The sequence below is a fragment of the Cibotium barometz genome, chromosome 28, assembly GCF_041138505.1.
Source record: "Cibotium barometz isolate CiBa-2024 chromosome 28, ASM4113850v1, whole genome shotgun sequence".
In the NCBI taxonomy this organism is placed as follows: Eukaryota; Viridiplantae; Streptophyta; class Polypodiopsida; order Cyatheales; family Cibotiaceae; genus Cibotium; species Cibotium barometz.
The window spans coordinates 40578386-40720885 of NC_141073.1; the positions used below are offsets into that span (position 1 = coordinate 40578386).

The window sequence follows — 142500 nt, forward strand, 5'->3', positions numbered from 1 at the left end:
TTAAACGAATAGTATTTAGGAGACAAATATAACATGGGATTGGGTGAAACAATGTTACTTTGATTGGATCGAACATGAATACTTTCATTGCTATCTCGGAAAAGATTTTCCACATCTGAATCATCACTCGATGAGGAGTGAATTCTATCACCATTGGAGCAGTCTTCAATATTGAAGTCGCTTTGGTCTTGGTTCAATAAATCCATCCTTCAAAGAACATAAACTGATTAAGATTGTATAAAGCTTCATTTGAAGAACACAATACATATCCCACATTATCACTTCTATTTCAATCATGCTTTCTGTAATTGAGATTTAATTCCTATCTATTGTAAATGATAACATATATAATTGAAGAATGTACTTCCAAATTTCAGAGAAAGATAGAAGAAATCTCAATATGGATGGAGAAGTGATTGAAAAAATGTAAAGAAAAATGCATTCTATGGACTGTGTTAAAATTTGATAGAAGGTAATGGACCGAGTTTACTTTGACAGCCCAAGTTTACTTCTAGTCTGAGTTTATTGCTGGTCCGAGTTCACTGTCATCAGTATATTCCCCATTAAAGACCATAAATTTTGCTCGCACACGCATCGTAATGACAATTATGTTGGTCCGAGTTTACTATTGGCCCAAGTTTACTATTGGTCCGAGTTTACTTTAGTTCTCGGTGACTGCATTCCCGCTTTTCACTGCCGAGTGACCGGTGTTCCTGGTCCGAGTTTACTTGTGGTCCAAGTTTACTTTGGTGGTGACGGAGGAGATCCGACGGCGCACGATACTAGATGTGATCACCAACGTTTTCAGCTAATTGATCCCAACACTCCAACCCGGTGTGACTTAGTCATGAGGGGAGGCTAACAAAACTGGTTTTTTTTTCCACGCAGAGGTTGAAAGACAGGTGACCTAATCTCGCAGAGTTAGAAAAAACCACCATTGTTGTCGTGTAGTTTGACTGCATCGCCCCCTCTGCATCGAATGCATGCTACACATGCAAACAACTACTCCAGTGCCTGCAAAGGCCTGCTCCTCATCTGCCAGCGCTGGGATCCATGACCTTTAACGTCTGTCAGCGCTAACCATTAAACTCCACACTCATCACGATGCTAGGCCCGCCGGTCGACCAATATCTGCCTGAACAACAGATTGCGAGCGACGTCCAGCTGCTGCTGAAGGCCGGTCATTAGCGCAAGGGAGGAGGAGAGCTCGCCATTGGGGTTGTTGAGCTGCTGAAGGTCACTGGACTGGGAGGGCGCACACACCTCATTGGTGCCAATAATAAAAAAACAAATTAAAAAAAGAAACCAAAAGCCATAAAAAAAAAACAAAAACCTATGACGTCTCCCTACATTATTTTTTAAAAAAAATACAAGAACAATAACAAACCCAAAAAAACCAAAACAAAAGAAAAAATAGAAAACCATTTAAAGAAAACAAAAAAATACCAAAAAAAAAGCAAACAGAAGTCACACCGTCGGCTGTAGCATTTATTTGAAAAAAAGAGAGAACAATAACAAACCAAAAGAGAGAGAGAGAGAACAATAACAAACCAAAAGCCATTAAAAAAACAAAAACCAATGACATCTCCCTCTCGAGTACATTATTTTTTTTTTAAAATGCAAAAACAATAACAAACCCAAAAAAACCAAAAGAAAAAAAAAAGAAAACCATTAAAAAAAAAGAACAAAAAAATACCAAAAAAAAGCAAACAGAAGCCACACCGTCGGCGATAGCATTTATTTGAAAAAAAAAACAAAGAGAGAGAGAAGCACAAAATCATGGAAACTCAAACGGAAGATTTCTTTCTCTAGTGTGCAAACCTCGTCCTCGTCGCAAAGAAAGGTTACAAGAGCAGACTTGGTTCATCTCTCCTTCTCTATCCATAGGTGATCATTCTCCAATGGTCTACGCAATGTGAACATTTCTTGCCTCTATTCATGAGCATGGCTTGAGCATGCCTTCTACTAGTTGGTATCCATTATCGAGTGATCAACCACTTACTTACTCTTTACAAGTGATGGTTTTTACTATCATGTAGATTCTGATGTGGTATGGCTCTTCAACTAACATCTCAATCTACCAGTAAAACATAAACGTCACAACTTCACAAACTACACATGCTAGGTAGGAGAGGCTAGCCTCCTCTGGCCTGGGCCTTGTAACTTTTTCTAGCCTTCAAATAATACATCCGTGTGTATATAAAGCACTTAGTATACCCTACAGCTACCACTAGGAAGAAGGGGTAATCGATTTTAGTAGCGGTTGATTCAGGGGAACCTAACATTTGCACAAGAGGCATGAACTTTCCTTTCCCCTAGAAGAAGAGAGAGCAGGTTATTGGGGTCCTTAATAACCCCAAGCTTGCTCCCCCTTGCTCCCCCTTGTGCTCCTCTGCCATCTTTGCCATTGCATGACTCATTAGTAAGGTTTTTCTCTAATCCAAGCCTATATTGATCATATCCATGACTCTTGAGTCCTAAGCTGCCTTCGTATTCTCTCCCTCTTATGTAGCTTAGTTCCCCTCACACCAAGGGTGCTTATTAACACACTCAAGAGCGATAAATGGTTGAGAAAACCTTCGTTTCACTTCTAATTGGATCAAGCTAGTTGGCCATAGATTCTACATTTGTAGAGGGGATGGCCATGAGCATACAAGAAAACCTTAGGCTAGCACTAGGTGACACCACATCTTTGTGTGGTTCCTTAGATGAAGCCCAAGACCTATGTTTCCACTAGCATACTAGCTAGTAGTGGCGCTAGCCCGAACACCACCCCCAACCAAAAACTTATGCCTGATGAGACCGAACCAAAGAGGAAGTTGAAAGAGTAGCAGCCATGTGGCGAGCTATTAATGCAATAAAAGAGGAAATTGAGATTTGTGCTCAACAAAAGCTAGCAGTTCAACCATCCCAAGCCAACCCCATAGCTCCCACATCACCAACACAAAGTCAACCCTTCAACCGTGTCCTCCCAATGCTGGCCCAACTTCTAGAGGACCCTTAAGCACTTGGATAAATGGATTGCTCAAGGACCTATACAGGCAATTCAACATTGAGAAATAAGTCCTTATGGATTTGGCTACCCAACATCTATATAGTATTAATTGGCAAGAAATCTTATTGTTTATTGGTGTCTTTGAAAAAGGTGCTAAGAACTTGCCAGAGATTGCCAGTTACCTCATGAGCATAGTACAAAGTGAGCGGCAAACGATTGACATGCTTGATGCCTGCTCAAGAAACTACACCAACCAACCCTACCCTATCCCTAGTGGATCTGGCACCCAACTAGCTAAACCAAGACAAATCCTATTAGAATTGACAAATTAAGAGTCAAAGAACACCCAGTCTACACAACCCTCAAAAATAGCACTTCAAAAACAAATGCATGTCATAGTGCCAAACTCTATAATGAATCTAGAATCTCAGGGGGCACACAATGACTAAACAGAGCCATTAGTGCCCATTACTCAAGCAGTTCCAATACAACCTACCTTGGAGGATTCAAAGAACTCGACAAATGTTGCTCCATCTTCTAGAGGATATATGAGCACATGGACGAATGGGGTACTCAAAAGTGTAGATTGGGAATACAACATTGTGATCCAACTACTCAAGGACTTGTCCACGCAACAAATCTATGAAGTCCTTTGGCAAGAAATTGTGCAAGCTATATCTGGTACCATGAAACTAGGTGAGCATCTTCAAGAGGTTACCAATTTCATTTGCTAAGGTAGTTCAGAATGAGCGACACTTGCTTGCAGCCACCCTACCTACAAATGTGCCCAGATCATAAGTTCAAGAAAATAAGGTAGAAGAAGCTGGAGTGTTGGAACTGGAGGGAACATCACCTCAAAGACAATCATCTTCTATCATGCCACCACCAAGCTTTCCAGCAATACAAGCTCCAATTATGCCTCCACATGAGAGGGATAACAACGAGATGCTCACTACCAATGTGGCTATGGAAGCCAAGGAGAATGAGTTTCCTAGCTCAAACTCACAAGCTATGAAAATGAATGATATGCCTAGCTCAATTGAGAACTCCACCATGGACCCACAAGGAGAACTGATTACTAGTGCTACATGCTCAAATGCTAGTTTGATTAGCTCTTTAGACTCTTTAGTGGACATAACAATAACTTCCACTAAAGATAGCCCAAAATCTCCTCAAGCACCTACTTCAAGATCTAGGGTTATTCAAAAAGAGACCATTGGTACAATAGAAATGAAGCCTGAGCAGAATTCTCAAAGACCCTTGAGCACATGGATGGAAGGAATTCTAAAGGGATAAGATTAGGAGTATAACATAGCAACAAACATTCTTATAGATCTTGTCACCAAGAAATGCTATCCTTTGGATTGGCAAGTAGCCACTGAGGACCTTGGAATCAACCCGAGTCTTCATTTGATGATGCTAGGACTGGATCACTCCATGGAAGAAATGAGAAAAGAGCAAAACATTGTTACTCATCCCAAGAAATCTCAAGAGCTCTCAAAGATAGATGCCCCTATGGATGCTCAAGCCTCTAAGCAAGAGGACAAGACATCAGCCAATTCACCAAATGCATCTAGCATGACAACCCTGTAATTTTGACAAAATCATCAATTGCTCCACAAAAGCAAGAAAAGGTCCAAGAAAAGCATGACAACCCTGTAATTTTGACAAAATCATCAATTGCTCCACAAAAGCAAGAAAAGGTCCAAGAACCATCTAACACAAGCATGAATAGAGTCCCAGATCAAATCCTGGTAGTGACCCATATGTTCCTCTAGCTAGTGAAACCATGGCCATGACCACATCTTGGCACTCTAATCACAGGAGTGAGATTATTTCTAAAGCTGCTACTTGCCTAAAGGTAACTTCAAAGGGCCAATCACCCTTTGTTACAATTGGTTGACAAGTACAAAAGGTAAAAGTGACTGCAAAAGAGATTGAATATATGGTAGAAGATCCTAACTGCAAAACTTTGGTCTTTATGCAACCTCCAATGAAGTTTCTAGCTCTCAAGGAGATCACAAGGAGGGCTCTTCGCCATTAAATGGATTTGAAGCTAGTTGCTCACACCCTTGTACACCATTGTCACACAAGGAGGGCTCTTCGCCATTAAATGGATTTGAAGCTAGTTGCTCACACCCTTGTACACCATTGTCAATGGAAGATCTTCGACCTCAACTTCTCTATTGACTACTCGAAAAAAGAAGAATCAAAGATCTCAAAATGAAAACCAAAGCGCGTTGTAGAGTCCACATATGAATCTACTAGTGTTAACCTATGTGACGGACATTGAGACGTACTATGTTTTACGTCATGTAATTAGTTTAACTATTCTGAGTCATGGGCTGGGCTTGTCGGCACCATATGCAAAGGATAAAGGGATTGGGTGATCGTCGATGAGAGGCGCACCTTGAATATCAATAGGATAAGGGTTAGGATCGACCGGCCATGTATGGGCGCCCATGTGTGAACAGCCAAGTCACCTATAAGAGTCAAGTGTAACCCTAAAACCCTAATTCTCATGTGTTGAATACAAGAGTGCTCTTGCCTTATCTCCTTGGTTTCCTTCTCCTGTGTGTGTGTGTGTGTGAGAGAGAGAGAGAGAGAGAGAGTGAGAGCGATCGAGCACTGTGTAGCGGCACAGCGGCGGCGGAGAGGCGGTAGAGCGGCGAGACGGCGGCTCCTTCTTCATTGCTGCGATGGGGGAATCCTTCCACGGCGGCGGTTAGAGCGGTGAGTGACACACCTTTGCATTCTGTTTGAGCTTGCTTTCTTGGTTGTATGCTTGCAGCCATTCGTGGCTTGCATACGGTGTTTGGCAAGTCCCCAGCTACGACCTGTGCGGCAAAAGCATACGGTGTTTTGGCGCCGCTGCCGGGGAGATGCCCTGCAACAAGCTCCAGTTTGCAGCTCGGGCTGCTGTGTGAAGTGAAATTTACACTGTAGGAAAGGCGACTGTGTGTTTGTTGTTGAGTTGTTTCCGTGTTTTGAAATCAGTTTCTGCAATTTGTCTTCTGTAATTCTGTTTCTTTTGTTATTTTTCCGCTCTGCGTGCATTCTGTTCTCTGGTTTTCTGCATTCGAGGGGGGATTTCTGAATTCCCAGGCCTGCGCCGCGGCAAAGTCTGAACCCTAGAAAGAAACCCTAGAAAACTTATCCCAAACAAAAATTAAAAAAAGAAAAATTTAATCTAAAAAAATAAAAATTAAAAAAAATATTTTTTTTAAAAGAAAAAAACCAAACGTGTGAAGAGGAAAGATTTTTTATTTGGAGAAAAAAATTTTGAAAAGAAAAACCCCCAATTGACCCCGACCCCGGCCCCGGCCTCGGTCTTTTGATATATATATATAGGAGAGTGAGCCTCCATAGCTTTCTTTCAAGTGAGAGCTTATGGGAAGTTGTGCCCTATATGTACCCCTGAGCATGTGGGATAAAGCCTTCACCCTTTCCTCCACAAGCAAATAGGCCTTCACCCTTTCCCCCACAAGGAGACAGACTGTTTTGAGGACCACAGGAGCTCTGGATAGGCGAACACGGTGCTGTAAAGCACGCTAGGACCCTTTAAACGATACGCTCATTTCGAGCTATCACACGCCCTAGTCCAGGTTCGACCATAAGTAAGGGGGTAAAAAATGAGTTAAAAACAATACAAAAACAAGTAAAAACGGGGTGTGAAACACCTAAGAAACCACTTGTGTGGACTTCAAGGGTAGTTACCAACGCCCGTAGGGTACCCACATCGCATGTATCTACGCTCTGGTTGGGTGCTAGAGTCTGAGCCACTAGAAAGCGTTTCAGTTTACGCAGGCTCACACCATCCCTCCACGTTAGCATCTTGGCCTTCTGCTGGAACTCAAGGAAGTGCAACCCAAGATCCATGAATAGCGGGCTAGTGACTCGTCCTCTGACTCAAAAGCCATGGAAGGGCAACCTACCAAGAATCCTGAGGAGAAGCCAAAACATGCCAGTTTAGGCCCCACAACTCGGATCTAGCATGTTTAGTCATCTAATAGAGACCTTTAGTAGAGCTACATGCTCTGAGCATGCGACAAGCGAAGTAAATGAAGAAGGAGGGGTAGTGGATTCGCCATTCACATCTCATGTAGACCCTACCCTCCCAAAGAGTGTCCATGTGGATATTCTACCCACTTCGTTTAATGAGGGTCCTACTAAGCTACCACCTTCCGACGCGCCTCCTAAAGTAGAGGTCCCTAGAAGCCAATCCATAAGAAGTGACATTGCATCCACTTCAAGAGAACCGTTTGGCACACCAAGTCTGGATGGGATATTTCTCAATGAAAATTGGGAATATGATCTACACACAGAGACTCTAACTGACCTATACACGGGCTACACATACCATGTAGGTTGGTTAGAAGTCCTACGATCTACAGCGCCACTAATCTAGAGGAGCAACAACAAATGATATGTGAGGTTATTCATAGAATTATCTAAATTGAGAGGCAAAATAGGGGAGTGAACTTAGGTTCCACTGGTCCTATGAGATTTTTGGATACAGGCAAGGCCAAACAACCAACCCTATCACAATTGGAGACTCCCTCGGTGAGTCCCATAGACCCTTCATATGTTGTTTCGCCTGGAGTCTCAATGCAGGTTGAGCCCACAAGCAGTAACTTTAGCTTTCCAACCTTGGCTCAACTTTCCATTAAGGAATCCACAATGCCTACCCCAATGATGAGCGTAACGAAAAGTGTACCTATTACCGCTGTAGTTAGTACGACACCGCTACCTAGTGGAATAGTACATACAACAGTGCGTGCCGGTGCCTATCAACCATATGTGCCTATCGCTACTCATGCTCATGTAGCTCCTACGCCTCTTAGTATGCCAATGGCGTATGCTCCACGACCGCCTTATCACAACCCTTATCCAAGAGGAGCTAGGCCTAGTCACATATCATATCCGACGTCATTTGCCAACATACCCAGACCAACGCCAACTCCTATCAGCCAGGCTATCCCAGAAGTGCCTCCACCAGCTATGCCTGCTCACCTAGGTGATCTCGCAGCGTTTGCTCAGACGATCGGACGATCTATTGTGGAAAACATGCGGGGCATGCCTGAGAGAGAACCTAGAAGCAAGGCAGTACAAGTGGCTAAGCTCACTCAAAACTTCAGTGGTAACGAGGATGTTAGGAAGCACATTGAAGTCTTCAGAACACATGTGTGATTCCTTGGAAGAGCACAATGAGCTGCATAAGTGTAAAGCCTTGGGCTTAACCTTGAGTGGGAAGGCCGGAGATTGGTATCGAACCTTAAGGGTTGAAGAGCGCACTCACTACCCCACTCTCAAGAGATTGTTCTTGAAAGAATACATACGTGAGGGTGTGCTTTGGGGAGTAGCATCTCAACTCCAAAAAGCTGAACGCGAGGAAGGGGAGTCAGTGAGAGACTTTATAAGTCGATTGAAGCATCTAAATTCTCGCTGCACTCCCGATGAGCGCTTCAATAATAACCAACTGCTCGATAGATTCATCCGAGGATTGCGCCACGAGGACATATACAATGGCCTAGTCATTAGAGGTCTTACAACGTGGGAAGCAGTCACTGCCAATGCAATCCAGTTAGAAGACAACTTGATGATTGCAGGTAAAAAGGTGTCTTCCGAGACAAAATCCATTAGTTCGCGAGTAGCATCTCAACTCCAAAAAGCTGAACGCGAGGAAGGGGAGTCAGTGTGAGATTTTATAAGTCGATTGAAGCATCTAAATTCTTGCTGCACTCCCGATGAGCGCTTCAATAATAACCAACTGCTCGATAGATTCATCCGAGGATTGCGCCACGAGGACATATACAATAGCCTAGTCATTAGAGGTCTTACAACGTGGGAAGCAGTCTCACTGCCAATGCAATCCAGTTAGAAGACAACTTGATGATTGCAGGTAAAAAGGTGTCTTCCGAGACAAAATCCATTAGTTCGCAAGTATCTGGGCACGAGCCAATGACGGTAAAACCTATTGCCAAGGAGCCCAAGATATCTGAAACGTCTATGACCGACCTTACTAAGGCTCTCCAAGAATACTTTAGGGGTAATCGAGCTCCTCAAAATAGCCATATGTACCCAAGAAGAGAGCAACAATGGTGTTCGGTTTGCTTAAGACCACATAGCACGAGTGAATGTCCCACATTCAGAGTCAAATTCAATGGGAATCGCAATGCATGTGGTAAGTATGGCCATCAATCTAAAGATTGCCTAGTACTTAAGCGAATGTTGGCAAATCAGGCACCACTAGCCTGGTCAAACACACCTCAAGTACCCGCGCTAATGCCTGCACACCTGTCGAGCAATCGTCACAGCACATAGTTCCAAGGAATCCGAATGTAGTCCAGTCTGTGCCATTACCACTGCCAGTGCTAGGACCACAACCTCCATTTCCAAGGATTACCCCTATAAACCAGATGGGTTGTGAGTCACATAGTGCGTGTGGGGATTATGAAGAGGAGATAGACCCCACTGTTTCCTATGGGATTGATATGTTTGAAATGATTCCCCAGTACTACATGGAGGATCATTTTGGGCAAGTCAAGCCAGAGTATATCAAGCGGCTGCTCTCGCCCCAAGAGGACAAAACCTTAATACCTTGGCGAGGAAACCACCTCTTCAATGCTACGAGTGTGGTGGACCGCATCGTGTAGCGGAGTGCCCTAATAGGCTACAGAAGATCACTACTCAAATGCAACCAAATCAAGGGAGCACATCGGGAATGCCGGTACTTACATGTAATCGTTGTGGCATAGATCATTTGATTGCTCAATGTCCACATAATCCTAATGCACCCAAGATTACGTCATTGAATTTAGTTGAGGTCACCAACCAGGCACAAGGAACCACCCAAGATTACGTCATTGAATTTGGTTGAGGTCACCAACCAGGCACAAGGAACCACACCCGTTGTTGTACCCGCGAATGTAGTTACATGGTCAATGCTTCAAAATCAAAACTACATTCTCGAGGAGAGGGATACTGCATCAATTTCTCGAGCAAAGAAAAAGAAAACGCGGTGGAAGAGATCGCTTAATGCCACGAGCTCCAAGCCTAGTTCAAAGACTAACATAGGGACAGGAGACGACCCCGTGTATATGAATGATCCCAAAGATGATTCCGATTCAATAGAAACCATGGGGACCAAAGCCACTACCTTAAGGGAGGATCCCACTCGGGAGCTCAACGAAGGAGAATCAAGCGAGTACATAAATAAGGGAAAATAGAAGGAAACTTCCTCGGCCCCACAACCAAGTCAGTTAATGCCCTCTCGACCACCCAAACTGACTGAGACTCCCCAAGACAAGCCACGTGGGCCAAAAACCCTCAAGAAAAAAATTGGAACTTACCCAAACCCAGTTGAGGAGATTGAACAAGTGCAACACTTAAGGGGTTTGGTGGAAGAAACACAAAGAGAACTGGAGCCAAACCTGAGAAAAATCAAAATTCCAGACACAGTGTTTCCTATGCAAGTTCAGCCTCACAGGAACCATAAACCATTAGCTATACCTAGTATCATTCGGGAAGAAAGTGAGGATAGGACATCAAGAAGTGGGCAAACACCCTTTTTGCTTGAAAGAATGTTTAGTGAGGGAATGCCTGACCCCATCGAAGAGGAAGTGATTCCATCTTCACCAGTCCCTAGTCAAGGGGCGATGTCTCGAAAAGTACCGTTGAATGTGTCTAAGCTAATGGATTTCATGTCCTCTGAAATCAGAACCACGATCATATCCAAATTATATGGAGATCCTGAGCTATTCTTAGCTCTTCGGGCATTTCTCAATGGAGAACTAAAGGCGGGGTTACCACAATTTGCAAATATGGATAGACCCGACACGCTTCAAGATGAGGAGGAACATTGGGATCTACAACCCAACCTAGATGAAAATTCGGTCGTTGAAATACCTGTGAACAAGTTGGGACAGTACTTTGAAGGTGACGAATTTAATGCCACCCTCCCCATTACTACCAAGGGATTAACTCTAAAGGAATCCTTGATGGTGGTGCTGGCATGAGCATTGTGACTAAAAGCTGTTGGGAATCTATGGGAAGACCTCACCTCGAAGTCACAAACATAGTGGTTAAGATGGCAAACGGAACCATAGCTAAACCTATTGGAATGTTAAGGGACCTTAAGATCAAGGTCCTGGGATACAAGGTAAAACATAACTTCATTGTAATGGATTTCTTCAAGCATCCTATGTCATATCAAATGATCTTAGGACGTCCTTTCATGAGGGAAGCACAAATGGTGCATGATTGGTCGAAAAACCATGTCTACCTACAATTCCAAGACTCTGTCATTCAAGTTGATCTTGAGAATGGTCGTGCACATCCCTTAGGAAGCAAGGTTATCATTGATAATCGATCGGATACCACTATTCACTCCGCCCCATTAAGGTATTGCTATACATGTAAAAAAGAGACTGATGATGGGAAAGATTCTTCTTATATGGATGTCCTACCAGGTATGACTGAGTCGGATAACGTGGATTGGGTACACCTAGCGGCAACCATAGACACATGGGGAAATAGAGGCACAAGTTGGGTAACACCTGAGGGGCAAGATATGCCACCGTTAGTGCCAATAAACATGATAGGTGTTATGCACTTGACTCCTGATGGCAAGAAAGTGGCAAACTCCACTGACACTGAAAGCAGCAAAGACTCTGACCAATGCAACTCTGAGTATGAATCTCAAGAAGAAACTGGACCCTGAGCCTGATGGGGGGGATGAATCAAATATTCACCCAAATGTGGAAGCAATGTGCTCAAGGCCTAGGACGGTGACCTCCTGCAGTTCATCCGAAAGTGAGGGGGACACAAGTGAAAATCGACCAAGTGAGTTCGAATCTGACAGAAACAAAAATCAAAAACTTGGTAAGAAGAAAATGAGACATAAGCGCCAACGCTATCGAGCTAATGTACGCACTGCAATAAACAAGGAGAGATCCACCGCAGAATGGCTTAGTTATGTAGGAGCTATTGACGCTCATCGGAAGTTAGCAGATAATTGGGGACAATACCTCCAAAGTGTCATGTGGTGTATTCCGCAACCTCATGACGTCGCCCAATTAGAAATTGAAGAGAAGCCTGAGTCGTACTGCAAGAAGGCGGCAAAACCAAGAGTTAGCTCAGCAACAAAAGGAGGCGGAATTGAAAGAAAAAAGCTTGGAACAACAAGAACCAGTAGACTTACACCCTGCACCCGAGCATTTCAAATCATTCACCACAAGTGGTCTACACAAAAGCCCAACGAACACAATGGGAGTAGCGGTGTCTACGATGGCCCTGCGGTAGTTAAGGAGATAGACTTAGCAGATCTGGGTGAGGAGTCTAAACCAGTTTTTATTGCTCAAGACCTCACCTAGTCAGAGGAAGCTACACTTTCTTAAAGAATTCAAGGACATATTTGCTTGGACATATCATGATATGAAGGGTGTTCCACCCTCGGTGGTGCAACACACGATTCCAATGATTAGCACTGCTAAACCAGTCCAGCAATGTCCCTACCCAATGAATCCTAAGTACGCAAAGATTGTACAAGAGGAAATTGAAAAGCTTGTAAAATGTGGATTCATATACCCTATTGAGCATTCAGAATGGGTTTCTCCGATAGTCATCGTACCAAAGAAGAATGGGAAACTCAGAGTGTGTGTTGATCTCAAAAAGGTTAATGCAGCCACCAGAAGGGATCATTACCCCTTTCCATATTCTAAACATGTGCTTGAAAGAGTGGCAGGCAAGGAGGCATATAGCTTTTTAGATGGGTACTCGGGTTACAATCAAATCACAATTGCAGTCGAGGACCAAGCTAAAACAGCATTTATCACGGAGTTTGGAGTGTTTGCCTTTCGCGTCATGGCTTTTGGCTTGACCAATGCACCTGCAACATTCCAACGATTGATAAACACGGCCTTTAAGGAATATCTAAGGGACTTCTATGAAGCTTTCTTAGATGATCTTTGTGTTCATTCCTCTTGGGAGGAGCACTTGATGTGTTTACGAAAAATATTTGAAAGGTGTAGATTATATCGCATCTCATTGAATCCTATGCCAATTATGGGTTAAACATGGAGTTATCTTAGGGCATATAGTGTCCAAAAATGGGATTTCCACTGACGAGAGTAAAATCAAGGTCATTCTGGAATTGCCCCCACCCACCAACTATAAGGGAGTCCAACGCTTTATGGGCCACGGTTATTATCGAAGATTTATTCTATTCTTCGCCAAGATAGCTCGACCATTGTATAAGCTTCTCATCGAGTTTATTTGGACCGAAGAATGTGACCGTGCCTATGAGCTATTAAAGAAGGCCTTGGCAAGTGCTCCAATCTTGAGAATGCCTAACTGGGACTTACTCTTCCATGTGCATATTGATGCATCAAACTTTGCTATTGGGTGTGTGTTAACTCAACCTGGAGAACACAAGCTAGACTACCCCATTAGCTTTGCCAGTCTCGCCAGTTGAACGATGCTGAGATGAACTACACCACTACGGAGCGAGAAGGGTTGGCAATGATATATGCAGTAAGGAAATTTCATTATTACCTCCTTGCCACCAAGTTTGTTTTCTATGTGGATCATCAAGCATTGTTGTATCTGGTAAACAAACCATGCTCCACAGAAAGAATCACACGATGGCTATTGATTCTTCTTGAGTTTGATTTCACTGTTGTTGTGAGACCTGGCAAAAAACATGTTATGGCTGATCATTTGTCTCGCATACCTAATGGTGAGGCTCCTGCAAGGGTTGATGATGACTTACCTGACACTTCCTTGTTCATGGTGGAGACAATGCCTGAATGGAGTGAGAAGATTGTTACCTTTTTGGTTAATGGCTTTCCACCCAAGGAGCTTCGTAAAGATCTAGCTCGAAAGCTGATCAAAGAATGCGAACCCTATTGCCTGATAGCTGGGACTCTTTATAAAAGAGGAAAGGATGACATTCTTAGGCATTGTGCCTGAGAGGATGAGTATCTATACATTTTGCAAGAGGCACATATGGGTGTAGCCGGTGGTCACTTCTCAGGAGACTTAACTGTGCGAAAGATCTTACAATCGGGATATTGGTGGCCCACTATGTTCCAAGATGCATCACTCTTTGTGAAGGGTTGCAATGAATGCCAACGATACAAGAAACCCCAGAGGAAAGATTACCCCACAAGGTACCATCAGAGTGGAGACTCTTGACGGAGTTGAAACCATTGGATTCCTTAATGGGAGTAAATTCAAAAGATACTATGACCCCCTAAGCCAAGAGGAGTTATATGCAATCCATAAAAAAAAGGTAGCTAAAGAACAAGCTGAGCTTAAGAAAATACAAGCGAGAGTTGAAGCCAAAGAACGTCAACAACGTGCTAGGCGCCAACGAGAAGCCAACTTGGGAATTATGCAAGTATTTTTCGAGGAGGCAGAGGAGGATTCACTGGAATCTGACCCACCTCTAAGATACCCAATTGAGTTACAGAGTCCTTACGGGGAGGTGCTGTATAATGCATTATTGGATACATGAGCTCAGCACAATTTGCTATCATATGGCGTGTGGTGTCAACTTGGAAAACCACCTTTATCCAAGAGTGCTATCCAAATTAAAGGTATCAACAAGAAGAAAACCCCTGTCTCAGGAATTCTGCACACTCCGGTGGCCTTATGACAAGGGGACCATAATTCAAAGCTTTTTGGTTATGCCTGCTGGTACCATGGAAGGGACTGTAAACTTAGGGCGCAAATGGATGATGGCCACCAAGTGCAATATCGATTGGGCAACCAGACAAGTCACAACGCAAGAACCAACACTAGGTCTGATCGCTCAAAATCCCGCACCTAAGTCATCCACTCAAATATTAGATAATGAAAAATCACAAAGTCCAGTGGCAAAACCATCCTTGATTGTTTGCCACCCCTCTAACACTTCAACGCCAAGAGTGGAAATAGGCAAGGTGGTCTCTAAGGTTCCGCTTACTATGCCAAAGAGTATATACAAATGGGTCCCAAAAGCTTCGTTAACAGCTACTTCCCTTGCTCAATCTCGTTCGGACAAGAAGCCTCTTAGAAGGAAAGCAGCTACCCACCCGAGAAAGGGCAATGTAACATCACGATGGATCCCAAAAAAATTATTAGTAGCCCAAGGGTACTACGAGGGGAATGACCAGATTTGGGTCCCTAAACATAAGATGAATCCCTCTACATCACCTGTAAAACCTTGCAAACCAATTGTTGCCACCCCAACGATAATTCAAGACCGTGGTAAGGGAAAGGTAACAGAGTGCTCCGCACCACTTCTTCCAGAGTTAGTTTGGATTCCCAAACGATAATGATCATTACCACCTAGCTCAGGAAGGGGGGAGCCACATGAAGCTTCTAGCTCCTCATGCCAGGCACACGTTGATATAGAAGTTTCTACATGCTCTACACCTACTCTTGTCAACACCCAACAAGAGACCACCCCAATGAGTCTATGTCTCCCTTTGTAAAAGTATCGTCGGAAACCATTTCCTCCATTCATCAATGGGAGCGTACACTAACATCTCTGCAATTGGATGTGGCCACAAGGGTCATAAAAAGCTATCTGCCCACATCACAACCTATGACCCACTGGACAAATTGGTTCCAAGAGGCTGCAACATCATTGCAGAAAATATGATCTACCCATGGAAAGGGGGAGCATGTACTCACGCTCGACATTCTATTGCTTGCTTCCTAACCTTCTCCTCTGACCATGTAATTGCCAAATTCAAGGGGATGTATATATATAGCTTCATACACAGAAGAGAAAAGAAAAGAAAAGCAAAAAATAGTAAAAAGAGCAAGAGCACGTTAAGAATAGAAATATCCGTATATACAATCAAGAACTAGATTGACCTGTCATAAACCTACTGATGCTATATCTGTGTTTGCAGATATGGCAGATGCACGATCATCATACACTTCATCCACTCCTACCTTTGGTGAGAGGTATCATCTGTACCTTTCTCAGATATTTCACATGTGCTATCCTGTAATTGAAACTGAGTGGGATCATATAGATGTACTAGCCAGAGAGGAAAATGTTGAGGAATTAGAATGGCTAATTTGCCTATTGACCATGATTGACCCCTACTCCGTAGAGGACATATCCCCGATAGCCCAATGCTTTCCTTTTCCACAAGATGACTATCCTCGCATGGTTACATTCTTGATGAGTTTATGTGGATGGGAAAATGAAAAGGAAATATCTGACAATGATGAATGGATGGATGAAACTCATGGCACTATTGAGGTTGACTTTATTTATTTGGATGATGCAGATAAAGGGGTAGCTTTAGGGCTAGATCCAGGACTCTACAACATCCGCTTACCGTATCCTCAGTAGTAGTGTGGTGACTGGTAGGTAGGTTAGTGTTTTCAAGTTTTTTCTAGTTTGGATTCCTTAAATGAGTCTTTTAATTTTTCACACTGATGTGCCTCTCGAGGTGTAGTAGTTGTTAGTTGGTTGTACAGGTGGAAAAGTTTGAGGTGGGTTCGCTTTCAAGTCCTGAGATAGCCGCAACGCTCATACATAAATATCTCATCAAATTGCAGGCATTTTTCTCATCGAAACAAGGAGATCTCCAAAATACAGGTGTAATTCTTCCATACCCACTCTCTTTCGTTTTTACTGTTCAATTAATTGCATGAACTATAATGCATGACCACATGGAAATTGTCAAAGTACTACTTAGTTTTTGAAGTTGCGTGACGTGCTAGTGTGAATCATTAATGAGTTTAACCTTATTGGATATATTCTTGAGAATGCATGCAGTCTTTAGTTAACCTTGGAATACAATTGTCTTAGGTCTAGGGTCAAACCATCTTAATGTTTGATACCTGGCCATGTGTGTGTTGACCTCTAGGACATAGCTTTTACCCCTTTGTCGAAAGGATGCAAGACAAATTATAGTTCAGGAGCGAAGATCAAAAGAAATAAATTTAAAAAAAAACAGCCTACAATAAATGGCAATACAAGTCTATGATGTGCTTTAATGTTGGCCTATCGCCTTATTGATACTTGGTAGGCGAGGAGTATTCTACTTCAGACCGATGCCTTGGTTGGTAGGGGGTAGCCTTGCCTCAGGTGAACTAATAGATTCCTGGATAATGCCTTGTGTTAAACATGGTACTAGGATCGATGTTAGTTTTGCCTTAGGAAGGTCGCCATTGTGTGTAAAAATTGTCACGTGCATTAAAAAAATAAAGGCAAAAGGCTCCTGTAACTCTAATGTTTCTTGTGTCCCTAGACTCGTGGTATTAACTTGTTCTTAGAGTAGACACAGTGTGGTCATCTGTTTATTTATTACGCTTGGTTATTTTCCTTGACTAAGGCCAGTTAGAAACCTTGATTAATCTTTGACACCTTGCTAACTCTTGATTTACTTTCAATAATTTTAAACTCCTGTTAATTTGCTACACTAGCTCATTCATGTGACCCCTTAAACTAAGTCTCATAGCAACATCCATTGTGGTCTAACATGCTTGAATTTATACTCTTTATATCTTTTGAATTCCAGCATACTTTCACTCTACTTCCCTGTTTTGCAGACGGTCTACCACAACAACCCTATCGAGCTTACCATACCATAGCTTCCGAGGACGGAATCTACATCAGGAAGGGGGGCATGTTAACCTATGACGGACATTGAGACGTACTATGTTTTACGTCATGTAATTAGTTTAACTATTCTGAGTCATGGGCCGAGCTTGTCGGCACCATATGCAAACGATAAAGGGATTGGGTGATCACCGATGAGAGGCGCACCTTGAATATCAATAGGATAAGGGTTAGGATCGGCTGGCCATGTATGGGCGCCCATGTGTGAACGGCCAAGTCACCTATAAGAGTCAAATGTAACCCTAAAACCCTCATTCTCATGTGTTGAATACAAGAGTGCTCTTGCCTTATCTCCTTGGTTTCCTTCTCCTGCGTGAGAGAAAGAGAGAGACAGAGAGAGAGAGTGAGAGAGCGATCAAGCACTGTGTAGCGGCACGGCGGGGCGGAGAGGTGGTAGAGCGGCGACGGCGGCTCCTTCTTCACTGCTATGATGGGGGAATCCTTCACGGCGAAAACTGAGTTTTTGATATGATTTGCAAAGTAGATTCAGTTTTAGTACAACAAGCACATTCAGAGATTGATTAAGAGAAGTTATAAGTGTCATTTTACAATGCAATGCTTCACATAATGCTTATGATGCACTTTAAGATGAATGCCATCAATGATTAATGGAGGAATGAAACCTGTGGTGTATGGGTGAACTCATGGAAAGCTAAAGCCTTCCACAGCTCAAAGGCAAAAGACATGTGAACTAACATTGGTATCAAAGTCATCATCAAGTCTTTAGTGTTTTTCAAGCTTCCATTGAAGCTCTTTATTTGAGAAAGGAAAGAGGGTTACTATTTTTTCTCTAAAAGATTGAAGGAGGTGGCTCTAATAGTAGCTAATAAGTGTAGGAATAATTAGGGTTAGGGTTAGCATAGCTGTGAAGGCTCAAAGATGGAACCATGGTTAACTGTGTTGAAGCAGTCAGTGAGAGAGAGAGAGAAGAGAGAGAAATCCAAGGATAGAGAGAGAGAAAGAGTACATGACTAATTGATGTAGTGATAGATGATTATCTTAGTCGATTTTTCAATGTACATGTACCTAGTATAAAGATTCTCTTTGACTTGACATCATTGCTTATGTCATCACCCGCACAAATATCTAGATATTATTATGACCCCTCTAAGAGGTGGTTTTAACACACACATACACATAAGTGGATACACACTAGACAAGATGGACATACAAACATGGGTACACACATATATGGTAGGACATGTATAAACACAAGATGGAAACTCACACATGAGACTTTGAAATACCAAAAAACCCCCCTTCGAAGCAAAGGTGGAAGTGTGATAAGGAAATTTCACTAGGCAAGAAAACACATGCTCCAATGTTGGTCTAAACTTGGCATGTTCTAGCTATAGGCTCAGAGGCTCATGTAACTTGGCTAAGAGGCTGGTAAGATTGGCTCAAAGGTTGGTGAGCTTGGCATCAATAGGTTCAGAGTCTTAACACTAGCATGGCTCAGAGGCCTATGTAACTTGGCTCATAGGTTGGTAAGCTTTGTTAAGATTTATGGTACCTCCTACAAGAAGCTAATTACTGTAATGACACACTAAGCACACACTAATGACACATGATTTACTTAAGATGGTGCCTAAGTGCACTTATAATGATGAGTGTATGCATTAGACTCAGGCACAATTAGGTCACAAGCTTAAGACTTGTACTCATTAAAGAGGCTTGAGATGTGTGCAAGTGCTTCATACTTCCATTGCTTGAAAATTACCCCTTTTATATGGGTAGAGTACATCTTTTCTTGGTCCATCCATGTGGGATAATACACTTTTGCCATATGGCTTCATTCTCACCTACTCACTCTCTGCCCTCTACATGTGCTCTATGGCACCACACTTCTCAACACCATGTGGGATAATCCACTTTTGCCATGGCTTCATCCTCACCTACTCACTCCCTGCCTCTAAATGTGCTCTATGGTACATCTCTTTTAGATTCTATGGTATATCTCTCTCCTCCCTCCCTACCAAAATGTAATCTCTATCCTTCTTCTTGGTGCCTCTGAACCTCCTGAATCCTCCCCTCTAACTCCTCTAAACCTCCTCCTTCTTCACTCCTTTGAACCTCCTGACTCCTCTCAATCTCTATCCTTCTTCTTGACTCCTCTGAACCTCCTGACTCCTCTCCTTTGGCCCCTTTAAACCTTTTGACTCTCTTGCATCTTCCTCCTCTAACCTTGCTTTCTCTACTTCCTCCCAATTGACTCCTCTTCTCTGATTGCTCCCTACTCCCCTTACTCCTCTCTCGTGATTCCTCTTGCTGACTCCTTCCTTCTCCTCCCTTGGCTCTACTTCCTCTCAATTCATTCCTCCCCTCTAGTTACTCTTGCATGATTCCTTTCCCCTAATTGCTTCCACCTGACTCCTCATCACACTGATTTGTGAATTGTCAAATTCTGGAAGGCACACGGGGATAGAATCTCTACTACAAAATTCCTTGTACAATCACTTCTACCGGAATCCTTAAAAAAATATGAATCCTTATCCCCACCTAATCTTATTTGTATATGAACATTTTGCATCCTCTCTTTACCTCCTCCGATTCCTCTGATTCCATGCCTTTCCAAATTCCTCCGGTAACCCCTTTCCATGGTCGAATGACAAACTCTCCATTCATTCATACTATCCACACACATGCAGAATGCATTTCGATTGCATCTTCAAGCCTGAAAAACTTATCAGCATGAACAACAAATAAGCACCACGCTGGGGGGGGGGGGACAGTGCATTAGCTACAGGCATGACTGTGTTAGGAAGGCAACAAATGGCCAGGTTTACTTTCTTGGCCGAGCTTACTTTTTTGGCCAGGTTTAGTCTTTCGGACTGGTTTACTAAAGTAGCTATCTCATAGAATTCTTTCTGACCTATGCCCGTGATTCTGATAGCCTCCGAAGTTCGGCGCAAAGGGGACATAATTCTTGATGTGGGGTCAATATTGCGGAATCCTACCCCACAAAAAAAATCATCTTTTTACATCAGCATGCTCGAATTCCTTGTGGTTTTTTTTTTTCTTTCCTCATCAAGGACTGTGAGAACTCTAGTGGTGGGCAACCTATAGCCACAAAGGGTGCCCATAGTGGGACAACTCAATAGATTCAACCAAAGCCATAGTGCAGCATCATCATTGAAGGTGTCGCCACCACACTGTGCTGCATTGCCACTCATTAACAGCATCTTCTAGATATAGTATATGCCGTGTGATGCCACACTGACACTCTAGTTACGTCATGCCAAGGGCATCTGCAGAGATAGTAGATGTCACCTGCTCCACGGCAGGCCTATATGATCACAGGACCCTATGTGCATGGCCTCGTCTCTGGCTTTCTGTCTCTCAGACATTCCTGCACACCTCTTCTCACACCTTGTAGTCTGTTCTACAATCACTTGTACTAGACTGAGCTACACATCGTCTCTCTCTTCACTATGACCACTACTAAGTGTGTGTGGTACAATGACAACTTGTATCAGTGTTCTCATAATAGTGCAAGTGTCTTGTTCCTCTTTGTTGCAGTCTTGTCTTCTTTGTGTTGTGTTTCATTCTATTTATCGTCTGTATTTGTAGTGAGTAGTGAGGATTCCAGACATATTGTCCAGCGAGAGAGCCCATCACTTAGTGTGCTGAGAGCAACTTACCCTACTAAAGGGTAAAAATACCCTTAGTGTAAAGGGCTAATCAAAGCCCTTGTCCCCCGTTAATGTTCCACTTTTATGGTATTGTGCATGGGTCCGAGGAGGGATTGGGGGGGGTTGGCTGGGGGTCAAGGCCACCTATCCACATGTGTCTACTCTGTTTGTGCTCATTTTTTTTATAAAGGGCAAGGTTAAGTGCAACTATTGTGGCACAAGCAATCACTTAGAGAAGGATTTCTTCTTCAAAAAGAAGACTTTACATGCAATGAAGAAGAAGGAGAATTTTCCTCGAGAAAACCTTGCTCAAGAAGATTGGACATTCTAAAACATTAAAAACCCTTTAGGGCACATTCAAACCCTATTTGTGTAAAAAGATCACTGATTATTAAATGGTAAAAATCTATGTATCAAAATAGGTCCATTTATCAGAGGGATGAGGGAGTATGTTGGGAGTTCAAGCATTACCCATCAATTAGAGAAGCTATTTAGCCAAATGTGTAAGAGCCCAAAATAACCTTAATAGTATCAATCATGCATTATAAAAGCAAATGTCAATCCTGCAATGTAAAAACAAACAGGACCAATCAAGAAAAATGGATTGCCAAGATGGTCTACAAAGAAAGAAAGAGGCGTAAAACATCACAAAACAACTACAAAAGATAAAAGAGGACATGGAGATGCCTAAACGAAACATCCATTGCAACATCGAGTGATGATGGACTGTGTACCAAGAAATGAAAAGACATTGAATATGCCAAGAAACAAAGCACACTGTGAGGCCAAGGTGGCAATGAAAAAATCACCTATACTCGAGGTAATAAAGCTCAAAAGTTGGCAAAATCTCAAAAAGAATCCAATAAAAAGACAAGGATAACCAGGAGATCCACTACAAAAATTGGGTGACAATGGATTGTGCACCAATAAATGAAAAGATAATGAAAATGCTAAGAAAAATAAGAACACTATGAACAAATCACCTATACTCAAGGAATAATGCTTGAAAGTTGGAAAACTCTTAGAAAAAATAAAATCAAAAGCTGAAATTCCTAGGGAAGATGAGATTCATAAGGAAGAACAAAAGCAAAGCTCAAGAGGCCAATGAGATAACAAGCAAGTGTGAGGTAGCCAAAGAAAGCTTAAGAGTCTTCAAGACAACAAGGTAGTCAAAGAAAAACTGAGAAATTGAGAACAGAAGTGTGGACACCAAACCAATGATCAAAACAAGGAATCAGAAAGAATCAAGCCAAGTAAGAAAACAAGCGAGAAGTGTGAGGAAGACATTTGCAAAGATGAAGAAAAAAAAAGGAAAGGAGAAGAGTCCTGATCAAGATCGAGAAAAAGAAAAGAATGAGAAGCAAGAATTAAAGAAAGAACAGACAAAAAGGGTAGTAAGAAGGAAGAACAAATAATTCGTAAAGATGAAGAAAACAAGGAAAGGAGGAGATTTAAACATAAATTTAAATGGCTACTACTCCAAAGCTTTTCTACCTTGAATCCCTGTAAAACTCATGCTATGGACATCCATGATTTGATTTATCAACCATATCAACAAGCACTATTACAACATTTGTATTCTCTTTGCTCTTTCTTTCCTAGTCATGCATAACTCTCCGATTGCTCCTATTTCTTTCTATTGATATATTATTCAGGGTCGTGATATATCCATTAATTAGGGCCCACAAGCGAGCACTAATTAATGGATATGCTAAGGTTCAACCCCAATGTTTGAACCTTAGCGTGTTCCCTCTCCATGATAGGTGGGGCACTAATTAATGGATATGCTAAGGTTCAACCCCTATGTTTGAACCTTAGAGTGTTCCCGCTCCATGATAGGTGGAGCCAGAAGGCTTCTCAGCCCACGCAAGAGACAGAGAGAGAGAGGGAGCCTGCTGCGTGGTCAAGGACATGCCGCACGGTAGAGAGAGAGAGAGTGCCTACTCTGTCCAAAAAGAGAGAGACAAAGCATGCTCTCTCCGTGATACAGTGCACACGAGAGAGACAGTGAGAGCCTTCTCTCTCGGGGATAGAGAGAGAGAGAGAGAGAGAGAGAGAGAGAGAGAGAGAGACAAAGTAGACATTTAAAAAAAAAATCAAGCTTCCATCTCAAAGGTTGGATCCCTTGTCAAAAGAAATTAATAGCGAAAAGAAATTTGGGACTCATATTTAGAAGAGTCCATCATGTTATGAACTTGAAATCTATCTCATCATCGATTATTATTTCTTGGACTTCCAAGTCAAAGGTTGGCTTTCTAATAGGCAACTTAGGATGCTACATTGGAAAAAGATAACATAGATAAGACAATATAAGACAAATTTAGGAATTTTGGGAATTATTCGAGTCCCATTTCTTATAGGATTGGTTGGAAACTCGGTATTTTTGTGTAGTTTGAGCTAACATCTATTTGTTGGTGCACTCTTTGTGCCAATAGATTATATCTTGACACAACTATTTGGCGTATTTGTTTGTAGTTGTATAGATACATACGTGACACTAAACTCAGATTGAGATTATACAACACCTTTCATATGAAGAAGATAATGTTAAATACTATCTCCACTTTGAGACATTGAAGTAAAAACATGGAATTTATTTAATTTGCCAAAAGAATTCTAAATATCATTATAAAAAGGAACCTTAGAAAGGAGAGATCTCTAAAGGGTGTGGTGTTAGAAACAACAAAACAAAAAGTAAATCTCAATGACAGTAATAATATGCTAAGTTTACGATTGATCCACAGATAAAAACCCATCTTAGACACTATATCAAGATTATAAATCATGATATATATGCTCAAATTTGAGGGACATTGAAGTAAAAACATGGGATGATAATGCCAAAGAACACTTGTTACATTCAATGAGATTGTTACATTCAAGTTTACAATTTATCCGAAGACAAAAACCCTTCGTCAAGATAATAATTGAGTACAAATTGTATCTCAAACATAGCGTTTTCTCATGACATATTTCTCCAATACATACAAAGTTTCTCTATCATAAGCTGCTTCATTTACTAAAGTGTTGCAAGTATACTCCCGTTTGTTCTTTGCATAAATCCAACCAAGTAACCATGCGCTGATTGTTGTCTCCAAAAAACTTTGAAGCTCCTCTATATTTTGATTCCACATCTTTGGAAAAATCAAGTAGGTTCCGGGCATATTCCACATTACATTGTAGAGGGTATCATCAAAAATTAGTGTGTTATTTCCATCCAAGTCATGAAAAATTCTCCATGCTACATCTAAGTTTTTGTGGTATACAAATCGATATCCAATAAGAAGATCCGTCTTTTGACATGCTGCATGCCCTGCTACGACCTTAAACTTTTGATGGTGCCGAGGAAAGCACAACTCAAGAATGCATCGAGTCCTTTGTAGTCTATTAGTACTCCAGATCCATACCTCAAACCATTGCATACAAAAATCAAGGAAAGTGAATGCATCTTTTCGAATCAAATGCCAAACACTTGTATTCTCTTCCACAAGATGCATATGTTTGGCCCAGTCTGGACATACATCACCATGTTGCATCTCAATGGTCTTAAGTAAAACACCATTGAGTTCAAGTATCAATACTCTTCTTTGTTTCCTTATTGTATCTGGGGGTGGTGGAACTCTTTTGCCTCTAGGTACATAAGTCACCAATGATTGGTGCCACCTCAATAGTAAGTTTTCTGTACACTTGAAATCAAAGCTATATGCTTCAACATATCCTGTTGAAAACAAAATGTTTGGTTAATGTACATTCAAAATTTTGAATAAATATATTATGTGCCAACAACATAAATTCATCCATGATATGGATGGTCTTAAACCTTCATAGACAAATGCTCCAATACCTCATTAGTTCAACCAAAAAAATAAAAGAGCGAGTATATTGTCAATGCTAAATTTCATCAAATTTATTGAATATGATGTATAAAAGATTTTCACTATTGAGATAATTGAGTCTATCCAAATTAAATTATTATGATATTCATAGCCTTACACCTTGACAAGGCAATATATTCAATAAAAAACAAACACATCTTTATTGCAATCGAATTGCAAATATTGACAAAAGAGATAATCAAATGACAGTCAGTTTGAAGGCATTTGATTTCTTGATACAATAGTGTAAAGATTTGGCTCGTACAATCCAAAAATTAAACCCATCTAAGCACATTGTTTTGGCCAAAGCCTAAGTCTATCTTATGGGCTTTTAGGTACAAAATGGCTCCAAACATTCTGCACCCAACAAGTCTTGATATTTGTGCAGATCCCATACTTCAAACTGCACGTTTAGACCTCAGAAATGGTTTCCTTCGACCTGCAGCAACAACTAGTTTGGGTTAGGTTGGAATCTGATTATACTGTCACTCAATGTTTAATGAAACCAGACATTATCCTACCCATAAGCTCAAGTAAGCCTTTTGTAGCCTTGATATGTATGCTTTTGCTGCAACTCCACTTATGAGATGACCACGATCATATCCCAAGCGAGTAGCATAAGCAATAGCGTGTTGATCACTCAAAATCCTTCTTTTGTAACACACTTTTAACAAGCTTAGCTGGTCTTTGGATAGTAATGGTACTCCAGCTTTGGATGCCAACATTGCTAGATCCTTGCTTATAGATTCTACTTCTCTTTTTTCCCCTCTTGATTGGACATACTTTAGCTTATCACCATATAATGGTAAGTGTGAAGATGCAGAAGATGAGTTTTCCACTTCTTCTCGCAAAAATAGGGAGGTGAATTGGAGCCATTCTTCCAGTACATCTTGAAAATCGATAAATAAATTATGGCCATGTGTGATAGGAGATTGACCTAGCCGATTAAGCAAAATAATAGACCTAATGTCATTTGTATTATTTAGATTTAAAAGGTAGGGTAGAAGGTCATTGCACAGTACGTAGTCGTGGCCTCCTTGAAAACTTTCAAGGAAGAGACAGTTGTCTTTTGGATTAACACATCCCTTGAAAGGGCTTTCATCAATAAGCAATGTATTCTTCTTATTGCAAATATCTTGGAACTGATTCCAAACCTTGAGTAAAGGTTTAAACATAGCCTCAACAGTAGGCTTATCTGGCCTATACACTTTTCGAAGATTATGGATATAACATTCTTCTTGTCCCCACACCATAAAGAAATGATATTTCTTATGTGCATACTGTTCAAGAGTGTTTACATAGGCACAAACATTCTTGTGTAGCATGGTGGACCAAATACCAACATGAAAGTACTGGCAAATCTCATCCAAAAATTCAAAACACCCGGGGCGAATAACAACTGTGGTGCGACCAATATCAATTCGAATACAATTTGTTTGTGGATGCCTCTTCTCTTCCTTGTTGAGTAAAACTCCATTAAGATCAAGTATAAGTGCATGTTTCTTTATGGTGATTGCACGAGGAATATTTTCTGCATACAATACAGAAGAATGATAACACTTTAATGTGTTTACATACTTAACAATATTAAAACAAGTGATCCTATATTATCAATGAGATCTAATTACAACAAAACATCCACAAGTTTACTTTCGTTTCATGCTCCCATACTCATCTATGACGATGGCTCCTAGACTTGATTGCATTTCCCTATTGATTGGTGAAGATTGAAATACTAATCTATCTCCATCTCTCTCAAAAGAATATAAACTTCCTAGAGGCCTACTCTTTTGTGTATCGGACCGTAGCTCCTCAACACGTTGCTCTATTTCTTGCGTACTTAACTTGTGATTGTTAGAAGTAGCTATACATGCAAAAACAACTCTCGCTGAGAAACATACTTTTTAACACACAAAATTGCTGAATAAATCATCTTAAATAACATCCTATTGAAAAAGATATACCTTTAGGTTTCTTGGCACCCTCTGCCACCACAGAGTCCTTGATTTCAACTATTCTCTCTTTATTCGTAGCATATGTAGCCTCATCAATTTCTTCAACACCCTCTGCCACAGAGTCCTTGATTTCAACTATTTTCCCTTTATTTGTAGCATATGTAGCCTCATCCATTTGTTCAACAATCTCTTCTTGTCTCTCCTTGGTTGCAGAAGTCTCTTGAAGCTCTTCATTAACTTTATCTTTATTCTCACTAACCTCAACATTAACTTGCAAATTAGGAATGTCCTTAGTCTCTTTAGTCCTATCACTTGAAGGCCTTGAAGATGTTTGCAAAGCTGAATCATCGATGTGATCTACCTCCACCATGTTGTCTTCATTATTTCTAGCATTTAAATCATGAGAGTTGATCTCTCTAGTAGGGCTTTCATGATGATGTTCTAGTTGAGCAATGTTATCTTCGTCTTTCCCTTCTTTGTATATATCTGTAAGATTAAAATAAAATGCTATTACTTTTAGGATTTAAATAATACACCAAGGCTAATACAATACTAGTCATTTTTATATCTACACATATACTTTGTATCCAAACTTAGATTACTAAACTTCGACTGATGTACCATAATGAATTAGGAACCATAACATAAGAGTCAAACTTGAGTTTGAGCCTCACTTACAAGGGCAACGTAAAGATCGCTCAACTTGAGATTGTGCCTTGTGTTGGAAGACATCCCCAAGGTTGGACATAAGTGGAGGTACGGTTGAAACTTAAGTTTGAGCCTCACCGCTACACTAGGATATGGAGTAAGTGTAATTTCTTAATAGTAAGTGTGCGTCATCATTTGTATTAGGCTCAAACTTAATTTTGAGCCTCACTGCTACACTAGGATATGGAGTAATTTCTTAATAGTAAGTGTGCATCATCATTTGTACTAGACGTTGGCATGAAATAAAGGATAAAAAGCCAATGTATTAATCAAAAGACAAATAATTATTTCAACAAATCCACACTTTGAACAAAACCTATGCTAATATTAGTTGTTGATAAGCTCCTTTCAATGATCAGCATTCGTTGTACATTCATAATAAGCACTATCAATGCACTTTTCTACCTTTCTTTGGTTGAGAGCTTGATGGGCTATGAGCATGGAAAGCCTTGTTGACATCTGTATCCCCAATCTTCTCAACGGCCATAGCAACCCCAACATTTGTAGCTTCCATGGATTTTGCAGAATCCAATATATCATCACCATTCCCACCTTCATCATCATTTTCATGCCTTCCAATATCTTCAAAATTGTCTTCGGCATCCTCATTGAATAGAGCATCATTCCCTTGGTCCTCTTCATTCCTTTGCCCTGCATCTTCAAAGTCTGTAGCATCCCCAACTTCTTTATCATCATCTGTGTCATTTTTGTTGTCAATATCATCACCTTCCTCTTCGTCCTCTGTACTTGGTGGGTCATCAATGTGAAGATTTTGAAGGTTCTCTTTTTCTGCATCATCTAGTGTTTGCTTTTTTGTGCCGCCACTTGCACCACACCACTCTTGCAAGGACGGGTGACCATCTAAAAGAGCAGAGCACTTTGATTCTAATGCCATCGCTTCCAAATCATCTTTGCATAAAGCAATACATCGTCTCTTCTTTAGCAAGCTCTCCTCTAGCACAACTCCACCACAACATATCTCTACAACATAGCTCTGTTCAGGACAAAACCCTGTGATGAGACCATCAATAAAGCCTTTGTCGATGAATTCTCTATTTTGGCCACTAGATCCTGAGATGAATACATTTTTTGTGAGAACCTTATCAATGGCCTCAAACTTGTCAACCTTGCTGATGAAAAGAATAACAGTTGCAATCTCAACTGTTCCAGATGTCCAGGCATCATCTTTTTGTGTGTGGATCACACCAAATTCATAGTGCACCTTTGTTGACTGGCTAGAAATCCCTTCGATAAGCATTCCAATGGTGATGAAATCAACAAAACACACAAGAATATATTCATATTGTGAGTTTAGTGTGTTCAAAGCAAGTGCCAACTTGGAGAAAAATTCTGACGAGAGCTGCTCCTTTGTACCATGTAGGTCCATGATTGCCAGCTGAAATGGTACATGCTCTTCACTACAAAAGGCTATAATCTTTGTCATATCAAAACCCACCCCCCTAATTTTCCAAGGAATAGACTCTTGTTGAGATACAATACCCATAGATGCTCTATATAGGTGATTCAGTAAAGTTACTACACTTTTTGGAAGTGAAGGATTTTTTTTTGAAGGATTGAGAGCATCCCTAACAAAGGACTGGCTGTAACTCCTCAATTGATTATACTCATACTCCCCTAGCTTGTATGTCTCACACACCTGTTCCCAAGTCATCTTTTCCCTTGTCAGATCAAAATAGAAGGCGGTTATTGCATCTTTGAGAACTCGATCTGTTTTTAGCTTCCAAGCCATCTCCTCCATATCCATTCTTTGATGGGTTTGCTTTCCCTTTTTAAGCAATATTCTCTTGTCAAGAAGTGATGTTTGAATGTCCAAAACTTAACTCTTCTGAAGGCCTAAAATGCACCTAAACAACGTTGGGCCTAGTTGGACTGTTCCTGGTGCCTGCTGAATTTGCCCACTCTTCAAAGTTGGAAGTCTGGGATTTTGATCAAGACCTTTAGTTTGGGTTTCTCCCTTTGTATTTGGTAGCAAGCCTTTTGCATAAAGCCTCATGATCTTAACCCAGTTCTGCCATACATCATCATCACATAGAAGCAAGTGTAAATCATTTTTGACAAAGTTCTTATGTAATGTGTGCTCCGTGGTCTCCACAAAGGCCTGCAAAGTTGCAAAGTAAGAAGTTAGCCCCCTCACTATAGATATCACAAAATATTAGGAGGAATTATGCATCTATGGGTTTTCAATCATTTGAAGCTTATGCTCAAACTTGAGTTTGAGCCTCACTTGCAGTGCTAAACTAGTATATAATGGTGATGCTCGATCTTAGGTTTGAGCATCACCTCCGTATGCAAATCTAGCACTTGCAAGTGAGGCTCCAACTTAAGTTCGAGCCATAATTAGATATGCAAGTGCTACACCATCACAGAGAGGTGAGGCTTGAAGTTCAATTTCAAACCAAACTATTAAGTTTATGTAGTTTGAGAAGAAGCCTTACATGCATCTTTCTTACTACTGCTATACTTAAAACTATAGATCTATGAAGAAGTAAAGAAGAAGTAATGTAGGTCTATGATTTACCAAGATATAGCAAAGAATCAAAAGAGTACCTTCCAAGACTCGTCTATCTTGGGTTGATTGACACCAGGCAAAGGTTTACTAGGACGACCGTTTGCATGCCATTGTGCTCGAGCTTGTAGAAGTTGATCGAGGAATGGCTCCTTTTGCATTGACTTTGCAACAGATAAATTCGCATCCTTGGAAATGTCACGAGAAATCTTGGTCGGGCAATTTACAATTATCTTAGATCTCCTGAACCTGAATTGCTGACACAGTGGAGGGGTCACTTTAGCCATATTTAGAGCTTGCAAGCTTTTTGCAGCACTAATGGAGTGTTGACCAGAGATAATCCAATATTCAACTTTATGAATATCTTCTTTTGCGAGTTTATCAAGGGGTTGTTTTGTAGCACGATTACAGGGCATCAAAATTGCAAGTATCTCCTCTTGCTTTGGGTCCTCAATAAAGTCTTGGGTCAAAATACGAACCCAATCCTTATTTAACCTTCTATACACATAGTTTGAAGGAGCAGGATAACATTTCATCACATCAATGCTGAAGACCTCATTTAGACCAAAGGGATAATATCCCTTCTTTATTTCTAATGAGATAATTGCTTTGCTGCCCTTGTTTAGAGTCTCAACCTCCATTAGCTCGTCATCGGACGCATCTATCTCCTTTGAACCACTTGTTAGTTTTGTCCTTTGCCTCTTTAAAGAGATTTCTTGAACCTTTGTAGAGTGCTTTGCCTTTCTCTTCTTTGCAAGTGCTTGCTCCTCTTCTTGCACTTGAGAGCCTGCCATGTCTTCAGCTGCTATTGTGCTTGCATCAAGGGCTTTTATTTTGTCACCCTCCTTTTTATGTTTTGAAGAAGTTGCACCAGCATTTGTAGATGCTTCAAGTGCACTCTTCACTATGGCCCTGCCTTTTTTCTCCACAATTTTCCTAACTTGAGTGGTTGTCTCCTTTTCAGGTATGGACTTTTTTCGTGAATCCAAAGCCTTCTTTGCATGCCTCACTTCTTTCACCAGGTCCTCCACATTATCCACCCCTGAGTCTTCTTGATTGGAAAAGTCAATGATCTTCAATCCTAACTTTACAATACAATTGTCCTTTCCTAGTTTACTGCCAGTCATGTCTGCTGGGTGAAAAGTTTCCAATGATAAGCAAAACTTATTTGCTTTTGTAGTTTCTCCTTCTGGCAATACAGTGCATGTGAAGCATGGGTTTGCTCTTGCATCCACATCATCCTTAGCGCCTACCACAATCCCCATATCTCCATATGATGTATCACCTTGAGACAAAAACAAATGGAGGACTCCTTTGAAGTTTGCACTAGCATCGTAGCTATCCACAAACCATTTTACTCCTTCTTTGTTACTCAATTCGAAGGTTTTATCCACCTTAATTCTAGGAGTGACACTTTTAGCTGAGTTGTTGTTTCGAGAGCATCCAGAGTAAAGATTGGTGCACCATGTGGTTGCGAGGTAGCGGGCGCTCTGCTAGCTTCCATTCCTGTGAAGCAAAAAAAAGTTTCAAAACCTTAGAAAAAAATGGATTTAAATGCTACATATCAAATCAAAACCTATCAAACTTAAGAAACTTAATGCATGCTACAAAAAGTTTTCTTGAATAGCAAGAGCCTCACTTGCATTTACTTAATCTATACAGAAGCTCGACTTGGAGCCTAGATCCAAGTTGTGCACTCATATGCTAGGGGTACGCTAGCATAGAGAGACAAGGCTCAAACTCAAGTTTGAGCCTTAAGGCGAAGTTCCATGTATGGGAGGCTTGAACTTAAGTTGGAGTCTTAAGAGGCCAGAGTACACTAGCATGGAGAACAAAGGCTCAATCTGAAGTTCGAGCCTTAAGGCCAGTGTACACTAGCATCGAGAGCCAAGGCTCCAACTCTAGTTCGAGCCTTAAGGCCGCCGGTGTACACTAGCATGGAGAACAAAGGCTCCAACTCAAGTTCGAGCCTTAAGGCCGAGGTGCACTAGCATGGAGAGCAAAGGCTCAAACTTAAGTTCAAGCCTTAAGGGGCCGGGGTGCATTAGCATGGAGAGCAAAGGCTCAATCTGAAGTTCGAGCCTTAAGGGACCTAGATGCACTAGCATGGAGAGCAAAGGCTCAAACTAGAGTTCGAGCCTTAAGGAGCCGGGGTGCACTAGCATGGAGATCAAAGGCTCAATCTGAAGTTCGAGCCTTAAGGGACCGGGATGCACTATCATGGAGAGCAAAGGCTCAAACTGGAGTTCGAGCCTTAAGGGACCGGGATGCATTAGCATGGAGAGCAAAGGCTCAATTTGAAGTTCGAGCCTTAAGGGGCCGGGGTGCACTAGCATGGAGAGCAAAGGCTCAAACTCAAGTTCGAGCCTTAAAGCCAGAGTACACTAGCATGGAGAACAAAGGCTCAATCTGAAGTTCGAGCCTTAAGGGACTGGGATGCACTAGCATGGAGAGCAAAGGCTCAAACTGGAGTTGGAGCCTTAAGGGACCGGGATGCACTAGCATGGAGAGCAAAGGCTCAATCTGAAGTTCGAGCCTTAAGGGGCCGGGGTGCACTAGCATGGAGAGCAAAGGCTCAAACTCAAGTTCGAGCCTTAAAGCCAGAGTACACTAGCATGGAGAACAAAGGCTTAATCTGAAGTTCGAGCCTTAAGGCCAGTGTACACTAGCATCGAGAGCCAAGGCTCCAACTCAAGTTCGAGCCTTAAGGCTGGGCTCCAACTCAAGTTCGAGCCTTAAGGCTGGCGAGAGCCAAGGCTCCAACTCAAGTTTGAGCCTTAAGGCCGGTGTACACTAGATTGAAGAACAAAGGCTCTTACTCAAGTTCGAGCCTTAAGGCCGGTGTACACTAGCATCGAGAGCCAAGGCTCCAACTCAAGTTCGAGCCTTAAGGTTGGCAAGAGCCAAGGCTCCAACTCAAGTTCGAGCCTTAAGGCCGGTGTACACTAGATTGGAGAACAAAGGCTCCAACTCAAGTTCGAGCCTTAAGGCCGGTGTACACTAGCATCGAGAGCCAAGGCTCCAACTCAAGTTCGAGCCTTAAGGCCGGTGTACACTAGCATCGAGAGCCAAGGCTCCAAATGTGGATTGATGTGTGGGTAATAACGGATTGATGTGGATGGATGAGTGGATAATGTGGATTGATGTATGGATGATGTGGATTGATGTGTGGGTAATGTGGATTGATGTGTGGGTAATGTGGGTTGACGTGTGGATTGATGTGGATGGATGAGTGGATAATGTGAATTGATGTGGATGATGTGGATCAATGTATGGATGATGTGGATTGATGTGTGGGTAATGTGGATTGACGTGTGGATTGATGTGGATGGATGAGTGGATAATGTGGATTGATGTGGATGATGTGGATGGATGTATGGATGATATGGATTGATGTGTGGGTAATGTGGATTGACATGAATGGATGTATGGATGATGTGGATTGATGTGTGGATAATGTGGATTGATGTGGATGGATGTATGGATGATGTGGATTGACATGTGGATTGACGTGAATGGATGTATGGATGATGTGGATTGATGTGTGGATAATATGGATTGATGTGAATGGATGTATGGATGATGTGGATTGGTGTGGATGATGTGGATGGATGTATGGATGATGTGGATTGATGTGTGGATGATGCGATTGGATGCGAATTGATGTGGGAATGATGTGATGTGATAGGAATCGATGAAGAAAAAAAAATGTGGGAAGATGAGAAAAGATGGAGACTAATGTGAAAGGATGTGGAGTGATGAGAAAAGATGGAAATATTGTTGGAACTGTATTTGTATGTGAAATCTATTTTTAAATGAAGAATGCTGGGGAAGCATTTTGATTGTCTTGTGAATGAGGTCGTGGAAGACCTATCTGTTAAAGTTGCAACTGCTGTGAACGGAGAGTCAACGGAGGACGTCTCACGTAGCAAGGTCGGCCGAGGTCTTGACCAGCCTCGGTTTGATTTAAATGGTGAGCTTCCGGTACAGTGGATGAGGGACGAAGGAAGCGGCCTATGAGTGAAGCGCTAGGTGACCTGTGAGAGGAAGGATCCTAGAGGGTGCTGACCATACAGTGCTCGGGCTCTGGGTCACCGAAGATACCTACATGTATGTCGGGAAAGATATTGGAAGAAGGAGTAAGAGTTGTTTTTTGAATTCGGGCATGGATCTGGTTTGTTGACCTTGCTGGTCCTCAAATGGATAAGTCCATGGCTCTTTTATATGGATCCATTAGTTGATCTTGCTGATATTTAACGGAGATTCCATTTTGATATGTGAATATATTGCCGGTTATATGAGCTAGGAACTATCGAAAAGGCCCCTGACTGAATAGGTGGTGAGGGTTCTGGTTGCCAATGATGCCATAGGTACACCAATGAAGGAATGATTGGAAATAAGGATTCAACCAAAGATTTTGAGGATTGTGATCAATGATAAAATGGTTTCATTAAATGATTGTTTTAAAGATAGCTAATGCTAAGAAAAAGGCAATTTCATATTGGGTGTGTAAGTGGTGTGACTAGTTTTAAGTTTGCATGAATATCTGGCTAGGGGGCCTAAGAACTCTTTTCCCTGGTACCCGGGACAAAACCTAACCAAATTCTTAATTGGATCCCAGCACTACAGTGGTTGGGCGGTTGGCTGACCCACAGGACTGAGGCTGTGGACTAATGGATCCTTAAATTGAGACTCAATTCTGTTATGGTACGATAGATGAAGTAAATCCCAGATAAAAATTGTTCTATGGAAAAGAATCAACGGCTGTGCCTCTCAATGAGGAAAAAAGCGTTGGTCTCTATGATCCAAGTGCAATCTTTTCCCTGATCTGACTTGGGACTTACGGGTTCGATCAGATCAGTTCAGTTAGTTAAGGCTTTTGACTACGTTAGAGAAAAGTTATCTTGGAGGAATCCCACTAGATTAAGCCAATTCCATTATTTCTCTTTTCCCAAATTGATAGGATAATCTATTTCTCATTTAGAATCAATCAAAGTAGTTTTTAACTACTTATAAATAATCTAAAAGAAATATACATTATTTTGTTAACACAAAGTCATAAAAATACCATTTTCTTAATCTCTAGCTTATCAAGCCTAGAGTTTAGCTTTGAATTAAGAGACTATCATTGAGAAGCATCCTTTTTCAAAGGATTTAACCATAAAGATGGCTATTCTTTTAGAGAGAGAGATTTACTTAAAGAAAGCATTACAAATAAGCATAAAGATTAAATTTCTCTTAATTAAGCATTAAGGCTTTAAGAGAAAGCTTGATTTGAATCAAAACAATAATTTAGAAAGCTTCTCAAGCTTGAGAGGGGTTGAGAAGAAGAAAGTCATTGAGATAAATTGAAAAAAACCATAAAAATTGATTTTACCTCCAAGTTTGGCTTGATTCTCTATTAGCAGCAGTGAAGTCCCCGACCAATTAGTTGGTCCACCAAGAGGAGAAGAGCAACTCCAAGAGTTATTATAGAGAGAGAGAGAGAGAGAGAGAGAGAGAGAGAGAGAGAGAGAGAGAGAGAGAGAGAGAGCTCCAAGCTCCCAAGAGAGAGGAAAATTTAAGGAATAATAGAAAATATGATTATTTTAATATAATACTGGATTGGTATAGCTCCAATATTTTTTTACAAAATACTAAGGGTCTATTTATAGGTGAGGGAGGCCACTAACCAAGTCCAACTGGGTTCTAGAATTTTCTAGGTTCAGTTTGATTCAATTTGGACAAGATTTGGACCAATTTGGCTTCCTTTTTTATTTGGTTTAATCTAGGAGAGAGGAGAGATAAAAATATCATAATTGTTTTGAATTAAAAACCCTTCCACACATGTAAAATAGGCGCCTACCTCAAGAGTCCCCCTCTCCTTACCAAGGTGTCAAAAATGCATCATTATTCTAAAATATCTCATTTTTTTTAGTAATATCTCATATTTTTTAACTAATAAACCTTGTACTCAATCAACTCTTCATCTTATGTGAGCATTTACTCATTTTTGGGTATTTTCTTTTGTTCTTTGGATTTATCTCATCCCAACACTTGGATTAATCTAATCGGCCCATTGGAACCTTAATTGGACCATAATCCAAAAATTTCTAAAAATGTAGACCCTTAGGCTAAGGTCCCTTATACCATTTTTAATTAATTCCAAATGTACATTGGAAAGTTCATTTTGAACTTCTATTTCAGGGGAATCCATTTTAGACACTAGGAAGATTTTTATATCCAAAGATATCTAAATTTTGGATTATCTCTCTCTTGATATTTTCTCTCTCTAGGTCAAAACAGGGTAAAACAAGATCTTTCTTCTATTTCAGAGAGGGGAATAATTACAAGAATAGAAGGGGAGGTTCTTATACCTTTACTCCTCAAAAGCTAGAGGGAGGAATCTTACAACAGTGTTCACAGAAAACCCGCAAACCCTTATAACGTACCTGTAAAATTCATGATCTCACTTATAACGTACCTGTAAAATTCATGATCTCACTTATAAATTTTATTTTTAAAATTTTAAAAATCAACAAAACTTTAAGCATTTTAATTATATCTTAGTGGAAAAACTTGTAAATTTTAAAATTGCAAGTTTTAAGATCTAAGAAAAAAAAATATTCTTAATGAACATTGGCCTGTGGCACAAAGCGCTGGCTAGGCATGGCCATCAAGGAGACGATATAATGTCTGGATCGCCCCCTCTGCCTATCCATAGCTGCCTGTTCAAAGTTGCCCCTATTCTATAGACCTTGTGGACCACACACAATAGCCAGTCTATAGGAGTACATCGGCACTAAGCCACACGGGGAGAGTGTGGGGAGGATCAATGGTTGGAAATGCCATCTGCTAGATAGGGCATCATACACCATTGGATTAGAACAAGTAAACTTGGCCCAAGGGATCAGTGGGAACGACGTTACCAGGAAGTGAAATTTATGGGTGTGGAGGGAAATAAATGTTACATTGATGATTAGTTAATGTTTGTAAGGTGAAATTTAATGGGATTTGGTTTGATTTCACGAAATTCCTTTTTCCCCAATGTTTTCGAGTTTACCCTACATTCTACTGTTCACCAATGTTCTCCACATTGTGTGCACCTTCTGCCTCCTCCCAGCGAGACTGCTCAACCTCTTGCGATTCGACAGGCCGGTTCTCATGCATGCGGTTGTAGCGTGCTCTAACACGTTCCCACCGAGTTTTGCAAAACTAGCCCAGGTCTTGCAAATCACACGCCTCCAAGTAGGGGAATAAGACAACGCTTCTACTCGATGCCACTGCTGCTGCTGGACACCCTCTGCTCAACGCCACTGTTGCTGCTTGCTTGACGCCCATGGCCATTACATCTTTCCCTAGTGCCAACGTTTTCTGCAGGTAGGCTCTATTTTTTTGCTTATAACATATATATTGAATGGCTAAATATATATGAGAGAGAGAGAGAGAGAGGGGGGGGGGGGGAGGGAGGGAGGGAGATTCACATAGCCACGAGAGAAGACATATGAGTTTGATAGAAGGCATGTATTTATGTTTGTTTGGCTGCAACTGACATATGGATTAAGCTAATGACTATTTGCTATATTGGTGGTGAAAGAAGAATCTAGAATATGATTAAAAAGGTGTATATGTGTTGTATGGATAGATCATTTGTGAAAGAAAAGTAGAAAGAATATGTAATCTAGAAAGGATTCTATGAGGAGCTAGAAAAAAGTAACTTGCTTTGTACTAATTGAGCTTGATTATTTCAATGATTTGATTTATAGTCTCATTATTGTCCATTAAGCTAAATCTTATTAGTATAGTTATATTTCTTAATTTATCGTGTGTCTAATCATAATGTTTGATCCTCCTTTGATCTAGGTTTTAATTATTGTAATATCGACTGTCATTTTGCTACCCCTCTATCCTAAATCTAGGAGTAGTAGCATGTTTCTCACCACCATGAAAAAACTCATTAGGATTATGGAAGCACTAGAAGAAAGACTAGTGTGACAACAACATGTGACTAATATGTCATGAGAAAATGTGTGCACGACATTGAGGGTGTACAACATTGATTGAGGGGTACTTGGACACTGCACCTTCCACACTAGAAGAAAGACTTGTGGTGGCAAAAACAACATGTGACTAATAGGTCAAGAGACAATGTGTGCACAACATTGATTTAGGGGTACTTGGTTAGGACACTGTAGATTCCACATGGGTGCAGTTAAATGAGAGAGAGAGAGAGAGAGAGAGAGAGAGAGAGAGAGAGCAAGGATAGGCCATGATGTATGTGGCTCTTTGTAGCATCCTTAAACATAAACTTGCCCAAGCTCTAATAAGTAAGGATGGTCCTTCCATGGTCACCCATCTCTTCTAAGTCTTAGGCGATCACCTATGTATAGTAACATGGTGGTAAAGGGGTCCATTTGGTGCCACCCTATTAGTTTTTAGTGGAAGTCTTTGACCGAGTGATTTTCACAAGTTATCTTGTAAGTTAATTAACAAACACATAAATTCCAAAAAAATGAATTAGTATTTAAGTATTTTGTTACCAAGGAAGGGTGTAGAAAAGAGCCACTCTTGTTATGGATTTAATACCAATCTCATATTGACATGTAAGAAGAAGTGTCACTATATGGGAGTGCATTCATTAAAGATTTAGGGCATGAGTGCTATATTGAACAAGGAGGTGATAATATTGGAGTGCATACATTAAAGATTTAGTGCAGAAGTGCGATATTGAACAAAGGTTGTAATTTTATTGTGCATGACTGTCATTGTAGGGTATTTACACAAAGGACTATTGCTTGACGTCCTCTGCTCTTGCTCGACGCCCATGGCCATCACATCATGCTGCCCCAGTGCTTGCATTTTGTGTAGGTAGGCTCCATTTTCTTTTTATAATATATATAATGAATGCGAGTTATATATATGAGAGAGAGAGAGAGAGAGAGAGAGAGAGAAAGAGAGAGATGATAACAGCCACGAGAGAAGATAGACTAGTGGGGACATGAATGAATCAATGATAAAGAATATAATGAATGGCGAGAGAGAGAGAGAGAGAGAGAGAGAGAGAGAGAGAGAGAGAGAGAGAGAGAGAGAGATGATGACATCGTTTCCACCATGAATGATTGATAATGAACATGACTGACCAATTGATAAAGAACATGAATGAAAGGTGTGTGTGTATGTGTGTGTGTGTGTGTGTGTATGTGTGTGTGTGTGTGTGTGTGTGTGTGTGTGTGAGAGAGAGAGAGAGAGAGAGAGAGAGAGAGAGAGAGAGAGAGAGAGAGAAAGAGAGAGAGGAGACGTATATGACATGTGTGTAAAAGAACATGAATGAATGATATGTGTAAAATGTAGAAATCAGCTCTATCTCAAAGTAAACTCAGACTGTGAAAGTAAACTCAGACTGGACTGGTCCAAGTTTACGTTTGTTGTACTACTACAGAAACAATAATGCTATGTCTATAGAGTAAACTCAGACACCAGACCGGTCTGGATTGTGAAAGTAAACTTGGACCGGTCCAAGTTTACTTCTACTACACTGTGCAGACAGTTTGAGTTTACTTTTCTAGGCAGAGCATTGTAGTTTCTACACCGCAGTGTAGTTGCTACACCGCAGTGTAGCAAAAGTAAACTTGGACCGGTCTGAGTTTACTCTTACTCCACAGTAAACTCGGATTGTGAAAGTAAACTCAGACTATGACCAGTTCGAGTTTACTTTAGCTGTGTGTGCAGAAACTACAATGCTCTGCTTGGATGCTCTGCTTGGAAAGTAAACTCAGACTGTGAAAGTAAACTCAGATCGATCTGAGTTTGAGTTACTTTTGTTGTGTAGAAACTATAATACTCTGCCTGGAAAGTAAATTCGGACCGGTCCGAGTTTACTTTTGTTGTTCTGAAACTACAATGCTCGACTTGGAAAGTAAACTAAGACCGGTCCGAGTTTACTTTTGTTGCGCAAAAACTGTGGACTGTGAAAGTAAACTTTATCTAGTACATCATGGAAGAATGAATCCAAGCCTATATTGATCATATCCATGACTCTTGAGTCCTAAGCTGCCTTCGTATTCTCTCCCTCTTATGTAGCTTAGTTCCCCTCACACCAAGGGTGCTTATTAACACACTCAAGGGCGGTAAATGGTTGAGAGAAAACCTTTGTTTCACTTCTAATTGGATCAAGCTAGTTGGCCATGGATTCTACATTCGTAGAGAGGATGGCCATGAGCATACAAGAAAACCTTATGCGAGCACTAGGTGACACCACATCTTTGTGTGGTTCCTTAGATGAAGCCCGAGACCTATGTTTCCACTAGCACACTAGCTAGTAGTGGCGCTAGCCCGAACACCACCCCCAACCAAAACCTTATGCCTGATGACCGAACCAAAGAGGAAGTTAAAAGAGTAGTAGCCATGTGGCGAGCTATTAATCCAATAAAAGAGGAAACTAAGATTTGTGCTCAACAAAAGCTAGTAGTTCAACCCTCCCAAGCCAACCCCATAGCTCCCACATCACCAACACAAAGTCAACCCTTCAACCATGTCCTCCAATGCTGGCCCAACTCTAGAGGACCCTTAAGCACCTGGATAAATGGATTGCTCAAGGACCTATACAGGCAATACAACATTGAGAAATAAGTCCTTATGGATTTGGCTACCCAACATCTATATAGCATTAATTGGCAAGAAATCTTATTGTTTATTGGTGTCTTTGAAAAAGGTGCTAAGAACTTGCCAGAGGTTGACAGTTACCTCATGAGCATAGTACAAAGTGAGCGGCAAACGATTGACATCCCTTATGCCTACTCAAGAAGCTACACCAACCAACCCTACCCTATCCCTAGTGGATCCGGCACCCAACTAGCTAAACCAAGCCAAATCCTATTAGAATTTACAAATTAAGAGTTAAAGAACACCCAGTCTACATAACCCTCAAAAATAGCACTTCAAAAATAACCCTCAAAAATAGCACTTCAAAAACAAATGCATGTCATAGTGCCAAACTCTATAATGAATCTAGAATCTCAGGGGTCACACAATGACCAAACAGAGCCATTAGTGCCCATTACTCAAGTAGTTCCAATACAACCTACCTTGGAGGATCCAAAGAACTTGACAAATGTTGCTGAGCACATGGACGAATGGGGTACTCAAAAGTGTAGATTGGGAATACAACATTGAGACCCATCTACTCAAGGACTTGTCCACGCAACAAATCTATGAAGTCCTTTGGCAAGAAATTGTGCAAGCTATATCTGGTACCATGAAACTAGGTGAGCATCTTCAAGAGGTTACCAATTTCATTTGCTAAGGTAGTTCAGAATGAGCGACACTTGCTTGCAGCCACCCTACCTACAAATGTGCCCAGATCATAAGCTCAAGAAAATAAGGTAGAAGAAGCTGGAGTGTTGGAACTGGAGGGAACATCACCTCAAAGACAATCATCTCTATCATGCCACCACCAAGCTTTCTAGCAACAATACAAGCTCCAATTATGCCTCCACATGAGAGGGATAACAACAAGATGCTCACTACCAATTTGGCTATGGATTCCAAGGAGAATTTTCCTAGCTGAAACTCACAAGCTATGAAAATGAATGATATGCCTAGCTCAATTGAGAACTCCACCATGGACCTACAAGGAGAACTGATTACTAGTGCTACATGCTCAAATGCTAGTCTGATTAGCTCTTTAGACTCTTTAGTGGACATAACAATAACTTCCACTAAAGATAGCCCAAAATCTCCTCAATCACCTACTTCAAGATCTAGGGTTATTCAAAAAGAGACCATTGGTACCATAGAAATGAAGCCTAAGCAGAATTCTCAAAGACCCTTGAGCACATGGATGGAAGGAATTTTAAAGGGATAAGATTGGGAGTAAAACATAGCAACAAACATTCTTATAGATCTTGTTACCAAGAAATGCTATACTTTGGATTGGCAAGTAGCCACTGAGGACCTTGGAATCAACCCGAGTCTTCATTTGATGATGCTAGGACTGGATCACTCCATGGAAGAAATGAGAAAAGAGCAAAACATTGTTACTCATCCCAAGAAATCTCAAGAGCTCTCAAAGATAGATGCACCTATGGTTGCTCAAGCCTCTAAGCAAGAGGACAAGACATCAGCCAATTCACGAAATGAATCTAGCATGACAACCCTGTAATTTTGACAAAACCATCAATTGCTCCACAAAAGCAAGAAAAGGTCCAAGAACCATCTAACACAAGCATGAATAGAGTCCCAGATCAAATCCTAGCTAGTGACCCATATGTTCCTCTAGCTAGTGAAACCATGGCCATGACCACATCTTGGCACTCTAATCACAGGAGTGAGATTATTTCTAAAGCTGCTACTTCATGTGTTGAAGCACCTGTGATTTCAGCTACAATAGCTCTGGAACCAATATGTTCCTCTAGCTAGTGAAACCATGGCCATGACCACATCTTGGCACTCTAATCACAGGAGTGAGATTATTTCTAAAGCTGCTACTTCATGTGTTGAAGCACCTGTGATTTCAGCTACAATAGCTCTAGAACCAAAAAGAAAATGCATTGAACTGGCTAGTTCCTATGGGAAAGTGCTATTTAGTGCTTTGAGATTGATGTGAGGAATCCATTCACAACTTGATCTCTTTTGCTTCTTGGTGACAACTAGGAAAACCCAAGCTTGAACTAAGTGAAGCTAGAGAGAGGGGTAGGAAGAAGAAAAATACAAAAGTGCTTGGTTTGTTAAAAATTGACACCTATTATGATAATGAGTACCTTGTCGGTGACTTCCTAATCTTGCCTAAAGGTAACTTCAAAGGGTCAATCACCCTTGGCTGCAATTGGTGACTCTGCAAAAGAGATTGAATATAAGGTAGAAGATCCTAACTGCAAAACTCTGGTCTTTATGCAACCTCCAGTGAAGTTTCTAGCTCTCAAGGAGATCACAAGGAGGGATCTTTGCCATTAAATGGATTTGAAGCTAGTTTTGCTGACACCCTTGTACACCATTGTCAATGGAAGATCTTCGACCTCAACTTCTCTATTGACTACTCAAAAAAAGAAGAATCAAAGATCTCATAAATGAAAACCAAAACGCATTGTGGAGTCCACATATGAATCTACTAGGGAGAACACTTCCCAAGAAGTTCCAATAGTTTGTCCAACCATTGATTCCTCTCCACCAAAATCAAAGCTTACAAGAAGTAGGAGAAACAATAGCCGAAAATGGAGGAGATCAAGACTACAAAGTACTCCTTGGTGGATCCAAAAGAATCTTCACAAGCACAAGGATATTATAAAGGAAATTCTTGGATTTTCTTCACCAAGCAAAAACAAACTGCCATCTTATCCCAGCCCAAGTACATCAAGGTTTCTTCATCAATGACCATGACCAATGTTTTCCAATGTCCAAATCACACTTGGAAGAGGAAACCTATCCAAATAAAGACTATTACAACTCCACCATTCATAAAAGACTGATAAAGAGAGAGCACATACATAAGAGAGCAAACCCTAATCCATTAGTGTAACCCTAACCAAAGAGGGAAGCCATATCCACTCTCACACAATGCATAATAGAAGAGAACTACACACCACACATTAAATGTGCTATGTTCACACACCAAATAACCTTATTTAATTAATGTCCACACACTATGGCCAGCTGGACGTGGCCATTTATTGTCACACACATGCTGCTATCTACCATGCCAGGACATATCGTGCCTAACTCTAGCTGTCATCGATCTTGTAATCTCAACAGCCCCTCTCAAGCTCACTGATGTATAGCCATAGATGAAGAAGATGAGCTTGGGCTATCAACACCCCACCAGCTCATCAAATACATCTCTTGTACTCCAAGCATGTCAGAAGTACTCAAACTTGTCCTTCCCAAGTGACTTAGTGAATATGTCAGCCACTTGCTTATATCTATCTTCACATAAGACAAATCAATCTGTCCATCCAACACGTTCTCCCTGATGAAATGATAATGGACATCTATGTGTTTGCTCCTCGCATGATAGACAGGGTTACTAGCCAACTGTATACTGCTCATGTTGTCACAATGTATGACAACTCCATCATCATAATGTATGACAACTCCATCATCACAATGCTGACCCAAATCACCAAGTAGCTTTTTCAGCCACATCACCTAACATACGGCCATAGCCGCACCTCTATATTTTGCCTCTGTACTCGACAAGGCAACTGTGGGTTGCTTCTTGCTACTCCAACTCACTACAGCACTCCCAATGCTAAACGCATACCCACTAGTAGATCCCCTATCATATGAACTTCCTACCCAATCTGGATCTGTGTAACAATACACATTCAACTCTTTCCCTGACTCATAAAATAGACCATAGTGGGAAGTGGTCTTCACATATCTCATAATCCTCCTGACAGCATCCAAATGAGGCTTCTTGACAACATAACATAAGTCTGGCCTCGTAATAGTCAAGTAGATAAGACTACCAAGCATTTTCCTATACATGGTGACATCTTCTATTTCATCACCCAAATCAGCCATAAGCTTCATATTTTGTTCCAAAGGTGTCATCATAGGCTTACAACCTGTCATTCCATACTTTGCTAACATGTCTAAGGCATACTACCTTTGCACCAAACATATACTATGGGATGTCCTGATCACCTCAAAACCAAGAAAGAATCTGAGTTCACCCAAATCCTTCATATCAAACTGTGTGCTTAATGATGTCTTCACATCCTCAATGTCTTTCCCATGATCACTTGTCAACCAATCAAGTCATCCACATAAATGACTATCACAACCAATCCATTCTATGTCTTCTTCACATAAAGTGAAGAATATGAGTTTCCCACATGAAAACCAATGCTCATAAGATACTTGCTTATTTTGCCACTCCAAGCTCTTGGTGCTTGCTTTAAACCATACAATGCTTTCTTCAATCTGCATACACATATGGGATACTTAGGGTATACATACCCCTCTGACTGTTCCATAAATACTTGCTCTTGTAGCTCACCATTGAAGAAGGTGTTATTCATATCCATTTGAAACTGATTCCATCTAGAAGAAGTAGCCATAGATATCACAGACCTACTAACTGTAGCTCTCTTAGCCACTGGGCTAAATGTTTCATCATAATCCAAACCATGTGTCTGTGCATATCCTTTTGCAACCAACCTTGATTTATGCCTCTCCATTGAACCATCTGATTTACACTTCACTTTGTAAACCCATTTATAGCCAATCACATTCTTGCCCTCTGACAAATCTACCAAATCCCATGTGTCATTATGCACCAAGGCATCCATCTGAGCCTCATCCCATGGCTCTATCCCATGTCTTCTTGCCAATAGCCTCTTCAAAACATGAAGTCTCGACATGCTTTACCACTGATGTCATATATGCATAATGCATAGCATAACCCCTGTATGTCAACCTCTGTGTACGGGGTATCTCACTCTCTGTGATCTCCTCACTGGTTGTGTGGCTCACTACGAGCTACATGTGCTCTAGCATGTGGTGGCACATACCTGTCATTTCTAACACCTGGAGTTCTTTATTTTGGAATCCCCAATTCTTCATCAAGGCTTTCTGAGCTTGATGAATCATAACATGTAGTACCAATGCCAATACCTTCCACTTTCTTCTTTCCTTTGTCCACAGCACTACTCTCAGTGCTCACATCATGTCTCAATCTTCCTGACCATGTACTCACATTATGACTGGATGACTCAAGTGGTCCACTCATGATACTCGTAGATTCCTGCATAGGAAGATTCACATCCTCATTTGCATCTATGTCATTAACTATAACATGCTCACTTTCTTTGTACCAAGTTCCTATCTCATCAAAGATCACATCTCTACTAATGACAACTGGATTATAGCATTTGTATGCTTTTCTCTCTTGCGCATAACCAATGAAAACACAATTTTCAGCCTTTGGATCCAATTTCCTTCTTCTCTCATTTGGTACATGAACATATGCAACACATCCAAAGACTTTCAAGTACCAATATCCCGCCTAAATCCTGTCATCCTCATAATAGGTGTACTCTCATGTATAGCTGTGCTAGGAGTCCTGTTCAACAAGTACACTATAGTAGCACATACTTCTGTCCCTAAAAATAATTTGGCATAGACTTCTCATTAAGCATAGCTCTTGCAATCTCACCAATGATCATGTTTTTTTGTCTCAGCAACACCATTCTGCTGAGGTGTGTACTTGCATGTAATTTGTCTTCTTATCCCATGCTCTCTCAAGAAGGCATTAAATGCATGTGATGTGTACTCACCACCACCATCTGTTCTCAAACACTTGATCCATTGACCATACCTTTTTTCCAGCAATGCTTTGAAGTCAATGAACTTCCCAAGTGCTTCACTCTTCTCTTTCAAGAAGCAAATCCAAGTCATCTTGCTGTAGTTATCAATAAATATAACATAATACTTGCAACCATTGATAGTTAGAGTCTGTGTTGGACCCCATATGTCACTATGAATGATCTCCAATGGTCTTTTGCGATTTGACCATCTTTTGGAAATGGCAACCTTTCCTGCTTCCCAAATCTACATGCTTCACATATATGATTACTACCATCATATTTGAACCTGGGCAAACCACCAACTCATACCTTTTGCTTGCATAGATTTTAGCTTTTGAATATTCACATGCCCAACTCTCTTATGCCCAACTCTCTTATGCCAAATATCAATGTCTGGCACAACCCCTTGACTTTTTGAAAACATGGCAGACTTCAACTCTGGAATGCCTGCACTCAATTTAAACAATCTACCTTCCTTCTTCTCCTTTGCAATTAACTTGCAACCATTTTTGAAGTCCTCAATAAAATAGCCATGTTGATTGAACACCTGAATTGCATTCCTTGATCCAACTGATGCAAGACTCTTTGTAATTTTTGGCACATACAACACATCTGACATGGTTTTTACTCTACCATCATGCATACACAATGGCACACTACCAACATGTGTAATAGGATGTTGAGTATCATCCCCAGTAGCAACATAGCCATGATGTGTAGGCGTCATCTTGTCAAACCACTCACAAGGGCATGTCATGTGGTTTGACACTCCAAGATCCATATACCAAATATGATCACTCTCCCTTTGTGTTGTCATAGTACCTATTACATGTTTTATGGCAAACAAGTGCTCCTCATGTTTTGCATTACTAGATGATGCATAATTGTCATGCTGCACTCTTCCACCATGGAAGTCATTCTGCTTTTTATAGTAGTCTCTTGCCAGATGTCCCATTTTACCACAATAGTGACACTCAATGCTACTAGCATTCTGTTTGCGGTGTTTGCCATCTCCCCCTGCCTCTAGATACAGATCTTCCTCTAGCATGAGGGTGAAAACCACGACCATCTCTAGCACCAAATGATGGAATTTTGTTGAGACTGTGGTGATCGATCTGGCCGCCTGCACGTCCTCTTGGGCTGAATCTCCCCTTTCCTCTAGCACCTCTCTGTTAATAGAATGCTTGATCCCTTTAATTTTCATTTGTGCTAGATGAGGCACCTATTCCGAGTTTCATCTCTTCCACAATAAGCAATGAAATCAACTCGTCAAAGTTTGGGGAGTCTCCACCTCTAACCGATAGAGGTTTCAAATGCCTTGTACTCTTTACCCAAGCCATTCAATGTAATGGCTATCAAGTCATCATCATCCATAGGATCACCAATAGATGATGCTAGTGTATCAGCACATTCTTTTATCTCTTGCACATAATCATTTACACTTCTATTGCTTCGAGTCACACCATGAATCTTTTACTTCAATTGCATCTTCTTTAGTGTTGTAGTCGTATCATACGTCTTTACCAAAGTATCCCATGCATCCTTGGGATTTTGTGTGTCCTGTATATGGCATAACATGTTGTTTGTAACACATATCGAGAAGTAATGCAACACTTTGAAGGCTCTCTCTATCCAATTTCGATGTGCTGTAAGCTGGGTAGGTGTTGCATTCATTTGGGGAACACTTGGCTCCGCCTCATCGCTTGTCACCAACTTCCATAGGCCTTTGCCTTTGAGAAAATTTGTCATACGATACTTCCAAATGCGAAAGTTGTGCCTGTCAAGCTTCTCACAACAACTTTATCAGGACTGTCACTCATTTTGTTTACCACGATGTTCACTGAGGATTTCCAATAATCAAATCAGACATGCACATACACATATAAACCTCAGCACCAATGTTGTCCACATAGTCCAAAAGTTTTATTATGTGGCAAAAACTTCTTGGACTCAAAAACCCTATTTACAAATGCTGAAAACAGCCAGGCGCCGCTCACAAATTCTGAGAAATGCATCCAAAACAATCCTCCACTTTCCAAAAACCTTTAATTTGCTCGTATTATGCATAGAAGATCATCCACATAGCATTTGAGCTCAGTTATGCGCAAACAGTCCACTTTGCGCAAACAGTCATCCACATAGCATTTAAGCTCAGTTATGCGCAAACAGTCCACTTTGCCGCCTTGTTGTGTGACGGGATTTTTTGAGCCTTCCATCTTTCACAAAACACTAGGAAATGATCAAATAAAGTGTGGACAATATTCATTAACATCCTTACATCCTCCATGTAGCATATAAACATCATTTGAGGTCATTATATGCCAAATGTTGTACTCTGTTTTGATAAAAATCTGTAAATAGTGATTTATAGTCACTAATCCCGCTCTAATCACTTCAAATGAGATCCAAATGTAGGGCCCATGCATTCATTAGCTCCATATGATGTTGCTCCACGTCCGTGTAAGAGGAATTAATTCAATTTTGAGTAGTGAGAGTAATTCACAAATCGGTAAGCTCTGTTCTGCTAATTACAGGCTTAATCCTTTGTTAATCTGCTCCAAATCAGCTCCAATCTTGTTTTTTCTCACAAATGAACTCTCAGAAGGCTTCTCCAAGCTTACATGCTAACAATTGCTAAGCTTTATATGCATCCAACTACATTATATAGCTTTATATGCATCCAACTACATTATATAGCTTTGGGAGGCATCAAACAAGTGCAATATTGCTAAAATTTGCTCCAAGAGGCTGTATTTCTAGCGCCACCTGCTCCTATGGGTTCGAAATGGTCCTAGATATGCTCCCCACACATCAATGCTTGCAATTTGCATATAAATGGGCTCCAATGGATTTAATTTTGGGCATGTATCCTTGGTTTTGTGAGGGTTCCAAAACAGTGATTTACCCTCTTTTGCAATGCATCAAATGGCTTCAAACCGATTGTTGTGCTTGCTCCTGAGTTGCTATTACATATCACAATTCCACATACATGTGTCCTTCACCTAATACTACATGCATTTGCCTCTTTCCAATCAAGCTCTCAAGCTTCCATTAAAGCTTGCAAAAAACCAGAATTTCACTTGCTTTGGGCAACTCAAATCCTGCTTTGCTTGTGTCAAATCACCTGCAATCCGCTCAAGGGTGTTTAGCTTTGCTTACCCGTGGTCCTTAGCTTTCAGATCTGTTGAGTAGGGGTGTGCTCCCAGCTTCTCTTTGCTCCAATCTCCAAGCTCCAATGGATAGCTCCAAAACAGAATTTTTTCCTCTTCTTTACTCACTCACAAAACCCTAATAGAGAGCACCAGGTTCTGATACCATGATAAAAGACTGATAAAGAGAGAGCACACACACACAAGAGAGCAAACCCTAATCCATTAGTGTAACCCTAACCAAAGAGCAAAGCCATATCCACTCTCACACAATGCATAATAGAAGAGAACTACACACCACACTAAATGTGTTGTGTTCACACACTAAATAACCCTATCTAATGCCACAGACTGTGGCCAGCTAGACGCGGCCATTTATTGTCACACACATGCTGCTATCTACCATGCCAGCACATATCGTGCCTAGCTGTAGCTATCATCGAGCTTGTAATCTTAACAACCATCACACCAAGTAGCAATTGCTTCACTAGGACTAGCCAAGGCCAAGGCACTTATGGATGTGTCTACAACATCTCCACCTCTCCAAACTTGGCTACCTAAAAATATTTTGAGGGTACAACAAAGCTCAAGGGAGAGGGAGTCAAACCATGCTTCAACATCAACAATCCATATACCTCCTTGTCAAGACATTTCTTCACCCGCCATGAAAGCATCAACTCATGCTATTGAACTCCAAATCTTTCAAATTGGTCGAACACCCCCTCACAAGGAAATAGACATACCAATACATCATGAAGAGTACCTAAGCCAAATTCACTCTTATGAAAGCACATTGCCACCTCTTTCCAAATTCACTCTTATGAAAGCACATTGCCACCTCTTTATTAGGTGGATGTAAGCACTTCTCAAGAACTCACATGTGCACCATCACCTAGGCCTTCTCAACATAGCATTTGGAAAGGATGGTTACATAATCAAGCTTACACCAAAAGTGAGTAAAGAAAAAACTTGAGGTGGTCACCCAAGGAAATAGTTACATATTTCTTAAAACCCAGGCCTCTAAAGCACCATACACAAAGACATTCAATACGTTCACATCAAAAGGGAGCTTGTTGGAAAATTTAATACCTTAAAAAGTGGTATTGACCCAGTATGTATAGCATTAATACTTTGTACATAGCGTAACATTATTTATTTCTTTCATATCACAAAAATACCAAAAAAAAGTAAAAAACAAAAAAAATAGTAAGAGAAGAGAGTACTAATCAAATGACAAGCAAGCACATACTTCATAGTCTTGGCTAATCAACATGTGTAGAGCTTTCCTAGAGGATTTTTTTTTCAGGTCTATCATGATGCGACAACAAAGTCTTCTACAAGCAAACACCTACACAAAAATCTTCATTTTTGACAAATAGCTACAAAGTCTTTCACCAACATCAAGAGAAAAAGCTTCAAGTTGAACAGGTCTATTCGAAACTCGCTCTTCATACATCTCTTTTTTGCATTCTATACTTTAATTGTTCCCTTAAAGAGCATAATTTCATTACACTGGACTAGTTTGCCTTTCTCTTAGTAGCTTTTAAGATAAATATTAATGCTAGCATCTTTTCTTTTAAATCAACCTAGGCTTATGATTATGTATCTAAAGATAAACAATGCCAAAGGAGTATGCCAAGTACTCCATTTTATATTTATCAAACCATCTTTAGCTATATTTTAGCTCTCTAGGTAATGTGTGAGTAAAAAAGATGGTTGTTAAAATATTAAAAAAATATAAAAATAAAACAAAAGAAAACAATTTTAAAAAAAAATTGACTAAGAAGATAGCCATCACCATGTGAAATCCTGGTAGGTATTTGGAAAACTAGCAATGGTACCATAAGACCGATGCCTTGATTTCTCATAGGGTGGAACCTTGTGTCTTTGCTTCACTATAAAACCATCGTCGTCAAAGGCCCTTAGCAATTCTTGATATCCTTGGCGGGAGTCACTAGGCCATTGCTCTGGTCTCTACAGGGTGGTAGCTTATCACTCTTCATTTCACAAAAGAAACAAAAAAGAAGAAGAAATAATAATAATACTTTTGTTATGTAAGTAACTATCTAATCACATACAATTTTACTTCTAGAGCCAACATATAGCTTTAGATGGTTTGTATGCGCGTCATTGTGCTTGAGACCGTGGTCATAACCATAGGCATATTTTTTTAACTCAGTTCATGAATAGTAGACTTGTATCTATTTCTAAGTTTGATCTGCATATTAATCTTCAACTTTATAGCATCTTTGGGAAGGTTAACGAGTCTTATCCCTGATTTCATAATTTCTTGTTCAGCTATTTCCTTGTTAACTTTTGCTTGTTGCTCAAGAACATGTTGCTTGTTATGAATGTTGCCATGCAGATCATCCCAAGCCTTGCATTGCTTTCTTGGTGTGACCTCAAATCTTCTTCAACCACATCTTGTCCGAGGACAGAGTCTACTAAGTGATGCAGTCGAAAACTTCTATGACACCGCGCGCGGTGGTATGTTTTTTCAAGGAAAACAAAAAAAGTTTGGAAAATAAGAAAAAAAAAACTCTAAAGTGTCCGTGTATGTCAAAAGCTACTGCTATCTTACATAACTTGTTCAAGGAGGCGATCACCATATCCTATATATATAATACAGTAACAAGGTGGAAAGCATATATTTTGTTGCCAGCAAACACCGTCTTGATCTCTGCCTTCTGAGATGAGTGTGCCATATTCATGCACCAATATGGTGTTACTGTGCATTTCTTGGAAAGAGCCCGAGCCTGGGAGCATGACAAGCGGTTTGAGATTCACATTTAGCTGCTTTTGAAGCTTGAAAACATGCTGTAATCACAAGATGTACCCCAGCTGTAAAGAAACGGCCGCACAGTCTTCTTGGGTTGATGATCTGGGAGCTCCCCCTCCATGAGAGCAGCGTCCTGTGGAAGATGAGCCGGTGCTGGCCGGACACGCTTGGATGCTCTCATCAGTGCACAAAGCTTGCCAGGGAAGACTTCCCGCCTTTAATGCAGTCGCCTCAGCAAGCTGCAGCCGCCCATCCAACCATAGCGTCACATGCGTTCCATACAACTACAAATAATTAAGAACCTTACCTTGAGCTTTAGCAGATTGTTCTCTTCCCAAAGAGTTGCTTCCTGCCCAAGCAAAGAGGAGAGCAATATTCAATCTCTCTTTTTTTTCTTCTTTTTTTGTCTTTTCTTTTTTTTTTGCAATTTCATACATTAGCCTAAACCCCCCCCCCCCAAAAAAAATGTATTAAAGTCATTCCCTCTGTGTAGAGTCTTGCACTATTATTCTCACTATTCTTACCTTTGTCATAGCATTCACACACTTGTTACTTTGTAGCCATGAGACAAGTCTTATACTATTATTCTCACTATTCTTACCTTTGTCATAGCATTCACACACTTGTTACTTTGTAGCCATGAGACAGGAGTGTATAAGGAGGGGAGCATACTGCTATTTTGCAGTTTAGCGGGTCCCCACTAGTTCTTTATACATACGTGTTACTTTGTAGCCATGAGACAGGAGTGTATAAGGAGGAGGGGAGCATACTGCTATTTTGCAGTTCAGCACAACTAGTTCTTTATACACGAAGAATTATTATGCATGCGTGTGCTATCAATTATCTATATTCTTTTTCCAACACTACTGGAAATCTTGCTCAATAATGCTAGTCCAATGTTGTAGCTCTAATATGTGTGTGTGTGTGTGTGTGTGTGTGTGAGTCTTAACTCATGCCACTATTCACATGCCTTTAGAAGCACGTCCAACAACACCTTAAAATGTCCAAAATATTGTTTTTGCGCTCATGTTTAAGGGCATATCAAGTTTGCAAAAATGGTCAACTCTTTTATTAAGTTCCATTGCCTCATATAAGGTACAAAAATAGAAAACCTTTAGGGATACACAAAAAGGTAAATTAAAGGAGTGTTTATACAAGTTCCTTGATAGAGAATTTACAATGCAATTTACACACTAAATGGATAATCTCACTAATTACCCAAAGAAAATCACTTTGTGTTCTCATGAAAATGTCACATGCATGCTCAAATGTAGTTTGATTAAAAAAAACTATATATTATTAAGGCATCATTTTTCTATGAATGATTTCTATGTATAAGGCCTCATTTCTCTATGAATGATTTTTATGTGTAGGGTCTCTTCCAAATTTAAACAAGGAATTAAATGATCTTTAAATATTTATAACTCCCTCATTTCAACTCAAATGTCCTTGCCATGTTGTAGGCAAGAAATCCTCATAATAAAAAGAGCTTAAATTGTTTTTAAATATATTAACATTATTTTTTCTATAATCTTTTACAAGTTAAAGGGGAAAAACAAAAGACATGTCCTTTTATTTGTGGCACTAGTCTTTTGCACTTGAAGTGGTAATTTGTGACACTTTAAGTGATAAGGGGCTAGGGAATTGATAAGGTGATGTGGTTGTAAGTTCAATTTTTTAAATAATAAAAAATCCAATTTTCATTGAGCTTTTACTTTACCTTGAATATAAAGGTTTTTAAAAGAAACATTAAAAGAAAAACTAGTAATTTGTAATGAAATGATAACTGCTAAAGAAATTTTGGGATTATAAATTTGTATGTGGTGGGTCTATAGAGAATAATTTTGTTTAATTGGATAATTAAAGGTTTAATTTAATCCTCAGAGAGCCTCCAAATTAATGAAATATGCTTTATTTATCTTAACACTAGTTTGTTACTTGGACATTCAAGTGTCTTAAGACACTTTTATGTTCTAAAAATCTTTTAGAAAGTTTCTAGTATATTTTATGATGCTTTTCTTATTGGAATTTCATATATATTAGAAAAGAATCTGGGAAAAAATATATTTTTTATCAAGTTAGACATTTCCATGCCACTCAAATAACTCTATGAATTGGTTGAGATATCACACAAAAACATGGCATTTTGATTATTTTAGTTTTATTAATGAAAATGACTCTCCTATACATACACGTGACTTGAATGATTCCCCGTCATAAACAATTTACTACACTTGTGATGATGGAGCTTTTTTCCTTCAAGTTTTATTAAATTCTCTAGAAAAGTGGGTGTTGAGTGAGATGTTTTGAGACCTTGGTCATTTTATTGAATTCTCTAGAAAAGTGGGTATTGAGTGAGATGGTTGTCATTTTATCTACATATTTACGTGACATGAAAATGCCTAATTTAACAATAAATATTTTTTCCTAGTTATAGGAGCATTTAAAAAAACCCTTAAAGGACACTTTTATTTCATGTAAAGGTAGCAAACTAATGTTAAAGACACAATAAGCCTATATAGTCTTGGTAATAGGCTTTGAAGGTGTAAGGAATGTGGAAGAATTGGCAACTTTAGGTGGCAAAAGAAAAAGGAGATAACCAAGTAGAAGAAGAAGTTAGCAAAGCAGCAGAGAAGGTGGAGTAAAGTAGTAGAAGGACTAGCACATGTGGGAAAAGTAAGCAAATTTGAAATGACAAGGTCAAACAAAAGAAATAGAATAGAAAAGGCTACCTGTGGAACATAATAGGGTAGGTTAGCAAGTCATTAGCAATAGGGTAAGTTAGCACATCATTAGCAACAATAGAAGAACCAGTCATCTCTCTTATATACAAGTCCTCATAACTATAACAAGGGAAGTCTCTAGAAACTATGTTGTCAACTGTGTGTCACCATTCAATTGGCATAGACTTTTGGGAGACTTGAGTTTTAGTGCTTTTTTATCAATAGCCTTTTGGAAAATCCAAGCACTCTACAACTCACATGACAAATATAAATTATAAACTTATCTCTTTAACAAAAAGGGAAATCATTGAGGCTTTTGTATATATTTTCATATTCACATATGATGTCATAATTATCTTTCACTATTCCCATGTGGTAGGTTTAGTAGAGAAACCTACCCTAGTGTAGATAGGGTAGGTTGGCTTTCATATATCTTGTCATATTCATGTATAATGCCATAGCTATCTTTCACTATTCTCTTTAATGAGAAGGGAAATCATTTAGGCTTTCATATATCATGTCATATTCAATTATGATGTCATAACTATCTTTCACTATTCACATGTGGTAAGTTTAGTAGAGAACCAAACCTAGTGTACATAGGGTAGGGAACTAAACCTAGCTTGTCCAGGTGGTAAGGATAGGTCATGTCCCATGCACAAACATGGTTGCCTTTACCTTATGCATGTTAACATCCAAAGTAAAATATCCCACCATTTATGTTACCCTTTACAACCAAGTAGCACTAATTTTTGAAGTCTTTCACAAAGTATCCCTGAGGATTAAAGCTCATTTGTAAACCCTGCTCAACCATATGTCCAATAAAAACTAGGGTTTTTGTAATATTAAGAACGTGAATTATATCTTCTAGGTACTTTGTAAATTACCATCATACATATATTATGGCACTTTACTAACATGTGTAATGGTGGGGTGCATAGTATCATCACCTCTTTCCATATATACCCTAGTTTCTTCTTTCTTTTGCATATCTCTAAACCACTCACCATGAATGGTGATGTGGTTAGAGGTACAAGAATCCATATACCAAATATCTCCCGATCCTGATACTCATCTCCTCTCAACAAGGAATTGTGTTGCATCACAAACAACTACTCACTTTTGTCATTACCCTATTTATTTTAACGATGTATAGTTACCTTGCTATAACTTTCCACTTTTGATATTATTCTACTTTTTATAGAAATCATTTACAATGTGCCCTGGTTTATCATAGTAATATCACTCCATATATTTTGATTTCTTTTCCAATTACCTCGGTCTCTAACTCCCCTTGCCTCTAGAGTGGCCTCTTCCACTTGTATGAGACTAATTACTACATCTGGTTTTTGATTTCCAAATCACACCATCATATCGTCTAGATGACGATCTAGAGGATATGATGGAGTGGCGTCTTCCACTTGTATGAGACTAATTTTCTTATTGTTGTTGTTACCTCTGGTTTTGATTTCCAAAACTCCACCACCATCATATCCTCTAGACGACGATCTAGCTATACCTCTACCTAGATTTGAGTAGAAGGCCTGTTTATGTGAATTTTTGGAGGATGAACTCCCAAGATTCAGATGACAGTAATGAGTTCTTAAAAACTTGGAAAGTTCTCTTGGACTCTAATGGAGGTTTGAAACTAACTGTATTCCTTCATAAGACCATTCACGGTCATTGATACCACAACATCATTGTCTACTAGTGTGATTCAACAGAATTAAGGGCATATGTAAGCTCTTTAACCTTCATTTTAATACTCAGCTTTCTTGTGGTCACATTATGTAGCTCCTTCCTTAGCTATATCTTTCAAGATTGAGTGTTTTATACTATGTATCTTAACTAAGGTATTGTTTTGGTACTTTGGTCCCATTCTATTTTTTCCCCATGGACATCTAGGTGTGAACAGACACCTTAGGGTTAGCTAGTATATAAGAAACCACATCCATTGTTTAGGGTTATTACTTATTTATACTTTTTTCTTTGTACTTATAGAGAGCTTCATCTCTCTCCCCTTTGAGCTAGTATATAAGAAACCACATCCATTGTTTAGGGTTATTACTTATTTATACTTTCTTCTTTATACTTATAGAGAGCTTCATCTCTCTCCCCTTTGATCTAGCTATTCTCTCTTACACTCTACATCATTATGTTCTTCTCATTGAGCATTGTATGTGTGTTATTTCAACTCCATTATGTGAGCTAACATTTTATCAAAGCCATCATCAAGTCTTTAGTGCTTTTCAAGTTTCTATTGAAGCATTGAGTATATGTGTGAGTTCAGCTCCATTATGTGAACTAACATTGGTATCAAAGTCATTCATCAAGTCTTTAGTGTTTTTCAAGCTTCCATTGAAGCTCTTTATTTGAGAAAGGAAAGAAGGTTACTATTTGTTCTCTAAAAGATTGAAGGAGGTGGCTCTAATAGTAGCTAATAAGTGTAAGAATAATTAGGGTTAGGGTTAGCATAGCTATGGAGGCTCAAAGATGGAACCATGGTTATCTGTGTTGAAGCAGTCAGTGGTGAGAGAGAGAGAGAGAGAAGAGAGAGAAATACAAGGATAGAGAGAGAGAGAGTACATGACTAATTGATGTGGTGAGATAGATGATTATCTTAGTTGATTTTTCAATGAAGTACATGTACCTAGTATAAAGATTCTCTTTGACTTGACATCATTGCTTATGTCATCACCTACACAAATATCTAGATATTATTATGACCCCTCTAAGAGGTGGTTTTTACACATACATACACATAAGTGGATACACACTAGACAAGATGGACATACAAACATGGGTACACACATATATGGTAGGACATGTATAAACACAAGATGGAAACTCACACATGAGACTTTGAAATACCAAAAAAACCCCCCTTCGAAGCAAAGGTGGAAGTGTGATAAGGAAATTTCACTAGGCAAGAATACACATGCTCCAATGTTGGTCTAAACTTGGCATGTTCTAGCTATAGGCTCAGAGGCTCATGTAACTTGGCTAAGAGGCTGGTAAGATTGGCTCAGAGGTCGGTGAGCTTGGCATCAATAGGTTCAGAGTCTTAACGCTAGCATGGCTCAGAGGCCTATGTAACTTGGCTCAGAGGTTGGTAAGCTTTATTAAGATTTATGGTACCTCCTACAAGAAGCTAATTACTCTAATGACACACTAAGCACACACTAATGACACATGATTTACTAAAACCTACGATGGATGGTGCCTAAGTGCACTCATAAAGATGAGTGTATGCATTAGACTCAGGCACAACTAGGTCACAAGCTTAAGACTTGTACTCATAAAGAGGCTTGAGATGTGTGCAAGTGCTTCATACTTCCATTGCTTGAAAATTACCCCTTTTATATGGGTCTTTCCTTGGTCCATGCATATGTGGGATAATCCACTTTTGCCATATGGCTTCATTCTCACACCTACTCACTCTCTGCCTCTACATGTGCTCTATGGCACCACACTTCTCAACACCACGTGGGATAATCCACTTCTGCCATATGGCTTCATCCTCACCTACTCACTCTGTTAACCCATGGCGGACATTGAGACGTACTATGTTTTACGTCATTAATTTAAATATTCTGAGTCATGGGCCGGGCTTGTCGGCACCATAGGTTAAGGATGAAGGGATTGGGTGATCGCCGATGAGAGGCGCACCTTGAATATCAGTAGGATAAGGGTTAGGGTCGGCCGGCCATGTATGGGCGCCCAAGTGTGAACGGCCAAGTCACCTATAAGAGTCAATTGTAACCCTAAAATCCTCATTCTCATGTGTTGTGAATACAAGAGTGCTCTTGCCTTATCTCTTTGGTTTCCTTCTCCTGCGTGTGTGAGAGAGAGAGAGAGAGAGTGAGAGAGCGATCGAGCACTGTGTAGCGGCACGGCGGCGGAGAGGCGGTAGAGCGGCGACGGCGGCTCCTCCTTCACGGCTGTGACGCGGGAATCCTTCAAGGCGGCGGTTGAGCGGTGAGTGACACACCCTTTGGCATTCTGTTTGAGCTTCCTTCCCTGGTTGTATGCTTGTAGCCATTCGTGGCTCGCATACGGTGTCCGGCAAGTCCCCAGCTACGACCTGTGCGGCAAAAGCGCACATTTTTGGCACCGCTGTGCCGGGGAGTTGCCCTGCACCAAGCTCCAGTTTGCAGCTCGGCTGTGCTGCGTGAAGTTCAATATACACTGTAGGAAAGCGACTGTGTGTTTGTTGTTGAGTTGTTTCCGTTTTTTGCAATCTGTTTCTGTAATTTATCTTCTGCATTTCTGTTATTTTTTCGCTCCGCGTGTGGGCGTGTGATCTGTTATCTGGTTTTCTGCGTGGGAGGGGGATTTCTGAATCCCCAGATCTGTGCTGTGTGCGAACTGCGCCGCGGTCAAGGCTGAATCCTAAAGAAACCCTAGAAAACTTATCTAAAAAAAACAGAAAATAAAAATTTAAAAAATAAAAAATAAAAAATTAAATTTTATTTTTAAAGAAAGAACCAAACGTGTGGAGAGGAAAGCTTTTCTAATTGGGGAAAAAAATTTTGAAAAGAAAGAACCCCAATTGACCCACGACCCACGACCCACGGCCCCGGCCTCGGTCTCGGTCTTTTGATATATATATATAGGAGAGTGAGCCTCCATAGCTTTCTTTCAAGTGAGAGCTTATGGGAAGTCGTGCCCTATATGTAGCCCACTCCCCAAGGAGTAAAGTGAGCATGTGGGATAAAGCCCTCACCCTTTCCTCCACAAGCAAATAGGCTTTTGCCCCTTCCCCCCAAAGGAAACGGACTGTTTTGAGAACTACAGGAGCTCTAGATAGGCGAACACGGTGCTGTAAAGCACGCTAGGACCCTTTAAACGATACGCTCATTTCGAGCTATCACACGCCCTAGTCCAAGTTCGACCGTAAGTAAGGGGGTCAAAAACGAGTTAAAAACAATCTAAAAATAAGTAAAAACGGGGTGCGAAACACCTACGAAACCAGTCGTGTGAGTTTCAAGGGTAGTTACCAACGCACGTAGGGTACCCACGTCACATGCATCTACGTTCTGGTCGGGTGCTAGAGCCTGAACCACTAGAAAGCGTTTCAGTCTACGCAGGCTGTTAGGGGTTAACTTTACCTAAGTTGGAATATCCGAATTTTATGTATGTGAATGATCCTTTTGGGTAGTTGCTTAGGAATTCGTGAGAAGGGAGAGATATGAAGAGATGTAGTTAGTTGGTCATGGGAAGGCGCATAACGGATATTCAGCATTGTAGAAGATGAAGAAGCGGAAATGTAATCCCTTGCATGATTATGACATCAATGAATTCTGATCATCTGTTCAGGGTTATTGTGTGTAGCGTATTTTCTGTATGATGTTTTGTATTCCGTTTTACTGTTATGATTTTCTGCTAAAGGGAATGTCTTTGTGCTAGTGTTTGTTCTTTTATGATATTTCCATTTCCAAGTATCAGGCATTTAGTGCCCAGATACACATTGGCGATCCTGCGGTGTTCGCATACTCAGCATTGTCTTGTCTGTGTTGGGTATGGGGTTGTGTTGTGCTGTGCTGTTTGGGTCTTGCATGAATGTCAGATAGGGAGAGGCAAACTAGTCCCATTCATTTCACGAGGGCACAAGCCAGGAAGCGCAGATATGACAGGTCGGAAGCTTCTAGCAGTGGAAGCGGTGATGCTGCGGAAGTGCCACCTGTGGCAGTTACGTCGGTTTCTGCTGGCGTAATTGAGGGCCAATTGGCGCAGGCCGGCGTGAACGAGGCGGACGCTGTCGAGCATACAACACCACTTGCAGAAGGGCCGGGGTAGAATGTCGTTAGCCCGGAGCAAGCCCGGCGGCATTTGCATCAATTTGTTGGTGCCCTATTTCTGTCCCGACCGCCTGTTCGGAGTCAGAGACGGTTGCAATTTGATCCATTGAAGAATCCGCCACCAGCTAATCCACTACCAGGAGTTGTGAACATGGCTGCACCACCACCCAATCCAACGGTTAAGGCTGCTAAATTTAAGGCAAAGCCTAAGGAAGACCCAGACTGTCACGTGGCTCAATTCGAGACCCGATGGCAAGCCAGTGGGTACCCTGCCCATTTTGGAGATCCGGTGAAATTGCAGCAGTTTGCCGCAACCCTGGAGGGGGTAGCAATGAGTTGGTTTAGCCAATATGGCTTGGCCCACTTTGCAGATTTCAATGCTTTGAAGGATGCGTTTTTGGCCCGGTTCAGGAAGGAGAAAACTCCTACTGATATCGTCAAAAAGATCAAGGCCATGGAACAGAAGCATCTGTTAGTGGAGGATTATGCTCAGAAGTTTCGGGGATTGGCTGCCAGACTGCAGGGTAATGAAAGACCCTCGGATGAAATGCTTGCCAGTTATTTTGTCAAAGGATTGCGGAGGAACTTGAAGAGTGCTGTTGCAAATGTGGATATTGCCGGCGGCTTTGATAACCTCGTGACAGCTGCCTCTCGGGTGGAAAAGCGCCTGGGCATTCAGAAGGACAAACGGAAGGGCAGGAAGCAGGATGACTCAGAGTCGGGTAGTTCGACTGAGTCAGACTCGGATAGTGAGGCCGAGTCGGTATGCTCATCTGATGAATCGGAGGATGAGGGGCAAAGTGAGAAGAAAAAGGCCTCAAGGAAGGCTAAGCAGCAAAAAGCTAAAGAGAAACAGGTTAGGGAGGAGAAGGAGAAAAAGCTTCTTCACAAACTTAAAGCCTTAGGGTATGCAGCAGTCTTGCCCAAGGAGAAACAGTATTGCCATATCTGTGAGAAGGACGGTCATCTTACGAGTGCCTGTTGGTACAACCCCAACTACCGAGGCAAGGTGCCACCCAATGTGGTTCAGCGAGCACCACCTCAGCAAGTTGCAGAGGCTAATCCGGTGGTTCCGACCGTTCCGCATGTTCCCTATAATAGGCCTCCAAGACCATATGCTCCAAGACCTAATTGGCAGGGGCAGCAAGGGTTTCAGAGGGGACCTCAGGGTGTGCCACTGTGTGATTACTGTGGAAAAGACGGGCATCGGATTGGTCCGGCCTGTGAATTATGGTGTAAGCATAGGGAGGAAAGAGGGAGACCTGTCATTCAATTCAATGAAGGGAATCGGGGTCAGGGACCTCCCCAGGACCAGCAGCAGCAGAGACCTCCAGCTCAAGCCAATGCCATCTTGATAGAGATGGTGGGAGATAAAGCAGTGGGGGCTAGCTCGGGGATTTCACATCTTCAGGGTGTGCCGCAGCAGTTCCAAGTGCTGAAAGCTTCTAGCACTCTTGATGCGCAGGGTGAGTGCTCCACGGGTATGCTCATTGGGGATTGTCAGGGGCAAGATTTAGTGGATACTTTGGCTGTTACCCGTGCAAAGGGTAAGGGACCTATCAGTTGGGAGGACCAGGAGGTGGTTCGTCGAAAAGTTTCCAGTCAGGTTCAGAAACTCCAGCAGAAGCAGCTCCCGGTGGAACCGATGGAGCCACTGCTTAAGGCACAGTTGTCGGAGGAACCGATTCCAGCCCAGCCACCTTGTGATCCACTTCCAGGAAAGATTGCGGTGGTCCCTTCCGATCCAGTTCCTAAGGTCACTGAAATAGTACCAGGTTCTGGGGATCTATTTGATGCACTCATGCATGCGCCTATTCAGATTTCTTTGGATCAGCTGTTAAGCATGGTACCGGCTTTCCGGGAACAGCTGTTGGGGAAGCTGCAGGAGCCAGTTCCAGCAAAGATGGTGGAGGATCAAGCCCCGTTTGTGGGAGTTTCTCAAGCTGAGTCCGCAGATGTGGATTTTCAAGTCCCAGTGATTAAGGTGGCATTCCACGGGCACAAGTTTGAAGAGGTTTTACTGGATGGGGGTTCCGGAGTCAATATTCTACCGGAGACTGTTTACCTCCGTATGAAGTTGGGAGCGTTAGCACCAGCACCTTTTCAAGTAAGGATGGCAGATCAGAGGCGACTTCAACCTTTGGGGATTCTCAAGAATCAATCCATTAAGGTGGGTGGTCTGTCGTTTCTTGTGAATTTTGTGGTGCTCCGGATGCAGGATAGCGGGTCTGCCTATGCCATGTTGCTAGGCCGCCCCTGGTTTAAAATTGCCCGAGTCAAGCAGGATTGGGAGGATAATACTGTGGTGATCAGGCAGGGCAAGAAGACAACTCGCTTATCCATGCTATCCAAAGTTCTCTTGAAGCAGGGGCAGAAGCCTTTATGTGCTCAGGGCATTCATTTGGCAAGTGATGTAGGTGAAGATGAGGAGGAGGCATATATGCAAGCAAATCCAACGGTAGTACCGGTCTTTGATGTAGATGTGGAAGCTATTGTCACCAGGTATCAGAATACTGGACACCCTGTATCGGCAGTTCCGCAGAGTGTCGAGGGTGTGGAACAGTCATCGGATGTTCCGACTGAAGACAGTGTGGTGCCCGAGCAGGAGATCCAGGTGGTTCCAGGCCAGATCATGGAAGGCCATACTTTTCAGAGGGCTGTGGAAGAAGCTTTAGCTACCAAGGCTCAGCAGGTGCATTCTGTACCCGAGCAGGAAGCCATTATAGCAGCTGAACAGCAATATGAACGGCGTTTGCAGAAGTCCATCCGGGTGGAGGAAGATGAATTACAGGACATGAATTTAGGTACTGCATCCGATCCTAAGATGGTTCAAGTCAGTGTGCATGTTGAAGGTCAATTTAAGGAGGACTTGCAGAAACTGTTAGTGGAGTTTCGAGATGTATTTGCTTGGGAGTATTCTGATATGAAGGGCATTGATCCAGCTTTACATCAGCACCGCATCAATTTGAAGAGTGATGCTGTTCCTGTTATCCAACAGCGGTATCGCATGAATCCAAATTTCGCCAAGCAGGTCAAGGAGGAGCTGGATAAGCTATTACGGGTAGGGTTTATCAAGCAGGTCAATGAGGTGACTTGGCTGTCTCCCATTGTGGTCGTGCCAAAGAAGAATGGCAAGATCAGGGTGTGTGTGGACTACAGGAAGTTGAATGCTGCCACAATTACTGACCCGTTTCCGTTACCGTTCTGTGATACCCTCCTTGATGCTGTGGCTGGTCATGAGATGTATAGTTTTTTGGATGGTTTCTCAGGGTATAATCAGATAAGGATGGCACCGGAGGATGTGGATAAGACGGCCTTTATTACTGAGTGGGGAGCATTTGCTTACACGGTGATGAGCTTTGGATTAAAGAATGGCCCACCATCATTTTCATTTGTGGCTCAGAAGGCCTTTGAGCCATATCTGTTGGATTTTATGCGAGCCTTTCTTGATGATTTTAGTGTCTTTGGTAAAAAGGCTTTGCACTTACAGCACCTGAGGCTCTGTTTGGAGCGCTGTCGGATGTTCCGCATAGCTCTTAATCCTTTCAAATGTGCTATTGCAGTAAGGCGTGGGATTCTCTTGGGCCATGTGGTGTCCCAGGAAGGCATCTTGATTGATGCTAAGAAGATTGAGGCCATTCAGAAGGCTTCCGCACCACGTAATCTTAAGGAGTTAAGCAGGTTTTTGGGGCAGGTTAAGTGGCATAGTAGGTTTTTGTGATATCTTTCAGATGTGTGTGCACCCCTTACTCATTTGACCAAGAAGGGAGTGGATTTTGTGTGGTCTCCAGTTCAAGAAAAGGCATTTCAAATTCTGAAGAAGATGTTGGTGGTGGCACCGATAGTGCTACCTCCTGATTGGGGGTTACCATTTCATGTTTTTGTAGATGCTTCGGACATTGCCATAGGGGCTGTCCTCATGCAGGAGAAGATTAAGGGCTGGTTTCGACCAGTGTACTATGCTAGCAAGATGTTGACAAGTGCTGAAAGGAATTATGCCGTCACGGAGAGGGAAGCTTTGGGGATGGTGTATTCTCTTCACAAGTTCCGGCATTATCTGTTGAGCAATAAGCTGGTTTTCCATGTAGATCATCAGGCCTTATTGTATCTGGTAAAGAAACCACACTTGACGGGTAGGTTAGCTAGGTGGATGCTTCTACTCCAGGAGTTTGACTTTCTGATCATACATACCTCGGGAAAGGAGCATGCTGTAGCGGATTATTTGAGTAGGTTGGAAATTGGGGAAGTAGCTGAAGGGGTGGATGATCACTTACCTGATTCGGTTTTGTTTTCAGCTACTGTGGCGATATTGGATTCTTGGTATGATCAGATGTTGAGTTTCTTGACAGATGGCACCATGCCAGTGGAATTTTCCACTGATCAACGGAGAAAGCTGGTACTCCGGAGTAAACCTTTTTTGGTGATTGCAGGTGCTCTGTACAAGAGGGGGATAGATCAGATTATCCATCGCTGTGTCCCAGAATTTGAGCAATCAGCAGTTCTGCAAGAGGCTCATGGTGGCATTGCAGGTGGGCATTTTTCTGGAGACATTACAGGTAAGAAGATTCTTCAATCTGGGCTTTGGTGGCCTACCGTGCTGAAGGATGCACACAATCATGCTAGGAGTTGCTTGGTTTGTCAACAGTTGGGGCAGCCTGGAGCTTCAGACCGCATGGCGGATAATCCGATTCTGCCCTTAGATCCTTTTCAGAAGTGGGGTTTGGATTTTGTTGGGCCAATCAAGCCTAAGTCCAAGCGGACAGGTTGTCGTTATATCTTGGTGGCTACTGATTACTGTACGAAGTGGGTGGAAGCTGTTGCTTTGAAAGATAATACCGCCAACAGTGTGGCTAGGTTTCTGTATCACAATATTATGACTCGGTTTGGGTGCCCAGTGGAATTGGTTAGTGATCGGGGTACTCATTTTCTCAATGCTGTCATTGCGGAGTTGACCAAGACTCATTTGATTATGCATAAGAAGTCTACTGCCTATCATCCTCAAGCCAATGGTCAAGCAGAGAGTTCCAACAAGATCTTGGTGAAGATTTTGAAGAAGATAGTAGCAGAGAATAGGGATGACTGGGATGTGAAGCTTGATTCTGCTCTATGGTCATTCCGTACAGCTTTTAAAGTCACTACAGGTCTGACACCCTTCAAGCTGGTGTATGGCTTGGAGGCGGTGGTTCCAATGGAATATGTAGTTCCTAGTTTGCGGGTGGCTATTGCTGATCGGTTATCACCGGAAGAATCTGTTCAGTTCCGACAGCAGATGCTGTATCAGCTCGAAGAGGATAGGATTGTTAGTGGGTATATCACAGAGGTGATTCAGCAAAGGCGGAAGGCTTGGGTAAGTAGACAGATCAAATTCAAAGTTTTTCAGGTTGGGGATTGGGTTTTGCTGTATAATTCGAAGCTTGGTCCTCATCCGGGTAAATTAAAGCTGCGGTACATAGGGCCGTACAAAATTATAGAGGATTGTGGTCAGGGTACTTTCCGACTTGCTGATATGTTTGGGACTCTGGTCGAGAAACCGATTAATGGTTTCCGATTGAAGAAGTTTGTGGGTCAGCCACCAGTGGTCGGAGTAACCGCAGAGGTCGGAGTTTTAGCAGATGGAGGAATATCCGCACCAGTGGGCAAATTAGGCGAAGGTGTAAGTGGGGATGTGTTAGAAAATTTGGGAATGTCCGCTAGTGTGCAAGTGGAGGATATTGATGGCAAGTCGGGCATGTGTGGTAGATTTGGCCGACTGGGTGACGTTGTGTTTTATATCACCACGTGTGGGGGTTTTTTCATGCACATTTCAATTTTGGCATGCTTTGAGGAGACTTTTTGCATGAATAACGCAGAGCGCTTAGCAAAGCTGAATTCCCTGCGTCAAGCGCTGGCTGAGATGGGGCGTTCGATGCCGCTTAAGGTGGTTCCTGTGGAGCGCTCTTCTCCCCGGCGACTGCGTCAACAACCCGCCGCCAGTAAGGAGCTTTCTGTTCGTGCGTCTGTGGAGGCTGATGAAGATTTCGAGCCTGAGGATGCGCTGTCTGCAGAGGTAGGGGGGTTGGAAGCTACTACTTTGCAGGCTTTAATGGATCCCTTCTTGGATTTTTCTGTTCATCTGGATCTGTCAGAGGAGGCGACTACTCAGTGGTTGCAGACCATTGGGTTATGGGAGTTTGCATCTTTGCCGTGGGACCGATGGCGGGAGAATGTTTATGCCAAAACGCAGTTGGAGGTGATTCGTAAGAGGAATGGTTACCTCTCTGCGACTGTGGGTTTGACACCTCAATTGATAGCGGAAGTGTTTCATCTCCATTATGAAGAAACTGTGGCTGTGGCAAAGTGTTCGGCGGATGTGGCCATGAGGAAGGAATTTGGGCTTCCACAGGGGTCTCGAGCCTATTACATGGTGAAGAATGTCGCTGAACCCCGTCGTCAACATTTAAGATGGTACCTTGAGCGAATATGTCAGGTAATTAAATTGGAATACATGTCAAAAGACAACTTTGCACCTTTGCTGTATGCTGAGAAAGGGGGGAAAGTTAGTTGGGCTTCTTTGGTGCATACTAGAATTCTGCAGGAGGTGGAAATCACTGATAAGAGGAAGTCTCAAGTCACTTCTCGGCTGTCGGCGTTCTTAGCAGCTTTGTTTGAGAAGGTTCCTATGATTTCTGCCAGCAAATTGCCTCTTTTGCCGACTCAACCAGTGCATGGTGGTCCTGACGAACCGGGTCAGGATGACGTTGTCCCGGAGGGGGCAGTGGATTCTCCATTGGGGTTTGAGCATCAGCCTGAGAAGATGAAGGTGTTTCAGGATTTGATGGAAGCAGGCTATACTCGCTCCGAAGCCAAGGAGGTGTTGGTCTCACCAGATGTTCCGAAAGGGCTAGATTTGTTGCATCAGGCCACAGAGTCTGTTGGTACTGATCCATCATTAGTTTCAGTGGGTAAGAAATTCACTTTTAGCAAGAAAAGAAAATTGGATGTGGATTCATCTGCGCTCCAAGATGTGGTAAAGACGATGGATTTTACACCTGTTAAGTCAAATCAGTGGGATTCTATTATAGTCATAGCCAAGGAAGCAGAACAGAGTGTTCAGAGTGGAGAGTTGCAGGATGTGCTCTGGTCTTTGAATAAGGTCCAAGAGTATGTTCGGAAGCAGGAAAGTAGTATTGCAGATTGGAAACACCAGGTTCGGGTTATCCAGGAGCAGTCGAGATCAGAAGCTACTTATCAGCTTAAAGTCAAGCATCAAGAGGAGGAGTTAGTGAAAACTAAGATGTTGTTAGTTCAGGCTCAGGAGGCAGTGGTTAAAGAGAAAGACCAGGTAGCAGAGTGTCAGAGAAATTTGGTGAAGACAAAGATGTCGTTGGGATTGTTTAAAGAATGGACACATCAATTGCAGGAAAAGATGCATAAAGAGTTGGCTGTACTGTCTGAGCAAAATGTAAGTTTGCAGGTGGAAAATCAGATGTTAGCCCAACGTATTCAACCATTGTTGGCTATTGAAAGACAGATGCTATCTCAGAGTAATGAAGATGTAGAGGGAGTGTTAGTTTCAGAGTCTGATTTAGCAGTGATTAGGAGGAGCTTAACTGAGGTGGGAGTCAAATTGTGGCAAGGTATCAGAGATCGGATTGAAGCCTGGGTGATGAAGCCATTTAATACATTAAGTGGAGCTTTCATTTCTGAATCTGAGCAGCTATTGTTGGATCAAGTAGCAGGTTTACAGTCTGAAAAGGATGCTTTGATGTTGAAATTGTTGGAGTTTGAGAAGCAAGTTCAAGCCATGTGTTTTATGGAGTTGCCTAATGAGGGACAGTTGGATACAGAGCAGGCTACTGTGGGGGATCATGGACAAACTGTGGAGCTTATGTCGGAGGTTGAAAAGGAAGCAGTTGGCCAGGCTGAAGTAATTCAGATGGTGTCACAGGATATAATGCCTGCAGATCAGCTTACTGTTCCAGTCGTCAATCTGGAGCCGGTGGAAGATTCAAAGACTAAAGATGATCCGCCGAAGCCGATGGAGCCGGTGGTGTTACCTCAGTAATTTATGCTTTTCTAAGTGTTTTAGGATTTTTAGTTTAATAGGATTTTGCTTTCACTTTGCAGTTCTGTTTTCTTTTTGAAGCAATGTAAAGACAATGGATGGTTTGATCAGGGATTTATGGGTCCGAGTCGGGTTTTCTTGAAAACCCAACCACCGGGCTGTGCCATGTGTTAGGGGTTAACTTTACCTAAGTTGGAATATCCGAATTTTATGTATGTGAATGATCCTTTTGGGTAGTTGCTTAGGAATTCGTGAGAAGGGAGAGATATGAAGAGATGTAGTTAGTTGGTCATGGGAAGGCGCATAACGGATATTCAGCATTGTAGAAGATGAAGAAGCGGAAATGTAATCCCTTGCATGATTATGACATCAATGAATTCTGATCATCTGTTCAGGGTTATTGTGTGTAGCGTATTTTCTGTATGATGTTTTGTATTCCGTTTTACTGTTATGATTTTCTGCTAAAGGGAATGTCTTTGTGCTAGTGTTTGTTCTTTTATGATATTTCCATTTCCAAGTATCAGGCATTTAGTGCCCAGATACACAGGCTCACACCATCCCTCCACGTTAGCATCTTGGCCTTCGGTTGGAACCCAAGGGAGTGCAACCCAAGATCCACGAATAGTGGATAGTGACTCATCTTCTGACTCAGAAGCCATGGAAGGACACCCTACCAAGAACCCTGAGGAGACAAGCCAAAACATGCCAGTGTGGGCCCCACAACCTGGATCTAGCATGTTTAGTCGTCTAATAGAGACCTTTAGTAGAGCTACACGCTCTGAGCATGCGAGCGACAAGCAAAGTAAATGAGGAAGGAGGGGTAGTAGATTCGCCATTCACATCTTATGTGGACCCTACCCTCCCAAAGAGTGTCCATGTGGATATTCTACCCACTTCGTTTAATGAGGGCCCTACTGAGCTACCAACTTCCGATGCTCTTCCTAAAGTAGAGGTCCCTAGAAGCCAACCCATAAGAAGTGACTTTGCGTCCACTTCAAGAGAACCGTTTGGCACACCAAGTCTGGATGGGATATTTCTCAATGAAAATTGGGAATATGATCTACACACAGAGACTCTAACGGACCTATACACGAGTTACACATACCATGTGGGTTGGTTAGAAGTCCTACGATCTACATCTAGCGCCACTAATCTAGAAGAGCAACAGCAAATGATATGTGAGGTTATTCATAGGATTATCCAAATTGAGAGGCAAAATAGGGGAGTGAACCTAGTTTCCACTGGCCCTATGAGGTTTTTGGATACGGGCAAGGCCAAACAACCAACCCTATCACAATTGGAGACTCCCTCGGTGAGTCCCATAGACCCTTCGTATGTTGTTTCGCCTGGAGTCTCAATGCAGGTTGAGCCCACGAGTAGTAACTTTAGCTTTCCAACCTTGGCTCAACTTTCCATTCAAGAATCCACAATGCCTACCCCAATGATGAGCATGACAGAAAGCGCACCTGTTACCACTGTAGTTAGTACGACACCGCTACCTAGTGGAACAGTACCTACAACAGTGCGTGCCCGTGCCTATCGACCCTATGTACCTATCTCAACTCATGCTCATGTAGCTCCTACGCCTCTTAGTATGCCAATGGTATATGCTCCACGACCGCCTTATCACCACCCTTATCCAATAGGAGCTAGGCCTAGTCACATATCATATCCTACGTCATTTGCCAACATACTCAGACCAACGCCAACTCCTATCAGCCAGGCTATCCCAGAAGTGCCTCCACCAGCTATGCCTGCTCACCTAGGTGATCTCGCAGCGTTTGCTCAGACGATCAGACGATCTATTGCGGAAAACATGCGGGGTATGCCTGAGAGAGAACCTAGAAGCAAGGCAGTACAAGTGGCTAAGCTCACTCAAAACTTCAGTGGTAACGAGGATGTTAGGAAGCACATTGAAGTCTTTGAACACGTGTGTGATTCCTTGGAAGAGCACAATGAGCTGCATAAGTGTAAAGCCTTAGGCTTAACCTTGAGTGGGAAGGCTGGAGATTGGTATCGAACCTTAAGGGTTGAAGAGCGCACTCACTACCCCACTCTCAAGAGATTGTTCTTGAAAGAATACATACGTGAGGGTGTGCTTTGGGGAGTAGCTTCTCAACTCCAAAAAACTGAACGCGAGGAAGGGGAGTCAGTGAGAGACTTTATAAGTCGATTGAAGCATCTAAATTCTCGCTGCACTCCCGATGAACGCTTCAATAACAACCAACTCCTCGATAGATTCATCCGACGATTGCGCCACGAGGACATTTACAATGGCCTAGTCATTAGAGGTCTTACAACGTGGGAAGCAGTCACTGCCAATGCAATCCAGTTAGAAGACAACTTGATGATTGCAGGTAAAAAGGTGTCTTCAGAAACAAAATCCATTAGTTCGCAAGTATCTGGGCACGAGCCAATGACGGTGAAACCTATTGCCAAGGAGCCCAAGATATCTGAAATGTCTGTGACCGACCTTACTAAGGCTCTCCAAGAATACTTTAGGGGTAATCGAGCTCCTCAGAATAGCCATATGTACCCAAGGAGAGAGCAACAATGGTGTTCGGTGTGCTTAGGACCACATAGCACGAGTGAATGTCCCACATTCAAAGTCAAATTCAATGGGAATTGCAATGCATGTGGTAAGTATGGCCATCAATCTAAAGATTGCCTAGTACTTAAGCGAATGTTGGCAAATCAGGCACCACTAGCCTGGTCAAACACACCTCAAGTACCCGCGCTAATGCCTGCACAACCTGTCGAGCAATCGTCACAGCACATAGTTCCAAGGAATCCGAATGTAGTCCAGTCTGTGCCGTTACCACCGCCAGTGCTAGGACCACAACCTCCACATCCCAGGATTACCCCTATGAACCAGATGGGTTGTGAGTCACATAGTGCGTGTGGGGATTATGAAGAGGAGATAGACCCCACTGCTCCATATGGGATTGATATGTTTGAAATGATTCCCCAGTACTACATGGAGGATCATTTTGGGCAAGTCAAGCCTGTATATCAAGCGGCTGCTCTCGCCACAAGAGGCCAAAACCTTAATACCTTGGCGAGGAGACCACCTCTTCAATGCTATGATTGTGGTGGACCGCATCGTGTAGCGGAGTGCCCTAATAGGCTACAGAAGATCGCTACTCAGATGCAACCAAATCAAGGGAGCACGTCGGGAATGCCGGTACTTACATGTAATCGTTGTGGCATAGATCATTTGATCGCTCAATGTCCACATAATCCTAATGCACCCAAGATTACGCCAGGTCACCAACCAAGCACGAAGAACCACACCCGTTGTACCCGCGAATGTAGTTACACGGTCAATGCTTCAAAATCAAAACTACATTCTTGAAGAGAGGGATACTGCATCAATCGCTCAGGCAAAGAAAAAGAAAACACGGCGGAAGAGATCGCTTAATGCCACGAGCTCCAAGCCTAGTTCAAAGACTAACATAGGGACAGGAGACGACCCCGTGTATATGAATGATCCTGAAGATGATTCCGATTCAATAGAAACCATGGGGACCAAAGCCACTACCTTAAGGGAGGAACCCACTCGGGAGCTCAATGAAGGAGAATCAAGTGAGTACATAAATAAGGGGAAACAGAAGGAAACTTCCTCGGCCCCACAACCAAGTCAGTTTATGCCCTCTCGACCACCCAAACTGACTGAGACTCCCCAAGACAAGCCACGTGGGCCAAAAACCCTCAAGAAAAAGATTGGAACTTACCCAAATCCAGTTGAGGAGATTGAACAAGTACAACACTTAAGGGGTTTGGTGGAAGAAACACAAAGAGAACTAGAGCCAAACCCGAGAAAAATCAAAATTCCAGACACAGTGTTTCCTACGCAAGTTCAGCCTCACCGGAACCATAAATCGTTAGCTATACCTAGTATCATTCGGGAAGAAAGTGAGGATAGGACATCAGGAAGTGGGCAACCACCCTTTTTGCTTGAAATAATGTTTAGTGAGAGAATGCCTGACCCCATCGAAGAGGAAGTGATTCCATCTTCACCAGTCCCTAGTCAAGGGGCGATGTCTCGAAAAGTACCATTGAATGTGTCCAAGCTAATGGATTTCATGTCCTCTGAGATCAGAACCACGATCATATCCAAATTATACGGAGATCCTGAGCTATTCTTAGCTCTTCGGGCATTTCTCAATGGAGAACTAAAGGCGGGGTTACCACAATTTGCAAATATGGATAGACCCGATACGCTTCAAGATGAAGGGGAGCATTGGGATCTACAACCCAACTTAGATGAAGATTCGGTCGTTGAAATACCTGTGAACAAGTTGGGACAGTACTTTGAAGGGGACGAATCTAATGCAACCCTCCCCATTACTACCAAGGGATTAACTCTAAAGGGAATCCTTGATGGTGGTGCTGGCGTGAGCATTGTGACTAAAAACTGTTGGGAATCTATGGGAAGACCTCACCTTGAAGTCACAAACATAGTGGTTAAGATGGCAAACGGAACTATTGCTAAACCTATTGGAATGTTAAGGGACCTTAAGATCAAGGTTCTGGGATACAAGGTACGACATACCTTCATTGTAATGGATTTCTCCAAGCATCCTATGTCATATCAAATGATCTTAGGACGTCCTTTCATGAGGGAAGCACAAATGGTGCATGATTGGTCGAAAAACCATGTCTATCTACAATTCCAGGACTCTGTCATTCGAGTTGATCTTGAGAATGGTCGTGCACATCCTTTAGGAAGCAAGGTTATCATTGATAATCGATCGGATACCACTATTCACTCCGCCCCATTAAGGTATTGCTATACATGCAAAAAAGAGACTGATGATGGGAAAGATTCTCCTTATATGGATGTCCTACCGGGTATGACTGAGTCGGATAACGTGGATTGGGTACACCTAGCGGCAACCATAGACACGTGGGGAAATAGAAGCACAAGTTGGGTAACACCTGAGGGGCAAGATATGCCACCGTTAGTGCCAATAAACATGATAGGTGTTATGCACTTGACTCCTGATGGCAAGAAAGTGGCAAACTCCACTGACACTGAAAGTAGCGATGGCTCTGACCAATGCAACTCTGAGTATGAATCTCAAGAAGAAACTGACCCTGAGCCTGATGGGAAAAATGAATCAAATATTCACCCAAAGGTGGAAGCAAGGTGCTCAAGGCCTAGGACAGTGACCTCCTGCAGTTCATCCGAAAGTGAAGATCGACCAAGTGAGTCCGAATCTGATAGAAACAAAAATCAAAAACTTGGTAAGAAGAAAACGAAACATAAGCGCCAACGCTATCGAGCTAATGTACGCACTGCAATAAACAAGGAAAGATCCACTGCAGAATGGCTTAGTTATGTAGGAGCCATTGATAGCGGATAATTGGGGACAATACCTCCAAAGTGTCATGTGGTGTATTCCGCAACCTCATGACGTCGCCCAATTAGAAATCGAAGAGAAGCCGAAACTAAGTCGTACTGCAAGAAGGCGGCAAAACCAAGAGTTGGCTCAGCAACAAAAGGGAGCGGAATTGAAAGAAAAAAGCCTGGCACAACAAGAACCAGCAGACTTACACCCCGCACCCAATCATTTCAAATCATTTACCACAGGGGAACGTAAAGTGGTCTACACAAAAGCCCAACGAACGCCCAATGGGAGTAGCAGTGTCTATGGCCCTGCGGTAGTTAAGGAGATAGACTTAGCAGATCCAGGTGAGGAGTCTAAACCAGTTTTTATTGCTCAAGACCTCACCCAGTCAGAGGAAGCTGCACTTACGAAGCTTCTCAAAGAATTCAAGGACATATTTGCTTGGACATATCATGATATGAAGGGTGTTCCACCCTCGGTGGTGCAACACACGATTCCAATGATTAGCACTGCTAAACCAGTCCAGCAACGTCCCTACCCAATGAATCCTAAGTACGCAAAGATTGTACAAGAGGAAATTGAAAAGCTTGTAAAATGTGGATTCATATACCCTATTGAGCACTCAGAATGGGTTTCTTCGATAGTCATCGTATTTAAGAAGAATGGGAAACTCAGAGTGTGCATTGATCTCAAAAAGGTTAATGCAGCCACCAGAAGGGATCACTACCCCTTGCCATATTCTGAACATGTGCTTGAAAGAGTGGCAGGCAAGGAGGCATATAGCTTTTTAGATGGGTACTCGGGTTACAACCAGATCACAATTGCAGTCGAGGACCAAGCTAAAATAGCATTTATCACGGAGTTTGGAGTGTTTGCCTTTCGCGTCATGGCTTTTGGCTTGACCAATGCACCTGCAACATTCCAACGATTGATAAACACGGCCTTTAAGGAATATCTAAGGGACTTCTGTGAAGCTTTCTTAGATGATCTTTGTGTTCATTCCTCTTGGGACGAGCACTTGATGTGTTTACGAAAAATATTTGAAAGGTGTAGATTATATCGCATCTCCTTGAATCCTTTCAAATGCCAATTCTGGGTTAAACATGGAGTTATCTTAGGGCATATAGTGTCCAAAAATGGGATTTCCACGGACGAGAGTAAAATCAAGGTCATTCTGGAACTGCCACCACCCACCAACTACAAGGGAGTCCAACGCTTTATGGGCCACGTTGGTTATTATCGAAGGTTTATTCTCTTCTTCGCCGAGATAGCTCGACCATTGTATAAGCTTCTCATCGAGTTTATTTGGACCGAAGAATGTGACCGTGCTTATGAGCTATTAAAGAAGGCCTTGGCGAGTGCTCCAATCTTGAGAATGCCTAACTGGGATTTACTCTTCCATGTGCATATTGATGCATCAAACTTTGCTATTGGGTGTGTGTTAACTCAACCTGGAGAGCACAAGCTAGACTACCCCATTAGCTTTGCCAGTCGCCAGTTGAACGATGCTGAGATGAACTACACCACTACGGAACGAGAAGGGTTGGCAATGATATATGCAGTAAGGAAATTTCGTTATTACCTCCTTGCCACCAAGTTTGTTTTCTATGTGGATCATCAAGCATTGTTATATCTGGTAAACAAACCATGCTCCACAGGAAGAATCACACGATGGCTATTGATTCTTCTTGAGTTTGATTTCACTGTTGTTGTGAGACCTGGCAAAAAACATGTTATGGCTGATCATTTGTCTCGCATACCTAATGGTGAGGCTCCTACGGGGGTTGATGATGACTTACCAGACACTTCCCTGTTCATGGTGGAGACAATGCCTGAATGGAGTGAGAAGATTGTTAACTTTTTGGTTAATGGCTTTCCACCCAAGGAGCTTCGTAAAGATCTAGCTCGAAAGCTGATCAAAGAATGCGAACCCTATTGCCTGATAGCCGAGACTCTTTATAAAAGAGGAAAGGATGACGTTCTTAGGCGTTGTGTCCGAGAGGATGAGTATCTATACATTTTGCAAGAGGCACATATGGGCGTAGCCGGTGGTCACTTTTCAGGAGACTTAACTGCGCGAAAGATCTTACAATCAGGGTATTGGTGGCCCACCATGTTCCAAGATGCATCACTCTTTGTGAAGGGTTGCGATGAATGCCAACGATACAAGAAACCCCAGAGGAAAGATCAGATGCCCCTACATCCAATCAAAGTAAACCAACCATTTGAAAAGTGGGGTTTAGACTTTGTAGGTCCAATTAGCCCAGCGGCCCGAAACACACAATCTCGCTATATTATCATGGCCACTGACTATATGAAATGGGCTGAAGCAAAAGCAACACGTAAGGCAGATGCAAGGACAACAGCCAAGTTCCTCTTTGAAAATATAATCACACGCTTCGGTTGTCCTTTTGAACTTGTGAGCGACAATGGTACACATTTTATAAATGAAGTGATTAAGGAGCTCACAACAAATTTCATGATATCCCATCATAAATCTACTCCTTACTATCCGCAAGCGAATGGCCAAGCCGAGAGTACCAACAAGACTTTAATCTCTGTTTTGACAAAGACAGTTGAAGCTCATCGCACGGATTGGGATCTAAAGCTCATGACAGCTTTATGGGCCTATCGTACTGCGTACAAAGTGGCTATTAATTGCACACCATTCAAAATGGTATATGGCCAAGAAGCAGTCATGCCATGGGAATTTGTCATTCCTAGTCTTCATGTTGCAACTCAAGAGGGTTGGGATGGTAATCCCTTAGCAGAGCGTCTGTATATCCTTGAGCGACTAAACGAAGAAAGACAATTGGCTGTATACAATGCCCTTGTGGAGAAGGATAGAAGGAAAAAATGGTTTGATCACCATCTAAAGGACAAGGACATCAAGGTTGGGGATAAAGTCCTGATGTATGGAGTGCGAAACGAAAAGAAGAAGCTCAAATATGCTGGTAAGGGACCATATAGAGTATGTGAAATTACCCCGCAAGGTACCATCAGAGTGGAGACTCTCGACGGAGTTAAAACCATTGGATTCCTTAATGGGAGTAAATTCAAACGATACTATGACCCCCTGAGCCAGGAGGAGTTACATGCAATCCATCAAAAGAAGGCAGCTAAAGAACAAGCTGAGCTTAAAAAGATACAAGCGAGAGTCGAAGCCAAAGAACGTCAACAGCGTGCTAGGAGACAACGAGAAGCCAACTTGGGAATTACGCAAGTATTTTTCGAGGAAGCAGAGGAGGATGCACTGGAATCTGACCCACCTCTAAGATACCCAATTGAGTTACAGAGTCCTTACGGGGAGGTGTTGTATAATGCATTATTGGATACAGGAGCTCAACACAATTTGCTATCATATGGCGTGTGGTGTCAACTGGGAAAACCACCTTTAACCAAGAGTTCTATCCAAGTTCAAGGAATCAACAAGAAGAGAACCCCTGTCTCAGGAATTCTGCACACTCCGGTTGCTTATGACAAGGGAACCATAATTCAAAGCTTTTTGGTTATGCCTGCTGGTACCATGGAAGGGACTGTAATCTTAGGGCGCAAATGGATGATGGCCACCAAGTGCAATATCGATTGGGCAACCAGACAAGTCACAACGCAAGAACCAACACTAGGTCTGACCGCTCAAAATCCCGCACCTAAGTCATCCACTCAAATATTAGATAATGAAAAATCACAAAGTCCAGTGGCAAAACCATCTTCGATTGTTGGCCACCCCTCTAATGCTTCAACGCCAAGAGTGGAAACAGGCAAGGTGGTCCCTAAAGCTTCGCTTACTATGCCAAAGAGTACATACAAATGGGTCCCCAAAGCTTCGTTAACAGCTACTTCCCCTGCTCAATCTCGTTCAGCCACCAAGAAGTCTCGTAAAAGGAAAGCAGCTACCCACCCGAGAAAGGGCAATGTAACATCGCGATGGATCCCTAAAAAATTATTAGTAGCCCAAGGGTACTACGAGGGGAATGACCAGATTTGGGTCCCTAAACATAAGCTGAATCCCTCTACATCACCTGTGAAACCTTGCAAACCAATTGTTGCCACCCCAACGACAATTCAAGATCGTGGTAAGGGAAAGGTAATAGAGTGCTCCGCACCACTTCTTCCAGAGTTAGTTTGGATTCCCAAACGATATCGATCATTACCACCTAGCTCAGGAAGTGGGGAGCCACATGAAGCTTCTAGCTCCTCATGCCAGGCACACACTCATATAGAAGTTTCTACATGCTCTACACCTACTCTTATCAACATCCAACAAAAAAGCGATGAGTCTACGTCTCCCCTTGTAATAGTATCGTCGGAAACCATTTCCTCCATTCGTCAATGGGAGCGTACACTACCATCTCTGCAATTGGATGTGGCCACAAGGGTCATAAAAAGCTATCTGCCCACATCACAACCTATGACCCGCTGGACAAATTGGTTCCAAGAGGCTGCAACATCATTGCAAATAATATGATCTACCCAAGGAAAGGGGGAGCATGTACTCACGCTCGACATTCTAATGCTTCCTCCTTAACCTTCTCCCCTGACCATGTAATTGCCAAATTCAAGGGGATGTATATATATAGCTTCATACATTTAAAAAAAACAAAGAAAAGAAAAATAAAAAATAGTAAAAAGAGCAAGAGCACAAAAACAAGAGAAATATCCGTATACAATCAAGAACTAGATTGACCTGTCATAAACCTACTGATGCTATATCTGTGTTTGCAGATATGGCAGATGCCCGATCATCATACACTTCATCCACTCCTACCTTTGGTGAGAGGTATCATCTGTACCTTTCTCAGATATTCCACATGTGCTATCCTGTAATTGAAACTGAATGGGATCATATAGATGTACTAGCCAGAGAGGAAAATGTTGAGGAATTAGAATGGCTAATTCGCCTCTTGACCATGACTGACCCCTACTCCGTAGAGGACATATCCCCGATAGCCCAATGCTTTCCTTTTCCACAAGATGACTATCCTCGCATGGTTACATTTTTGATGAGTTTATGTGGATGGGAAAATGAAAAGGAAATATCTGACAATGAATGAAACTCATGGCACTACTGAGGTTGACTTTATTTGTTTGGATGATGCGGATAGAGGCTTAGCCTTAGGGCTAGAGCCAGGACTCTACAACATCCTCTTACCGTATCCTCAGTAGTAGTGTGGTGACTGGTAGGTAGGTTAGCGTTTTCAAGTTTTTTCTAGTTTAGATTCCTTAAACAAGTCTTGAAATTTTCACACTGATGTGCCTCTCGAGGTATAGTGCTTGTTAGTTGATTGTACAGGTTAAAAAGTTTGAGGTGGGTTCGCTTTCAAGTCCTGAGACTGCCGCAACGTTCATCAAAATATATCTACATCCAATTGCAAGCTGTCTCGTCAAGTCAAGGAGATCTCCAATTACAGGTGTAATTCTTCCATACCCACTCTCTTTCGTTTTTACTATTCAATCAATTGCATAAACTATAATGCATGACCACATGGAAATTGTCAATGTACTACTTAGTTTTTGAAGTTGCTTGCATGCTAGTGTAAATCATTAATGAGCTTAACTTTATTGGAAATATTCCTAGGTAGCATGACGTCTTTAGTTAACCTTGGAATACGATTGTCTTAGGTCTAGGGTCAAACCATCTTAGTGGTTGACACCTGGCCATGTGTGTGTTGACCTCTAGGACATAGCTATTACCCCTTTGTCGAAAGGATGCAAGACAAATTATAGTTCAGGAGCGAAGATCAAAAATGATAGATTATTAAAAAAAAAAGCCTACAATAAATGGCAATACAAGTCTATGATGTGCTTTAATGTTGGCCTATCGCCTTATTGATACTTGGTAGGCGAGGAGTATTCTACTCCAGACCGATGCCTTGGTTGGTAGGGGGTAGCCTTGCCTAAAGTGAGCTAATAGATTCCTGGATAATGCCTTGTGTTAAACATGGTACCAGGATCGATGTTAGTTTTGCCTTAGGAAGGTCGCCATTGTGTGTAAAAATTGTCACGTGCAAAAAAAAGAAAAAGAAAAAAAAGAGGCAAAAAGCTCCTGTAACTCTGCTGATGTTTCTTGTTTCCCTAGGCTTGTGGTATTAACTTGTTCTTAGAGTAGACACAGTGTGGTCATGTGTTTATTTATTAAGCTTGGTTATTTTCCTTGACTTAGGCCAGTTATAAACCTTGATTAACCTTTGACACCTTGCTAACTCTTGAATTCCTTTCAATAATTTTAAACTCCTATTAATTTGCTACACTAGCTCACTCATGTGACCCTTAAACTAAGTTCTCATCGCAACATCCATTGTGGTCTCACATGCTTGAATTTATACACTTTATATCTTTTGAATTCCAGCATACCTTCACTCTACTTCCCTGTTTTGCAGACGGTCTACCACAACAACTCTCTCGAGCTTACCATACCATAGCTTCCGAGGACGGAATCTACATCAGGAAGGGGGGCATGTTAACCCATGGCGGACATTGAGACGTACTATGTTTTACGTCATTAATTTAAATATTCTGAGTCATGGGCCGGGCTTGTCGGCACCATAGGTTAAGGATGAAGGGATTGGGTGATCGCCGATGAGAGGCGCACCTTGAATATCAGTAGGATAAGGGTTAGGGTCGGCCGGCCATGTATGGGCGCCCAAGTGTGAACGGCCAAGTCACCTATAAGAGTCAATTGTAACCCTAAAATCCTCATTCTCATGTGTTGTGAATACAAGAGTGCTCTTGCCTTATCTCTTTGGTTTCCTTCTCCTGCGTGTGTGAGAGAGAGAGAGAGAGTGAGAGAGCGATCGAGCACTGTGTAGCGGCACGGCGGCGGCGGAGAGGCGGTAGAGCGGCGACGGCAGCTCCTCCTTCACGGCTGTGACGCGGGAATCCTTCAAGGCGGCGGTTGAGCGGTGAGTGACACACCCTTTGGCATTCTGTTTGAGCTTCCTTCCCTGGTTGTATGCTTGTAGCCATTCGTGGCTCGCATACGGTGTCCGACAAGTCCCCAGCTACGACCTGTGCGGCAAAAGCGCACACACTCCCTGCCTCTACATGTGCTCTATGGTACATCTCTTTTAGATTCTATGGTATATCTCTCTCCTCCCTCCCTACCACAATGTCATCTCTATCCTTCTTCTTGGTGCCTCTGAACCTCTTGAATCCTCCCCTCTACCTCCTCTAAACCTCCTTCTTCTTCACTCCTTTGAACCTCCTAACTCCTCTCAATCTCTATCCTTCTTCTTGACTCCTCTAAACCTCCTGACTCCTCTCCTCTGGCCCCTTTAAACCTTTTGACTCTGTTGCATCTTCCTCCGCTGACCTTGCTTTCTCTACTTCCTCCTAACTGACTCCTCTTCTGATTCCTTCGTGCTCCCCTTACTCCTCTCTCATGATTCCTCTTGTTGACTCCTTCCTTCTCCTCCCTCGGCTCTTCTTCCTCTCAATTCATTCCTCCCCTCTAGTTACTCTCGCATGATTCCTGTCCCCTAATTTCTTCCACCTGACTCCTCATTAATTGATTTGTGAATTGTCAAATTCTCGAAGGCACACGGGGATAGAATCCCTACTACAAAATTCCTTGCACAATCACTTCTACCGGAATAAAAAAATATGAATCCTTCTCCCCACCTAATCTTATTTCTATATGAACATTCTGCATCCTCTCTTTACCTCCTCCGATTCCTCTAATTCCATGCCTTCCCAAATTCCTCCGGCAACCCCTTTCCATGGTCGAATGACAAACTCTCCATTCATTCATACTATCCACACACATGAGGAATGCATTTAGATTGCATCTTGAGCCTGACAAACTTATCAACATGAACAACAAATAAGCACCACGCTGGGGGGGCGACAGTGCATTAGCTACAGGTATGACTGTTTTAGGAAGGCAACAAATGGCCAGGTTTGCTTTCTTGGCCGAGGTTACTTTTTTGGCCAGGTTTACTTTTTTGGCCAGGTTTACTTTTTCGGACTGGTTTACTAAAGTAGCTATCTCATAGAATTCTTTCTGACCTATGCCCCTGATTCTGATAGCCTCCAAAGTTCGGCGCAAAGGGGACATAATTCTTGATGTGGAGTCAATACTGCGGAATCCTACCCCACAAAAAAAAAATCCATCTTTTTACATCAGCATGCTTGAATTCCTTGTGGTTTTTTTTTTCCTTTCCTCATCAAGGACTGTGAGAACTCTAGTGGTGGGCAACCTATAGCCACCAAGGGTGCCCACAGTGGGACAACTCAATAGATTCAACCAAAGCCATAGTGCAAGAGCATCATCATTGAAGGTGTCACCACCACACTATTGCCGCATTGCCACTCATTAACGGCATCTTCCAAATATAGTAGATGCCGTGTGATGCCACACTGACACTCTAGTTACACCATGCCAAGGGCATCTCCAGAGATAGTAGATGCCGCCTACTCCATAGCAGGTGCATGGCCCGTCTCTCTGGCTTTCTGTCTCTTAGACATTCCTGCACACCTCTTCTCACACCTTGTAGTCTATTCTACAATCACTTGTATTAGACTGAGCTACACATCGTCTCTCTCTTCACTATGACCACTACTAAGTGTGCATGGTACAATGACAACTTGTATTAGTGTTCTCATAATAGTGCAAGTGTCTTGTTCCTCTTTGCAGTCTTGTCTCCTTTGTGTTGTGTTTCATTCTGTTTATCTCTGTATTTGTAGTGAGTAGTGAGGATTCCGGACATATTGTCCACCCACCAGCGAGAGAGCCCATCACTTAGTGTGCTGCAACTTACCCTACTAAAGGGTAAAAATACCCGTAGTGTAAAGGGCTAATCAAAGCCCTTTTCCCCCGTTAATGCTCCACTTTTATGGTATTGTCGAGGAGGGATTCGGGGGGGCTGCTGGCTAGGTCAAGGCCACCTATCCACATGTGTCTCCTTTGTTTGTGCTCATTTTTTTATAAAGGGCAAGGATAAGTGCAACTATTGTGGCACAAGCAATCACTTAGAGAAGGATTTCGTCTTCAAAAAAAGAAGACTTTACATGCAATGAAGAAGAAGGAGAACCTTCCTCAAGAAAACCTTGCTCAAGAAGATTGGACATTCTAAAACATTAAAAACCCTTTGGGGCCAAACCCTATTTGTGTAAAAAGATCACCGATTATTAAATGGTGAAAATCTATGTATCAAAATAGGTCCATTTTTATTAGAGGGATGGGGGAGTATGTTGGGAGTTCAAGCATTACCCACCAATTAGAGAAGCTGCAATAAAGATGAAGAAAACAAGGAACGGAGGAGATTTAAACATAAATTTAAATGACTACTACTCCAAAGCTTTTCTACCTTGAATCCCTGTAAAACTCATGCTATGGACATCCATGATTTGATTTATTAACCATATCAACAAGCACTATTATAACATTTGTATTCTCTTTGCTCTTTCTTTCTTAGTCATGCATAACTCATCGATTGCTCCTATTTCGTTCTATTAATATATTATTCACGGTAGTGATATATCCATTAATTAGGGCCCACAAGCGGGCACTAATTAATGGATATGCTAAGGTTCAACCCCAATGTTTGAACCTTAGCGTGTTCCCTCTCCATGATAGGTGGGGCACTAATTAATGGATATGCTAAGGTTCAACCCCAATGTTTGAACCTTAGCGTGTTCCCGCTCCATGATAGGTGGAGCCAGAAGGCCTCTTAGGACATGCCGCACGCTAGAGAGAGAGAGTGCCTACTCTGTCCAAGAGAGAGAGACAAAGCATGCTCTCTCCGTGATACAATGCGCACGAGAGAGACAGTGAGAGCCTTCTCTCTCAGGGATAGAGAGAGAGAGAGAGAGAGAGAGAGAGAGAGAGAGAGAGAGAGAGGAGACAGATTTAAAAAAAAAATCAAGCTTCCATCTCAAAGGTTGGATCCCTTGTCAAAAGAAATTAATAGCGAAAAGAAATTTGGGACCCATATTTAGAAGAGTCCATCATGTTATGAACTTGAAGTCTATCTCATTCCAAGAGTACTCCAAAAATCATTGATTATTATTTCTTGGACTTCCAAGTCAAAGGTTGGCTTTCTAATAGGCAACTTAGGAGGCTACATTGGAAAAAGATAACATAGATAAGACAATATGCATTAAAAAGATTTTTGGTACTTTAAAAAAAACTAGTCTTAAATTTTCTCTTATAAAAATATTATAACACTTGATAGAATAATGTTCCTACACACTACCTAATGTGTCTCTAATAGAGTTCTTTTATTGTTCTATTTTCCTTAATTTTTCACTTGAGTTTCTATAATATTTTTCTCCATTAAAAGAAAATGCAAGCTTTACCTCTCATGATTAAAAACATATGAGAGACTAGTAATAATATTTACCAATTTGTCTATATTAGAAAAAAATATTTTGTCCCACGAAGCTTACCCTTTCTTGCATTTCATGAGATTCTTTTTGTAATAGTTGTGCCTGCATCAGCGAATATAAAATTTATTTCATATGAAGTAAAAAGATCCTTTGATATAATGAACACCATTTCTTTCACATAAACTAAAATAAAATATATGCTTGCCTTCTTGCCTCTTGTCTTGTTTAGTGCAATGTCAAGTCTACTTTCAATCTTTTGTATCTCATTGAGACTCAAGGACATGAGATTCTCACCTTGCATGTAGCTGTGAAATTTTTAAAAACAAGTGTCATAACTCCTTAGAGTAAAAATTTAGTTTATTTGTGGTGACTTTCAAGTCTATGAAGGTTATGTGGGTACCTTTGTAGTCTCTCTAGGTAGCATATCTGCTGCCTTAGAAGGAATACTTCATGTTTCCAATACTATTTCAAACACACAAAAACAAATGACTTCAAATTTATTTAAACTAGAAAGTCTAACATAATCACAAGTGTGTTTTCTTAGACAACAATAAAATTTCATGATATTGCTACTTGAATTAGGGTGCTTTTTAGGCAAGATTTTAAATATAAATGCAAAACATTTTGTGTTGTATGTATGCATGCATTTATGTAATAACGTTTAACATATTACATGTGTTTTATTTTATATATGTAACCATATTATTCATTCATATTACTAAATAAATAGGGGTGTATTTTTTGGGCTTTTTAGCAAGCTTCCAAGACAAAATCACAAGCTTTTCTAGTTTCAGTGTTTTTTTTTCTTTCACCAAGAATGGTGTTTGGAAGTACAACATTTTTTAAAGTTTTTTATGTCTATATTCATCATATATATTATACGATAATAGTGTGCTAAGGTCATCAAATCAAGAAAGATATAGGAACTCACACATGAGGATATTATTAGATTTAGTTTGAATAGACATGTGTTGATGGGCATCTCCATATTGTGAGCTCCCTTGGAAGACATAATGATTTTTGTCTAGTGTGTTGGCACGCCTACAACTTGAGCACGTGGACATAAGCTGATATATGTGTGTTGTGTGTTGGCATGCCTACAACTTGATCACGTGGACATAAGCTTGTATATGTGCGTTGTGTTTTGGCATGCCTACAACTTGATCACGTGGACATAAGCTTGTATATGTGTGCTGTGTTGGCACGCATACAACTTGAGCACATGGACAGAAGCTTGTATAGAGGATATCTTCATGTACGCATCAAAATCCATAACTTGCTTCAAACCTTTCCATGATGTCCTACAACCTTCTGGTACCATGTATATATCTTGGAATTTCTAGAGGAAGGAACAAAACCATGTGAGAAAAAACATGCTCTAAGAGTGTCACTAATCATGTGCTAACTCAAACTTTGAGCTTTTGACATACGACTAATCTAAATACCATTGCCATGTGGACTTCCACCAAGGACAAACATGTTTTGCTTAGTATAGGAAGCTAACCCATGATCAATCAATGCATAACCACATAGCAAACTGGGTTCATATCCGTGTAGGTGCTTCAGTAATAGAGATGTAACCATCTTTCATCTCTTCCAAACTCTAGGTTGTAGCTCTATCTTGCCCAGAGAAGAAAATATAAAAGGACCTCATGAAATTATATGTCTAGATCTATACCAAGGACTCACATTGGTGCTCTCAATCTTAGCATTGTTTTTGGACTACCATAAAGCCACAACCTCAGGAGACAATCCCCCTCTGTTCAAGAAACATTGAGCAATCCCAATCCATTTTCATTAAGCTTGCATTGTCTTGTCTTGTCACCTTTGGCTAGTTCCCCATACACAACATTCAACATTCCTAAGATACTTCTTGCATCATGAACACCCTCTAAGCATAAAGATCCTAATGCCCGAAATGGTCTCTCAACTTCTCCTAAGAGTGAAGAAGTGCCAACAAGTGTGAATCATCCACATATTACCCCATTCTCACCTCCAAGCAAGTGTGAATCATCCACATCTTACTGCACCCTCACCTCCAAGCCACGGACAGCCATCGTCCTAGTGGTGTGAAAAGCCACCGGTGTGTGAAAGATAAGCCACCATGAATAGCAAGAAATCAACCTAGCCAATGGTCATGGAGGGAATAGCCCATAAACAAGCCAACGTCAGCCCTACCATGCTCTCTGTGTAGTTTGGCTGCCTTGCCTTTGTTGCCACCTGCCATGGCCTACAACCACACCCCCATGTATAGCTCTTGCTGCCGGGTTCCACCCACCAAAAAGAAACGCAAGAGTCAAGCTCATCAAAGCTTAGGCTATGATACCATGTATGAATATATGACAATGGATTGTGCAACAACATCAAGACCAAAAATACACACTAGCGCTTACAAAGATCTAGATCCCACTCTCACATGACTCTCATGGGTGATATGTGAATACAAAATCGAGGGGTCCTATTTATAGTGGTTTGGGATGGCCAACCTTAGTCAACTTGACCACTCAACCAAACTAGAACCATGTCCACACATGAATCACGTGCTTATGTCCATGTGCTCAAGTTGTAGGCGTGCCAACACACAACACACATAGAGATACTACAGAGCTCCACACAAGGAGTATCTGCATTGACATATCTACACAGATTCACAACAACCATGATGATGAGAGGGGGTGTTAGATTTAGTGTGCATATATATGTTGACAAGCATATCCATGTTATTAGCTCCCTTAAGAGAAGGTATGGATGATCTAATCATCTATGTATAGTGTGTTTTCTAGATAGGGGGCTTTTATTCTTGTGTGCACTGGTAAAACTCGAGAATGTGGACATAATCTTTTATATGTGTGTGAAACTACTTTGAGTGGTGATGGGCCGACTACTCATTAGTCACATGTGTATTTATGAGTGGAGGGCTACTAGTCCATTAGTGTGGATGTAAGATTCCTCCCTCCGGCTTTTGAGGTGTGCAGGTGTAAAAACCTTCCCTTCTAATCTTATAATTATTCCCCTCTCTAAAATAAAAGAAAGATCCTGTTTTACCCTGTAGAGAGAGAAAATTTCTAGAGAGAGGTAATTCAAAATTGAGATATTTTTGGATATAAAAATCCTCCTAGTGTTTAAAATGGTTTTCCCTGAAACAGATATTCAAAATGAAATTTCCAATGTGCAATTGGAATAAATTGAAATCAGGTAAAAAGGACCTTAGCCTAAGGGTCTAGATTTTCTAAAATTTTTGAATTAAGGTCCTTATGGACCAATTAGATTAATCCGAATGTAGGGAGGAGATAAATTGAAGAATAAAAGAAAATCTCCCCAAAAATAAGTAAATACTCACATAAGATGAAGAGTTGACTAAGAACAAGATTATTAGTTAAAAAAGAAGAGATATTTAGAAGAAATGATGCATTTTTGATACCTCAGTGTGGGGAAAATGGATGTGATAAGATGCGATGTAAACTGGATAGATGTTAATGTATTTGAAGTGATGAGATGTATGGGTAGATGCAAGTAGATGTGATCTAATGAGGATAAATGAGGAAATAAGTGATGAGATAGAAAAAGATGTGATTAGATGAGAATGGGAATACTTATGAAATGAATGTGGATTGATGTGAATTGATGTGGATGGATGAGTGGATAATGTGGATTGATGTGGATGATGTGGATGGATGTATGGATGATGTGGAGGATTGATGTGTGGGTAATGTGGATTGACGTGTGGATTGATGCAGATGGATGAGTGGATAATGTGGATTGATGCAGATGGATGAGTGGATAATGTGGATTGATGTGGATGATGTGGATGGATGTATGGATGATGTGGATTGATGTGTGGGTAATGTGGATTGATGTGTGGGTAATGTGGATTGACGTGTGGATTGATGTGGATGGATGAGTGGATAATGTGGATGGATGTATGGATGATATGGAGGACTGATGTGTGGGTAATGTGGATTGACAAGAATGGATGTATGGATGATGTGGATTGATGTGTGGATAATGTGGATTGATGTGGATGGATGTATGGATGATGTGGATTGACGTGTGGATTGATGTGAATGGATGTATGGATGATGTGGATTGATGTGTGGATAATATGGATTGATGTGGATGATGTGGATTGGTGTGGATGATGTGGATTGATGTATGGATGATGTGGATTGATGTGTGGATGATGCGATTGGATGTGAATTGATGTGGGAATGATGTGATGTGATAGGGATCGATGAAGAAAAAAAAATTGTGGGAAGATGAGAAAAGATGGGGACTAATGTGAAAGGATGTGGAGTGATGAGAAAAGATGGAAATATTGTTGGAACTGTATTTGTATGTGAAAATCTGTTTTTAAATGACTGTTTTATGTCAAGAATGCTGGGGAAGCATTTTGACCATCTTGTGAATGAGACTGTGGAAGACCTATCTATTAAAGTTGCAACTGCTGTGACGAAGAGTCAATGGAGGACGTCTCGCGTGTAGCAAGGTCGGCCGAGGTCTTAACCAACCTCGGTTTGATATAAATGGTGAGATTTAAATGGTGAGCTTCCGATACAGTGGATGAGGGACCAAGGAAGCGGCCTATGAGTGAAGCGCTAGGTGACCAGCAAAGGATCCTAGAGGGTGCTGACCATATGATGCTCGGGCTCTGGGTCGCAGAAGATACCTGGGGAAGATTTTGGAACAAGGAGTAAGAGTTGTTTTCTGAATTCAGGCATGGATCTGGTTGGTTGACCTTGCTGGTCCTCAACGGATGAGTCCGTGGCTCTTTTATATGGATCCATTGGTTGATCTTGCTGATCTTCAACGGAGATTCCATTTTGATATGTGAATATATTGCCGGTTATTATGAGCTACGAACTATTGAAAAGGCCCCTGAACATGTGGTGAGCGTTCTGGTTGCCAATGATGCCATAGGTACATCGATGAAGGAATGATTAGAAATAACGATTCAACCGGAGATTTTGAGGATTGTGATCAGTGACACAATGGTTTCATTAAATGATTGTTTTAAAGATAGCTGATGCTGAGAAAAAGACAATTTCATATTGGGTGTGTAAGTGGTGTGACTAGTTTTAAGTTTGCATGAATATCCGGCGAGCCTGGGAACTCTTTTCCTTGGTACCCAGGACAAAACCTAACCAAATTCTTAATTGGATCCCATTACTACAGTGGTAGGCGGTTGGCTTGGGCGGTTGGCTAACCCATGGGACTGGATGGGGTTAGGCTGGACTGATGGATCCTTAAATTGAGACTCAATTATGTTATGGTACGATAGATGAAGTAAACCCCGGACAAAATTTGTTCTATGGAAAAGAATCAACGGTTGTGCCTCTCAATGAGGAAAAAAGCGTTGGTCTCTATGATCCAAGTGCAATCTTTTCCCTGATCTGACTTGGGACTTACGGATTCGGTCAGATCAGTTCAGTTAGTTAAGGCTTTTGACTACGTTAGAGAAAAGTTATCCTGGAGGAATCGCCCGTGCTTTTCGGGCAAGGGAAGTTTTTCCGGGATCGGTTTTGGAAGAACCGATGGATTAGTCTCTTGTCCGGATATCCGTGGGGGCGAGGTCCCGAGTGTGAGACCCTGCCCTGTGCAAGAAGTGCTACTTCCGCTGCTATTGCGCGGTGGGGATAGGGACTTCACAGCATTCGATCCATTGATCTAGTTGGCTAGGGGTGGCCACCCACCCTAAACCACTATAAATAGAATCTTTAGCAATGGTTTCCTTGTCAAGTATAGATGGACACTATACCCCTCCTATCGGATCTTGAGAAGCACAAAATCTTTTGGAGGTGCATACAAATTCCAATAAATTCCAAGGGTGCTGCCTCCTTAGAGTGAAAATCAACTCCTCGTAGGCTCTCTATACCAGAAGCTGTATCAATGCTACCTCCAATTCTATCCTCTGCCAGCTCTAACATGTTGAGATCCCCACCCATACCACTAGAAATCTTCCTGGATAATACTCCAAGATGAAGAGAATGTCGATGGGACCAACGATTGCTGCTCTATGAGGCTCGTCTCTAAGGACTCCATGCCTCTGAAAGCACTAGGATCCCCCATACCTTAAATGTTGTATGAGACAATCCGCATAACTAAGATCTATTAGGAAGAAGTCTCAAAACTGCCCTCTACTCAAAGAGTCTTGGGCATGGGTTTTGACGGAGAGTAGTCTTGTTGTCCATGAGTTGGTGAAGCTACACTAGATGGGCATGAATCATATCCTCCATGTGCAGATACTCTGTCTAAGCCCTAGAATATACATACCCTAAGCTCCACCTTTGCAATGTGATAGGAGGTGGGAAGGGGTACTGCCACTGAAACATGAAGAAACCCAAAGAGAAGCACCTCCAAGCTAGAGGACACCATCTCCCCTTTTGGATCTCTATGGCTAGAGCCACCCAACTCCATTGGAGCTAAGGGCCATAAGTGAGTAAGCAACATTAGTGATACGTAAATCATGTAAATGGCATGAGAGCTCTACACGAGAGAAGGCCAGAGTAGAAGGCAGGGCAGGGGAGAAGAGGGGGAAGGGGGGATGATGGGGGATGAACTAAGAAGAAGGGCTAGGGGGGAAGGGGTGGTAGGGGCTCTAAGGTCAGGCCTACCAAAGGCTCTGGGAAGACTATATCCTCCTATGTCCTACCAGCCTAGCATGCCTGACAGCACCAGTCTACTCTAGAAATCTGTCGAGACGGTTCTAACTTAGGCCAATGGTCTGCCACTCTTTCTGTGTGGCGCTAGAAGATTGATATCCTTGTCACCCCTTGTGATGAGGATATGACTAGGAACTAGGGGGAAACATTGGGGAGGTGCCCTCCTAGACCGATAGCAAGACTGATGGAAGGGACAAGCTCTAGCAAGGTGTCCCATCTACCAATAGATGAAAGGGAGGCCGGAGTACTCAAATCTCTACAAAATAGAATCCCCCCAAGGAAGCAATATAGCATGAGAAATTGACTCGAGAGAGGCTATGTAGATATGAAGGGATGGAATCTTGACTGTTCAAGCAAGAACCAAAGTGGAAGTTGGGGGGATCGGTCGAGGGGATCCCATCACTCTCCCGATAACACCACTAATCACTAGGAGGAGAAGAAGGTATTCCTTCTTGAGACCAGGAAATCAAACTATCATGGGAAATCTTGAGATACTAGCCAAAGGGTCAGATGCTAGGTTCAGGCCATGCTGCCAACTTATAAAGAAGACATGGGCTATATGCAGTGCGATGTGTCTCAACTACATAACTCTATCCAAAGGTATAGGTGAATCAACAAACTCAACTTGGTAGTAGCTGTTGAGATGTCAAGCTCAACATGAGCTGACACTCACAAGGTGCCTACATAACTATTCGACATTTATATCACAGGCGGGTTTGGTAGCTGGCACCGACATATCTTCGCCAGAGATTCTACAGCTGGACTACACCGACTAGTCCACATCTACCCACTCCTCTTAGCATGTTCACATTATGGACTGCTTGTATATACTCTATTATGTGTGTTAGTCACTTTATCTTCTTTTGTAGACCTCTTTTGTTGAGTGAAGAAGAAGAAGAAGAATTTTCAGCCTCTCACCTTGTGTGCTCTCTTCTAGGGTTTGTGTGAGTGTGTGTTTGCTTGCAAGAGCTCAAGCTCTCTTCTCCCCTCCTGCATTGAGTGAGCGAATGTGGGTATGGCAATGCTTGATTGTTCAACTCTTTCTAAAATTCAAACAATCTCTATCTCTTTTGCTCTTTGCTAGGTTATACCTCTCAATCCATTTCTCCATAGCATGTAAGTTCAGGATGCAAAATTTATTAATCTTCTCTCGAAATGCCATATCCATTGCTCTTTGAAGGCCTTGTCCTCCTTGAGGCTCTTCCCCCAACAAGTTGATCGTCCTCTTCTTATGTCCATAGTTGTGGCATATGTGGGTCTGACGTACTAAGAAATTATGTTATGTATACAAGAGATTCTTGAACAACCATCCCATTGCTATATTACCCTCAAGGTGAGCTCTAGAACTTATCCAAGTCTGTCAAAGCTTGTTCGGGTTCCAATCCCATGAACTTGTCTCTGCCCTTGCTCGTTTGCTGCTCCACTCAGGTTGAATATTCACATGATCGACCAGTTCATTATTGTTTAGGCGCACATTGAGGCCACTAAGTAGATGTTTCTCCACTAGAAATATGTCCCATTTTTTGGAATGCGCATTACAAATTCTTTGACGTCGGGCAACTTGGTACTTGCAAAAAAACCATTGCACGTCCCTTTCTCCTCTAAATTTACCAAATTTGAAATGTTCATAGCACACGGGCTCCATGTATATTGAATACACATGTGAATGTGGGTTTAAATGAGGGGAAGGTGGATCCTCTTTTATATATCATGCATGGCCTAGTTGGTATATTCTAATTTTAAATGGAAGGTGTCCGGTTACCAAAAAGTTTAAATTTTGAATGAGAATTTGCATGTTGAAGTGATAGGTAGCACGAGTTGAAATAGACGTTGAAATAAGCGTCAGAATTAACAGCTTATTTTGACTCTGGGGATTTTTAACAAAACTGTGTCCAGTAACTTATCGCATTTTCACGTTTTTATAGGTTGCAAAACATAGTCTTATTTTAACAGTATTCTCTCCTCTCTGCACCTTCCCCAATCCCTTAGGAGTGAATCTAAGCCCTTCCCTCAACTCTTGTTTATGATTTTTTATTTGTGTGCCTGTGGTGTGTGTGTGTGTGTGTGTGTGTGTGTGGTCTTTCAAAATTGCTAACATGTCGTGTTTTGTTTGTTTTGCAGGCTCACAAGTTCTCCCTGGTCTCTCACAAGGCAAGCCCTCCCTTGAGACTAGGTAGCCCTTCTTGCTTGCCCTTGCTTTTGATTGTGTGTGTGTGTGGTGTGGGGTGTGTATACGTGTGTGATTTCACTGCTTAACTAATATGTCTTTTTTGTGTTTGTTTTGTAGGGTTTTCATTAATTTTCTCTCAAGGCTCAAGCTCTCTCTTGGTCTCTCCTGCTCAAGCCCTCCCTTGAGACTCCAATTAACTTGCAATCTCTCTGATAAGTACCCTAATCTCATTGTCTTTGGTTTTTTCTTTAATGCAAGACCATTCTTTTGATGTTGTCCCTGCATCTGGACTTTGGGTAGGAAGATCCTTCAAGACCATGCTCCTCTCCTTATTAGAGTCGTGGCATGAGCATGGGCATGATGATGCCCCATGCTTATGCCATACATGCAAACCCTAAACCCTAAACACTGGTGCCCTTGCATAATCATGTGCATAACCACCTTTAGTTGTTTTTGTAGACCATGGATCACACACCAGCCCTAGTGACACACCCGCATACAGGCCCAACATCTCCACTGTGCCTCCACACACAATGTCCCCCAGTCGGTTTTACAAATTCATCTCCCAAATGAGCCCCGAGCAAAGAGCTATGACTGAAGCCTAATTTGGGGGAAGGAATGGCACTTCTGCACACAACCATCACAGCCCACCACCACACAAGCCACATCAACAAACACTCCACGGTGGCAAGTCACACAAACCCCACCCCTGTCTCACTCGAGTAATTCAAGTCATAGAAGACGGGATCACTCATCACGTTATTGCTGTGGTGGTGCCTCCATAGACACTTTTACGCCTCCATGCAAGCGCCAATTGGGAGGAGACACCACACTCACACTCATCCTGCTGCTTCAACACAAACCCCTTTACCCCCAATCCGCCGGCTCATTCCCAATACGAAGTAGTGGAGGAAAATGTGGTCCTCCTCAATCATGTCGACAATGAGATGAAGGTTCCAATCTGTGAGTTATGTCGTATAGTCTTTGTCCACGACTTTATGAATACATGGTATAAACTCCATCAAGGAAAGAAGGACCACATGGTCAACGGAAGTGAGTTTAGACCGTTTCTAGGCAGTCAAGAGGTGCACCCTAGATGGATTAAAGATCACATGGTGAATGTATTGAAGCACTGGTGCAGTGACATTACACATAGGATAAAGATAGGGGGACAAAATCCTTGGTATTGTATACAAGAGATTTGGGATGAGAAGTACAGGAAGCACAATGCAAATCCCTACAGGAATGAGCAATAGAGCAGGTTGCCACAACCAAGCGGATGGAGAGCGTAGTGAGCTCCCATCTTGGGAGCAGTGGTTGGGACACGTTCCATACATACTTTGTAAGTATTGCTAGTACACACTCACTCACTTTTTTTGCATAATTTGCATTTTATTTATGTTAATTATTTATGGTTTCTTTAAGCGTTTCACTTACTTTTAAGGTTGGTTTCTTTAAGCATTTCACTTACTTTTAAGGTTGGTTTCCAACAAAGAGTGGTCATTAAATCACGACATGTATGCCCTCCTCAAGCAACTTGAGAGAGAGGGCATCGATGTCAATTGGAAAGATGTGGTCAATGTGGTAAGCACTCTACATTTTACACCCATGATAAAGTTTTGCATCACTTGCCATTTCTGAGTTTTTGCATTATGAATATTTTTGGCAAGGACCAGTGCCAAACTCCGTATCCCCACCGATGACTAGGTTAGGCCTTTCTCATAAGGCACTATGTACATGAGCAATGCCTTTAAGTAATTTTTTATCAGCTCCATATGTTTGAGTGTATATTGTGAACATAAATAAAAGACACTATGTAACTTCCTCTAAGTAATAAAAATCCTTGTTTTGTAAAATTTGAGTAAAATTGTTGTAAGTACTCTTCAATGCTAACATAGTGGGTGCATTCAGGCAGGACTCCACCTGGATGTACCATTATGCCAAAAAAAATTAAAACCTACATCTCCGTCTCGATATAGTCGTCGAAAAAATGGTCTAAATAATTGTCAGTATTTGCATCAATAAAGCAAAAAATCCATCATAAACAAGGAATAATTTTGACTGTTGTTGTAATGCTTATTTCGACGCTCATTTGTACGGTTATTTTGGCGGGCATTACAACGAAGTGATATCGACGCTTCTATTGACATGAATTTCAATGCTTTTGGGTTTTTTTTATAAGTTCATTTTCGTTGCAAAAGGTGTCACAAATAGACCCACCTATAATAGTGATGTACCTCAATGGCTTTGATGTATCATTGGACATCTGTTAGTGTTACAAGGTATCATTACATTTAGCATAATAGCAATTTTGGTCTCTCCAAAGATAATATATTAGAGATACTTTCACTCAATGTAGTTAATGGATATTCTACACTTGATACTAGTTCTCCTAAAGTTTAATGGTATATTAACTCCTCCTTCTCTAATACCTTTGTACTATTGGATAGTATTATGTTAATACTAGCAAGTACGCACAAGGTTTATTGAGAGGTACATAAGTGTTCTTGTAAGAATTGTTAGTAAGGGGTTTATTTTCTATGCCCACAAGGTTTTTTAAGAGGTACATAAGTGTTCTTGTAAGAATTGTTAGTGCACGAGAATCACAGGGTGTCACTAGGGAGAAAAAATGTCAAGAGACACATGGCCCAATAAAATCAATGGGTTTGATATTAAGTAGGTCTTCATAAGGGATTTAGTACTTGTTAGATGAAATCTTAATTTGGTAGCATGTGAACATCCTTTGTGACTATTAGAGGCAAGTTTTTAAAGAGTTAACTGTGAGCACTCTTTTGCATACTATCGAAGGTTACACAACTAGGAGACTATCGAAGGGTACATAGTTGGTTATGTATTAATAAAGGTGGTAGCTTCCATAACCAACGAGAGAGAGCCACTTTCATCAATTATTTCTTATAGACTTTGCATGGCTTGCATATAAAGTGATCATACAATATTGAAAGGATTATGCATCACTTAACTCAAGAATCAGTAAGAAGGGGAACATTGGGGAGAATAGGTTATTAAGCATACAAAATGGTGCATTTGTGCATCTTTTAAAGTAAGCCCTTGTACAAACTACATGTGCTACCATGGAGAAAATTATGTATGGAGCGAAGCAGATGAATGCCTATGTAGTAGATGTAGCTTCTCATAATCATTTGGATATCTGGTTCAAGCACATGAGAAGGAAATCTGGAAGAACTATGAAAGGATTGAGCCGATGATGTATGGTCTAAGAACATAAAAAATGCTACCATAAAGAATAAATTTTTAGGGTGGTGGGTCTTGGCAATCATCTCAACAAAGTGACTATGGTCTATAAGCAACATGAAGTAATGCCCAATGTATTTAGGTGCAAGGTGTTTTTCCTGAAAAATGATATATAGTTTGATACTCTATTTCATAAAGGCTAGTGTGCATGTATATGGGGGGCTGTTGTGAATAGTGTGGTCATAGACTCAAGATGTGAAACATAAAAAATATATATAGGTTTCTAGGATTGAAAATTAGACAGTTGGTCTTCACAGCTATATATGTGATCAAGTTTTCTTGCTAATATAAGAGAATTCTCTTCTTACAAAACAGTTCACATGGGCCTTGGCTTAAAGAGGCAAGAAAGACGAGTACATGAATGTTTTGTATGAGTGTGGAAGTGAGTATCATTTCATAGTATGTTTCTAGAGGGACTAAGGAGTTTTTACTTTTAAAGGAGTGGTGTGATCTATATGCAGTTTTTTCCTCTCCTTTAACTCTCAACACTCAGATAAGTCAATCAACTAAGTTCAATGCCCTTTGTAACAAAGTGTTCTTAGGATGCACATGCACATGGGATGGGCCTAGGCACATGGGATTAGGATCATTTACACGAATGTCAGAATAACCAGAAACACAACATTTACCCCAACCATAGCTGCATGAGAGGTCAGTTTTGAGTACAAAAGTTGCACTAAGTTTTATGAAGCACCTGCTTTCCACAGTGAATCAACTACTCACATAAGTTGCACTAAGTTGTATGAAGCACCTGCTTTCCACAGTGGATCAACTACTCACATAAGAAGGCTAAGAGCTTTATGATGATGCCGTGTTGAAGCTCGATGATGGCCTTCAAAGTTCTTCTTCATTTGCATGTAGAAGTCACATGCTGAGGCTTAGCACCATAGCCACACCAGTCTTGGTGCTTGAGAGTATGGACAACATCCATGGCAACAACAATCTATTGGGACTAGATCCTTTAGTCTATTTCTTTTGTTGTCTCTTGCTTGAGTTGCTGAGCTATCTATGATGCATTGCCTATTGGCTCATTATGTTAAACAACTACAACCAACACATATGTCCAACACTCCAGCAACATACATAGAGGTGTTAGTACACATCGCAATCTCAATCTGCATGAATATGAGACCTAAATTATAACAAAGATGGTGATATCACCGGTGATGTGAGTGGCCTATTCCAAACTTCTTTGTAATGAAGGTCCAAATCACATGTGCACTCTGTAGAGAATAGATTATCTCTTATGTCCCAAAGGAACTCTTCTTATAGAGCAACGCCTACTTGAGTGTTAGTTCTATATCTCATCATTTGCATCCTGCACTTTATCTATATTTGTTGTTTGAAATGACTAACACACGAATCTTACATTGTCTTCTGCACGATGATGTTCTGCAAAATCGGCCACTTAAGACTCTATGATGTGAAGATCCAAGCTGCCAATTGTTTGCCTTCTCATCCAAACTTTGCACTATTTCTTTGAGATTTTCACTCAAGAAACCTTGTATGCAAGTCAGTAGAACCCTATGGTGTATGGGGCACACTGGCTAACATCTTTGGACTGGAGTCAATTCTCAACAGGGCCATTCTTGCAAACACAGTATTAACCAACTAAAATTTTAAATTTTTGCACTTGAAATTATGAAGCTTGTACACTTTTGCATCAAACTATCAATCTTACTTGTATTCCAACAAACCATGAAATTGTTTTGCTTGATAATCTTGTCCTCTTTGCATCAAAATTAGTATAGCTTCATCAATCTTTATTGCAGAAGTGTGTTTAGCATTACTCTTTGAAAGATTAGGACTAATCTATGATGACACCTTGCTTTTGCATAAATTTGAAAAGATTTAATAGTTTCTACACACTTTCTTGCTCTCAAGAACTACATCATTTGATTGATATTTTCTGTGATTCATTGCTCTTGAAGCTTTTACATTTTCTTTGCAATTGTTATACAGTCTTTGTTTAAAGTTGTCAAGATTCACTTAATCTTTCACCAAGCATCACTGTCTTTCAATTTGTTGCTTATTGAGCAAGCGATAGTTGCACAATATTCAAGAAAGAAGAAATGAAATTAAAGTTTGTGCACTTACTCCAAGATTTGTTGAAAACTTCATTAATCTTGAACTACACCAAAATCTGCACTGAAATCTATTCAAAACTACAATGAATCTTCACTCAGCACAACACTCTCTGTAACTTTGCAGCAGCAATCCTGCACAACAATCTGAATATTCTACATAGTAATCTGAAAACTCTGCACAACAACCTTGATTTTCTGCACATCAATCTTCTTCTTGCAATGCTTCTCTAAGAACTCAAAGATTTACTAATCTAGGGTTTGATCTTGAAGAAGTAAGGGCTTTATGGATTGATATTTGAAACTGTAGGCTCTCTAAGTAAGATGTGCAAGAAAATTACTCAATATTCAAGATCAAGAAGATCAAGAACTTCAAGAAATCAAACAATAAATCAGATTAGTTTTGAAAATAGTGATTAATACAAATTAAAAAATGATTAATACAAGTTTCATTGCTAATCTTCTCAAAACAAGAAAATAGCAAATCTGAAACTGTAAAAAAAATACTAATCCTAATCAAAAATATATATATTTTGAAAACTAAGTTAACAATAATCTAAAAATGATTAATGTCCTAATAAAATCATTAAGATCTAAGCCTAGGGATCTGATACCAAATGAAAGAAAGTAATATCTAGGTTAGTCTTGAATTAGCCTAATTAGCCTAGATTAGGGAAAGCTTGAGAGATTAATACTAAGGAATGGCTAAAAAAGTATGTATCCAAAGGTCAAGCATTCAAAGTACAATAGTCCTAGAGCACATGCCTTTTATATTTCCCAAGGCCCATGTTCCCTAACCCCATATGTAAATGATCCTAAGACCATGTACCTAAGCCCATCTCATGTGCATGTGCATCCTAAAAACACTTTGTTACAAACCATCCCCTCCTAACATGATTCCTTTCTCAAAATCTAAGGGTGGTCGTGCATGAAAATACACATACAAGAGGCTATATACAGAAGCCTATAAAATCACACGATCAAGTACATAGATCTTGTGTCACCTGGATTGAATGGGTATAGGTCATATCTCCTCTCACCCCACAAGTGTGTGGCCACTTGGATTAAATGTGAAGTAATGCCGCTCTATCGTCAAAAAGTGATCTCCCAACAATTCCCGGATCAAATACCATTTGCAGCAGTAAGCATAATTTTACCAATGCCCTTCACTGGGTAAGAAGCATTATTGGCACATGTGACAGTATTCCCATTAGGGACAGCCTCAAGAGAAGTGAACATATCACGATGCGAGGTAATGTGCTTTGTAGCACCACTGTCAAAATACCATACATGAGAGTCAACAGAAACTGCCAAACATGCATCATGTATAGATGGGTCATACTGGCAATACACGCTAAACGCCCATTCTGTATCCTGCACAACATTTGTAGAATCTGCATTTGTAGAAGCATCCGCTATTGTGGCTGCATTTAACTCTTTCTTCTTTGCCTCTTTAACTTTTAGTTTAGGGCAATTCTTAATGACATGATCAGTTGCCTTACAATAGTTGCACCTGGTCTTTTTCTTACCTTTATCAAGAGCCTTCTCAGACTTATTGTTGCTACTTGCGGAAGGAGAAGAAGTTCCAGACCTATTAATAGGAGAAGAAAAAGTGGAAGGGGCTGCCTTACCACTTCTTCTCTACTGCTGTTGGGCAGCAACAAATGCCTGATCAACTACACGCTGCCTAGTCCTGTTTTGCCTGGACTGCGCTTCTTGCAAGAGCTTGTTGACTAAAGTATCATACTTGACAACATCAGGTCTGCCCTTAGTGACAAGTCTCCACGTGGAAGCAAAAGTCTGATATGACTCAGGTAAAGCATCAAGCATATTCTGCACAAGAGAATGATCAGGAATAATCTCACCTGCTGAAATCAACTGTTCCTTGAGATCTTTAATCTCAGCAACAAGAAAAACATTCATGTCATCATCTTCCTGCATAATCTTCGATTCTAGCTCTTTACGCAGGTAAGAGAGTTTTGCCTCCTCGTTACGACCTACATACAAACCAGCTAGAATATCCCAAGCCTGTTTTGCTATTTTAGCTGAACGAATATGTGGGGTGATGTTACGTTTGACAGAAAGTACAATCAAGGCATGAGCTTGCGCATCTTTACCATCCCAACGAGCTTGTTCAGCAATGGGTAAAACAGCAGCAACAGTAGAGCTGCTAGAACCTGCAACATCCTCAATAGATCCTACATCCACAGAACCTGGACGTACATCCATACCCTGCACAATGTTCCACACTCCTTTTGCAACCAAAACATGCTGCATCATGTATGCCCAAAAAAGTGGGTAGTTGCTGTCTCCATCCAATTTGTCATCAGTAAGATAACATGCGAAATACATCATTGCTGTTATCAACCATGGCCACTGAACTGAACCTGATGCAAAAGCTACCTGTAATGAAGCAAAGACTAAACAGAAAACAACTCGTGCTATGTAGCACGGTCCACAATACAGTATGTATGCATGTTTTGCAGAAAACTACACTGTCGAAATTTCTGCACAAAATTACGAAAACACCTGTGCAGAACTTGAAATGCAAAAACGGAGCCCGAAACAGAGTATAGGGACCTGCAAGCGCTCGTGAAAGCTCACCTCAATCGGAGAACATGAGTCAGAGGGTGCTGGCGGTATAGCCCTAGGAGCCGATGCCTGCTTTGATACGAATTGTTGGAATTAGGGTTGCAGGAAAGCACACAAAGCTTGGAGAAGAAGAAGCAAGAATGCACACAACACACAATGTATTAGATTGTGTCAATGTACAAAAGATAAGTTAGCCTTAGAATGATGGGCATATATACAAGCCGGGGAAAAAAACCTCCTAAAGAGGGAAAAAGTGCCTCGATGGTCCTAAGTGTGTTCACACACATCACTGCCTATATATATGGCAACACATTCATACCCTCTACGACTAGTGGGATAAGCTTCAAGGTGATGTTGACCATACGTGGAAGCATCGGGAAGCCTTCCTGTTGAGACTCGCGCGACCTAGTCCTTTTCTCACAGACAGTGTGGTGGTGAGCCCACTTAGCACTATCGACCACCTGTGTGGTTCTTCCCCCCCACCCATTGTATGAGATAGCCTTCTCCTCATAGAGTGGCTAGCCGAAGAAGAAGTGCATCCTTCCCCCCCTCCCCCCTTTTTTCTTCATTCTTTGATTCTCGCCCCATACTCAGCGGCGCATTTGTACTTAGCCTTTTAAGGCTATTTTTTGTTAATAAACTGATAGAAGGATCTTGTTTCCAGAAAAAAAAAACTAAGACAACTAAAAACACATAAATGAAGTTCCTACCATTCCAAGCTTCACAAGGAATAATTGTCCACAAGGCCTTGGTAGGGGATCTGTTTAACCCACAAGTAACACACATAACTGCCTCCAACTTTTAAAAAAAAGGTAGATCCTAGCCTTTAACCATGCCATCTTCATTGAGAGGTTTTTTCTTCCTCTCAACCATACTATTTGAGGTATGTAAGGCACTATGCATTGAGCGATATATACATGAAACTCCATTGACATATACTCCCCTCTCCCCCACCCCTCCACCCCACACGCAATCTATACGAAGGATGCTAATGTTACACATGTAGACACATTTTTTCCCATAGAAACAAAGTACCTAGAGCATGTAAAAATATCTAAATTTTCTTTCAAATAATACACCTAAGTATGCATGAAGTAGTCATCAATAAAAGTCACAAGGTATAGATATCTCCCAATTAATGGTATCCTCATAGGACCACATACATCACTATGTATAAGGCTGCTATAATTTTAAGACATTCATCTTTCAAGAATAATACCCATTGTATCTTTCCCAAAATACACCCCCCTCACATACGTGTTTGATAGGAACCCTAAGCTTTGGAAAGTCTGACACCATCTCTTGCCTTTCAAGGCACAAAAGATTGTCAAAATTCAAGTGACCAAAGTGGACATGCCATAGCTCTATGTCACTTAGAACATATGAGGTAGTAATTGAACAAGCATTATGTGCCAATATCTCATACATATCCAACCTGAAAGTCCATGGCTTAGAGTATCAAATACCATAGTAATGTTTCTATCACTTTAGTCATGAACTGTACACCTATCATCAATAAATCTGACCACTAGGTGGCAGAGACTTACAACAAGTTCTTTTTAATGCCTAGCATAAACAAGACTCTTGAGATAGTAATTGTCCCACCATTTGGAGAAGTGAGAATAACTTTACAAACTCCTTTCACTAGACATAAGGAGTTGTTTACACGTGACTATGCCTCCTTGAGGAGCAAACTCAAGGAAAGAAAAGAAATCATGGTGAGAAGTAATGTGCTTTTACTAGCACCACTATCAAAATACCACAAATGTTGATATGTCGCACTGACATGCATACATCATGGATAGAAGGGTGTAAAATAAATATCCAATCATCCTATGCATAGTTTGTTGACACTTCGTGCTGATGCTCAACAACACCTGACTCTTTCTTCTTCTCCTTCTCTAGTCTTTTTTCTATATTCATTAATATAATGGTTTGGCTTTCAATAATAGTTGCATTTTCCTTTCTTCTTAAGCTTATCACTCCCCTTCTCATCAACATCCTTGTGCCAAAAGACTAGGTGATTCTTCCTTTGGCTTATAGCCCCTAAGTAAAGGCTTTGCCTTTACCTTTTGGACTAGTAGCGAATGCTTGATCTACCACATGCACACTAGTTTAATTTCACTAAGATTACTCTTCTTGTAAGAGCACTACAACCAACTCATCAAATGTAAGAGAATACCCTTCACCGTGAGTCAAAGTGTGGATACAAAACCCTCATATGAATCCAATAAATCTATGAGAATAGTAGATACTAATGAACTCTTTAGATAGGCCTCGTCAATACATGTACTCCTTGAGATATTTAATCCTTGTAAGGAAATCTATCCATCATTCATATGCTCAGACTCTAACTGCTTCTTGCGCAAGTAAGCCACTCGTTAACGCACTTGATAAAGCACATCACAAGCCTATTTGGTAATTTTACATGAGAAAATATGAGGAATAATGCTCCTTTTCACAAAAAGTGTCACCAATGCATGTGTATGTGCATCCCTACCATCCCACCTAGCTTATTCCATTATGAAATATCCGAAATGACACAATTACATCTGAACTAGTGTCACCATTCAAAGTACCTATACTATCATCTGTTAGTGAGTAAGGTATTTCTTAATGCCAATGATAACATTGCAAATTCCTTTGTCCTCAACAACCTATACATGATGCATCATATATAACCACAATGGTTAGTTGGTCTTATCAAGCTTATTCTCAATGGAAAGCATCTCAAATACATCACTACCTACCATTTTAACTTGCAAATAACTAACCTTTGACGAAAAATGCAAATAACCAAAATACTTGTAGGTACTGTCAATGCCATGCAACCAAGATGCTACCAATAGGTCAGTGATAATGAAAGAAACTTGTAAAGTGTATGAAAAATGATAGAGAGTATATAAATATTACTAGCAAGAATGCAAAAATCGATGAGAATGATGCTAATACTATCGAAGGTTGTTGATGATAAACTCGAAGATGCAATGTTGATTACAATAGCGACCCTATCTACACACCAAATGTTGTTGTAGCGTAGAAAACCAAAAGTTGAACAAGTGCAATTCGAACTGACACTCCCCCTATAGATATCTATAAAAAACTCATTCGCATGGCCCCCAAAACTCCCTGAAACGCACTGACAAATTTGTTAACAACACACTATATAGTATACATTCTCTACCTACTAAGAGGATAGCTCACTCTGAGATAATCGAAAGAGAAGCTCAAGGAGACGATGACAAAGGGATGAGAGCCAAGAGAACTTGCTCTGATACCAATTATTGGAGTGAAAAGGAAGGTAGTAACACACACAGATGCAGCAAGCAAGGAGAGATAGGGAGAAGTACAACAATCAAATTAAATTGATAAGAATGAGTGAAGTACAAGTGAAATGACATGATAACTTACACACTCATAATAATATGTATATACACTCGAGGATACAAATTCTCTAAAGAGAAAAAAGTACCCAATCCATTATTAGCCTACGTCCACACATCAATACTATATAAATGACTACAAGGTCATGGTTAAATATTTATACATATATGCATGTCTAAGTATTAATACACATTATCTATCTATCTTATATATTATCTACAAGATGATGGTTTAATATTTATGCTTACATATATGTCTAAGTATTAATAGACATTATCTATTTATCTCATATATTATATATAACTGTATTTTCAATCAAACATTATTTTAATGCCTAACCAAGAATGTGACGTTTAATTTCAAGATTTTTTAAAAGAGAAATTCCTTAGCTGACTAAATGTAAGAAATGTCTATTTTTAAGCTCACAAAAGGTCAATCAACCAATCCGAACTAGGCACTTTTACCTTACAATCACCTTGACATTAGCCTTTAGATAGCATTAATGATTACATTATATCATGATATTATAACTACATAAACATTTCTCATTCTGGTTGTTATAAGTCATATTATATAGATATGAGACACACAAAAATTGTATTGAACATACACATTTTGGTCATTTTTAAAACTTTAGGTATGCAATGTAACTCTCTTTGAAAAATCTGGATACTTACATTGAACTTTACAAGTTCCTTTGCTATGATTAACTAGTATCAACATAGACATGTGGTACCATATAGAAGCATTTCTTTGATATATAAAAGTATTTTTAGCATCTTCATTCAAGGTTTATCTACAAGATATATTATTAGCAGTACCACATGTAAAAGAAAATTTAATTTTAAAAGAATTTTATTGCTAATAAAAGAAGATTGTCTCACATAACTTAATTAATAGGAACAAAATAAGTAAAACATAACAAAGTAAAATTAAAGCATTTAGAAAAACAAAATTATATAATATAATAATTAATTTAATGATAAAAAATTAAATTAATCTAACAATTAAAAATTGATGAACTATAATTTTTTAACTCATATCGATATAGGAACAAAATAAGTAAAACATAACAAAGTAAAATTAAAGCATTTATAGAAAAATAAAATTATATAACATAATAATTAATTTAGTGATAAAAATTAAATTAATCTAACCATTAAAAATTCATGAACTATAGTTTTTTAACTTATATTGATATAGCTTAATTTTTATAATATAAATATTATACTAGTTTTTTAATCAATAGTATTTTATACACATTATATTACTAATTAAATGCTTACTTACATAATTGATAATAATTTAATAATTTATTTATCTATCTTTTAATACTTTTAAAATTATTAAAAATTAATATTTAAGATATTTCTTTATTAATTTATAAAATAATATTAATTAATTAATAAAAATATATAAGCTAATAATCAATTTAATGATAAAAATTAAATTAATCAAATAATTAAAACTGATAAACTATAATTTTTATTTAAATTGATATTGATATAATTTAAATTTTATACTATAAATATTATTCTAGTTTTCTAATCAATACTATTTTATAAACATTATAGTACCAATTAAATACTTACTTAAATAATTGATAATAAATTAATAACTTTTTTTATCTATTTTTTAATATCTTTGAACTATTTTTTTATTATTCAAAAAATAAATTCAATTAATGAATGATTGATCCTTCCAATTTAAAAAACTGTTCATCTATTTCCTACAAAATAAAAATAAAATATTATCCAAACCATGTGCATACATTCATCTACAAATCATATATATCCCTTGAATAGTCCAAACCATGTACATATATTCATATCCCTTGAATAGTCAAAATCAAGATGATATTTTTTTTGTATACTTTAAAGATGTCCATAATTTTTCCTTTAAAGCCATAAAGTTATGAAAACAAATACATTACTAGATTAAAATCTTTCAAAAGTAGAAATTTCTCTATCTTATAAGAGCTATCGAAGATAGAGTATAAATCTTGTTAACACACTTAAAAAGTCAACACAAGCAAGAGAAAGTGAAATTAAGAATACTAAAGATCATATATAACGGTCTATTTGAGCCAAAATGTTTATAAATCAAAACTAAATAAACTCAAATTATTGCAACGTCTCTCTTATATAGATGTTAGTAGGTCACTAAAGATACATCTATGTACATGAGTTTCATTTTAATAGTCAATAAACATCATCGTTAATATTTATGCTTCTATGTGTGTAGGTATTAATAGACATTATCTATCCATCTTACGTATAGAAGTGTATTTTCTCACTGAAAAATGAAAGTTTTTTATATTTATAAAGCATTTCTTTGCGACACCCTTGTCTCCTTTCTTCTTGTACACCCCTTTGGATGGTTGAAAGCTAAGAATGCTTTCTTTCAATTCCTTGTCCAATTTTGCAAGTAATAACTTCTATAATTTTGTATACTAAATGGCTAATCTCACTTGGTTACCCAAATATTATCACTTTATGTAAGGCCCCAAAGAAAACTAACATAATATAGTAACAAATAAAATTGAGTAAATGATAAAAGCTTCACGAGGAATTTTGATTAAATTATAATTATCAAGTTTTTAGTGTTTTATATATAGAGCTTTATCCATGAAAATGGTTTACTAGGACTCCACCATCCAAATCGATTCCAAATTGAATTTTACACTTTAAAGTTATGATCAAGTGAAGATTGACATAGAAATCCCCTCTTGGTTGAAGATAAGCATGATTAATTTGAGATTAGTTAAGTAGCTTCAATTAACACAAAAGGCACGTTACACTTGGATATATAATGAAGCTAAAACTATAGAAAGTGTTGGAAGGCTTGAAAGTAGAAGAGAAACCATATTCACAAAAAATTTGACCTAACCTCAAATCCGAACTTGTGCATCTTATTTTGAGCCTTCCAACAAGAAAAAGTTGGATGTAGAATGCAACTAAAATGAGGACAAGTGTTGGAAGGCTTGAAAACCATATTCACAAATGTGAGAAGGAGAAAAGATTATAGTTTTGGGGCCTTGCAACACACATTGTGCTCTTTCAAGAGAATTTAAGCCTAACTTAAAATGTCTAAATGATTGATTTACTACAGTGTAAACTTTGGAAGACAATACTATCATGAATTTCATAATTGTTTAAATAGATCTCATATTAGATTGAATTTTCCTATATGAATTATATAAGGATTAGTTTTTGACAAACCTTTTTGTCGAATTTATTTTAGGGATATTTTTGGTTCATCAAGATAATATTTTGGGGCTCTAAAAAAATGCAAACTTTTATATTTCAAAATTGACCCAAGAAGCACCTTAAAAATGACATCTAAAACCCATACATATGCGTAGTTTGAGGGATTTACATGCATAGTTTTAACTAAAGCATCTTTTTAAGTTCTAAATGTACTAAAAGAATATTTTTAGAAGTTTTAAAAAAAAAATTATGGGTTGAAAATCTCTATAAAATGGTATGAAATGAGGGTTTTGGGCCCCAAATAAGAAGTGGGTTGCATATGATAAAAGTGTCTAGACTCTTAGGTAGCTTGTGAAGGGCCTTTTTCTCATTGTTTTCCAGTGACCACGTCAAGTTTGAAGTAGAAAGAGGAAATCATTTAGGCATCTTGAGTCACATAAAAAGGGTATAATGCGTGAAGAGAAGTGTATGAACATAACATATGTATGTGAAAGCATACCTTTACATAACCAAACAAGAAAGATTATGAAAATAATATATGTGTGAAAGCATACCTTTGCATAGACAAACAAGAGAGAGTATCATGAACTTTACTTTCTTGTCTTCATTTCTTTTAAAAATACATGATACTTTTATGTAATCATGCTCTCTTTAATGGGTGCTTATCTGGGAAAAGATCTAGAAATGTGCTTATAAGAATAAATCATATACATAAGTGTATTAAGGACAATATGATGTGTTCATGATAGTTTGAAAAGGCATTAAAATTTATGTTATTTTTGGAGGCTTATGGATTTACCAAAAGTGATTATAATATCTTGTGTACGTAAATGTTTTATTGTCATACTTTTATAAGGTTGGATTAGTTGTACTTGTGCATTTTCTTCGAAAGTGTTAATCTTCTTGAATTTGTACAAGTAAGAGGAACTTTTGTATCATTAATAATACATGTGTATGTTAATGTTGAGGCTTACATGGATGTAACCAGCGAAGAAAGACAGAAGATGAAACTCGCTCGAGACTTTCATGCTCTAAACAAAGATCATTCTATGAAGGAAAATTACTCTAATGAAGATGGGATAAGTGGTGAAAGATACTTCATCTATAACAATAATATCATAAAGTTTGTTTTGATGAGAATAGAGATATTGTGAACATCATCTCAACGTCATGATGTTTGATTTAAAAACACACTAAGGTTTTGATAATTACTTCATGAAAGTTTTCATACGTCTTAAGAAATTTACCCATAACCTTAAACATCTACAAAGTTAAGATAGACCTCACTATACGGTAGCTAGTTGTCATGTCTCTAAAGAGCACTTAAACTTATCTGGAAGTGTTTTATTAAATACTCTGTAGCGTCAATTGATAGGCTCTCTCCTACAGTAGACTTTATGCTTTTGCCAAAGGTTAACTCTGTGGAGTGAGACAAATTACCATTACAGAGCATAAGACCTAAGTTAGGACTGCCGGACTCACTAACGTTATGGTAGACTCCATGCTTTTGCGAAAGCTCCACTTTACGCAGTGAGACAAGCTACCATTGCAATGGGAGAATTAAGTAAGGATTCTGGGACTCACTGGCATTTATGGTGCATAAGAAGATGCCATTTTAGTTGCGTCGTTTTTGTGAAAGCTTTAAACTTTCCAAGATGATCACTGTGATTGAGAGACTTAAGTGAGGACTCTGGGACTCATTGGTATTGTGATGCCTAAGGGTTTGTTTACAAACACCCTTGCTACACATCTCTACATGAATGTTGTAGTAGGAGCTCGAGGGTTATGAGCTCCTATGTAGAGCTTTTAACCTTGTTGAAGCATGTGGCATTGGGTCTTGCCTTCAAGCTACAAATACAACTTCCTATTGTGGGTGCACTAGCTCGTTCGTAGCATCCTCCACACCAAAATTCTCCTTTATCTTCAAGCTACAAATGTAACTTCCCATTGTGGGTGTGCTAGCTCGTCCGTTCTCAGCCTCCACACCAAGATGCTCCTTCGCCCCCAATGGGGTGAAGGTAGAGCTCTAAATGACTAGATGGAGGTAAGAAGAAATGGTCCTTCCTTATGGCTCTTTTGTGATGCAAGGCAAAGTGGTGGGAAGCTTTGGGTAGACAACTTGTTGTTTGAGGCAACATGGAAAGAATAGGGCCCTCATAGCATAGCGTTGACTATATCAATCACATTACTCATATGTTTTAGCATACATAAAATTAAACTCATAGAAAATATTCACAAAGTGCAACTGTCAAGATTATGTGTGTATTCAAGATTAGGTAGTTTAGGCATGTGAAATACTTAGATTAAGTCAAAATTGATTTTTGCCTTACCACTAACTACCCCACTTGCAATTTTAAACTTTCATCTAAGTTGCAACCTCTTAACTTTGCTCTAATGGATGGCACAATCTAGCATGGCTAGCCTTCTGATCCACAAGACATTTTTTTATAGTACCCTAATTCTCATAATTCCTACACAATAACCCCACATATTTAGACATTTATCTTTCCAATTTAACATATGTGTCACTCAAGAAAAGCATTATTTGAAATACTACAAACCAATACTTTAGTATATATGCGATATGGTAGCTTTTTTCTCCTCACTTTTATATGCCCTACCCAATACTCTCTTAGAGTGGAGCATAATAATTTGAAAGTTATAATGGAATAGAAAATAATATGTGGTAGTCATTTTCTAATATTCTTTAAATATATTTTCTCACTTTATTAAAGAAAGTAGTTAAAACAAGCATTAAAAGTTTCTTACTTCTAGGAGTTTTTAAATATAATAATAAAAGATCTTTACAAAATAATAATAATATAGGAAAAAATCAATTTCAATAATTTTTTGTACATAGATCAATTTATAGGTAGGTTTGTGACTTTATAATCGTTTTTAGCTAGAATGTATCATGTAAACATAATATTTTGTACATGAGTATAATAAACTTGACATCATTGATAAGTTAGTGATTTTGTAGTAATCAATTCAATAAGGACCATCTTTGAATTCTATGAGATCAAATATTACAAGTGAATGGAGGTGGTCATTGTCATCAAAACATAAAGATTAAAAGTAAGAATGAAAGGAGAAATCAGCTAAACATTGTTCTAATGAAGCTTGATCATATTGTTAGATATGCAAACAATATGGTTATAACTTTATTGTATTTATTAACATGATTCACAATTTCAAAAGTATTAATAAAACATGTACACAAAAAGCCATCCCAAAAAATATTAGGCTTAGATATGTATGTATTTATGAACATGATTCACAATTTCAAAAGTATCAATAAAACATGTACACAAAAAAAACCATCTCCAAAAACATTTGGCTTAGATAAGTATGTAAGCACACATATCCACATAAACAAATACATCTACCTACTTATTTTCTAACGAACATACAAATTCAAAATTCAAAAAAGATAAGAAATGAATACAAGGATGAAAAATCAAAATATCATTTGTAACCAATGAATACAATAGAAAATACACATTTAAGTATGACCTTAGCTTTACCTACCTCAATGCCTTGAAGTAGAATTTTTTTAGATGGCATCCCCATTGCATGCTCTTGATATCTCTCCGTAATGTTTGACATTCTGTGGTTTCAAAGACAAGATACATGTTAAAATATGACATAGTTATGCCACTTTTGTAGAAACAGACGAACATGACAAATCTAATAATTGTTTGTTTCTTAGAAAACAAAGTATCAATCTAAATCTTTTATGTTTTTGAAAAGAGAAATAGCATTTTACTAATAATATATTATTTATAGGATTACTATTGAAGTAATACTTCTTTTAAAAAATGATTGTTTCAATTCAACATCAACTCATAATACTAGAAATGCTACCATGTAGGTAAAATAATGTGTAAACACATTTATGCTCAAAGTAAAAGAAATACATGAAACATTGATACTAAGAGAATACCTTGGTGGTTCAACCTTGGACAACCATATGAATGTTAATTAAAAGATCAATACACGCCAAAGCTGAACATTTACTACCTTTAATTTATCAATTATGTATATCACTTTCTCATACCTTTTCTCGTTTGAGTCATCATGAAATAGAAAAAAAGGTATGTTGCGGTTCAACTATAAGAGTAGTATTCATTACCATGATTAAAATCTAGTCATTAAATAAGGGCTCAATCACAAGATTAGTATTAACTCCCATGATTAATTAGTTATTAAATAATAATTAAAATTTTAGTAAGAGAAATAAAAACTTGAAGTACTAACTAGTTAAGATTATTTTTCATAAAACCACTTATTAATTTTAATTATCTAATTCCTAAGCTACTATGTTTAATTTTTATAGTTTTAATAAAAATAATTTGTAGAAAAATGAAAATGAGGTAAAACTTCTCATATAATTAGTCAATGACTTCAGTCATTGAACTACAAAAAAATTATTCCACCCTTTTTATGAATTGATCACAAGTTTCAATTATTGAGTAATAAAAAACTTTAACTAATGACTAGGCTATTCTTAAATTTTTAATTAATAGAAACTATTAATTAGACCTAATTACCTAATTTTTGAGTTAGTACATAAGACTATTTTTAAATATAAATACAAAATTTATAAATTTCCATTTTAATTGATCCAACAAGTAAATAATCATCAGTAGATTTTATAGCGATTAATGGACATAGTTTGGTAAACAATTGTATTTTTATTTGATTAACAATCAACCTCACTATTATGAATTGAAAAAAATTGTTATTTAATTAGATCTTGATGACATCTTTTCATGTGTCACCCTTGTCAACCCCTAACATCTAGATTTAACAAGAACAAGTTGCTTCTCAAGATATGAAAGGGAAACTTAGGTGAGTCCAAATGTGGACTCATATTGAAACTCAATAGAATTACTTCACAAGTTATCCATTCATCAACTTTATCTTACTGTATTTGAGATTCAGTAGAGGATAATGTTTTAATGTGCACCCCAAAATACTAGCATACACCTCTTGTTTTTTTTTTTGGTTGGGAAGGTGGATTTGTGCGTGCAGTCCGTCGTGTAGTCCCTAGGCATCGAAGCCGAGTCCTCATCGTGGAGCCTGACTGTTCTACCAATTGAACTAAACAGCCGTCGGCCAGCATGAACCCCTTGTTTAAGATGAATGTAGTGAAGCATAAGCATGAGCCTACCTTGGGTACACCTAGAGGTGCAAATAGACAGGTTAATAAAAAGAAAAGAAGGAGATAGGAAATGAAACAAATAAAAATGATTCTGTTGCGCATGTTGGTAGGTAGGTCTATACTCCAGCATCCAAACAATATTCACCCTTTTATTGATGGCGTATTAATTAATGCCCGCTATGTGAGGGCATTAATTAACACCCCTACCAACCTTACCCCTCACCGTCCTGTCGCCCACCTCCCTCAGCGCGCGCTGACGCCAACTTCCCTCCCCACACCCAGTTTCTCTCTCACTTGCCTAGGATCAAGGAGATGCATCGAGGAGATGGATCGAGGAGGCAAAGCAGAGAGCTGGACCTCAAACGAGAGAGAGTGCGGGTTGCTAGGTTCAAATACAAAAACACAAAAAAGGGGGGCACGTTAAAACTATGCTGAAAAGAGAGCCTCCATGCCTGTACATTCACAGGTTGAAATTGGAAAACACAGCATGCATCGCAAGGCTATAGCAAAGAGAGAGAGGTCGTGCCCTAATCTACCTGCAAAAGAAGGGGGCGGTGGGGGGGGAGAGAGAGAGAGAGAGAGGCAGATACGGAGAAAGAGGCCACAAGTTTCAACAATACTAAAAAGAAAAAATCATATAAACGTGTTACTAAAAAAACCTCAATCCAAACCTTTGCAAATCTAAATAACATTAATCAAACCTAAGCATGATGAATTAATAAATCCAAAGAAATGTTATGGGTGCATATGTAGGTCTATACTCCAGCATCCAAACGATATTTTGTCTTATTGGAACAACCGGCGATCGTGAACTGTGGGTTAAGAAAGTATTAAGAAGTGGAGCTACCTGGAGCTCGCGAACTCGGAGAGCTTTCCAGTGGCGGAGAAGATCACGACGCCCACCTCCGCGTCGCAGAGGACGGAGAGCTCGTAAGCCTTCTTCAGTAATACGTTCCGGCGCTTAGAGAAGGTAACCTGGCGGCTGGCAGGGTTCTCGATCCGACGGATGGGAATGCTGCCGCGACACACCGGCCCCGATGACTGCCCGTTTTCCAGAGCGGGATGAACTAGCAGCTGCCGGCGGGGAGGAGCCATGGCGGCGGCAGGCGTCGGCAATAGGGCCTCTTGCCGATCTTGCGAAGCTATACCAGGAGGGCTAACAGAATAGCGTTGAAAAATTCATTAGGCTCCTTCCTACTTAAATATTATTGGCCAAACTTTCACACTGAAAGCATAATAGAGTTGACAATTGTAGACACTTCCTAGTTTCATACTGGCCATTTGTCTTGCACACTGTAGTGGTGGCCGTGGCGGCGGTTGAGTTGTAACGGTCTAGCCTTGGCACTATATCACACGGGGTTTTTAAAACCTCTTTCAAGTGGAATCAATGATTCGGCGAGTCGTGTCATCCCATTGCTGTTTTAAAGCTATCGGATCTAAAACTAAATTAGAAAAAGTACAAAAGGTTTACTTTTGGTAGGCATAGTTAGGAATCAAGTCTGAGACCTATAGCTTAAAGAGTTAAGCTCTAATCAATTCACTATTACCATCATATTATCAACCCTTTTTTTAAAACTAATAAATCCTAGTTTAAATCCCAAGCCCCTGGTTTTCCTAGTTTATTTTCATGATTTTTTGTAGTGGACTTTCCTAGTTCTCTTTACTTTACCCTCCCCTACCTAGTTTACTTTTCCTAGTTTATGAAAACTGTCATCCACTCCTATTTTACTTTTTCTAGTTTACTTTTAGATCCGATGGCTTTAAAATGATGACGAGATGCGACTCTCTCCCAATCGTTGATCCCACTTGAACGGGTCTTAACGACTCCATGTGTGATATAGTGCTGAGGGCGGTGTAACGGCGTTGGGCAAGCGAGGGTGACTCATCGCGTGGGAAATGTAAACGCAAGAAAGGCATGAATGCTGACGAGCAAAGGGCGATCATCATCGAGGGATAAGGAGCCCAATGTTAAAAGAACGCGTGTAGGTGTACTAAAATTGTAGAAATTTCCTATTTTTAGGAGGTCCAGGACACGTGTCAAAAAGTAAGCTGCGGAGCCACGCCAATGTCACTTTCCAGAAAGCGATGGCGTCACGATCATGACGTCATTGACGTGATGGCGACCGCCGCTCTCCTGGGAGCCTAACACGCTCGTTGGGGTCCACTGACGAGACTGGCGCACGGTCCGCAAGTGCACTTTACTCTTTGAGAGACCTGCCCAGTGCCCGCCCCGCCCCGCCCCGCCCCGCCCCGCCCCTCAACGGAGCTTTGATTCCACACCTGAGGGTGACCATACTGGGCGTTCGCCCCGCCTTTTGAACCGCCAGGCGCCAGCTTGTTCTAACTTTTGGCTCTAATATTCGCCACCGCACCTACCTAGATTCCGCCCGTAACGCAGCGAGTACTCATCACATGTGTTCACCCTCATCTCAAAGGACACTTCTAATAAAGTCCCACATATCAAACTCATATTCTATTGTCTACGTAGTACAAAGGTATGATCTCGCAACCCCTTTAAATCATTCTGTAAATATATTTCTGTACCATGACCCGGTGACCACACCTACTTCTAGTGCCAATTAATTAATTAATACCAGTGGAGTCAATTAATGAATGATTGATATTCATCTACAAACATATTCCTTTGGATACTAAACATATTCACTCCATTGGTATTAATTAATTAATCAATCCTTATCAAGCTTCATGCTTTATTAATTAATTATTAATACCTACAAGCCTTTTTAGATGGTAAAGTACTCTCCTACATCTTAGCTTCTTTCTTTTATGCTCAATAATTTTTTTCTTTGTCTTCCTTTCTTTCATTCTCATTTTCATAACCTTTCGTTTCTTTTTTCTTTTTGGGATCAATAATAAGTATTATCTATAAACTGAAAAGGACCAAATACACTTTATGAGCAACTAGCTAATAAAAGAGTTGGGGTCCAATCTTAGAGGGCCGTGTGTTTTTGGTTGAGGTTGTGTGTGGAGAAGAACAAGAGCTCTTAGCATCCCTTGCTTTGGAGGGTAGAAGAACGTGCAGTCTTGGCTGCCTACTAACACTGGTATCAAAGCACAAACGTTCCAACGTCGTTCGCATCTTTATCAACTATGGATTAGAAGCCTAACTCGCTTGCGCTCACGAGAAGACCTTTGGGACTTGGACTTGGTATAGCTTGCAACCGCGATATATATATATATGTATATATATACACCAGCAGAGCCACGCGCAGTGCAACACCACGCGCAGTGCCCACGTCGACCACGGAAGCTCTGAACTCTGCCTCCCGCCAAGCTCTGAACTCTGCCTCCCGCCAAGCTGCATCGCCGTCTTTCTTTCTCTGCGGGCGGATGCCCTCCCAAGTGCATGGGCACTGAGAGGAGGAGCCCCTCCCTTGTTCGTCCCCAGCTACCATCACCTGCAAAATACAACCAGATGCTCAGCAGTCACTCTTCCGGTGCCTCTCCCTCTTCATCTATGCAAGCTCCTAGAACAAACCAGTGGAACCAACTCCCAGACAAGCCCTGGGGAGATGAATCAGTAATAGAAGCAGTAATGGAAGAAAACACCCGCCTAATGCAAGAACTCAAGGAAGCTAAAGAGCAGCTGCTATCTTCAAAAAGCAAGGATCAACCTAAAGAAGCCCCCATTCCCCCAAAGGAAATCAGCCAGCACAATAATGGAGTCCAACAGAAAGAACCTAGCAGCGCAGCTAAAAGAGGTAACCCACAGCCCTTATCAGTCCATGTAAATCTTCCGATTGAACAAGTCAGAAACAAAGTTGAAGATTACTCTGAAAGATGTCTGGTCGGCCTGCTTTTTGGCCCGCGCCCATCGAAGGAAGCAATGAAAGCCTGGATCCGAGACAGCTGGTCCTCCATAGGAGTTGAGGTAACGCTCACGCAAGCACTGGCCAAAGGATACTACATCTTTATGTTCAAAGAGGCTAGCATGGCTATGAAAGTCATCAGCTCGGGACAATGGATGTTTAGACACCTCCCATTTTGCTTTATGAGGTGGACTAAAGACTTCAACCCGGATGGCCCAAAATCTTCAGTTTACCCCGTGTGGGTAGAGCTCCCCAACCTACCCATTCACCTTACTCCTTGGATCAAAGCCATCCTAGCTCCTTTGGGTCAAGTTCTAGGCACCAAAGCCTTCACTGATTACAATCCCGCTTGGCACCCCCAAGTCCTCGTTGAACTAGACCTGTCTCTCCCCCTTCCGGAAGAGATATCCATTGGGTGCGGGGAGTTTTCCATTTCCCAACCAATTCTCTACAAGCATCTTCCTAACTCCTGTTTTCACTGTGGAAAACAGGGTCACCTCATCAGGAATTGCCCCATAAAGAATCCTCAAATCATTCTTCCTCACCTAGCTAACAAAGCTCCCCCCCCTCAGCCCTTGGTCCAATCCCCCCCCTCCTCATCCAACCCGCCATCCAAAGAGCCTGATATGCCAGTAGGCAGCAGACGAAAGCCAACTGTCAAACCCAAAACCGCTGTGCCTATAATAAAGCCTAACAGGTATTCAGTCCTGGCTGCCATTCCAGAACCAGGGGCTACTGAAGAGGAATAGGACTGCGTGGAAAGTACTCCACTAAACAAGTTAAGACTAGAGAAGGAGGTGGACAACCTTGACGATACAGAAATGGGTACTGTATCCAGCCCAACAAAGGGGAACAGAACTGGTGCACAGCCAGATATACCGAATGACATGGAGATCAGTAAAGAGCTTAAGAGAGGGAGAGCTCAACTTGGAGCCACCCCCCAATCAGCCACCAAGGGAGGATCTAGCAAACCCCCCAACAAAAGATAATGAAAATAACCAGCTTCAATGTAAAAGGCCTAACTGACTTGAACAAAGCGCAACTGGTCAGACAGTGGCTGAAAACCAAAGGCCTCTTGGACATCATTATTCTAGTTGAAATCAAGACTACGGGAGAAGAGCTGACCAGAAGGCTCAACTCTGTCTCTCTCAATCACTTCTGGATTCACACCCTGCATACCCACGGAAGTGGAGGCTTGGCCGTGGGTATTCACCTCGACCTTAGTTCCGAGCTGAAGGGCTTCCACATAGGACACAACAACCAATGGATTGCAATGTATCTCAACAACTTTACTCTCGTGGGAATCTATGCCCACGGACCTCAAAAACAAAGGACTGAAACATGGAATTCCCTCCTCAGCCTGCAGGCCCCCACCCTCATTCTGGGAGACTTCAACATGGTAGAATCCCTTCAAGACAGGTTCCAAGCCAAGGGGCAGGTCCTTTTTGGAAGAGAGAAGCTTGCTTGGGAGAAAGTCAAACGTAAACTCAAGCTGCAAGACCTAGGCCAGGAAGGAATTTTCTCATGGCAGAACTACTCAACAGGGGAGCTCAAAAGGAGAGCCAGGCTGGACAGAGCTTATGCCAGCAACGAAATTGTAGCAAATCATAACAGATGTGAGTGTCAGGTTGACTCTTCGACCTGCATTTCTGATCACTATCCCATTATCACCACTATGGATAATCAGGACACCAGGCACAAAACTGGATGGTTCCACACTGATCCTACCCTTTTTAAATTACCCATGGTCAAGGAAGAGATAGCCCAAATCTGGAAATATTTCTTCTCTCTAAGCCTTCCCCCTGCTAAAGCTTGGAACCTCGCCATCAAGTCCACTCAAAACCTCCTCAAGCAAGTAAGGAAGGAAGTTTCAGCCCACCGGTCCAGTAGGCTCAAGAATCTGCAATCTCAGCTTAGGATACAGGAGCCTTCTCCCAACCCTGAAAATCTAAACCAAATCAGAGCTCAAATCAAAAGGGAGGAGGAAATAGCCCTTCAGCAAGCAAAGCTCTTCACCAGAGACTGGTGGGCAGGTAAAGCTGATAGACCGAGCAAAGAAATGTTCAAGATGCTTAAAGTGAAACAAAGACAAGAACATCTTCCCCTCCTCTGCTTCAAGAATGGTGTCAAGGCCAGCAATCATGATGAGAACAAGCAGCTCCTAACTGAATACTACAGGGACATCTTCCTCGAAACTGGGCCCCCCTCTCAAAGCAAGCTAAAAGCCATGCAGATCATTAAAGAGGTAAGGGAAGCCTCTGTTCCGCCTAATCTTGCTAAAGTGCTGGAGCGGGACATCTCTCAAGAGGAAATAAAAAAGGTAATAGCATCTCTCAAGCCTAACAAAAGCCCAGGGGAAGACGGATTGGCTGCTGAATTCTACCAAACCTTCAGCGAGGTTGTAGTGGACCCCATCCTCCAGGTTTGGCAAGAAGCGATCAAATATGGAGCACTGCCCTCCCAAGCTAATCAAGGTCTTATCAAGCTCATTCACAAAAAAGGCCCCAAGGAGGAAGTTGGAAACTGGAGACCTCTTACAATGCTTAACAGTGTCTACAAGATCATCGCCAAAGCCCTTGCCAACCGTCTGTCCGAGCACATGGATAGCTGGATAAATAAAGAGCAGAAAGGATTCATCAAGGGTAGATATATACTAGATGCCATCATAGCACTTTGGGAAGGCTTTGAATATGCTGAAAAATCTAATCAGGATTTTCTCTTCATGAAGATAGACTTTGAAAAAGCTTATGACAGAATACACTGGGATTTCATCCTCCAATCTCTTAGGGATATGGGTTTGGGACCTCAGTTCACCCACATGGTCAAAACCCTCTTCGGGAATGCCAAAGCCAAGATTATCTACAATGGAGAGCTTTCTGCCCCCTTCCCTCTCCAAAAGAGCATCAGACAAGGCTGCCCTCTAGCCCCCCTCTTATATGCCATAGCCTCAGATGGCCTCAACTGGCTCATCAAGGACAAAATGAAAAAAGGAGAGATAGCTGGAATAAAGCTCCCTAATGGAGATCAGATGTGTACACAGATGTTTGCCAATGATACCAACTGTCTGATAGCCAATGAGGAAGAAAGTATAAAGGCTCTCTGGGAATGCTTACAAGTCTATTGCATGGCCTCAGGCTCCTCGATCAACCATTGCAAAACAGGCATCAAATCTCTCATAGATCCACCACCTAATTGGCTTATGGAAGCAGGATGCAACCTACTCCATGACGGGGAGATTTTCAGGCTGCTAGGAATACCCATGGGCTTCAAGGTCACTCTAAAACAAAGATGGCAGTGGGTCATGGAAAAGATAGACAATAAGCTTCTGAGATGGAAAAGAAGACAGCTCACCTTGGCAGGGAGGATCATGATTCTCCAACACTTCATTCTGCCTTACACCATCTTTTTTATCAGCTGCTGGCGGCCACCAGATTCTGACCTAAACAACTTTACCAAGCTGTGTAGGAACTTTCTCTGGGGCGGTGATCCCTGGAACAAGAGCATACCCAAAGTCAAGTGGGACATATGCACCACCCCTAAAGCAAAGGGAGGACTAGGTATCCAAGACATCAGGATCACTGCCAATAGAATGGCATCTAAATGGATCATAAGAGCTTGTAAAAACCCCTCGGAAGATTGGGCCCAGCTTCTCCTAAAGGATACCCCCAGATTTGTTATCACGGGATTCAATAAATGGAATAGCCTACCCCTCGCAACCATAGTCATATCCAAGTTCTCCATCTCCCCCAAGGGCAGCCAACTAGTGTCCTCAATATGGAAAGCTTGGAACAATGTCAAAATGTTCCTTAACCCAGCCCCAAACCTTCGCATTTCTAATGGTGCTCTGGCCGGGGATTCCTGCTGGTGGTCCAGTCTCCCTTTCCCCCCCCTTCAACCTGAGGAAGCCCAAATAGCGCTTAACCTTCACAAGAGAGGCATAGTAACATGGGCAGATCTCAGAGATCAACAACTAGGAACCTGGCTTTCAAGAGCTGCTTTAGTGGCAAAGTACGACTGCAGGACCCCGGAGCTGGACCTCGTACAAAGCAGAACCTCGAAGTGGGACCTGCAAGAGACCTGGAAGCTGAATTTCCCTTCTACTTTCAACATCTGTGCTTACCAATGGTCAGACAGTAAACCTCTCCTCCCCATCCCTAAGTTTTCAAAATCCCCTCCCATCCACCTACCCCTCAACCGTAGATGGCACCTGCAGTGGGACCGCAAAAAATGGTACAACAGCCTCAGGAACCTCTGGAACCCCCACACTGATCCCAAGAAGTCATGCCTAGCATGGCTCATTGCTTATAGAGCTCTATGGACCCAAAGCAAGGCAGCCAAATTTAATGTGGCCTCTAACCAATGCGCCAGATGTGGTCTCCCAAAAGACGATATTCATATTTTCTTACAGTGTCATCACATTTCACAATCTCTCAAAGAACTGCAAAACACAGCATCTAAATGGGGCACGGAGCTATCATGGAAACAGATATTACTGGGAGAAACCATAGGTTGTTCTGACATGCTATGTGTGAGGAATCAACCTACAGGTAGCATGCACTGATAAGGTTTCTGATTTCTTCTCTGTTTCCCGGTCTTGCGCCCAGGTCTGCATACGCTGCCTGTACTGCTGCCTGACCTGCACATGCTGCCCACACTGCTGCCTGACCTGCTCGTGCTATTCTGGCCACCCTGTAGACAGGGTATTTTGCCCTCATACAGTGCCCCTGGGCTGACCGCATATGGGCGCCAATCTGTACCATACCCAGCTCATGTGATGGTGTCGTACCCACGCATGCTGGCTGCACACGCCTGCAGGGTATGCAAACCTCCACCAGCCGCCTGTACAGTCAGAAAAATCCAGCCAGCAAAAAGCATACAGCCGCCGCCTCCTCTCGCGCCAAGCGCCTACACACAGGCTTTGTGCCAAAATTGAGCACACCAAGTGGAAGTCACGAAATATGATCGTTCCTAAAAAGAAAAAAAAGCTTAATGTGTTAACCTCAAAACCCTCCTTACAACATCCCAAATAGGCCCATGCCTTGCCCTAATACTCAGCCACCTTCTCTTCCCCCTTTTGCCGAATAAAGAACTCTCTGCAGAGACCCTAAATCAGCCCCAAACTCTGCATAAACCACAACACAGAGTTGGCGATTCGGCATCTACAGAAATTGTCCAAAATCCAACAATAGGAGACAAGATAGCCACAGTTTCCATTGCAAAAAGCACACTATTCAGTAGATGCTTAGAATAGCAGCAACGTTCAACAATTCAGATATCAAAGGTCCCCCGCTGTCTATCAGTTTAAGTACTACATGCAGCAGGTACTGGTCTCAAAGATTACCTTACCTAATCAGCTTAGAGGAAAAGCTAGAAATTAAATGTAACAGGAAAGCATCAGACTTCATCAAACATAAATTGGAAACAATCAAGGAAAAAATCAGGTTAGTCATGACCAAAGACAGAACTCTGATTGACATAATCTGCAGGCAACAAAGCTGATCTTCATACAGTTAACAGACATCAACAGGTTCTCTACAAATCCAAAATCGGAACCAACGGATGAATGATTCAGGACTCATTCAATACACAGTACAAATGATAACCAGTCTCCTGCAAGCCGACAGAAACAAGGAAGGACAGGTCCCGGAAAGTGACCTGCAAGACCAACTTGGCAGTACCAGCCCTAACATCGTCCTCAAGGCCCACCACATCAAGAAGGGCAGATACCCGCGAAGGCCCCTTTGCCCCCTGCAAGAATGGTGGAACACATCAGAACAGAGCAGCCGAGTTTCAAGCCAATCATCTCTGCAGCGGGGAGTAGCTGGCACCGTCACCCTCTGCAGGCAATACAAGGCCCATCAACACAGATGACGAGTGAGATAAAAACAAGGGGCCTCAAAAGCCAAAATCAAGGTCCACAAGATGATGCATGGCATCAAACCTGAAGAAGCTGCAAGTAACCAGACCTGATTCGAGCCCTCACAAAAGAGAACACCTTAAGAGATTACCAAGGTCGGAGGAAGGAGGAGTCCACCCTCTCTGAATCGCAACCAAAAGATTGTCTGACAGGTCGAGCCCCTCTTCCGATTCCCAGAATCTGCAGACGGCTCACGTGAAGTGGATCCTGCAGAACAGCTTGGCGACGACGGCAGTGAATCTGCAAACCAGGCTAAAGCACCGCATCCTCCCACAGTTCGGAGTAGAGTGGGCGGAGCCAGCTCAGCCCGTGATGGAAGAGGCTAAGGAGGAAGATGTAGTGCCCATGCTAACCCCACCCGTCGACCAGACTGTTGGAGCCGGCGTCGGGGCAAGGATTGAGCATCAAGAGGAAGGAGGAATAGCGAGAGAAAGCCACTGATGAAAGCTCAGGCTCGGCTCGCCATGCAAAGAGCCCACCCCCCTCACACGCGGCGCACATGCCTTCACGTGCGCCGCGCTTGCCAATTGGCCTTGCATCCTAGGATTCTTTTTGGAATGTCCCTCAAGCGAGTCCACGTGTCAGCCATGCGAATATGGCCCTTGTAAATCCGCCCCTCCCTTTTTCTTAATATAACAGCCCTTTTTTGAAAAAAAAAACATATTCCTTTGGATACTAAACATATTCACTCCATTGGTATTAATTAATTAATCAATCCTTATCAAGCTTCATGCTTTATTAATTAATTATTAATACCTACAAGCCTTTTAGATGGTAAAGTACTCTCCTACATCTTAGCTTCTTTCTTTTATGCTCAATAATTTTTTTCTTTGTCTTCCTTTCTTTCATTCTCATTTTCATAACCTTTCGTTTCTTTTTTCTTTTTGGGATCAATAATAAGTATTATCTATAAACTGAAAAGGACCAAATACACTTTATGAGCAACTAGCTAATAAAAGAGTTGGGGTCCAATCTTAGAGGGCCGTGTGTTTTTGGTTGAGGTTGTGTGTGGAGAAGAACAAGAGCTCTTAGCATCCCTTGCTTTGGAGGGTAGAAGAACGTGCAGTCTTGGCTGCCTACTAACACTGGTATCAAAGCACAAACGTTCCAACGTCGTTCGCATCTTTATCAACTATGGATTAGAAGCCTAACTCGCTTGCGCTCACGAGAAGACCTTTGGGACTTGGACTTGGTATAGCTTGCAACCGCGATATATATATATATGTATATATATACACCAGCAGAGCCACGCGCAGTGCAACACCACGCGCAGTGCCCACGTCGACCAAGTGTGCCAACAATAATGCCCAACACCAGCATCATACATGGGTCTGGTAGAGGACACCCACACATACGACGTCCACTCTTTTCTTTCTATTCATTTGCTCCATGCTATTGCTGACTAGTAGTACCGCACAGCAGTATAGACGGAGCAGCCATCACACATCGCCTATGTCCTTGTGCATCTAAGAAGCATAGCAACAGACTGCTGCCCCGTCTCACAGCGTCGAGCCGCAGGTCGTCGTTGTGCAGCGTGAAGTTCAAAAATTTTCGTATTAAAGAAAAAAAAACAAAATTATGTTCAAGATTATGCTAAGATAGTTGTTACCATGATGGATCAACTTAAAGAAGGAAAGGGAAAGACCTTTGTTTGGAAAGATTCCTAGCAAAGAAGTTTTGAAAAACTTAAGGTAGCTATAGCTACAGCTCCCATTCTCCAAGTTGTCGATCTAAATCAACCCTTTGTGGTAGAGCAAGATTCTAGTAATGATGCAGTAGGAACAATCCTCTTACAAGGGGGGAAACCTATTGCATTTGAAAGTAAAAAGTTGGACAGAGCTCAGCAAATTATTCAACTTATGAAAGGGATTTATATGCTATAATCCATGCCTTAAAGAAGTGGAGGTATTATTTATATGCTGCCAAATTTGAGATAGTCTTTGATCATGAGAGTATCAAATGGCTATCTAGTAAAAAAGAGTTGAAAGGACGCAAAGATTGATGGGAAGATGTTATATGCACATTATGTGTGCATATACTAAGAGGTTAACCCACATTAGGCTTGTGAGCATGGCATGGGAACAAGCTCTAGTGGAGCATGGGTTAGGACTAACCTTAAGGGTTAAGGTTAGGGTCAGGCATCCAAGGGTCACACATGGGAAATGGAGAGTCAAAAGTCGCTTAAGGGCCCTCCTATATAACAGGGGCATGGGGCACACTCAAGGGAGGCTTGTAGGCTTGGGGGCTTGGAGGCTTATGCTATGGTCTCTTGTGTAGAGGTCCATATCTACTCACCTACCATTTCACACTATAGCTACATGCTATTGGATTGGAGTTATACCTCTTGATGGTATGGGACATCAAGGTAGAGGTATGATTTATTTCATTATGTTCCATGTGTGCATCCCTTGGGCTCGGGGGTGGTTGGGTGGATGAGTTTATGCCTGATTTATGCATGTTTATACATAACAATTACCTAGAGAGATCTTAGGGTTTTAACAGCAGAGTTGCTCTAAGAGTTTGACTTTCAACTGAGATATAGAAAAGAACGTTACAATATGGTTGTTGAATCATTGAGTCGCATGGCCATGGTTAACGAGTTGAGTTTTACTCAAATAAAGAGTTATTTTTTGGAATCACTTAAGGCGAAGTGCGTCGATGATCTGCATTCTGGAGTGTCATAGAGAAGAGGGATCCCTTGACTACAAATAAAGATAGCCCCATTCACGAGTTATACACTTTCACTAGCGGTAAGTCTCAAGAGGTGTCTTAAGGAGATATGTCACAAGTGATAAAAGAAATCGTTGGAAGAATTTTTCCATCGATAATGGTTACCTACTTTACAAAGGTAGAGTGTGTATACCTTCGGACTCAAACATTAGGCACTGTATTCTATATGAATGTCATGATAGTCCTATCCTGGAATACGAAAGACATATGTACTAGTTAAGAGACAATTTTATTGGTCTGGCTTAGGTAAGGACGTCTAAGACTATGTCTTAAAATGCCAAAAGTGCTAGGTCAATAAAGCATAATGCCTCCACTAGAGATTCCAAATGGCAAGTGGGAGAGTATCTCAATAGACTTTATAGTTGGATTACCTAAAACAAATAGAGGCCACAATTTGGTTTGGGTGGTTGTGGTGGATAGGTTGACTAAAATGTGTTGGTTTGGGTGGTCGTGGTGGATAGGTTGACTAAAATGTGTTGGTTTATTCCGACAAAAATGACAGTGACTACGCCTCAATTAGCCAGGCTATTCATTGAAAATATTTATCGATTATATAGCTTACATGTTGATATAGTTAGCGATAGAGATACAAAGTGTAATAGTCATTTTTGGCGTGCTGTGTTCAAGAGATTGGACACCATGCTAAGTATGACTATGGCTGATCATCCTCAAAGTGATGGTCAAACCAAGAGAGTCAACCAAGTCTTGGAAGATATGCTATGAGCATATGTAAGAAAAAATCAAACCAATTGGGAAGAATATTTACCCATATTGGAATTTGCTTATAATAGTGCCAAACATTCAACAACGGGATTTAGTCCATTTATATTGATGTATGGTTTTCAACCGCGAGCTCCAGGGGCCGTGGGACTCGAGAAAGAAAAGATACAAAGGTTAAATATTTTCTTCAAGATCTCCACAGGAGATGACGAAAATCATGAAAGATAATGTTAAGAGAGCACAAGACCATTCTTACCAAAAAGCTCTAAAGTTCATCCACTTTTTCATGTTCGTAGACTGAAAAAGAAGTTAGGTGATGACGATAATCTCATCTCAGTCAAGAGATCCTAGTAGAACTTATTGAACCCCCATTATTACCACATGAACCAGAAAAAGTCTTGGATTTCCAGAAAAGAACTTGACACTCTGTACGATAGGAGTGTTAAGTCAAGTGGAAGGATAGACCAGAAGAAGGTTCTACCTGGGAAAAGGAAAGCAAACTCAAAAACAGGCTTCCAAATTTTGTTTAAAATAACGAAAAATCCTCTTAAGGGGGGAGTAATGTCATGAAAACGGAATCAGTGGGACCCTAGAGAGCTTGACCATCTGGACAAGGCACGGGTAGGGTTTAGGGGAGCCAAACTGACCAGCAGGTGCAGACCCAAGAGTGGTCGGACACTAGTGCGAGTGGTCAGGAACATGTGAAGAGAAACTTACTAATAAAAGAGTTGGGGTCCAATCTTAGAGGGCTGTGTGTTTTTGGTTGAGGTTGGATGGAGAAGAACGAGAGCTCTCAGCATCCCTTGCTTTGGGGTAGAAGAACTTGCAGTCTTGGTTGCCTAACACCCTACATTTCACATTTAACTTCACTGAAGAGTTTACACAATAAAGCCCATCTCTCCTCCTCCAACAAGAAACTGGAGTGCTCCTAGGAATTCTGATAGCCAAGCATGATACAAGCTTCCATCATTGCTTCAGTAGTGCAGACTCTTGGGGATTGTTTTTCCAGATTTCCCCCTTTCTTTGACCATATCTTGGGTATTTAAGCATACTGGGGGGATTGGATTCTATACAAATTGTCATTCAATGATGAATATGTAGGGTTATTATTTAACATTATCAAATCCTGTGTTCTATGGGGAATCTGGTGCACTAGGAATGCCACTATTTTTCAGAAGGTCTCACTTGTTGGTTTAGAGGCTTTCAATGTAATGCATGAATGTGTCTGCATGTGTTGGTTTGTGAGAAATGTGAACAACATGAGATGTGTTGAGCTAGATTATTTTTTACTAAATCTGCAGAGGAACATCACTTGATTTATACCCTGGTCAGGATGTGGCTTCAAACATACTGGGAGGGGACTCCTAACTATTAGCTTACTGGTCTACAGGTGAGATGTTATGAAGGTTGGAAAAGCAAATTACCAAGATTTGGACCTATAACCAATAGGTGGTATCTCAAGGAAAAACAAGTTAATCATACATTTGTTGCTTTTATAGAGAACCCAGACCCACAATGAAGATATGGTCAACCTTTCTTTTCTCTATGCTCAACAACTTGTTAACGATTCTTGGTCTTTATTTTATGAAACCATTATTGTATTACTTTCATGACCTATGTTCTATTGCTTGCACTAAGCGTTCTTAAGTGAAAATTATTAACATCAAGTAACAATGGTTTCTTTCATGACCTATGTTCTACAAGGTGTTATTAAGTGAAAACAATTGACATCAAGTAGACTATTTTTTCATCATGGCAATGGAAGAATCCATCGATATAACCACGTCACCTTTGAACATCAAGGGCTTAACAATATCTCAAGAAAAAATAGTGTGAGCGATTAGAGATAATGTTGGAAAAGATATCCTTTATATGCGTCCTTTATGTGCCAAGACATCGAGAGAAATTTGTTATTGGTTGGCCATAGTTGATCGTGACTTGAAGGTTATCTTCAATATGGAAAGTACAATCATACAAATATCAATGGTAATGTGGTTGGGAAAGGAACCCAGCACAACAACTTGTATAAGTTGTTGGCTTTTATAGCTCGAGCTGATGTCGAGACAAGAAAGCTATGACATGAAAGATTTGGGAACTTGAGCTTTGTAGTCTTAAAATAGATGCAAAGGTATGGGATTTTGGCACATCTACCAACGTTTTCAGAGAGATGTCTGATGTGTGTGAAAGGTTTAGAGAGATGTCGGATATGTGTGAAGCCTGGATGATTGGCAAGCATCGGCATACATTTCCACCAAGAAAGTAAGAATCGTGCAAAGGCTTCTACTTGTATAGATAGATCTCTATGGTAAAATACCAACCACTACATTGGGTGGTTCTTCCCACTTCTTGTTAATGATCGATGACTTTAGTAGAAAGATGTGGGTGTATTTTCCCTGGGGGATTCACAAACCATATCTTATGGTATCACGTGAGTATAAGGGAGGGGGATTTTTGGAAGGGGGGGGCTTAAGTGTATAAGTTAGGGGGATTTATGGTGGCATGGGGAGGGGGGGGGATAAGGGTGTAGGGGAGAATGAAAGTAGGGATTTATGGTGGCATGGGGAGGGGGGGATAAGGGTGTAGGGGAGAATGAAAGTAGGGGTTTCATTTCTTCTTGTAGTTTACAATATGTGATCTAGTGGTTTAGTTTGAAAACTTGATTAGTTTACTACTCTTTCAAGCTAACCACACATAGAACAATTTTTGGAGAGTACATGTAGGTCTTTGTGCTTCTAACACTTATATCCATGTTACTTACATGGGCTAAAACTTGTCACGTGTATAACATCAATATATCTGCTATTTGATTTTTAAACCTTAAATAGGGGGTACTTGAATTTCATAATTGGGACTCATATGCTTAGAAAGGGGTATAGTTTATTTTTTAGAGAAACTTAAATAGGATATTTTTATGAGTTTCATGCACGCAAGTGACATCCCCTTGCTATGGAAAGTGAATTTCTTGGGGTATTTTCTTTACTTTTTTTAGAAAAGTAAAATATGGCATAGCTTGGTAAAGAATGGGACAGGAAAGAGGTTGAAGAAGTTTTAAACAGATCGAGGAGGATAATTCACGTGAAGTGAGTTTAATGCCTACCTACAAGGAGCATGAGATCAAGTGAGTTAAATGCCTACTACAAGGAGCACAAGATTAAGAGAGATTTGGCACTTGCCAATATTCCACAACAGAATGTTATTAACAAAGCACAAGAATCACACAATTATGAAGAGGCATGGAGTATACTCAAAGGCAAAGGATTTTTGGACCAAGACATCTAACACTACAATGCATATCCTTAACATGAGTTACACAAAGGTAGTGAAGGACTTAACACCTCAAGAAGCTTATTCAAGTAAGAGTCAATATGACCTTGATGGCAGAGATTATGAAAGTACAAGATCTAGCCTACTTGGAGGAAGCATTAGCAGATCTAAACTAGAGGGGGGCCATGGAGACTCAATTTTGAGAGACCACACTTGGGATCTTATGGCCCATCCTGCAAAATGGAAGGTTATCGGCACCAATTGGATTGCTAAATATAAGTCTAATGGTACATTGGATAAGTACAAGGCAAGGCTTGTGGCGAAGGGTTTTGCACAGGTCAAAGGGTTTGACCATCAAGAGACATTTGCCCCCATAGGTAGATTGATCACTATTCATGGGAAGTGGTCAGTATTGAAAATGGATGTGAAGTCAACGTGTCCGAAGATCCAGCGTCATCAACATCGAAGATGGTTTCCGGTTCGTATGTACCTTTGAGTACTTATGTGCCTAGCACTACCTGGGTCTCTTCTTCTGCGGCACAAGTTCAACATATGGTACGAGCAACTACCCTCAATCCCTAGAGTAATGTGAACCCAAATAGAGGAGGGTTTAGGAGTAGCATACGCTCCCAGACTAGTGGTAAACAAGGAGGTAACACTGTTTTCTCTACTGGTTCACCTTCTAATCATGCTCTTAATGTGTTTTGGAATATTACACAACCACAAGCACAAAACCCTCCCTACCGACCCATGTTTCTTCTGGCATGCAACCATTCCCGGCCGCACCTCCATAGGGACCTGTGTATGGGTTATACCCAACACGAGGATCTCTCTTCGGCACTATGCCTACCGACACTGTGTCGCCACCCAACATTCCGAGGTGTTAGGTAGTTTACCAATCCATCTTAAGAAATACACCAGTACTAACTTATGTGCCTATTCAAGGATTTGTGCCTCAGCCAGGTATTCCACTTACGCCGAGTGCCCAACCTTATATCCCTTCTTATGGAGTACCCTCGCCAGGTCCTACACTTATGCCGGGTATTATTGGTTATTTTGGAGTTCTACCTAACCCTCTACACTTTGGATATGGGTACCAACCATCTTGGACTCCAACATCTTCTTCCCTTCATGTTTCTATGCCCCACTATGTAAAGCCACAGAAAACAAAGGTAACAACCCCAACACCAACACCTCAAATCACCAAAACAACCAAGGTGGCAACAGTGCCCCAAATTGGTGGTTAAGAGGGGTTAATACTCCAGCACCTACTCTGTAGGGTCCCCCACTAGGGAACTAGCACAACAAGGCACTGGTACAAATTGGCCTACATCTTCTTAGTGGCATATCACTGGTCAAGCCGCTCAAGGTCCACCCCCAGTTAGTATTCTTTGCCACCCTGGAAGGGATGTTTGATTGGCCTTCTCTTCCACCACATCATCCCGGCCCCTCAGCCAATGTTGCTCAAGCCACTCCAGACACTCTTCGAAAAGGAAGAAGAAACATCGGGCTAGACAAGGCAGTAAGCATATGGAAGCTTCTTCCCTCATTCAGATCTATCAATTACTTGATGATCCATCTATGCCAGTCATCGAAGCCCACCCAAGTCTTCCTTGTTGCCATCTGGTCAATTGGATAGTTGAGAGTGGAGCTACACACCATATGGCATGCAATGCTAAAACTTTCGTCTATTAGCGTCCTGCTAAGGGTGAAGTTTGATGTGGCAACAACACCCTGATCCCCATCAAATCTGTTGGCACTGTTTTATTTGACACCACCACAGGCCCCAACCAAGCAACCTTGGACAGTGTTTATCTTGTTCCTAACTGGAGCCTTAACTTAACTTCCATATCCCAACTAACCCAACTCGATTGTGGAGTTTACTTTAACAAGCGAGTTGCTGAGGTGATTGATGAGACTATTGGTCTCGTTAATGCCCGAGGTCAAGCACAGAAGGATGGCTTATACCAAATGTCTACCTTTCTATTTGAGCCATCTTCCAAGGTTTCTAAGTTTGGTTCATGCCTATGTGACCAGATCTCCTTTGGACACTCAAAATGACTACGGCACTATCGCTATTGTCACGTGCCCTACGGAACACTCTATGAGTTGTCTAGAGACAAGTTGGTTTGAAGGCCCATACCCTGGCTCAAACTAACCAAGGATGTCAAGCCATGTCAAACGGGTAAGCAACATCGTACACCTTTCCCACAACATGCTACTCATCGTGCTTAGGGTATCCTCAAGTTGATTCACTTCAACTTGAGTGGGAACTTCCCAACCCCCTTGTTGAATGGGTCACTCTACTAGATGCTAACTGTAGATGCTTATTTGAGGTACATGTGGGTGTATTTTGTGAAGCATAAATCAGATGCCTTCCAATAATTTACCCACGTGGGTTTGATTAGTCACTAACCAAATGGGCATCTCGATTGGGATTTCTTGCAACAATGATAATGGTGGTGAGTTTATCTCCCATCAATTTTCTAAGTTCTTACAAGAGCAGGGCATTCAACACCAACTCACCTCCACCAACTTCCCCTCACAAAATGGAGTGGTCAAGCACAAGAACCGTACCGTTATGGATATTTCACGCTCCATGCTATATGCGACTGAGCTGTCTAGACACCTTTAGTCAGAATCGGCCAACACTACGGTGTACCTTATGAACTGATTCCCTATCGTTGTCGTTGTCCCTCACAAGGACTCCATTTAAGACATTTTATGGTGAGAAACCGACTTCTTCCCATGTCCCTATCTTTGGGTGTCGTGCTTACACCCACACTCCGAATGACACGAGGGGGGGAAAGCTTGAGCCAAGGAGTGAGTTGCTCATTTTTGTAGGCTACTCTTCTTAATCAAAGGGTTACAAAGTTTTTGATCCAAGATCGAACAAAGTCTTCGTTTTTCAAGACATTGTCTTTGATGAGAGGGACTTACTTCGCCTTTTGCTGCCCATACCACCCGAACAAGAATCATCGACTGTGTGCCACTTGAACCCAATCTCCTGTCAACTATTACTCCACCACTTGAGGATCCTTCCTCCTCCTGATAGCCACCCCTTTACCCTACTAGTAGCGCGCCAAACCATGCGGGACTCAAGCATGCTTCTTAGCAATACCCCCTTGGACGGTCCTCGTCGGTCCACCAGGCTCAATTCTCATGCCTCATTTGCCTCTGTTTTTTTAGCTGACTATGTGGCACATGATGAGCCAACATCATGGAAAGAGGAAAGCAAACAACCTGCCTAGAAACAAGCTATGGAACAAGAACTCGAAAGCATTGACCGTAATGGCACATGGTCCCTTGTGGATCGCCCTTGTCCAAGAAGGTCGTTGGAACCAAATGGATTTTTTGCACCAAATTTAAAGCTAATGGGACCTTTGGACATGTATAAAGCATGGCTTGTAGTGCAAGTCTTTCACCAAAAAGAAGGCATTGACTTGGACGAGACCTTCACACCTCCAGCTCTAATGACGACCATCCATCTCTTACTTAATCTAGCCGCACACCACAAATGGCAAGTCTACCAGATGGATGCCAAGAGTGCCTTCCTAAATGGAATTCTCGAGGAGGAAGTCTATGTTGACCAACCTCCAAGCTTCTCGCTCTGGGTATGAGGACAAATTCTTCCACCCTACATAAAGCTCTTTATGGGCTTAAGCAAGCCCCTCGTGTTGTATGGTATCATCGTATTGACAAATTTCTTCACATCCAAGTTTTTCAACCATCTCACTGTGATCCCAATATCTATATCCATGCAGATCAGGGGATGGTTTGCTACCTAGTGTTTTATGTTGATGATCTAATCATCTCTGGTTCAAATAAAGACAAAGTGGTTGATATCATGGCACAGCTGAGAAGAACGTTTGAGATGACTGATCTCGGTCTTCTCTTGTATATCCTTGGCATGGAGGTGGTCCAACATTCTAATGGTATCTTTGTGTCACAACAAAAGTACTGTCTTCAACTAATCGCCTCCTATTTTCCTTATGGTGCTATCCTTGTGGCCACCCCATTGGATCCAACCATCAAACTTACAAAGGAAGAGGACTCTTCACCACATGAAGAGCGAGCCTACCAACAAGTGGTTGGGAAACTTATATAGCTCACTAACTCTAGACGTTATACATATACATATACATATACATATACATATACATACACATATACAATTATGTGCATGTACATACATAGTACATACACATATAATAGTACATACCTATGTTTTGCATACATAATGCATGCATGCATGCATTATATATGTATATATATATGCATGGATGTATGTCATATGTAGCACATATGTCATATTATATATATATCTATATATAATACATATACATATACATATAAATATACATATACATACACATATACAATGTGCATGTACATACATAGTACATACACACATAGTAGTACATACATATATACATGCATACATGCATTGTATATGTATACATAATGTATGTACATACATAGTACATACACACATAGTAGTACATACATATGTTATGCATACATAATGCATGCATGCATGCATTGTATATTAATACATATATGTATGTATGTACGACATTGTGTATGTATGTATCTCATCCGGCATCTTCTCTCATCCGGTATCCTGTACTGTGTTCCATTCCGGTTCATATAAATATTTCGGCTCCTTCCGGATCCGCATTTCAGACCGTATTTTCCTTCAAAATAAAGACTAGAAGCAAACGGTGGCGTACTACTATTACGCCACAGACATGTTAGTAACTGACTCAAAATATATTATTTTACTAAGAGGCAAAATATACACAACCAAAAATTAAGTCTTTATGCCAAAATTTCGTATATACATGTCTATATCAAAAAGGGTCCTTACAGTATGTATGTCATATGTATGTATGTATATACATGCATGTATGTATGCATGCACATTGTATGCATGCATGCATGTATGTATGTATGTATGTATGTATGTATGTATGTAAGCAATCCCGACAAACGGGAACGGGGATGGACAAAAAATGGCAATTAAAAAACTTTTTTAATAATAACCATTTTCAAGCTACTTGGTACATGGTACTTGGTGCACGATACTGTCGTCTTCTACCATGTATGACGAGGTATTGTCCGGGAAGGGAGTCCCTTTTCGACTTAAGATCCAAGATAAATTGGATATTTCTACTTTCATTGTCTATAATAGCGAATGCATGCAACAATTCGTTGATGAGTACGAGGAGGAACTTGCAAGCAAACGAGTTGGTAGACGTAAAAAGAGGAGATCCAGACGTCAAACCAATGTAAATAACGACGGGGAAGTACCTACTTTCATGGATTGGTTATACAGCCGTATGCAACGTGCGGTTAGTGATCATGAGCCAATCTCTACGGAACAAAGAGAGTTTATGATCGGGTGTGAAAAACAGGTAACTTGTTTGGTTTTGAAAACTCTGAACTAAACAAATGAATCTCAAATTTTTTTTAATAATTTATGGTTTGGTGTAGGCTCGAATGTATACCAACATGTGGTCTTATATGGACAACATCTTCGGATAAAATCTATTGATGACGACTTACGTCTAACTCAGGATTCTTGCGTTGCTGCCTCTTTTAAGCAATTATCACGTGCAAGTTCAAGAGACACAAATCTTATCGACAGTGAACTTGGTTACGTGGGAACCATAGTCGGCATTTATGAAGTATCATATCGTATCTTGAGGCAGGTAAATGAGATCTCTCTTCATGCAACAATAACATGTAGATTTCTTAAAGCTATACATAATTCTAAATTTTTGATTCGTGTATTTTGAAAGGTTCCGTGCCGGGTATAAAGGCAATAATGCCACAATGAAAAGAGAACCATCCGGATTTTGGTCCGTCGACTCCTCGAAGTTATTGCGTGCAACAAAAGAGCCTTACATTCTGCCAACTCATGTTGAACAAGCATTCTTTTACAAGAATACAGATGCTCATCCATGGTGGCAAGTTGTGCATGTCCAACCTAGAGGTTGACACTTGTTTGATAGCGTTGACTCTGAGACAGCGGATCAGGATGATTTGATTACATCCTCGAATCTAGACACATCGACGTCAGAGAGGTGTAGAATTCTTCTATCCGTCGATCATGATGACATTGTAGGTGATGAGAACGACAACGATCCAGACTCTAACACAACAGACACCGAAGAGGAGGAAAAAATGGATGTCGAGCCTACGGAGGAAATGAACGTGAACACAAATTTAACGATCGAGGAGTTCAAAGAAGTCAACAAGGATAATGAAGATGAAATTTTATTGACGGTTTATCTCAGAGATGACGATTAGGACCATTAGTCTTACGTATCAACTCACGGATCAGCCTATGTTCGGTAAGATTTAATCTCAAAATCATTCATTGTGAAGTCTTGTTTTTTATTTTTTTATAAACTTACTAACAAGGGTGGGTGGTGGGGAGTCTCGTGAAGATAGCCTCATATGGCTAGTGTCGGGGTTCGATTCCCTTCAGACTCTTTTTTCTTGCTCTAGCTATGTACAAGGTAATTTTAGCTCCAAGTTCAATGAAAGAAAGTTCGTATTGGGATTCGATTCCCCTCCTCTACCAAGGCTTCTATCTCGCGTTTCAACCCTAGTATCAGCATCTCAACCTTCAGTACCCGCAATCAAGCAAGGTTCCCTGGATCGACTTGGCCTAGAAGTAGACCATCGAAGCCACCTTGGATCGACTTGGCCTAGAAGTAGACCATCGAAGCCAGCAGTCTTCTAGCATTTCATGGCAGTAGTTCCAGCAGCACCCTCAGTGACTACCCGCAGTACCCTTAACCGCAACACACCCCATGCTGCCCATTGGTATCAGAGCTCTCTGGTGGTAACTTTTTGGTCTCATAGGTCATTTTGGCCTTTTGAAGACGTAAATATAGCATTTCATTTTGTTTCATTTCTCTCTCTCTCTACTTACCGTGCATTGTCGCGTCGATGACTCAGGAGTTTACACATTTGTTTCAGCAACCACTTCCGACTCCATCCTGCCCCAAACTTCGTCTCCAGTGTGTTGATGACATATTTCTTGTCGTCCTCGAGGTGATCGCTGCATTGCAAAATAAAGTCAGTTAGTAATTCAAATAAAAAATTGTAATTCATATTCTTTATGCTAAATAATACTTACTGCCATGGTATATGAACTCGCTGTAGATATGACATGCAAAGATCTCTCATCTGTCGTCTGAAGGCGATGCCGGCTCCGACCTGAAGGATACCCCCGTCAGGTGTGATGTCGCATGTGACACCCAAAGTCCCAGTGCACGTGCGCATTGGCACTGGTGGGGGCACTGGTGGTGTGGTACTCTGCCGGCCGCCGCCGCTTACTCCTACACGTGCAATACAAAGATACGATATATTGAGATGTGAGTTCGTAAAAAATACTTGATATTTAATCTGTAATCGCCATAAAAGATATACCTGCGGGAGGAACGACCACTACCCTGTGAATCAGGAATCACCTGAGTACTAGGAGGTACATCAGGAGTAAGCCGCTGACTCTCGTGATGTGATGTAACTGGGATAGGAGTCCTAAGCAAACAAAGACATCAAACGGATATATATATTAAGAATTCTATATGTAAAAAATGGATGACATTACTATTTTATCAATCAAGAAGCTTACCGATGCGCAGTAGTATGTGCATGCCAAGACATCTCCACTCCTGCATGTGGTTGGGAGGATGTACCCTCTCCAGGTTGTACGGGCATACTGAATCTCCTAAGAATCTCAATCGCGCCGTCTAAACCTGCATCATCCATCTCCACATAATCTGTCATGGCCTCTGACAGTGTATCTCCAAAAAGTCCAGTGCCTCGTAAAGCAAAGACTTGATGATCGCCAACTTCACTTTACGACCGTGGTCACTCATCGTATCTATATATTTAAAACAACTATATGTCAGACTAGAGATACATTGTTAGAGAAGAGCTCAATACATTGTTAGAGAGGAGCTCAATACATTGTTGGAGAGGAGCTCAATCGGGCCAAGGCTCATATTGGCAGCTGACCATAAGAGAGCGAAGGGCTAAAAGATTACCCACATCTTTTTCCAGCAACATGTTCTCTATTATTGATGTTAGATATGGTGATTCAAAAGCTGTTGACCCAGGTGATGGCCTATTGGATACCTCTCCTGAATGCCAGGTGTACGGGAAGGGCATGGAGACAAGGAGTTGCATGCTGAATAAACCACATGTGGGACAAACACCGATGGAAAAGACCACTCTCGCAAGAGTTGCAACCAGCAAGAGGACTTCATCGTTTTGATGGGGAGTGTGGTGCAGGAGAAACCACATGCAGGAGAAAATATGGAGAGAAATTGGCTGGCCAGGAACCACACTCATGAGAAATTGGCTGGCCAGGAACCACACTCATGAGAGTGAACCGGCTGGGGTCTACTCCGGAAGAGGACAAGACAGAACAAGAGGTCAAGGGAATACCTGGGCCTCAATACGGGGCACGCAGGGGGGCACAACCTAGGGACACAGAGGGAATTTCCCTACAGAAAACAAACGCCCACAGATAAAGGAGAATGGGGAAGGCTAGACAATGGAGTTCTCATGGACGGATCATGGGTGTAGAATAGATCCTGGCTGGAAAGGAACTCGAAACCCGAGCCAGGAGATACATGATAACCTGCCAAGAGATGACTCTCATGAAAAGATGAGATACAAAACCTCCAAAAACAAGAGGATGCAACCACCAGAGGAATGGAGGATGGAGAAGGATGCATGGAAGAGTTTGTTCGTGCATACAGCTTTGGCAGGGGGTTGAAAAGAGTTGAAGACGAATTTGACCATTTCCATTGGATGATGCACCAAGAAGGAGACAAGGAAGATAGTAGCGATGAAGAGGAAACTTTATAGGAAGCCATGGAGGAGGCCAAACTGGCACTTGAGAAATTGCATGTGCAGATGGATAACTTATGGGAAGCATTCATGGAGGATGATCAAGAGTGGAAACGATTGGAGGAGCAAAACCATTCACGTCATCAAGCATGGGAGAATGAAAACCTATGGTTAAGTGAAGCACATGACCGAAAATGCATCATGGCAGTAGCAAATTCGGAAAGAAACTTCACAGTCGGTACGTTGGAAGAGAGATGGCAGGGACTCATGGACAAGTATGAGAACATCACACAGGGGCCAAACAACGATGAAAACGACAAGGAGACGGAAGATGAGGGGAAAACCAATGAAAAGAAGCATGAACATGTCTATGAAGCGGACGAAGAGGACAATGTGAAGGGTGCAAGGTGGTATGTTGAACCAGATGGGGATTGGGATGGAGACCTCCCCATTCTCATCATGGAGGAAGTAACACTTAAGCCGAAGGAAGGTATGGGATAGGAGAAAATATGGAGGAGAAATTGGCTGCCAGGAACCACACTCATGAGAGTGAATCACCGGTTGGGGTCTACTCCGAAAGAGGACAAGACCGAATAGGAGGTCAAGGGAATACCTGGGCCTCAATACAGGGCACGCAGGGGGGCACAACTTGGGGACACAGAGGGAACTTCCCTACAGAAAACAAACGTCCACAGATAAAGGAGAATGGGGACGGCCAGACAATGGAGTTCTCATGGACGGATTGTGGGTGTAGAATAGATCCTGGCTAGAAAGGAACTCAAAACCTGAGCCAGGAGATACATGATAACCTACCAGGAGACGATCCTCATGAACAGATGAGATACAAAACCTCCACCGAAAACAAGAGGATGCAACCACCAGAGGAATGGAGGATGGAGAAGGATGCATGGAAGAGTTTGTTCGTGCATACAGTTTTGCATGAACATGTCTATGAAGCGGGCGAAGAGGACAATGTGAAGGGTGCAAGGTGGTATGTTGAACCAGATGGGGATTGGGATGGAGAAAGAAAGCCAATTCAAAACGGCCTAACAGGGCAGCAACACCCCGCGTGACAGGGAGATCATTGGACGGGATAAAGGATAAGTCCCGTAAACTAGTGATAATGGAGTACAGAGAGGCTAGATTCACCATAAATCGACATCAACATTCATATAGTGCTTTTGTGGAGTATTGGAGCATGCAGGTCATGCAATGGAACGTGGGAATCATAGGTGAAGCAAGGGGAGCTTGTCACACAGGCACCTGAACATCACACACAGGGATATGATACACAAGCCATCAATGACCATTAGGAACTCAATGGAGTCTTCTTGGGCCCTTTTATTTGGCAGTTTAAGGGAGTCAAACCTTTTCTCTTAAGAAGAAACGTTTTCTAATTAGAAGCTTCAAAACGGCTACTTTATTTGAATTTGAATTTTGGGGGGAAAATGGAATTTAAAATCTAGCGGATAAAACCATATCATGTAACATATCTATGGAAAGCTCTTGATGCGTAGATCACGGATCTGTAATCTCCGCTCAAATCGGAGCTTGTATGTAGAAGTTATGGAGGTCCGAAAATTGTAAAATTGCCCCCTCCCCTTTTTGGGGAAAAAAGTGCACCCTTTGACCACTCTTACACCTCTCTTACAAACCATTGGTTTTTGCTTACATGGCGGGCTCCTATTTGTCAAAAAGTTAAACGTTTCCATAACCTCATGGCAAATTAAAGGGCCCAAAAAGACTCCATTGAGTTCCTAATGACAAACAGGCGGTCAGATTCTCAGGTATGTTACGCGGCATATAGCATTGAAACACACGAATATGCCACCCACAACACAACTAAGCTTGGGTGCCATCAAGTTTGGCATTCTAGAATGTTGCATTGGATCGTCTCAAACAATGGCATGATTAACGTAGAGGACGAGCACAATCAACAAGAACATTGGAATACTTGTGTATGTTTCATTTTTGGTGAGTATGGGGATTTCATGGAACTCAACACAGTCCCCACTACACCCATGCAATGGTTACTAACGTGGGAGCATCAAATTGATCAAAGCAGTCAGTCATTTTACCCATGGACGGTACCAGCTCATGTAAACCCAATAGAAAACCCAACACAGAGAGATACAGGTCAGGTCGCATGCGGAATCATGCAGTTAAAAACAAGCTCACTAGAGGCTATGGAATGCACAGGAAAATACAGGCTATGGTTGATTGCCTGGATCAATACATACATACACCGGCAAACCACAACAGCATACTATCAGCCCCCACTTAACATTGAATATTACAAATGGGGAGCCACCTGCATGGGATATCCAACAAGTAGCCACACACAAGATATATAGGAGACATAAGCCCGGAGGACATGCTTACATATGTCGCACAATTGTATGTACATAAAGAGACCAAAGGAGTGCCGGACATGTGCAATAACACTCAGATAGGAGAATATTTAGATTTCAAGACGGTTACAAAAGGCATAAAAAATTAGCCAACGGTAAAGCACTCGACACGCTCCATTTTAATTCGGAGATGCTTAAATGGACAGGTAACCGGACACGGCAATGGATATGTGGGCTTCTTAATAAAGCCATCACACAAGCGCTGCCCATAGATTGGCAAAAAAATTAGATCAAAGCACTATTCAAGAAAGGAGATGCGAATCAGCCCACTAACTATCGCACTATCATGGTGGGGTCTTGTATGTCAAAACTCTTGGGGAGCATTTTGGAACAAACCATAAGCTCATGGGCAGAAACAAATGGCAAACGGGCCAAGGGGCAAGCGGGCTTTAGACCCAAGCACAACACCATTGATCATCTCATCTCGCTCAGAGTTCTAATGGAAGAGAGCTGGCTGAAAGGGAAAAATCTGCATTGTTGTTTTGTAGATTTCACAAAAGCATTTGATACAATTCCAAGAGCCGGCCTATGGCAAAGAATGGAACATATTGGGGTTCCCATGCATCTTCAAGTTGTGGTGGCACAACTATATCAACAAGTTAGATGCCAATTAAAAACACACACAGGTTTCTCCAGAGAATTTTCAAGCAACATGGGAGTAAAACAGGGGTGCCCACTGTCCCCCACACTCTTTGGATTATGCATAGACCAACTAGAGGACTACATGCCTCCAACATTCAAAGAAGATAGGGAAGGGCCAGCCATCGGAATGCTCACACTCTTACTACTCATATATGCAGATGACGTGGTTCTTTTTGCACATGACATAATAGCTTTGCAAAGATTGGTAGATGCGATTCATGCTTTCTGTGAAGCCACCGGTCTTTCCGTGAATGTGGACAAGACAAAGTTCATAATAGTGAGTACTCATAAGAAGGAAAATCAGCCTATGCTCAAATATCGAGGATAGCAAATTGAACAAGTGAACAGTTTCAAGTACTTGGGGATAGATATCCCATCTAACTATGCTTGGAGACAATGTGCACAAAACAGAATTGATGCCGAGCATGCCAAGTACTATCAATTTGAAAACATGTGTGCGCAAAAAACTATCAGATGCTGGGAGATAAAGGCCATCATTTTTGACACATGTATAGTGCAAACCCTTTTATATGGGGTGGAAGTTTGGGGTGCTAGCATTTCAACCCACACATGGAATGAGATGGAAAAGATACAAAAGAAGTTTCTATGTAGACAATTGGGCGTCAAGAAAACTACACCATACTCAGTGTTGCTCTTGGAAACTGGAAATATGCCTCTAGAGATAAAGGCTTTGAAAAGGATGTTTACATACATCATGAAACTCAAATTGATGCCCATCACTCGCATCCCCCGCATGGCATGGGAAACTGGGTGTGCACCACAAA

At 41.1% G+C, this 142500-nt stretch overlaps 1 protein-coding gene and 1 pseudogene across 1 annotated transcript; both read right to left on the reverse strand.

Moving 5' to 3' along the window:
• Positions 1 to 52223: 52223 nt before the first annotated feature.
• LOC147622822 (agamous-like MADS-box protein AGL14) lies at positions 52224 to 114582 on the reverse strand. The gene is made up of 8 exons (XM_086822705.1): positions 114172 to 114582; positions 111689 to 111767; positions 85187 to 85248; positions 84992 to 85091; positions 84847 to 84888; positions 52843 to 52884; positions 52593 to 52774; positions 52224 to 52512 (listed from the first exon to the last, which is right to left on the reverse strand). Exons 1-8 carry the CDS (start codon positions 114417 to 114419, stop codon positions 52482 to 52484), a joined length of 786 nt encoding a protein of 261 aa, XP_086678831.1. The 5' UTR covers positions 114420 to 114582; the 3' UTR covers positions 52224 to 52481.
• Positions 114583 to 121695: 7113 nt separating this feature from the next.
• Positions 121696 to 137683, reverse strand: LOC147622823 (uncharacterized; annotated as a pseudogene).
• Positions 137684 to 142500: the final 4817 nt, after the last annotated feature.

What these genes read in the sequence shown, in the direction of transcription:
- LOC147622822 (XM_086822705.1), bottom strand. Translation starts at nt 114,419, where the DNA reads ATGGCTCCTCCCCGCCGGCAGCTGCTAGTTCATCCCGCTCTGGAAAAC. An exon ending in ACAATCTGCTAAAGCTCAAG is followed by an intron (nt 52,775 to 52,842) that starts GTAAGGTTCTTA and finishes GGGCGGCTGCAG; the next exon opens with CTTGCTGAGGCGACTGCATT. An exon ending in GCCGTTTCTTTACAGCTGGG is followed by an intron (nt 52,513 to 52,592) that starts GTACATCTTGTG and finishes TCATGCTCCCAG; the next exon opens with GCTCGGGCTCTTTCCAAGAA.